The sequence below is a fragment of the Somniosus microcephalus genome, unplaced genomic scaffold (genome assembly GCF_052327205.1).
Source record: "Somniosus microcephalus isolate GS21.2 unplaced genomic scaffold, FLI_Smic_1.0 unresolved_chr9, whole genome shotgun sequence".
NCBI lineage: Eukaryota > Metazoa > Chordata > Chondrichthyes > Squaliformes > Somniosidae > Somniosus > Somniosus microcephalus.
Window position 1 is genome coordinate 39,973,521 of NW_028225187.1, and position 144,179 is coordinate 40,117,699.

At 45.5% G+C, this 144,179-nt stretch overlaps 1 pseudogene; it reads left to right on the forward strand.

The window, feature by feature from the left end:
- The first annotated feature begins 60,117 nt into the window (after nucleotides 1-60,117).
- LOC147085103 (NACHT, LRR and PYD domains-containing protein 3-like) lies at nucleotides 60,118-107,611 on the forward strand (annotated as a pseudogene).
- Nucleotides 107,612-144,179: the final 36,568 nt, after the last annotated feature.

The window sequence follows — 144,179 nt, forward strand, 5'->3', positions numbered from 1 at the left end:
GTAACTCGGTAAAAGCATATTTTTGCGGTGAAATTTGTGTTGTGCGGAAGCACAAAATGGTGGGAATTAGTCAGTCGCCCCTTTTACACGCTGCCCAGTTTCCGTTTCCACAGAGGGTTGAGCACACACAATAAGATTTTTACCAGTTATCAGAGCCAAGTTTTATAGATAGATGTTCAGTTCCATTGCAGTCAATCGATGTCAACATCAGGCGGGACCAAAAACGTGCAGCAGATTGGATAGCGCCCATTTGTGCACCAGCCCAAGAGCAATATCTACGTTTCTTCAACTGAAGGTGTTGCTGATCTCTGGAAGCCTTTATACAAAATTGGAATGGCATAAAATATCAGAAAGCATAACTCACTTTGGACAGTCACAGTATCACTGGGAATAGAGGTAATCCGGCGTCCGGGCACTTGTTTCTCATAAAGGCATTTGTAGCATCCGTCACTATTGTTATTTACATTTATGAATGAGTTAGTAAACGATTGTTGTTCCTTGTATATTTCATTGGTTGTATTGCCAACCGGCCACCTGAGTAACCACTGAAGCTGACCGAAAGTGTAACCATTGGCAGCATCGCAGATAATGATGAGTTCTTCTCTGACCAGGTATACCGGATAACTGGGCCTTGTTGGAGGAGGTGGGGTGTCTGAAACGACGGAATTCATTGCTGATGTTACACTCAGGCTCTGAATGATCAATAAGCAAATTAGCATTGCATTAACACATATGATCTGGTGCACGTTCAGTGTCACAATGTTGCTGCTGTGTTAGAACAAATGCACACTTCATTACCTACAGGACCGAATATAACAGGTTCCTGGCAAAGTTTGTTCTATAATAAATGGACCAACACAATTATAGTAATACACCAGTGAATATCACGCACTTATTGTACAAACTATCGTTGTATCCCGTGGTAGTTAGAAGATGAAGATGTGATATTATCGAAGTTATCAGGATATTATGGGTAACATAGGGTCCTAAATTTAAATAAAGGAAACCATGATGGTCTGAGGTGCGAGTTGGGTTGGATTGATTGGGGAATGTCACTCAAAGGATAGGCAATGGCAAACATTCAAAGACCACATTGATGAACTACAGAATTTGTTCATCACAGTTTGGAATAAAAATAAAACAAAAAAAGTGACTCAACCGTGGCTAACAAGGGAAATTAGGGATAGCATAAGACCCAAGGAGCGATATTTAAATTGGCCAGAAAAAGCAGTAAACCTGAGAATTGGGAGCAGTTTAGAATTCAACAAAGGAGCACAAAGGGATTAATTAAGAAAGGGAAAATAGAATATGAGAGTAAGCTTGCAGGGAACATAAAAACTGACTGTAAAAGGTTTTATAGATATGTGAAGAGAAAAAGTTTGGTGAAGTCAAGCTAAGGTCCCTTGCAGTCAGAATCAGGGGAATTTATAATGGGGAACAAAGAAATGGTAGACCAATTAAATACATATTTTGGTTCGGTCTTCACAAAGGAGGACACAAATAACCTCCCAGAGATTTCGGGGAACATAGGGTCTGCTGAAAGGGAGGAACTGAAAGAAATCAGTATTTGTAGGGAAATGATGCTAGGGAAATTGATCGGATTGAAGGCCGATAAATCCCCAGTGCCTGATAATCTACATCCTAGGGTACTTAAGGAAGTGGCCCTAGAAATAGTTGATGCTTTGCTGATCATCTTCCAGCATTTGGTGGAATCTGGAACAGTAGCCATGGATTGGAGGGTTGCTAATGTTACCCCACTAGTCAAAAAAGGTGGTAGGGAGAAAACGGGGAATGACAGACCAGTAAGCCTGACAGCGGTAGTGGGAAAAATGCTAGAGTCCATTACAAAAGATGTAATAGCAGAGTACTTGGAAAACAATGACAGGATCGGACAAAGTCAACATGGATTTACAAAAGGTAAATCGTGCTTGACCAATCTACTGGAATTTTGTGAGGATGTAACTGGTAAAATAGATCAGGGAGAATCAGTGGATGTGGTGTATTTGAACTTTCAGAAGGCTTTTGATAAGGTCCCGCATAAGAGATTAGCGTGTAAAGTTAAGGCACATGGGATTGGGGGCAAGGTATTGACTTGGATAGTGAACTGGTTGGCAGACAGAAAGCAAAGAGTTGGAATAAACGGGTCTTTTTCCGAGTGGCAGGCAGTGACGAGTGCGGTACCGCAGGGATCAGCCCTTGGACCCCAGCTATTCACAATATATATTAATGATCTAGACAAGTGAACATAAGAACATAAGAACATAAGAAATAGGAGCAGGAGTAGGCCAATCGGCCCCTCGAGCCTGCTCCACCATTCAATAAGATCATGGCTGATCTGATCCTAACCTCAAATCTTCTATCACTCTGCATCCACCCGAACCCATGTGATCTCCTGGGAGAGGCGAAAAACCAGATAAAGACCCAATGGCCAATTTGGGAGAAGAAAATCTGGGAAATTCCTCTCCGACCCATCTAGGCGATCGAAATTCTTCCAGGAGATCACTCTGTCCCTATATTTTCTACAGTACTTACCTTCTGTAAAGGCGATCTCCACCCCAGCCAGGAACAGGAATAAAACCATCTCCTGAAATCTAACAGAATTAGAACACAGCAGGAGCAGAACAAGGCTACACGGCCCCTGGGCCCACTCCACTACCCACAGGGCCATGACCATTCTGAACCTAGACTCATGTCCAATTTCCTGCCTGCTCCCCGTAACCCTTAATTCCCTTTACTTCTAGGAAACTATCTATTTCTGTTTTAAATTTATTTAATGATGTAGCTTCCACAGCTTTCTGGGGCACTAAATTCCACAAACCTACCACCCTCTGAGTGAAGAAGTTTCTCCTCATCTCAGTTTTGAATGAGCAGCCCCTTATTTTAAGATTATGCCCCCTAGTTCTAGTTTCACCCATCATTGGGAACATCCTCACTGCATCCACCCGATCAAGCCCCTTCACAATCTTATATGTTTCAATAAGATCGCCTCTCATTCTTCTGAACTCCAATGAGTAGAGTCCCAATCTACTCAAACTCTCCTCATATGACCACCCCCTCATCCCCGGGATTAACCGAGTGAACCTTCTTTGTACTGACTCGAGAGCAAGTATGTCTTTTCTTAAGTATGGACACCAAAACTGTATGCAGTATTCCAGGTGCGGCCTCACCAATACCTTGTACAACTGCAGCAATACCTCCCTGTTTTTATATTCCAACCCCCTAGCAATAAAAGCCAACATTCCATTGGCCTTCTTAATCACTTGCTGCACCTGCATACTAACTTTTTGAGTTTCGTGCACCAGGACCCCCAGATCCCTTTGTACTACAGTACTTTCCAGTTTCTTGCCATTAAGATAATAACTTGCTCGATGATTTTTCCTGCCAAAGTGCATAACCTCACACTTTCCAGTATTGTATTCCATCTGCCAAATCTCTGCCCACTTTCTTAGCCTGTCTCTGTCCCTTTGCAGGTTTTTTATGTCCTCCTCACTCACTACTTTCCGTCCCATCTTTGTATCATCTGCAAACTTTGATGTGTTACACTCGGTCCCCTCCTCCAAATCATTAATATAGATTGTAAAGAGTTGGGGACCCAGCACTGACCCCTGCGGAACACCACTAGTTACTGGTTGCCAATCTGAGAACGAACCATTTATCCCAACTCTCTGCTTTCTGTTAGAGAGCCAATCCTCCACCCACGCCAGAATATTACCCCCAATCCCGTGATTTTTTATCTTGAGCAATAATCTTTTGTGTGGCACCTTGTCAAATGCCTTTTGGAAGTCTAAATACACTACGTCCACTGGTTCCCCTTTATCCACCCTGTATGTTACTTCCTCAAAAAACTCAAGCAAATTTGTTCAACATGACTTCCCCTTCATGAAACCATGCTGAGTTTGCCCTATTAAATTATGTTTATCCAAATGTCCCGTTACTGTCTCCTTAATAATGGACTCTAACATTTTACCAACCACAGATGTTAGGCTAACAGGTCTATAGTTTCCAGCCTTCTGCCTACTACCCTTTTTAAATAAGGGTGTTACATTAGCAGTTTTCCAATCTGCCGGGACCTTTGCTGAGTCCAGTGAGTTCTGGAAAATTATTACCAATGCATCCACAATCCCTACCGCTACTTCCCTCAAGACCCTAGGATGCAAGCCATCAGGTCCAGGGGATTTATCCGCCTTGAGTCCCATTATTTTACCAAGTACCACTTCCTTAGTGATTTTAATTGTATTTAGTTCCTCCCCCCCTAGAGCCCCCTGTTTGTCCAGTGTTGGGATATTCTTAGTGTCCTCTACTGTAAAGACTGATACAAAATAATTGTTCAGTGTTTTTGCCATCTCCATGTTTCCCACCATTAATTTCCCGGTCTCATCCTCTAAGGGACCAACATTTACTTTAGCCACCCTTTTTCTTTTTATATAGCTATAGAAACTTTTACTGTCTGTTTTTATATTTTTTGCTAATTTACATTCATAATCTATCTTCCCTTTCTTAATCAATCTTTTTGTTATTTTTTGCTGTCTTTTAAAGACTTCCCAATCTTCCATCCTCCCACTAGATTTGGCTACCTTATATGCCCTTGTTTTTAGTCGGATACTATCCTTAATTACTTTACTTAGCCCCGGATGGCTATCTTTTCTTTTACACCCTTTTTTCCTCAGTGGAATATATTTTTTTTGGAAGTTATAAAATAACTCCTTAAATGTACACCACTGGTCATGTACCGTCTTACCCTTTAATCTATTTTCCCAGTCCACTCTAATTAATTCCGCTCTCATACCTTCATAGTCTCCTTTATTCAAACTCAGCACGCTTGTTTGAGATCCAACCTTCTCACCCTCTAATTGAATATGGAATTCAACCATGTTATGGTCACTCATTCCAAGGGGATCCTTTACTAGGACATTTTTAATTAATCCCGTCTCATTACACAGGACCAGATCTAAGGTTGCTTGCCCCCTGGTCGGTTCAGTTACATACTGCTCAAGAAACCCATCCCTAATACACTCAATGAACTCTTCCTCAAGGCTGCTCTGCCCAATTTGATTTGTCCAGTTAATATGATAATTAAAATCCCCCATAATTATAGCTGTTCCCTTATTACAAGCCTCAACTATTTCCTGATTAATACTCCGTCCAGCTGAGTTGCAACTGTTCGGAGGCCTATAGACTACACCCACTAGTGTTTTTTTCCCCTTATTACTCCTTGCCTCCACCCAAACTGTTTCACTATCCTGCTCCTTTGACCCAATATCATTTCTCTGTATTATAGTGATTGCTTCCTTTATTAACATAGCCACCCCACCTCCTCTCCCTTCCTGCCTGTCCTTCCTGATTGTTAAATAACCTGGTATGTTTAATTCCCAGTCATGGTCACCCTGCAGCCATGTTTCTGTAATGGCCACAAGATCATACCCATATGTCATTATTTGTGCCGTTAACTCATTCATTTTGTTACGAATGCTACGTGCATTCAGATAAAGAACTTTCAAATATGTTTTGTAACACTTAGTTCCTGTTTTTTCCCTTTTTATTACTTTAATTTTTAATCCATACCTTCTGTCCCTTCCTGACACATTCTGTTTTTTAATTCCCCCACTGCTACCTAAGTCTATGACCTTCTCTGTTGTCATTTCTATTATTTGCTCTCTAGAAACCTCCCCCCCACTAATTAGTTTAAAGCCCTCTCTACAGCCCTAGTTATATGATTCGCCAGGACTCTAGTCCCAGCACTGGCCAAGTGGAGTCCGTCCCAACAGAACAGCTCCCTCCTGTCCCAGTACTGGTGCCAGTGTCCCAAGAAGCAAAACCCATTTCTCCCACACCAGTCTTTGAGCCACGCATTTAACTCTTTAATTTTATTTATCCTAGCCAAATTCGCTCGTGGCTCAGGTAATAACCCAGAGATTATTACCCTTGAGGTTCTGTTTTTTAATTTGACCCCTAGCTGCTCATACTCCTTTAACAGAACCGTCTTCCTTGTCCTATCTACGTCGTTTGTACCAACATGGACCACGACAACTGGATCCTCCCCCTCCCACTGCAAGTTTCTTTCCAGCCCAGAAGAGATGTCCTTAACCCTGGCACCAGGCAGGCAACACAGTCTTCGGGACTCCCGCTCTTGACTGCAGAGAACCCTATCTATCCCCCTAATGATACTATCCCCTACCACTACAGCATTTATTTTTACTCCCTCCACTTGAATGGCCCCCTGTACCACGGTGCTGTGGCCAGGTTGCTCATCCTCCCTGCAGTCCCCGCTCCCGCCCTCACAGGGAGTAAGAACCGCGATCCTGCTGGACAAGAACAAGGGCTGCGTCTCCTTCAACACTACATCCTGGATCCCTGTACCTTCCTCACTCGTAGTCACACCGTCCTGTCCCTGACCACGGACTACATCTGCAGTAATTAACTTCATAGGTGTGACCATCTCCTGAAACATAGAGTCCAGGAACTTCTCCCCTTCCCTGATGTGTCGCAGTGTCCGAAGCTCGGTCTCAAGCTCCATAACATGGAACTTGAGTTCCTCTAGCAGCAAACACTTGTCGCAGATGTAATCACCGTTAGCCTCAATGGGGTTCACCGGCTCCAACATCTCGCAACAGTAATACATCACCTGCTCCATTCTATATAATTAATTAAATTTCTTATTATTAGTTATGAAGACCCTGCCCGGATATCTATGATAATATCACACCACTATTCAATAGGACTTACCAACTTAAAGGTATGAAAGAGAAGAGAAGGAAGAAAACCAACCAGCCAGCTGATCACCAACCTCCTCCTTGAATACTGTCTGTGGGGCCTGTTTGGTTGACTCGTCTCGCTGCTCCGCCTCTGCAGTGCTGTCTAAGCCTGGGAGTGGGGAACAAAACAGAGCAAAAAACACACCCTCACCTCCCACTTATCCGAACTCTCCCACTTAGCAAAACTCCAACAGCACTCAATGTACAAAGCATTCCGTGCACTGCACTAGCCCCTCCCCTTTTATACCCGGATTCTACTTCCTGTTTAAACTGCCCAAGAGTTTAAAAAACCCTTAAAAAATTAAACTTACTTCAAATAATTGACTTCTTAACACACTAAAATTCACAAAATACACTTAAATGATTTTTCTCCCACTTAGCAAAACTCCAACAGCACTCAATGTACAAAGCACTCCGTGCACTGCACTAGCCCCTCCCCTTTTATACCCGCATTCTACTTCCTGTTTAAACTGCCCAAGAGTTTAAAAAACCCTTAAAAAATTAAACTTACTTCAAATAATTGACTTCTTAACACACTAAAATTCACAAAATACACTTAAATGATTTTTCTCCCACTTAGCAAAACTCCAACAGCACTCAATGTACAAAGCACTCCCAACTAGATGCAATATCTCCAAATTTGCAGACAACACAAAGCTGGGTGGGCGTGTGTGCTGTGAGGAGGAGGCTGAGAAACTCCAGTATGATTTGGACTGGTTGGGTGATTGGGCACAAGAATGGCAGGTGCAATATAACGTGGATAAATGCGAGGTTATCCAATTTGGTGGCAAAAACAGGAAGGCAGATTATTATCTGAATGGCAATAGATTGGGAGAAGGGGAAGTGCAACGAGACCTGGGTGTCCTTGTGCACCAGTCGCTGAAGGTAAGCATGCAGGTGCAGCAGGCGGTTAAGAAGGCAAATGGCATGTTGGCCTTCGTAGCGAGAGGGTTTGAGTACAGGAACAAGGATGTCTTGCTGCAGTTGTACAGGGCCTTGGTCAGACCACATCTTGAATGACATATGAGTAGAGATTGGGTCGATTGGGCTTGTACTCGCTGAAGTTTAGAAGAATGAGAGGGGATCTCATTGAAACTTATAACATTTGGACAGGACTGGACAGACTAGATGCAGGAAGGATGTTCCCGATGGTCGGGGAGTCCAGAACCACGGGTCACAGTCTAAGGATAAGGGGTAGGCCATTTAGGACAGAAATGAAGAAGAATTTCTACACCCAGAGAGTGGTGAACCTGTGGAATTCTCTGCCGCAGAAGGCAGTAGAGGCCAATATGTTAATTATATTCAAGAAGGAATTGGATATATTTCTTAAGGCTAAAGGGATCAAGGGGTATGGGGAGAAAGCAGGGACCGGGTACTGAATTTGGATGATCAGCCATGATCTCATTGAGTGGCAGAGCATGCTCGAGGGGCCGAATGGCCTACTCCTGCTCCTATCTTCTATGTTTCTATATAAATAAACTATATCACTAGTTGGGGAGTCTAGGACTAGGGGGCATAGCCTAGAAATTAGAGACAGACATTTCAGGAATGGAATTAGGAAACACGTGTACACACAAAGAGTGGTAGAAATTTGGAACTCTCTTCAGCAAACGGCAATTGATGTTGGATCAATTGTTAATTTTATATTCGAGATGTTATCTTTTTGTTACCCAATTGTATTAAGGGAAATGGGGGCATAAGTTAGGTCGCAGACCAGCTATGATCTCACTGAATGTGGGAACAGGCTCCAGGGGCTCAATGGCCTTTTCCTGCTCCTATGTTCCCATTGTAAATCTTATCGCAAAATTTCTGGAAGCTGAATCGATCCAGCTTCTGAACAGCTCAAGTTCATACAGCGCTCTATTAAAACCCTAATTGTGCAAATAAGGAATTAATGCTTTAGGTAGGGCCCTAACCCCCGCCCCTATCTTAAACCGAAGAACTAAGTGACAAGAAAATTGAAACTGGCAGGAAGAACTGATTCTCTTAAGATATATGCTGGATCAACAAGCGTCAACAACATCAACAGACTGTATTTGTACAGATCCTCTAAAGTAGTATGATGTCCCAAGGCGCTCCACAGGAGCGATTATCAATCAATATTTGACACCGAACCACTAAAGAGGATATTAGGACAGATAATCAAAAGCTTGATCAAAGAGACAGGTTCTACGGAGCGTGTGAAAGAGTAGAGAGGTATACGGAGGTAATTCCAGAGAACAGGGCTTAGGCAGCTAAAGGCACGGCCGCCAATGTTGGAGCGTTTAAAATCAGGGTTGCAAAAGAGGCCAGAATTGGAGGAGCAGCGAGATCTCGGACGGTTGTAGATTTCTGAAGAGGTTACAGAGATCAGGAGGGGCGTGGGCAGAGATGGTTATGAAAACAAGGAACAGAATTTTAAGATTAACCTGGAGCCAATGTAGGTCAACAATCACAAGGTTTGATAGGTGAAAGGGCCTTGCTGCGATTAACGATACGGGCAGCCGAGTATTGGCTGAGCGCAATTTATGTAGGTTGGAAGAGAGGAGGCATAGGAATGGTCAACCATAGAGCAATAGATTCATAGTCATAGAGACATAAGGAGGCCATTCGGCCCATCGAGTCCGTGCCAGCTCTCTGCAGAGCAATACAGTCAGTCCCATTCCCCCGCTCTATCCCCGTAGCCCTGCAAGTTTATTTCTCTCAAGTGCCTATCCAGGCTCCCCTTGAAAACATTGAGTGTGTCAGCTTCCATCACTTCCGTCGGCAAAAAATTCCAGTTCATTACCACTCGCTGCGTAAAAAAGTTTTCCCTCACATCCACCCTGCATCTCTTGCCCAGGCCTTCAATCTGTATCACTTAGTCGTTGTACCATTAACTAGTGGGATCAGCCTTTCATCAGCGAGCCTATCCAACCCGTCATAATCTTGTACACCTCTATCAATCACTCCTCAACCTCCTTTGCTCTATTGAAAACAAATCCAGCTTCTCCAACCTGTCCTTGTTGCTAATGTCCCCCATCCCCGGAACCATTCTGGTAAATCACCTCGGCACCATCTCAAGAGCTTTCACATCCTTCCTAAACTGTGGTGACCAGAACTGGATACAATACTCCAGTTGTGGGCTAACCAGCCCTTTAAATCTGTTCAGCATAACCAACGTAACAAAGGTATGGGTGAGTGTTTCAGCAAAAATATGCTTTGAGGTATGGGCAGCTGAGAGAGATGGGAATGGAGGAGGGTCGGCTGAAATGAACAAGCACATCATTAGTGAGGCAGAAAAGTATCTTCAAACACGGCTAAAAACAGTAATTTCAATCATTGGTTTGGATGCCATGACAATCTCGTCACCAATTATAAGTTTATGGCAGTGCGATAAATATGGTATATTGTATTTGAGCTAAAATCTGTATATGTTACCATTCAACTCCCGTAGTATCTTTAGCTTTAAGAACAGCAGTGCTAAGCCAAGTATTTCAAGGAACACTGATTATTCATTATTGGAGATTGCCCTGAGATCTCGGAGGTGAGATGGAGGATAGAAGACTAGAACTATATCCAGATGTATGGGTGTCGAAGTACTTTGAAGGTGTTCCCGTGTAGTAGAGCATGCAAGGGAATTCTTGGAGCATTGGTTGCAGAAGTCCTTGCGAGCACTGGGCGAATTCTGGGGTCTGGGATCACTGAAAGTGCAGCCACAATGTATGATATTTGAGAGAGCGAGAGGGAGAGGGAGATTTCCCGGTCTGTCAGCATTGAGGATGTTCCTGGGATCAGGAAGAGTTAGTAATCAGGTTTTGTGGTTTCTGCAAACTGAGAACGAGGCTCACTATCGGAGATGGGTGAGGACTGATGAGTTTAGTAAAAATATAAAAGGACAATCTGCTTGGTGATTATTAGCAGGTTATTGAGAATTAGGATATTATAAATTTAATTGGTTGTTCAACACATCACATGTCCTTATGGAACATTTCACTGTACATACTAAAGCCTTGGATTAGTAATAACTTGAATTAAAAATAATAATACGAAGTTCCCTTCGGAGCTCAGCGTTGTAAATGTTTACATGGAGAGTCTCAACCTTAAGTGTGGAGAAGCACCACTCAGAATAAATATAAAAACATAGAAGAAAGGAGCAGGAGTAGCCCATTCGGCCTTTCGAGACTGCTCTGCCATTTAAAGAGATGATGGCTGATCATCCAAATTCAGTACCCTGTCCCTGCTTTCTCCACATATCCCTTGATCCCTTTAGCCTTAAGAAATATAACCAACTCCTTCTTGAATATATCTAATGCACTGTCCTCTCGTGCCTTCTGTGGTAGAGAATTCCACAGGATCACCACGTTCTGGGTGAAGATATTCCTCCTCATCTCTGTCCTAAATGGCTTACCCCTTATCTTTAGACTGTGACCCCTGGGTCTGGACTCCCCCGCCATCGGGAACATCCTTCCTGCATGCATTCTGTCTGGTCCTGATAGAATTATATAACTTTCAATGAGATCCCCTCTCATTCTTCTAAACTCCAGCGAGTATAAGCCCAGTCGACCCAATCTCTCTTTTTACTTCATTCCTGCCATCCCAGGTATCATTCTGTTGAATCTTCGCTGCACTCCCTCCATGGCAAGATCATCCTTCCTCAGATAAGGCGACGAAAACTGCACACAATACTCAAGCTGACCTGACCAAGGCCCTGTACAACTGTAGCAAGACATCCTTTCTCCTGTACTCAAATCCTCTCGCTATGAAGCCCAACATACCCTTTGCCTTCTTAACTGCCTGCTGCACCTGCATGCTTACCTTCAGTGACTGGTGCACAAGGACACCCAGGTCTCTTTGCACTACCCCTTTTCTCAATCTATTACCGTTCAAATAATAACCTGTCTTCCTGTTTTTGCCACCAAAGTTGATAACCTCGCACATATCCACATTATACTGCATCTGCCATGCATCTGCCCAATCACCCAAACTGTCCAAATCATACTGGATTGCCTCTGCATCCTCCTCACAGCACACACTCCCGCCAGCTTTGTGTTGTCTGCAAACTTGGAGATATTACATCTAGTTCCCTCGTCTAGATCATTAATATATATTGTGAATAGCTTGGGTCCTAGCACTGATCCCTGCAGTAGCCCACTAGTCTCTGCCTGCAACTCGGAAAAAGACCCATTTATTTCAACTCTTTGCTTCCTGTCTGCCGACCAGTTCTCTGTCCAAGTCAGTACCTTATCCCCAATCCCATGTGCTTTAACTTTGCACATTAATATCTTATGCGGGACCTTATCGTAAGCCTTCTGAAAATCCAAATACACCACATCCACTGGTTCTCCCATATCTAGTCTACCAGCTACATCCTCAAAAAATTCCAGAAGATTATTCAAGCATGATTTACCTTTTGAAATCCATGTTGAATTTGTCTGATCCTGTCACTGTGTTCCAAGTGCTCTGCTATCACATCTTTTATAATGGACTCTAGCATTTTCCCCACTACCGATGTCAGGCTTACCAGTCTATAATTCCCTGTATTCTCTCTGCCACCTTTTTTAAATAGTGTGATGACATTAGTTACCCTCCAATCCATGGGAACTGTTCCAGAATCTATAGAATGTTTTTATTTGACCAGCAATGCATCTACTATTTCTCGGGCCACTTCCTTAAGTACACTAGAATGTAGATTATCAGGCCGTGGGGATTTATCAGCCTTTAATCCCATCAATTTCCATAACACCATTTCCCTACAAATACTGATTTTATTCAATTCCTCCCTCTCCTTAAACCCAATGTTCCACAACATCCCTGGGAGGTTATTTGTGTCCTCCTTTGTGTAGACATAACCAAAGTATGTATTTAATTGGTCTGCCATTTCTTTGTTCCACATTATAAAATCCCCTGATACGGATTGCAAGGGACCTACGCTTGACTTCACCAATCTTTTTCTCTTCAGATATATATATAGAAGTTTTTACAGTCAGTTTTATGTTCCCTGCAAGCTTACAATCATACTCTATTTTCCCCCTCTTAATTAATCCCTTTGTCCTTCTTTGCTGAATCCTAAACTGCTCCAAATCCTCAGGGTTGCTGCTTTTGCTGGCCAATTTATATGTCCAATCCTTGGATCTTTTGCTATCGCCAATTTCCCTTGTTAACCACGGTTAAATCACTATTTTGTTTTATTTTTATGCCAAACAGGGAGGAACAAATTCTGTAATTCATCCATGCGATCCTTAAATGTTTGCCATTGCCTATCCACCATCAACCCTTTAAGTAACGCTCCCCAATCCATCCTAGCCAACTCGCTCCTCATACCAGTATAGTCTCCTTTATTTAAATTCAGGAACATAGTCTCTGTGTCAACTACTTCACTCTCCATCTTAATGACGAATTCCATCATAATATGATCGCTCCTCCCTAAGGGATCTCACCCAAAATTTTGCTAATTAATCCTTTCGCATTACATAATACTGAGTCTAAGATGGCCTGATCTCTAGTTGGTTCCTCGACATATTGGTCCAGGAAACCATCCCGTATACACACTAGGAATTCCTCCTCCAAAGTATTGTTACTAATTTGGTTTGCCAATCTACATGTAGATTAAAGTCACCCATGATAACTGCTGTGCCCTTATTGCACGTGTCTCTAATTTCCAGTTACTGTGATTCCCAACCTCAGCATTAACGTTTGGTGTCTGTATACAACACTCACTAACGTTTCCTGCCCCTTGGTATTTCTCAACCCTACCCATACATATTCCACTTTATTCAGAGCTAATATCCTTCCTTACTATTGTGTTAATCTCCTCTTTAACCAACAATTCTACCCCACCTCATTTTCCTTTTTGCCTGTCCTTCCTGAATATTGAATACCACTGGATGTTGAATCACAGAATCACAGAAACCCCACAGTGCAGATAGAGGCCATTTCGGCCCATCGAGCCTGCACCGACACATATCCCACCCGATCCCCATAACCCGTACATCAACACATATCCCACCCTATCCCCGTAACACCACGTATTTAATCCCCCTAACACTAAGGGTCAATTTATCATAGCCAATCAACCTAACCCGCACATCTTTGGACTCCCAGTCTTGGGCACCCTGGAGCCATATCTCCCTATTCCCAATTACATCATATCCATTTATACCTATTTGTGCAGCTAATTCATCATCCTTATTAAGAATGCTCCTTGTATTAAGACACAAAGCCTTCCGGCTTGATTTTTTAACACTCTTAATGCTTTTAGCATTATTATTTAACGTAGCCCTGCTTGATTTACACCCTTGATTTTTCTGCCTTCCACTTCTGCTTTTCTCCTTCCTGTCTTTTGTTTCTATCCTGGCTTCCCTTTCCTCTGTCTCCCTGCACAGTTTCCCAACCCGATGCTATTTTAGTTTAACCCCCCCCAATAGCACTAGCAACCACTCCCCCTAGGACATCGGTCCCAGTCCTGCCCAGGTGCAAATGGTCCAGTCTGTACTGGTCCCACCTCCTCCAGAATCCGTTCCAATGTCCCAGGAATTTGAATCCCTCCCCCTTGCACCATTCCTCTAGCCACATATTCATTTGAAATATCTATCCATTTCTACTCTGACTAGCATGTGGCACTGGTAGAAATCCTGCGATTACTACATTTGAGGTCCTATTTTTAAATTTACCTCCTAACTCCCTATATTCAGCTTTTAGGACCTCATCGCGATTTTTACCTATATTATTGGTACCTATATGCACCACGACAATTGGTTGTTCACCCTCCCCCTCCAGAATGCTTTGCAGCCGCCCTTGACCCCTGCATCAGGGAGGCAACATACCATTCTGAAGTCTCATTTGCGGCCGCAGAAACGTCTATCTATTCCCCTTACAATGGAATCACCACCCCTATAGCTCTCCCAATCATGTTCCTCCCGCCCTGTGCTGCAGAACTAGCCATTGTGCCAGGAAGTTGGCTGCTGCTGCCTTCCCCCGATAAGCCATCTTCCTCCACAATATCAATAGTGGTATATCTGTTTGAGAGGGGGATGGCCACAGGGGACCCCTGTACTACCTGCATGTGCCTCCTACTCTGCCTGGTGGACACCCCTTCGTTTCCTGCCTGTGCAGCCTTTACCTGCTGTGTGACCAAATCCCTAAATGTGCTATCCACGATGTCCTCTGCATCGCAAATGCTCCAGTATGTATCCATTCGCAGCTCCAGTGCTGCAACTCGGTCTGCCAGTAGCTGCAGCTGGATACACTTCCCGCACACATGGTTGTCAGGGACACAGGAAAAGTCCCTGATTTCCCACATAATGCAGGAGGAGCATGCCACTGGGCCGAGCTGTGCTGCCATAACTTACCCATTAATTAATTAAATTAAATTAAATCAAATCAATACCACTAATTACACTTCAATTAAATGACATACTCAATTGCCCTTGTTTATTAGCACTCCCCACTACACAACAGAGACCTTAGAAACAATAACCACAAAAATTAAGATCTTCTAACCTTTATAAACTATTAATCTTCACTGTCAAAATGTAGAGTAGTATAAATACTCACCTGGCCGTACCCACCCAATCAGCTGCTTCCTCTTGGCCGCATCACTTTTTGAATCATGACGTGGCTCTGGAATGCTGCCGCCGGCATTATACATTAATGATTTGGATGAAGGGACCGAGTATGATGTAGCTAGGTTTGCGGATGATACAACGATGGGTGGGAAAGAAAGTTGTGCAGAGGACTCAACGGATCTGCAAAGGGAAATAGACAGGCTATGTGAGTGGGCAAATGTTTGGCGCATGAAGTATAATGTGGGAAAGTGTGAGGTTGTCAACTTTGGCAGGAAAAATAAAAAAGCAAATTATTATTCAGATTACAAAATGCTACAGTTCAGAGTGAGCTTGGGGTCATTGTGCATGAAACACAAAAAGTTAGTCTGCAGGAAAAGCAGGTAATCAAAAAGGCAAATGGTATGTTGGCATTTATTTCAATGGGGGTTGGAGTATAATAGCGGGGAAGTCCTGCTACTACTGGAGAGATTATTGGTGAGAACACACCTGGAGTACTGCGTACTGTTTCGCTCTCCTTATTTAAGGAAGGATATACTTGCATTGGAGGCAGTTCAGAGTCGATTCACTAGGTTAATTCCAGAGATGAGGAGTTTGACTTATGAGGAAAGGTTTAGCATTTTTGACCGATAATCATTGGAATTTAGATGAATGGGAGGTGAACATATTGAAACATATAAGAAGCTGAGGGGCTCGACAAGGTCGATGGGGAGTGGATGTTTCCCCTCGTGGGGAAATCTAGAAATCGGGGGCATAGTTTCAGAGTAAAGAGTCGCCCGTTTAGAACTGAGATGAGGAGGAATTTCTTGTCTCAGAGGGTCGTAAATCTGTAGAATTCTCTGCAGCAGAGAGCTGTGGAGGCTGGGTCATTAAATACATTTAAGACGGAGATAGACAGATTTTTGCAAGATAAGGGAGTAAAGAGTTATGGGGAGCAGGCTGGGAAGTGGCTTTGAGCCCTAGATCAGCCATGATCTTATTGAATGGCGGGGAAGACTCGAGGGGCCCAGCGCCCTATTCCTGCTCCTATTTCTTATGTTCTTATGTATTTATGACTCAGGCAGCTGCTACACAGACCCAGAGAGCTTCTAAACAGACAAAGGCACCTCTACACAGACTCAGGCAGCCTCTGCAAATAAATAGACAGCATCTAAACAGACCCAGAGAGCTTCTGAACAGACACAGACAGCTCCAACACAGGCCCAGACAGCATCTAGACAGTCATAGACAGCTTCTACACAGGCCCAGACACCTTCTAACCAGACCCAGACAGCTCATACACAGACCCAAACAGCTTCTAAGCAGACCCTGACATCTTCTTCACAGACAAAGGCAGCTCCTACACAGACCTAGACAGCAACTACACAGAACCAGACAGTTTCTACACAGACGCAGACAGCTACCAAACAGACACTGGCCGCTTCTAAACAGACACAGACAGCTCCTTCATAGAACCAGAAAGCTTCTGAACAGACACTGACAGGTGCTAAATAGAACAGACAGCACCTGACAGACGCAGACAACTTCTACGCAGACACAGACAGCTAGTGCACAGGCACAGACAGCTTCTAAACAAAGACAGCTTCTACACCGACCCATACAGTTTCTACACAGACCCAAACATCTTCATCACAGACACAGACAGCTTCTACACAGACCCAGACAGCACGTACACAGACCCAGACAGATTACACACAGACGCATACAGCTTCTAAACATACAAAGACAGCTTCTAAACAGAGACAGACAGCTGCTACATAGAACGAGACAGCGTCAACACAGACCCAAACAGCTTCTAACAAGACCAAGACAACTCCTACACAGGCCCAGACAGCTTCTAAACAGACACAAAGAAAGCTCCTAAATTGAACCGGAGAGCTCCTACGCAGACCCGGACAGCTTCTACACAGGCCCAAACAGCTTCTACACTGACCCAGACAGCTCAAACACGGAGCCAGCCCACTTCTAGACCGACCCAGACAACTTCTTAACCTACATCGACCAAGACAGCTTCTACACAGAGCGAGACAGGCTCAAAACAGAGCCAGACAACTACTACACAGACGAAGACAGCTTCTAAATTGACCGAGAGAGCTTCTACACAGAACCAGATTGCTCCTACAGAGACACAGACAGCTCCGAAACAGACCGATACAGTTTCTACACAGACAGCTCCTACACAGACACAGACAGCTCCTACACAGACACACAGATCTTCTAAACAGACACAAAGAAAACTCCTAAAATGAACCAGACAGCTCCTACGCAGACATAGATGTATTCTGCACAGACACAGAGAGCTTCTACACAGACCCAGACAGCAGTTACAAATACATAGACAGCTTTTAAAGAGACCCAGAGAGCTTCTAAGCAGACCCAGACAGCTCCGACACAGGCCCAGACAACGTATACACAGTCATATACAGCTTCTACACAGACACAGACACCTTCTAACCAGACCCAGACAGCTCCTACAGAGACCCAAACAACTTCTATGCAGAACCAGACATCGTCGTCACAGACACAGACTGCTGCTACACAGACACAGACACCACCTACACAGACCCCGACAGATTCTACACACACTCAGACAGCTTCAAAACAGACACAGACAGCTTCTAAACAGACACAGACAGGTCCTACATAGAACCAGGCAGCTTCTGAACAGATATGAACAGGTCCTAAATAGAACAGTCAGCACCTAGAAAGATGCACACAAAACATAGAAACATATAAGATAGGAGCAGGAGAAGGCCATTCGGCCCCTCGAAGCTGCTCCGCCATTCAATGTGATCATGGCTGATCATCCAAATTCAGAACCCTGTCCCTGCTTTCTCCCCATGTCCCTTGATCGCTTTTGCCTTAAGAAATATATCCAACACCTTCTTGAATATACTTAATGAATTGGCATCCATTGCCTTCTGTGGTAGAGTATTCCACAGGTTCACCACTCTCTGGGTGAAGAAATTCCTCATCTCTGTGCTAAATGGCTTACCCCTTATCCTTAGACTGTGGCCCCTGGTTCTGGACTCCCCGGCCATCGGTAACATTCTTCCTGCATCCAGCCTGTCCAGTCCTGTTAGGATTGTATAAGTTTCAATGAGATCCCCTCTCATTCTACTAAACTCCAGCGAGTGTATGCCCAATCGACCCTATCTCTCCTCATACGTCATTGCTGCCATCCCAGGTATCAGCCTGGTGAATCCTCGCTGCACTCCTTCCATGGCAAGAACATCCTTCCTCAGGTAAGGTGACCAAACCTGCACACAACACTCAAGGTGTGGTCTCACCAAGGCCCTGTACAACTGCAGCAAGACATCCTTGATCTTGTACTCGAACCCTCTCGCTACGAAGGCCAACATACCATTTGCCTTCATAACCGCCTGCTGCACCTGCATGCTTACCTTCAGCGACTGGTGCACAAGGACACCCAGGTCTCATTGCATTACCCCTTTTCTCAATCTATTGCCGTTCAGATAATAATCTGTCCCCCTGTTTTTGCCACCAAGATGGATAACCTCGCAATTATCCACATTATACTGCATCTGCCATGCATCTGCCCAATCACCCAACCTGTCCAAATCATACTAGAGTTTCTCGGCATCCTCCTCACAGCACACTTGCCCACCCAGCTTTGTGTCATCTGCAATCTTGAAAATATTACATCTAGTTCCCTCGTCCACATCATTTATATATATTGTGAATAGCTGGGGTCCTAGGACCGATCGCTGTGGTACCCCAGTAGTCACTGCCTGCCACTGGGAAAAAGAGCCGCTTATTCCAACTCTTTGCTTCCTGCCTGCCAAACAGTTCTCTATCCAATTCAATACCTTGCCCCCCAGTACCATGTGCCTTAAATTTACACGGTAATCTCTTATGCAGGACCTTATCGAAAGCCTTCTTAAAATCCAAATATGCCACATCCACTGGTTCGCCCTTATCTATTCTATCAGTTACATCCTCAAAACATTCCAGTAGATTAGTCAATCAAGATTAACCTTTTGTAACGCCATGTTGACTTTGTCCGATCCTGTCACCGCTTTCCAAGTGCTCTACCCTTACATATTTTATAATGGACTCTAGCATTTTCCCCACTGCCGATGTCAGGCTTACCGGTTTATAATGTCCCGTTTTCACTCTACCACCTTTTTTGAATAGTGGGGTAACATTAGCTGCCCTCCAATCCATGGTAACTGTTCCAGAGTCTATCGAATTTTGGAAGATGACCAGTAATGCTTCGACTATTTCTAGGGCCACTTCCTTAAGTACCCTAGGATGTAGATTATCAGGCCCTGGGGCTTTATCGGCCTTCAATCCCGTCAAATTCCCTGACACCATTTCCCTACAGATACTGATTTCTTTCAGCTCTTCCCTCTCATTAGACCCTATGTTCCCTGACATCTCTGGGAGGCTATTTGTGTCCTCCTTTTTGAAGACAGAACCAAAGTATGTAGTTAATTTGTTAGCCATTTCTTTGTTCTCCGTTATAAATTCCCCTGATTCTAACTGCAAGGGACCTACACTTGACTTCACCAATCTTTTCCTCTTCACATATCCATAAAAGCTATTACAGTCAGTTTTTATGTGCCCGGCAAGCTTACTCTCATATTCTATTGTCCCCCTCTTAATTAATACATTTGTCCTCCTTTACTTAATCCTAAACTATTCCCATACCTCGGGTTTAATGCCAATTTATATGTCTTCTCCTTGGATCTTATGCTATCCATAATTTCCCTTGTTACCCACGGTTGAGTCACAATTTTTGTTTTACTTTTATGCCAAACAGGGATGAACAAATTCTCTAGTTCATCCATGTGATCCTTGAAAGTTTGCCATTGGCTATCCACCGTCAACACTTTGAGTAACATTCCCCAATCAATCCTACCCAACTCGCGCCTCATACCATCGTAGTTTCCTTTATTTAAATTCAGGACCCTAGTCTCTGAGTCAACTACTTCACTCTCCATCTTAATGAAGAATTCTAACATACTATGATCGCTCCAAACCAAGGGGCCTCTCCCAACAAGATTGCTAATTAATCCTTTCTCATTACATAATACCCAGTCTAAGATGGCCTGATCTCTAGTTGGTTCCTCGACATATTGGTTCAGGAAACCATCTCGTATACATTCCATGAATTCCTCCTCCACAGTATTGTTACTAATTTGGTTAGCCCCATTTATATGTAGATTAAAGTCACCCATGATAACTGTTGAGACGGTATTGCACGTGTCTCTAATTTCCCGTTTGCCTGGAGTGATTAAGTTTCGTAACAGCCCGTATGTCCTTGCGCCCATTAGATTTAGAAGTACCGATGCCTTTTTATCATCCTCTATTTAATTCGCTGTGCAATATACCTCCACTCTTTCCACATATGTGGTCCAATCCTCTACATCACTATCAAAAGTAATAATATTGCCAGTCTTAGGCAGCCTGAAAGAAAAACGGCGCCTCCCGCGTTTTCCTTTCTTCCCTGCCGAGATAAAATGGCGCCTCCCGCGCTTTCCCGCCGCTGCCGCTGCTGACAATGCTGTTCTCCGCGGTTTTTATTTATACAGATATTTTTAATAGTTGGAGACTCGTTCCCGCCGGACTCTCTGGGACTTTTCCCTCCCTCTGCTTGGTCCGAACGCCGACCTGCTTTGCAGCGCTGGCCGTCTCCCGAGTGATCCACCTTCCGTCTCTGTTTGCCTCCGCCTTCGCTGCTCGGCCCCGCTGCAGAGCCAGCCGATCGAGCCCCAGCCCACCACCCAGGAAGGATTATTGCAGTACCTGCCAGCAACCCGGCTAGCTGGTGAAACCAGAGTTTTTTCATTTCTTTTTCTTCGACCTTCGTCTGAGGAATCGATCTCCTTGAGGTGCTGCCGAATTGCAGTTGCAGGTAAGTCCATTTCCAATTCGTCGCCACTGTTGTACCCGTGTGTTAATGGAGACACGGAATGCAGGAGTTGGTTTAACAGGTGTTTACTGAACAAAGTCTGGAGGTGAACTAACAGATACAAGACACTATACAGGCTTATATAGCCCGAGTGGCCACTACCGGCATTACAGTACACAGGGGCTCTTAAATGCATATACACCACAGTGATCACCCATTCTCTTCTTGCCTGTGCAGCCTTTACCTGCTGTGTGACCAACTCCCTAAACGTGTTATCCACGATGTCCTCAGCATCGCGAATGCTGCAGTATGTAGCCACTCACAGCTCCAGCACTGCAATGCAGTCTGTCAGTGGATGCAGCTGGATACACTTCCTGCACACATGGTCGTCAGGGACACAGGCAGTGTCCCTGATTTCCCGCATAGCGCCGGAGGTGCATACCACGGGGCCGAGCTCTCCTGCCATGACTTACCCTTTAATTAATTCAAATTCAATTAAATCAAATCAATCCCACCAATTACACTACAATTAAATGATATAACCAAGGGCCCTGGTTTACCAGCAGTCCCCGCTAAACCACAGAAACCCTGTAAACTATAAACCACAACATTTACGTTTGGAAAAAAGGAGAAAGAGAGAAATACTCACCAACAAACCACTTACCTGCTTTCTGGTGATGTCACACATCGATTACTTGTTACTTCTCTCTCTCCCTCCGTCTGAGCTCGGAGATTGGTACTCCTACCTGCTCCTCGCTTCACCACTCCAAACAATTCCGCTGCCACTGTGGGACCTACCTGCTCCTCGCCTCTTTATATCACCGCTGCCACCTCACTCCACACAGGTCTGCCGCCCCGAGTCTGGCGGCAGCATTTTCTGAGAACAGGGAATCCCGCCGCTGATCAGTGTCTGTGTCTGAATGCTTCGGCTTTCTCAGTGGCCAGATGTCAGTTTCCCCAGTCCCGGAAAACCCAACACCAACTCCGTCAGCCCCAGGATATCAGTTCACTCAACAACTCTGCAACAAAGAACATAACAGAATTGGAACAAAATCACTGGGCAAGGCAAATCGGACGGTAATTCTGTTCCTAGCAACAACCATGTACAGTAACGCCGGAAGTGCCATATAACACACTTGATTTAATTTAAAATAATGCACTTAATTTAATTTAATTTCATTTACTTCTATTTAATTAGTTTAATTTAATTTTGTTCAACTTAATTTAATGTTACTTTTTTTCAAACTGATTTCTGTCGCTATGGAACTTTGATGCTGCAATTTACATTGATAACAACACTGGATATTCCTGTGACATGTTGGAACTCCAGGGCGCTTCACCTGTCCATGATAATCAGGTGTCTGTGAATTGCCTCCATCTGCTCGAGCTTTAGCTCACAGTTTCTGAGCTTGAGGAGAGGCTGGAGTCACTGCAGGGCTGAGAATTTGCGGAATCACATGTTCCAGGAGGTGGCCACTCCGCAGCCACAATGAGTTCAGGAGCACAGTAAGTTGATGGCCATCGGCAGGGTGCGAAGAGGCAGGTGTTGCTGGGATCCTCCGGGAGTGTGGCACTCTGAATCATGGGGCCGATTACAGACCAAAAATGAGATTTTCTTCTGCAGGCAGGCGGCATGGCTTAGATATTGAATGAATATTTTGCATGTTTCTTCACTAAAGAAAACGATGCTGTCAATGTTACAGTAATGGAGGCGATAGTAGAGAATTTGGGCAGGAAAAATATAAATAAAGGAGGTACTTGAAATTTTGGAAGCACTCAAAGCAGAATTGTCACCCGGCCCAAATGGGTTGTATCCTAGGTAGCTGAGGGAAGTAAGGGTTGAAATTGCAGAGGCTCTGGGATCAAAAATGTTTTCCCATCCTCCTTAGGTATGGGAGAGCAGCCACAGTAGTGGTGGACTGAAAATATTACACTGTTGAGGCTGCCGCGGAACACGAATGGAGGCCGAACCGATCTGAGGAACACATGGCTTTTATTACATTCTCTTGAGAGATGGCTGCCCCAGCTTCTCTCTCTGCTAAACCCGAAAACAGACTGACGGCAACGCCCGCGCTTTTATATACACACTGAGGGCGACGGCCGCTCCTTTGTCATGCCTTAAAGGCAGCATGCTTCTTAAAGGCAAGGTGCCTGATTTATTGTCCACGGACGGAAAAGTGGATTGCGCCCGTTTAGGTGGTGATCCGCCACACAGCTCCCCCCAGAATCCGCTTCGGAGGTGTGGACGAGATGGTGCGGTGGTCTGATGTGCCGGCCGGAGCTGCTCTTGTAGGATGCCGGTGGACGTGGAACGGCCAGGCGTGGAGCAGCCGGGTGTACTGGCTTGAGGGCAGGTCGGCCGCGTGGCGGTGGACGAGCTACTGGGACCTGCTCACCGGGCTCCGAGTGTGCTGGCTTGAGTCGGTCAACCGACACTTTTTCAGTCCTGTCGCCCACTTGTAGGTCGAAAGATTTGTCCCCAGCCTGTAGCACTTTGTAGGGCCCATCATACGGGGGTTGAAGGGGTCCACGGTGGGCGTCGTGCCGGATGAAAACGAATCGTGACTGGTGCAGGCTTAGCGGGACGTGTGAGGAGGATTCGCCATGCTGGGCAATGGGCACTAGGGCGAACTGTAGCACCGGTGAGGCGAAGTCGTGGCGTTGCTGGTCGGCTGACCAGGGTGTCGTGGCGGTGGGCAGGAACTCGCCGGGTACGTGCAGTGGCTGGCCATACATGAGCTCTGCTGCCAATGCGTGGAGGTCTTATTTAACTGCGGAGCGCAGGCCGAGGAGGACCCATGGGAGTCGGTCGGTTCAGGCACCGTCCTGGAGGCTGGCTCGAAGAGATGCCTTCAAGGATCTGTGGAACCGCCCACACAGTCCATTGGCTTGGGGGTGCTATGCTGTGGTGCGGTGAATGGTCACCCTGAGATTGCGTGCGATGGTGGTCCAGAGTTCAGAGTTAAATTGCGGACTTCTGTCCGACGTCATGTCGGAGCGGACGCCGAACCGTGCGACCCAGGTGCTGACGAAGGCTCTGGCGATGTCGGCGCTGGTGGTAGAGGTCATTGGAATTGCCTCGGGCCAGCGCGAAGTGCGGTCGACGATCATCAGCAAGTGCGTGTGGCCTTGCGACGGTGGCAGGGGCCCGACGATGTCCACATGGATGTGGTCGAATCTACATGAAGGGACGGTGAACTCCTCGAGGGGTGCTTTCGTGTTTTGCTGCACCTTGGCCCGTTGGCAGGCTAGGCAGGAGTTGGCCCAAGTACGCACATCCTTGCGAAGGCCACGCCAGACAAAACGGTTGGCTACCAATTTGATGGATGCATGGGCGCCGGGGTGGGAGAGGTTGTGGAGAATCTCAAATACCTGGCGGCGCCAGGACGCTGGGACGACGGGCAGAGGTTGAGATAGGGATATGTCACACTTGACTGTGACTGCGGTCGGGCTGCAGGCGACGTCGGCCAGGCGTAGCCCTCGTAGGTTGGTAAGTGTGGAGAGCAGATCAGGGTCCATGAGCTGGTCTGCTGCGAGTTGAGCGTAGTCGACTGCCAGGTGTGCGGCATGGATGGCGGGTCGGGAGAGGCAGTCGGCTACCACGTTGTCTCGGCCGGAGACATGTTGGATGTCCGTGGTGTACTCGGACACTGCCGCGAGCTGGCGCTGCTGCTTGGCGGACCAGGGGTCGGTTGTCTTTGCCATTGCGAATGTCAGGGGTTTGTGGTCGACAAACGCAGTGAAGGGGTGGCCCTTCAACAAAAACCGAAAATGGCGGACCGCCAGGTACAGCGCGAGGAGCTCGCGGTCGAAGGTGCTGTACTTGATCTCCGGGGGGCATAGTTGGCGGTTGAAGAAGGCAAGTGGTTGCCAGGCGCCATCGACCCACTGCTCGTACATGGCGCCGACCGCGTGGTCGGAGGCATCTGTGGTGAGCGCTACTCTGGCATTGGGCCGTGGGTGCGTGAGCAGGGTGGCGTTGGTGAGCGTGGTTTTGGTGGATTTGAAGGCGGCTGATACGTCTGCCGTCCATTCGACCGCCATCTTGCTGCACCTGCCCCGGAGGGCTTCATACAGGGGCCTCATGAGGGACGCCGCTTTGGGGATGAAGCGGTTGTAGAAATTCACCATCCCGAGGAACTCCTGGAGTCCTTTGATGGTGGTGGGGCGGGGAAATTGCTGGACGGCCTGCACCTTGGTGGGCAGGAGAATGGCCCCAGCATGGGTGATGTGGTGGCCGAGGAAGTCGATCTTGTCCAGGCCGAACTGGCACTTGGCTGGGCTGAGGATGAGCCCGTGGTCGCTGAGGCGCCCGAACAGGATGCGAAGGTGTTCGAGGTGTTCCTGCTTGGAGGAACTGGCTACCAGGATGTCGTCCAGGTAGACGAACAGAAACTTCAGGTCCCGAAGGACCGAGTCCATGAGCCGTTGGAATGCCTGGGCCGCGTTTATGAGGCCGAAGGGCATCAGCAGGAATTCGAAAAGCCCGAAGGGGGTGATTATGGCCGTCTTGGGGATGTCCGCAGGGTAGACGGGGACTTGGTGGTAGCCGCGCACCAGATAGACTTTGGAAAAGACTGAGCGGCCGGCCAGTCTAGCCGAGAAGTCCTGAATGTGCGGCACAGGGTACCGATCAGGGGTGGTGGCGTCGTTGAGGCAGCGGTAATCCCCGCAGGGGTGCCAACCCCATCCTGGTTTGGGGGCGATATGGAGTGGGGAGGTGCAGGGACTGTTGGAGTGGTGGATGATGCCGAGCTGTTCCATAGTGGCAAACTCGGTCCGCGCGATCTCCAGTTTGGCCGGGTCCAGACTGCGGGCGTGGGCATACACTGGGCGGCTTGTGGTGGGGATGAAGTGTTCCACCCCGTGTTTGGCGACCTCCGCGGAGAAGGTCGGGTTGGTGAGGGCTGGGAATACGGCCAGGAGTGCCGAGTAGTCATCCGTGGCCCGGGCCTGGCACTGTGACGCCATGTCGGCGGGTTGACGGGGGGCCATGGCACCCAGGATGGGGGACATGTTGTTCATGTCCACGAGGCGGTGTCGAGTGATGCCTACCAGTAGGCCGTGGGCACACAGGAAGTCTGCGACGATGAGAGGGGAGAGTACCTTGGCAGTGATGAACTCCCATCGGTAGCGGCGACCAGCGAGGTCGAGGGTGACTGTGCGGGTGCCGTACGTCCGATGTCCGAGCCGTTAGCAGCAGCCAGCGCCTGTCCTCATTCGCCTTTTTGGAAGTCGAGGGCGGAGGCTGGGATGATGCTGTGCTGAGCTCCAGTGTCGCACAGGAACCGGCGGCCGGTTTTGTCATCCGTGACGTACGGCCATCGCGGGGGCTGGTACGGGGGCAGACTTGAAGGAGCAGGGAGGTGTGCACCTTTGTGCCCTGGCGCCGAACCGTGCATGGTAGTAACAGTAGCCAGGGTTTGTGGGGCACGAAGGCCCCATAGGGCCCGTGGCTGGGCCTTGTGGCCGCGTGGTGGCCGGTGAGGGGCGCGCCCAAGCTGTGGCTGCCAGGTCCGGAGCGACGTCGCGGCTGGAGTGAGCGGACAGCAGCTTGTCGGCTTCGTCGGCCAGGGCTTCTAGGTCCGTGAGGCCGGACGCCACGATCGCTGGGCGGATGCTGGGAGGTAGCTGGCAGATGAACAGCGTGTGGAAGAGGGACCCGGGTGGGCTCTCGTCGGTGAGTGAGAGCATGTGGGAGAGGAGGTCTGATGGTGAGGCGTCGCCGAGGCCTGGAAGATCGATGAGGCGGCAGTTTCGCTGGTATGTCGAGGTCGTAAATTTTTTAAGGAGCGCGGCCTTAAGATGTGCATACTTGCCCTCCTCTGGTGAGTTCTGCAATGCTCTCCAGACCTTCATGACTGTGGAGCTACCGAGTGATGCGACGAGGTAGTCATACTTCGTCCCATCTGTGGTGATGTGTCGCAGCCGGAATCGGGACTCAGCTTGGAGGAACTAGGCTTCGGGCTGGTTTTCCCAAAACACCGGCAGTTTCACGGAAACTGCGTTCGTGTCCACCATTGCAGTGCTCGGAATACGTTCTGAGCGTCGGGGTCACCAATGTTGAGGCTGCCGCGGAACACGAATGGAGGCCGAACCGATCTGAGGAACACATGGCCTTTATTACATTCTCTTGAGAGATGGCTGCCCCAGCTCCTCTCTCTGCTAAACCCGAAAACAGACTGAGGGCGACGCCCGCGCTTTTGTGTACACACTGAGGGCGACGCCCGCTTCTTTGTCATGCCTTAAAGGCAGCATGCTTCTTAAAGGCAAGGTGCCCGATTTATTGTCCACGGACGGAAAAGTGGATTGCGCCCGTTTAGGTGGCGATCCGCCACAACACCCCATTCAAAAAAGGGGAGAAGGATAATCCTGGCAACTTCAGGGCAGTCAACCTAACGTCGTGCAGAAACATTTAGAGACAATAATGCACCAAAACTTTAATTGGCACTTGGAAAATGTGGGTTAATCAATGAAAGCCAGCTCGGATTTTTTAACAGGGAATCATGTGTTACAAACTTGATTGACTCCTTTCATGAAGTAACTGAGAGGGTTCATGAGGGTAGTACTGTTGATGTTGTGTATATGACCTTTCAAAAGGCAAAGTAGTACATGATAGTCCTGTTAGAAAAATTGAAGCCAAATTTGAATTCTATCTGCATTGTGGGGTTTCTGTGATTCTGTGATTCTGTGAAAATTGATAACAGAAAATAAGAAAGCTTAAGAGAAAAGTTAGTTAAATAATTCAGGGGAGCACCGAGCTGAATATATTGTGAATAGTTTTGATAAAGGAAATTCGACGAAATTATTTCCAGGGGCAGACTGCTCGGTAACCAGAGGACACAGATTTAAGGTAATCGGCACAACAAACAGCTGGGACATGAGGTAAAGTAAATGGAATAAAGAAGTAGCAGAGGAGTTGGACTAATTGATTATCTCTTTCAAACAGCCGGCACAGACACAATGGGCCAAATGGCGTCCTTCTGTGCTGTATCATTCTAGCATTCTATGATTGTATGGTCTCCGTGCCATTGTTCGTAGTAAGTCGCAGTTTAGGGTGCAAATTTAACAAATGTTGCACTAAGAAAGCGGAGAGACTGATTGTGGGAAGTGGATGTGGGATCTTGGAGTAAATTTGCGAGATGTGTGTTCACAGTGAAGAGCTCAGACTGCAGAGAAAGACTCAAATCCACGTGAACCCTCCGTGATACCTTTCTCACCAATTAGCACTGACATTTAAGTAAGGGTGAAAGGGTTTTTATTTCCTTTAAGAGAAATTGGAATCAATCAGTAAACTATAGAAATTATTTTATTAATGCTAGTGGTTCAACTGAAGTGCATCACGCACTATATCCAATCATTACCTTACATTAGTAAAGGTAATAAATTCATTACATTGGATTTTAAACGAAATATTAGTGGTTTATCAGAAATTATCTGTGAGCAATCAGGTCCCCCCTCAGCCTTCTCTGCTCTAAGGAAATCAGCCCCAGCCTATCCAGTCTCTCTTCATAGCTGAAGCGCTCCAGCCCAGGTAACATCCTCGTGAATCTCCTCTGCACCCTTTCCAATGCAATCACATCATTCCTATAGTGTGGCAACCAGAACCGCACAGAGTATTCCAGCTGTGGCCTAACTAGTGTTTTGTACAGCTCCATCATAACCTCCCCGGCCTTATATTCTGTGCCTCGGCTAACAAAGGCAAGTATCCCATATGCCTTCTTAACTTTCGATAACATCATTGTCAATTTCAGGAGCAGATTAATAGGTTTGTGCCGAATGAGCCTCCTGGTAATTCAGTAAATAACAAACAGAATACAGTTACCCAGTGAGCTGAAATGTTACGCCCGGCCTCCCGTTTAACTCTTAATTTCAAATTTTGTACTGGTAGATATTTATGATTGAACTCCTTGCCACAGTGAAGAATTTGAGTAACTTGTGCATTCGCCTCGTAACATTAAAACTGAGATTAGATCACCTGGAGTTTTCCTCTTTCCTAAAGATGAAAAGCAGGATTTTCTATAATTTCCTCCCAATTGGAATTGTGAATGCCTGCAATCGCTGGTACTGAGCTGTGTGACCTATAAAGTGCAGAAATATTCTGTCCATGATTAGCTTAACATAACTGCCCTCAAAGCCCAAATGATGTAAATTCAACACTTTTTCTGACAACAATAATATATTTTATTTGAACACTATTCCTCTGATATTCGAGGGGCCATTCCAGAACAATGGGAGACCGGGAACTGGCAGAGTGCGGGAACCTGTGGGACTGGGATCCGGCTGAGGGTGGGATCCAACAGAAAGAAAGGGAAGCAGGCGAGTGGGGGCATGATGAGAAGGAGAGCGGGAAGAGTCGAACAGATCAATAGATGGAGGAAGACCAACTTTGAGTTCATGGAATAACAATCTTATTTTGTTTTCAGCTTTTATATACCGATCAGCGAAATTAAATGAAAAGGGATTCAAATAATCGTTAAAGAGATTGGATCCTTTCAAAAGGAAAATTTGTTAACGAATTTAAAATGTGCTTTGCTGATTCTTACGTTGTTGAGTATACGAAAAAATGAAAGAATATTCTTCTAAACTGAGCAAGGAAGAGATCAAGGTCAGACTGGAGGTACCCGGATGTGAGTTCAGCACCTCCGACAGTGCAGTATTCCCTCAGCACTGCATTCGAACGTCAACCTAGATTTTGTGTTCAAGTCTCTGGAACGTGACTTTAGCCCACTACCATCTGATGCTGAGGTGAGAGTGCTACCACAGAGCCACTGCTGACATCTTTGTAAAAATAGTAACTTTAAAATGGAATTGGGCATTAACTTGAAAAGGCAAGGTGTGCTGGGCTGTGGGGAAAGATCAGAGGGGAGTTGGACTAATTGAATACCCATTTCAAAGTGCCTGGAGAGGCATGATAGGCCGCATGGTCTCCTTATGTGCTGTCTGATTCTGTGATTCAATGCCACTTGCATTGTCCGCCCATTAATGACAATGGAATTAAACTAAACTAAATGCTCTCCATGTAATTGAAGTTCCTCATCCTTTTTACCATTTCAGTAAATGTGCTCTGCATCCTCTCCAAGGCCTTGTCAGCCATCTTAATGTGCGGTGATAGAATTTGATACAATACTCCAGCTGACGCCAGTGATTGATGAATGTTGAGCCTAACTTCCTTGATTTTGTACTATTTGGGCAAAACTGTTGTGGATGGAGATCAAGGTGGGAAAGTGCGAGCTCCATCACTTTGGACCTGAAGAAGAGAGATTAGAGTATTTTCTAAATTGCGAGAAGCTAGGAACTGTTGTAAGAAATAGCTGTTAGATTCAAAGATTGTTTTTAATTCTTAGAACAGAGACTGACAACAAGCAACCGGGACAGATAGCATAAATGTCAGCAAGTTCGAATATCAAGCATCAAAAGACAAATAGAAGTGATAAGGGAATCGTAAAATGCAAAACATCACAGGGTGGTGAGATAATAGACAAAAATGGAGCCGAGAAGTCATAAAATGTCCTTAAAGAAACATAACAAAACATTCCTCAGAAAGATAAGAGGGAGGCTTCACCAGCCATGCAGAAAGGGGCGGTGAGGGATGCCTTCCCACTTCACAATTGGACAATAGGATGGGGGATCAAATGATTGACACCAGCCCACCGAAATAACTATAAATATAGACGAGCGAGAGAGGAAATCAGGCAGTCAGGGGCGAAGGCTTCCCCAAGGTGGCCTAACACCTTGGTCAAGTTTAGCCTCTGAGGTGGCTGATGGCCTAACAACTCCAGCAGCTTGAGAGATGACCCAACGGAAGTGACCACTGCAGCAGACTGCAGGAATCCACCCAATCTGAGACCACCCTACTGCCTCCCCATCCATCCGGCCGTGTCGTTCCTATTCGGGTATCGTAGATCGCTCCTACTGTCAAGGGTTGTATGTCTATTATACTCGGCTTAAACCATATGTAATATCTGATTATGCCTTAAAACTGTAGCTCTTTAATAAAAGCCTTACAACTTCTAAAGCCCTGTTGGGTAATCTGTGTGAGCCTGTGATCCTGAATCTTACATTGGTGTCAGAAGTGGGATCACATAGTTAGGAGTTGTAAGGTTCCAGTTTGGATGACTGGAGGGACAGGTCAAACATGTGTGATCATTGCTTAGACTGTTTATAGTGCTTTTTCTCTCTGAAAGAAGGGAGCAGTCCGGTCGAATGCACGTGATCTTTTGTTAGACTGTGTATAGTGTTTCTTTTCTCTCTGAAAGAAGGGAGCGGTAAAGAGCTTGTTGAAAGGTAAAACCAGACATACAATGGTGTTGGCATATCACTGGGAACAGTTGATAGATAGCCTGAAGGAGGTACATCATAAAGTGCAGGAGAGAGAGTGAGAGATAAAGAAGGAAAAATATCTAATTTGCAGGCTAACCAATCTGAAAACTCAGCAAAGGAAGGGAAAAAACAGGGATTTGGAAAGCCAGGAAAAGCTGCTGAGACACAGATTTAAAAGGGGAAAAAAAGATAAATTTAATGTTTTACCGACATGGAAGTTATTAACATCTGTGCCGAGACAAACAAAGCACAAGATTTGCTGAGTGAAAGGAACCTTAAAAAAATGCTGGAATTTCAGTTTGTGTGAAAGTGTGTGTTAAAATGTGAAGTTTTCCTGACTATGAATGTTTAAGAAGTTACAGTATTTCTTTTGTGTGAAAGTCTGTCTTTAAAAGAAAGATTCTGTTATGTTTGTTTTAGCTCCACCCACTTCCCTGTGTTAAAAGCGTTTAAAAACTTTTGTCTTGTCTTGGATTTTGGACGTTTTAAGAATGTGCGAATAAGATTGAGCCCCAAGAATTGGAAAAAAACCTTTGAACTAATTTAAGTTAAGCTGATGTGTAAAAACTGAGAAGAGCAACAAAAAGTTTGTTCAACAAAAGATTAAGTTTCAGTCTAAGATTTAACCTTGGAGTCACGGTTGATATGGTGAAATCTTCTAAAGCAGTTTGATTTGATTTGTTTAAATGTGAAAAACTAATTTTTCTCCAGTTATATTCAATGTTTTTACAGTATTATGGAAAGACATCTGAAGAAAGGACAATAAGAAATATGACAAAATTTACTGTTTTCTGCAAGAATGTGCTATTTTGTTTTGTTTTATCTGTTCTGTTCATGTTTAGTTAAAGTGTGAAAACAAAGCTGTATTTTTCGATTGGGAAAGTTTTTTTTGAATTTACGTGGAGTAACATAATTGCGTGCGCCTGATAATGTTTTGCTCCACCTTCTTAAAATCCTGCAAAGGAGTTAACCCTTCCCACTGGCAGCTGTTTAAGTTCACCAAGCAACAACTTTAGTATGAAATTTAAAGATATTGGACAGTATTTAATTTAAGTTTCTTAACTTTAAGTTAATGTTTCACCACAGTGACAGAAGGAAAATTATGATTTGATAAATTAACCCCTTGGGCTCTAAGCAGAGTCACAATGGATTATCTTCTTTCTTTTGTTATATGGAAGTTACCTTGTAAATTAATTGCAGCACTTCTGTCTCTAATGTTAAAACACTGCGTAAGCCACCTAGCCTGAGCATTACTTGTTTCTGAAATTGGAAATGGAGGATAAGTTGATAGAAATGAAATTGAACATTGTCAGTTCAATAATACTGCTGTTTGGATTTTGGGATAATTTTGAAATGACAAAATGGACTCAGGCACTCTATATTGGGTTACTTTTGGGAAAATTGGCAGCACGGTGGCATAGTGGTTAGCACTGTTGCCTCACAGCGCCAGGGACCCGGGTTCGAATCCAGCCTCGGGTGACTGTCTGTGTGGAGTTTGCACATTCTCCCCGTGTTTGCGTGGGTTTCCTCTGGGTGCTCCGGTTTCCTCCCACAGTCCAAAGATGTGCGGGTTAGGTTGATTAGCTATGACAAATTGACCCTTTGTGTTAGGGGGATTAAATACGTGGGGTTGCGGGGATCGGGTGGGATATGTGTTGGTGTAGGGGTTATGAGGATCGGGTGGGATATGTGTCGGTGCAGGCTCGATGGGCCGAAATGGCCTCTATCTGCACTGTGGGGTTTCTGTGATTCTGTGATCCTCTAAAATAATGATAAATAAAAAAAGTGTAAATAACTTGGACCAAGTGAGAATCTTTGATCTATGTTTTCAATCTTAAATATTGTGTTGGACAGTAAAGTTCCTCCAGGGCTCATGAATGAGATATGAATGATAATTAATGGGATGTGTAAAATGGAGAGAGGAAGTGATTGATGGTGCGAGATAGAAACAGGAGAATTACACCACCAATTGAGAATTTTCAAAACTTTCTAGTGAAAGTCAGGAAAGTGTAGTTAAGAATACTAAATTGATAGCTTTCTCTTGGAGACATTTGTGTCCCTGCCTTTAATTAACTTTTAAGAAAACTGAATTTGATAGTCTGGCCACTATCCAAGATATTGGGACCATACAGAGGAAGATCTCTAGACGACTACAATCTTTCGATAAGATACCTGAAAGCCCGAGAAAGGCTTGTATCGGATGGCACGTGTGGCACAATATTGAGATACTGATATGAGAGTGCAAATGTGATTTGTTACGTATGAAGCAATTACCATCCAGGGATGTATGTTGAGTTTGCACTGAAGAACGGGTCTCAGACATGCTCAGTTACTTGACAACAGCAAGACATGAAATGGTTAATGTGGCTCAGGAGAGCGAGACAACTTTTAAAGCATTGACACATACTCCATCGAGAAATTATCTAATTAATGAAACAATCAGAATAGAGTTAAACACACTGGTACCTGTTAGAGGGATTAAAATTGAAGTTGAAGTGGAGAGTTACATGGAATCTGGATTGGTAGAATGGAGGGCTAAGGAGAAATCATGATTAGTAAGAATTATCCACAAGATGGATAAGAGTAAAAGAGAGATCTGGAGAATCTTTTAAGTCCATGATTTGTTGATTAGATGTGAAACTGTAATGTCACTTGGAATGATTGTAAGACTGAATTTAACTGTGACTGTAATAATTGTGTTTTGTAGGTGGCAGTGCATGGAAAAAACCAGTACGAATCCAGTATGTGGTGGTTTTGGTGGTGCCTCCTGTGCCACTACTACCGCAACTAGCATGCTTTATGGGTCTAACAGGACCTGTCCCATTCGGATACTCAGATATGACATTCCCCTGTTGTTTGAGGGTTTCAGTGAGCTCATGATGTGACTGAATTCCTCCCTAAAGTATTTTTATGTTTTGCAGCAAGACAACTCAAGAATGGATATTGAAATTGACAGCATAGGGAACAACTCACATTGGTGGGATATTGGGCTTAATACGTCAGCCCACCCTTAGGTTCGTATTATTTCACATGCTCTGGTAGTTATCCAACTTGTAACGATAGTGCATTTGATATAGTGCATTTGATATATGTAACGTGTGTAATAAGACTTTGATACATAAGCCAATTGGGTACTCATGCCCATGACTAACCAACACTAACAAGCTAATTGAGCACACCAAAAAAGAAGATCCGAAGCAATGTAGAGGAGAACCCAGGCACGGTAACATCAGGAAAGATAGAAGAAACAGAGGAAATCCCAGGCGGGGCAGAATTGGAACATCGGAACAGTGAATTGAATTTGAGTAAGGGGTCAGAGGTTGCTCCTTCTCCTCAAAGGAATGGATTGTAAGGATGGGGGTAATCTTCATTTTCAAGACTCCGTACTAACTAACGCCCAAGTTGAGAGAGCAATAAGAGCTAGCTAGATTAGTCAAGAGCCCATTGTGGGAAGTCAATAAGGATATTTCCTTCTCAAAGAAGGGAATTGTAAGAAATAGCTGTTAGAGACAAAGATGGGTTTTAATTCTTAGAACAGAGACTGACAACAAGCAACAGGGAACAGATAGCATAAATGTCAGCAAGTTCCAATATCAAGCATCAAAAGACAAATAGAAGTGACAAGGGAATCGTAAAATGCAAACCATCACAGGGTGGTGGGATAATAGACAAAAATGGAGCCGAAAAGTCATAAAATATCCTTAAAGAAACATAAAAAAACATTCCTCAGAAAGATAAGAGGGCGGCTTCATCGGCCATGCAGAAAGGGGCGGTGAGGGATGCCTTCCCACTTCACAATTGGACAATAGGATGGGGGATCAAATGATTGACACCAGCCCACCGAAATAACGATAAATATAGACGAGCGAGAGAGGAAATCAGGCAGTCAGGGGCGAAGGCTTCCCCAAGGTGGCCTAACACCTTGGTCAAGTTTAGCCTCTGAGGTGGCTGATGGCCTAACACCTCCAGCAGCTTGAGAGATGACCCAACGGAAGTGACCACTGCAGCAGACTGCAGGAATCTACCCAATCCGAGATCACCCTACTGCCTCCCCGTCCGTCTGGCCGTGTCATTCCGAATCGGGAGTCGTAGATTGCTCCTACTGTCACGGGTTGTATGTCTATTATACTCGGCTTAATCCATATGTAATATCTGATTATGACTTAAAACTTTAGCTCTTTAATAAAAGCCTTACAGCTTCTAAAGCCCTGTTGGGTAATCTGTGTGAGCCTGTGATTCTGAGTCTTAAACTGTGGATGAACAGAAAGATTTAGGCACCGGGTATGGAAATCACTTAAAGATAGATACACAAATAAGGCAACAGTCAAATGGAGTGTTGGACTTTATCTCGGGGCTGGAATACAAATGGCTAGAAGTTCTGCTAAAGCTGTGCAGAGCTCTGGTTAGACCTCGTTTTGATTTCTGTATTAATGTCTGGGCACTGGACCTCAGGAAGGACATAATGGCCTTGTAGGGGGTGCAGCTGGGATTCACCAGAATGACACAAGAGCTAAAATGGTTAAGTTAGGAGGACTGAATGAATGGGCGACGTCTGTAGTCCCTTGTATATACACGATTAAGGGGTGATCTAATTGAGGTGTTTAAGATGATCAAAGGAATTGATAGGTTAGAAAAAGACAAATTATTTCCCTCTGGTGGAGGAGTCCAGAAGAATGGGACTAACCTCAAAGCAGAGCTGGGCAATTCAGGGATGATGTTAGAAAACATTTCTTCACACAACCGGAAGTGGAAATCTGGAACACTCGTGCTCAAAAATCTGTTCAGTTTAGGTCAATTGAAAATTCCAAAACTGAGATTGATAGATTTTGTTAGGCAAGAGTATTTAGGATTGTGGAACCAAGGAGGGTAGATGGAGTTAAGATACAGATCAATCATGATCTAATTGAAAGTCAGGACAGGCTCCAGGAGATGAATCGTCTACTCCTGTTCCTAGGTTCAGATATTCCTCTGCCTCTATTTAAAAAGCTAAACTTCCTGTACACATTCTTAATAACTTGTCCTGTCACGTTTAAAGATTGATGTACGGAAACACTTCTGTTTTTCTGTTCCTTCACCCACTGTAACATTGTACCATATCGTTTATAATGCTTCTGCTCATTCTTTCTTCCAAAATTCATCAATTCACACTTCTCTGCATTACTTTTCATCTCCCATATGTCTGCGTGTTGCACTAGTCTGTCTATGTGCTCCTCAATTCTAATACTAACCTCAAGGTTTACGACTTTTCTGATTTGCCTGCCATTTTCAAGCTTTGAAATTTTTCTCTCTATACCCAAGTCCAAGTCATTCATAGATAGTCAACGAGCAGTGGTCGTAATAACGACCACTGGGGACACAAGTGTACATTTTTCTCCAGTCCAAAAAACATTGTTTCACCAATACTCCCTGCTTTCTGTCCCTTAGTAATTTCATATCCACACTGCGATTGCTCCTTTAATATGACTGGCTTCAATAGTGTGAACAGGTCTATTGTGTGGTACTTTAGCAAACTCCTTCCGAAGGTACATATACACAACATAAAATGCAGTACCTTCATCAGCCGCTCCCTTAATTCATCAAAAACTCAATCAAGACAGTCAGGCTCGATTTGCCTTGAGCGAACTTGTTATGGTTGCCGTACCCATGCTGACTGCTGTTTATTAACCCATCTTCTTCAAAGTGACAAGTAATTTGGTGTTGGATTATTGTCTCTACGCGTTTCCCATACCCAGATGTTAGGATGACTTGCCTGTAGTTACTTGGTTTATACCCATCTGCTTTTGTAACAGGAAAGTAATGTTTTCCATGCCTCTAACCTCTGGCACCACTCCCATAACAGTGGAGGATCACAAGGTTGTGGCCAGAGCCTCCGCCATTTTCATCCTTACCTCTCTTAGCAACCTAGGATGCATCCCAGCCAGAGCGGGTGACATTTCCACTTTGAGCGCTGTCTCACGTTTAACACGTCTTTATCTAGTGATAGCTCATCCAATTTCTCAACCACCTTCTCCTTTACTATAATATTGGCAGCATTCTCTTTGTTCGAGAAGGCAGCTGCAAAGTACTCATTTTGTATCTTAAGCAGGTCCTCTGCTTCACAACAAGATTACCTTTTATGTCCTTGATCGGCCCCACCTTTCCTTTGACAATCACTCGTAGAATTATAGAATGGTTACAACACAGAAGGAGGCCATTCAGCCCGATGGGCCCGTGCCAGCTCTCTGCAAGAGCACTTCAGCTAGTCCCACTCCCCCACACTTTGCCCGTAACCCTGCATTTTTTCCTTCAGCTAATTATCCAATTCCCTTTTGAAAGCCAAGATTGAGACTGCCTCCACCATCCATTCAGGCAGTGCATTCCAGATCATAAACACTAGCTGCATAAAAAAGTTTTTCAAAATGCCGCCTTTGGTTGTTCTGCCAATCACCTTAAACCTGCGTCCTCTGGTACAGACCCTTCCACCAATATGAACAAGTTTCTCTCTATCTACCATGTCTAGACCACTCATGATTTTGAGCACGTCTATCAAATCTCCTCTCACTCTTCTCTGCTCTAAGGAGAACAAGCCCAGCTTCTCCAGTCTATCCACGTAACTGAAGTCGCTAATCACTGGAACCATTCGTGTAAATCTTTTCTGCACCCTCTCTACGGCCTTCACATCCTTCTTAAAGTATAGTGCCCACAACTGGACACAATACTCCTGTTGAGGCTGAACCAGTGATTTATAAAGGATCATCATAACTTCCTTGCTTTTGTACTCTATGCCTCTATTTAGAAAGCCCAGGATCCCGTAGGCTTTTTAACCACTTTCTCAACCTGCCCTGCCACCGTCAACGATTTGTGTACATATAACCCCAGCTGTCTCTATTAATGCACACCTTTAAGAATTGTACACTTCAGTTTATATTTCCTCTCCTAGTTATTCCTACCAAAATGTATCATGTCGCACTTTGCTGTATTAAATTTCACCTGCCATGTGTCCACTCATTCTACCAGCCGGTCTATGCCCTCTTGAATTCTATCACGATCCTCCTCACTGTTCACTATACTTCCAAGTTTAGTTTCATCTGCAAATTTTGAAATTTTGCCCTGTACACCAAAGTCTAAGTCATTAATATATATCAAGAAAAGCAATGTTCCTAGTACCGACCCCTGGGAACACCACTGAGTACCTTCCTCCAGTTCGATAAATAACCATTCACCATTGCTCTCGGCTTCCTGGTTCCTAGTACCGACCCCTGGGAACGCCACTGAATACCTTCCTCCAGTTCGATAAATAACCATTCACCATTGCTCTCGGCCTCCTGTCCATTTCATATCCATGCTGCCACTGTCCTTTTATTCCTTCAGCTTCAACTTTGTTGGCAATCCTATTATCTGGCACTTTATCAAACCCCTTTTGGAAGTCCATGTACACCACATCAGCCGCATTGTCCTCATCAAAACTCTCTGTTACCTCATCAAAAACTCTTTCAAGTTAGTTAAACACGATTTGCCTTTAACAAATCCTTGCTGGCTTGCCTTAATTAATCCATACTTGTTCAAGTGAGTGTTAATTTTGTCCCGGACTATCATTTCTAAAAGCATCGCCACTGACTGACTGTAGTTGCCACGTTTATCCTTACACACTTTTTTGAGCAATGGATTAACCTTTTGAATTCTCCAGTCCTTTGGCACCAACCCCCTATCTAAGGAGGATTGGAAGATCATGGTTATTACCTCCGGAATTTCCACCTGTACTTCCCTCAGCATCCTAGGATGCATCCCATCTGGTCCTGGTGACTTATCTACTTTAAGTACAACCAGCGTTTCACATACCTCCTTTTTATCAATTTTTATCCCAACCAGTATCTCAACTACCTTCTCTTTAACTATGACTTTAGCAGCATTTTCTTCCTTGCTAAAAAGAGATACAAAGTATTCATTTAGTACCTCAGCCTTGACCTCTGCCTCAATGCATAGGTCTCCATTTAGCTCCCGAATCGGCCCCACCCCTCCTCTTACTAACCATTTACTATTTATATGCCAAAAGAAGGTTTTTCGATTCCCTTTTGTATTAGCTGCCAATCTATTCTCATACTCTCTCTTTGCCCCTTTTATTTCCTTTTCACTTCCACTCTGAACTTTCTACATTCAGCCTGGTTCTCACTTCTATTCTCAACCTGACACCTGTCATAAGCACCCCTTTTCTGCTTCATCTTACTCTCTAAGAACATAAGAACATAAGAAATAGGAGCAGGAGTAGGCCAATCGGCCCCTCGAGCCTGCTCCACCATTCAATAAGATCATGGCTGATCTGATCCTAACCTCAAATCTTCTATCACTCTGCATCCACCCGAACCCATGTGATCTCCCGGGAGAGGTGAAAAACCAGATAAAGACCCAATGGCCAATTTGGGAGAAAAAAATCTGGGAAATTCCTCTCCGACCCATCTAGGCGATCGAAATTCTTCCAGGAGATCACTCTGTCCCTATATTTTCTACAGTACTTACCTTCTGTAAAGGCGATCTCCACCCCAGCCAGGAACAGGAATAAAAGCATCTCCTGAAATCTAACAGAATTAGAACACAGTAGGAGCAGAACAAGGCTACACGGCCCCTGGGCCCACTCCACTACCCACAGGGCCATGACCATTCCGAACCTAGACTCATGTCCAATTTCCTGCCCGCTCCCCGTAACCCTTAATTCCCTTTACTTCTAGGAAACTATCTATTTCTGTTTTAAATTTATTTAATGATGTAGCTTCCACAGCTTTCTGGGGCAGCAAATTCCACAAACCTACCACCCTCTGAGTGAAGAAGTTTCTCCTCATCTCAGTTTTGAATGAGCAGCCCCTTTTTTTAAGATTATGCCCCCTAGTTCTAGTTTCACCCATCATTGGGAACATCCTCACCGCATCCACCCGATCAAGCCCCTTCACAATCTTATATGTTTCAATAAGATCGCCTCTCATTCTTCTGAACTCCAATGAGTAGAGTCCCAATCTACTCAACCTCTCCTCATATGACCACCCCCTCATCCCCGGGATCTCTGGCTTAGATTACCCTACCTTTCCCCCTAGTGGGAATGTACCTCGAGTGTACCCGAACTATCTCCTCTTCAAAGGCAGCCCACTGTTCGATTACAGCCTGCCAATCTTTGATTCCAATTTACCCTGTCCAGATCTATTCTCAAACCTTCCTCCAATTAAGTATTTTTACTCTAGATTGCTCCTGGTACTTTTCCATATCTAATCTAAAGCTTATGATACCGTCATCACTGGTCCCTAAGTGTTCCCCAACTGACATTTGCTCTATTTGACCCATCACATTCCCCAGAACCAGATTCAGCAATGCCTCCTTCCTCGTTGGGCTGAAAACTTAGTGATCAAGAAAGTTCTCCTCAACACACTTCAGAAATTCTTCTCCCGCTCTGTCCTTTACTCTATTACTATCCCAGTCTTTATTAGGATAGTTGAAATCCCCCATTATCACTACTCTGTACTTCTTGCAACTCTCTGTATGTTCTCTTCAAATTTTCTCCTCTATATACTTCCCACTAGTTGGCGGCCTATAGAATGCATCTAGTCATTTAATGGCACCTCTACTCTTTCTGAACACTAACCAAATAGATTCTGTCCTTGAACCCTCCAGGACATCCTCTCTCTCCAGCAATATTCTCCTAAATCAATACTGCCACCCCACCTCCTTTCTTTCCTCCCGTATCTTTCCTGATCACCTTATATCCAGGAATATTTAGTACCCAATCCAGCCCTTTTTTGGAGCCAGGTCTCCATTATCGCCACAACATCATATTTCCATGTGGCTATTTACTCCTGCAGATCACCAAACTTATTTACCAAGCTTTGTGCATTCACACACATGAATTGTAATGCTTTTTTAGACTTTCTTGTGTTCTCTCGTAGTCTGACCCCACCTACCACCGTACTATTTCTTGGTCTAGTGCTATCTGTCTCTCCCAATCCATTGTTTCTCCATTCTAATGCGACATCCTCCTGCACACCCCCTGCCAAATTAATTTATACCCTCCCCAGCATCAGTAGCAACACACAACCCCTGGTGGATATTGGACCCAGTCTTGTTGAGGTGCAACCCATCCGGCCTGTACAAGTCCCACTTAAGAACATAAGAACATAAGAAATAGGAGCAGGAGTAGGCCAATCGGCCCCTCGAGGCTGCTCCACCATTCAATAAGATCATGGCTGATCTGATCCTAACCTCAAATCTTCTATCACTCTGCATCCACCCGAACCCATGTGATCTCCCGGGAGAGGCGAAAAACCAGATAAAGACCCAATGGCCAATTTGGGAGAAAAAAATCTGGGAAATTCCTCTCCGACCCATCTAGGCGATCGAAATTCTTCCAGGAGATCACTCTGTCCCTATATTTTCTACAGTACTTACCTTCTGTAAAGGCGATCTCCACCCCAGCCAGGAACAGGAATAAAACCATCTCCTGAAATCTAACAGAATTAGAACACAGTAGGAGCAGAACAAGGCTACACGGCCCCTGGACCCGCTCCACTACCCAAAGGGCCATGACCATTCCGAACCCAGACTCATGTCCAATTTCCTGCCCGCTCCCCGTAACCCTTTATTCCCTTTACTTCTAGGAAATTATCTATTTCTGTTTTAAATTTATTTAATGATGTAGCTTCCACAGCTTTCTGGGGCAGCAAATTCCACAAACCTACCACCCTCTGAGTGAAGAAGTTTCTCCTCATCTCAGTTTTGAATGAGCAGCCCCTTATTTTAAGATTATGCCCCCTAGTTCTAGTTTCACCCATCATTGGGAACATCCTCACCGCATCCACCCGATCAAGCCCCTTCACAATCTTATATGTTTCAATAAGATCGCCTCTCATTCTTCTGAACTCCAATGAGTAGAGTCCCAATCTACTCAACCTCTCCTCATATGACCACCCCCTCATCCCCGGGATTAACCGAGTGAACCTTCTTTGTACTGACTCGAGAGCAAGTATGTCTTTTCTTAAGTATGGACACCAAAACTGTATGCAGTATTCCAGGTGCGGCCTCACCAATACCTTGTACAACTGCAGCAATACCTCCCTGTTTTTATATTCCAACCCCCTAGCAATAAAAGCCAACATTCCATTGGCCTTCTTAATCACTTGCTGCACCTGCATACTAACTTTTTGAGTTTCGTGCACCAGGACCCCCAGATCCCTTTGTACTACAGTACTTTCCAGTTTCTTGCCATTAAGATAATAACTTGCTCTATGATTTTTCCTGCCAAAGTGCATAACCTCACACTTTCCAGTATTGTATTCCATCTGCCAAATCTCTGCCCACTTACTTAGCCTGTCTATGTCCCTTTGCAGGTTTTTTATGTCCTCCTCACTCACTACTTTCCCTCCCATCTTTGTATCATCTGCAAACTTTGATATGTTACACTCGGTCCCCTCCTCCAAATCGTTAATATAGATTGTAAAGAGTTGGGGACCCAGCACTGACCCCTGCGGAACACCACTAGTTACTGGTTGCCAATCTGAGAACGAACCATTTATCCCAACTCTCTGCTTTCTGTTAGAGAGCCAATCCTCCACCCACGCCAGAATATTACCCCCAATCCCGTGATTTTTTATCTTGAGCAATAATCTTTTGTGTGGCACCTTGTCAAATGCCTTTTGGAAGTCTAAATACACTACGTCCACTGGTTCCCCTTTATCCACCCTGTATGTTACTTCCTCAAAAAACTCAAGCAAATTTGTTAAACATGACTTCCCCTTCATGAAACCATGCTGAGTTTGCCCTATTAAATTATGTTTATCCAAATGTCCCGTTACTGTCTCCTTAATAATGGACTCTAACATTTTACCAACCACAGATGTTAGGCTAACAGGTCTATAGTTTCCAGCCTTCTGCCTACTACCCTTTTTAAATAAGGGTGTTACATTAGCAGTTTTCCAATCTGCCGGGACCTTTGCTGAATCCAGTGAGTTTTGGAAAATTATTACCAATGCATCCACAATCCCTACCGCTACTTCCCTCAAGACCCTGGGATGCAAGCCATCAGGTCCAGGGGATTTATCCGCCTTGAGTCCCATTATTTTACCAAGTACCACTTCCTTAGTGATTTTAATCGTATTTAGTTCCTCCCCCCCTAGAGCCCCCTGTTTGTCCAGAATCGGTGCCAATTTCCCAGAAACCTGAAGCCCTCCTCTGCACCATCTCTCCAGCAACGCATTTATCTGTTCCAACCTCCTATTTCTACATTCATTAGCTCGAGGCACCGGGAGTAATCCGGAGATTACTACCTATGAGGTCCTGCTTTTTAATCTCTTTCCTAGCTCCCTAAAATCTGCCTGCAGGACCTCATCCTTCTTTCTAACTGTGTCATTGATACCGATATGGGCCACGACCTTTGGCTGTTCACCCTCCCCTCTCAGATTGTCCTGCAGCCACTCACTGACATTCTTGACCTTAGCACCACGGAGGCAACATACTATCCACGAATCACGTCTGCAGCTGCAGAAACGACTGCCTGTTCCCCAGCTATCGAATGTCCTAGCAATATTGATTTCCAGATCTTCATCTTGCCCCACTGCCTCCGCCCCGTTCACAGCTGAGCCCCCCCATGTTGCCATGGACTTGGCTCTGGCTGTACTCCCCAGAGGAACCATCGCCCTAACCATACTCGTTAGAGAGCGAGATGCACTCAGGTGACTCCTGCATTCCCAGCCTGGTCCTCCCTGTATCTCTGACGGTCACCCACACCTTCTCTGCCTGCGCACTCTTACGCTGAGGGGTGAGCACCTCCTGCAACGTGTTGTCCTCGTCGCTTTTAGCCTCATGGCTGCAGCGAGATGATGCCAGCTCCTACCCAACCACGGAAAACTGGTGTTTGAGCTCCTCCAAGTGCTGAAACTTCCTGCGCATGTGGTTGACCAGGACACGGGAAGCACCTTGGAGTTTCCACATGGCAGAAGATGCGCATTCAAGATATAATAACTCCAAGTTTGCAGACGACACAAAGCTGGGTGCGCATGTTTTCTGTGAGGAGAATGCCGAGAAACTCCAGTATGATTTGGACAGGTTGGGTGATTGGGCAGATGCATGGCAGATGCAATATAACGTGGATAAATGTGAGGTTATCCACTTTGGTGGCAAAAACAGGAAGGCAGATGATTATCTGAATGGCAATAGATTGGGAGCAGCGGAAGTGCAATGAGACCCGAGTGTCCTTGTGCACCAGCCACTGATTGTAAGCATGCAGGTGCAGCAGGCAGTTAAGAAGGCAAATGGTATGTTGGCCTTTATAGCGAGAGGATTCGAGAACAGGAGCAAGGATGTCTTGCTACAATTGTACAGGGTCTTGGTGAGAGCACATCTTGAGTATTGTGTGCAGTTTTGGTCGCCTTATCTGAGGAAGGATTTTCTTGCCATGGATGGAGTGCAGCGAAGATTCACCAGACTGATACCTGGGATGGCAGAATGACGTATGAGAAGAGATTCGGTCTATTGGGCTTTTATTGGCTAGAGTTTAGAAGAATGAGAGGGGACCTCATTGAAACTTATAAAATGCTGACAGGATTGGACAGATTAGATGCAGGAAGGATGTTCCTGATGGCGGCAGAGTCCAGAACCACGGGTCACAGTCTAAGCTTAAGGGGTAAGCCATTTAGGACTGAGATGAGGAGGAATTTCTGCACCCAGAGAGTGATGAACCTGTGGAATTGTCTACCACAAAATGCTGTTGAAGCCAATTCATTAAATATCTTCAAGAAGGAGTTAGATATATTTCTTAAGGCTAAATGGGTCAAGGGATATGGAGAGGAGGCAGGGACAGGGTACAGAGTTTGGATGCTCAGCCATGACCTCATTAAATGGCACAGCAGGCTCGAGGGGCCGAATGGCCTACTCCTGCTCTATCTTCTATGTTTCTATTCCAAGGGATCGAGGTGCCCTGCAATTGCTTTATTTAATTTTATTAAGTAAATTAACCAAAATAAACATAAAACCTAAAATAAAATGACCAACTACTCACCAATCAGCTCCTTCATTTGCGCTGATGTCACTTACCTCGCTCAGTGACACTCGCGCTCCCTCCGTGCTCTTGGGCCTACCTTTATCTGTGGCCGTTCCTCTCAATTTCCCGCAGATCCACTCTCGTGTCTATTAACTTGTCGCCACTCCTCCTTTTCAGTCCGATGTCTCCGCCAATTCCACCTCTACACCGATTCCTGCACTCACAAAATTCCTCACTCTTCTGGCGAGTCACTTTGTTTGAAAACTCCTAGCTCTGTGATTTTGCAAACTAGTGCCTAAGATATACCTTTTGAGAGTCAAACAATCTACAACTGCATGATCAGCTTCTAACTCACAGCTTTTACCACCTACTGAAGCAGCTACTGACAGCTGATAGCTCTAAACTGCGAACTGCCACTGACCATGCAGTTTCTTTTATGATACAAATCAATACCAAATTCCAATCTGATGATTACTTACCTAACTTACCTCATACCAAGCAGTGAATTCCTCCTCTTCACTAATTCCTGCACTCAAAAAATTCCTCACTCTGCTTGCGATCTCCCAGCTCTGTCTCCAAGCTAGGTGCTCAAGCTCTCTTCTATCCCTGTTAGGTCTAAGGTGGATGACCTCACATTTGCCTACATTAAAATCCATTTGTCACAGTTTTGCCCATCTATTTAATCTCTCAATATTTCTTTGCACTATATGCTTCTATCTATACTGCTTACATTTCTGCCTACCCTTGTGTCATCGGTAGACTTGCCCTAACAGCGCTTTGTAATTGTTCAAACTGATTTAAACAATACCACAGGATCTTCAAACGGATTTTTTGTTACCTCTAGTCCAATGTTTAGAAAAGTTAAAATTTATTTTCTACCATGGCAACTTAACTTCAAGGCTGATGCTTGGACTAAATCTTAGCTTTTGTTAAACAAACTGTTTTTTTTTGGCTCTTCTCAGACTTTCCACACCAGCTTTTCTAACTAAAATTGTAATAGAGATTTTTTCCCCCAATTCTGAGTGCACAATCTGAACTTAAAATGAACACACCCAATCAACTATATTCACACGTTTATGCAACTTTCAAATACAATTTCTAACGATTCTAACCATTTCTTATCTCAGGGTCTCGCAACATTGTTTGAGGCCGTCACCCTTAATTCTGTTGCCTTTTGTTGCAAGTCCACATCTGGACTGCTCGAAAACGACACTGATTTTTTATACCTGCTTCTTTCCCATACTGATTTGGATCCTATTGGATGGGACCAGTCTCCTCTACTTTTTGATGTGCCTCAATGAATCCGAGACTCGACGTTAATGGAGCAAAGCAAGGCTTTTATTAACTCAGAAAGTAATAAACATTGGAGAAGTGTCTCTCATCCAGAGATCTGCTGCACTGCTGTGAGACACGCTGGGGCTTGCTTAAGTAAGGGCCAGGTATGGGCGGAGCCCTACACACAATACAATACAGGTAAGGAAATGAAACTGAATCTATACTAAACACAGGGAATACAGTGCCTGATGAATGGCATATTTCATCACATTCACCCCTTCTACAGATTTAGTCTGTTAGGGGGTTTGATAGTCCTCTGTGACCGATGTAGCTGTTGTGGTGCCGCGGCTGTCGGCTGGGTGTCCCCGGTGGCCTCCTGGGTCTCTGTCGGGGGCGCCGCCAGGGTTGTTGAAGGGTTAGTTGGTGGGGGCACCGTTGGTCGATGTTCTTCCGTGGGTGGTGAAAGGATAGTTGGTGGGTAAGAATTGCTGTGATCATTGTTGCTGTTGTTGTCATTACCGGCAGGGGCGACGTCTTTTATGGACACGGTGTCCTCCCTTCCGTCGGCGTGCTGGACATACGCGTATTGGGGGTTGGCGTGGAGTAGGTGCACTGACTCCACGAGGGGGTCCTTCTTGTGGCCCCTCACATGCCTTCGTACAAATACCGGACCTGGGGTGGAGAGCCATGACGGCATGGATACGCCTGAGGTGGATTTCTGGGGAAAGACAAACATTCGTTCATGAGGCATGGCATTAGTGGCAGTACACAATAGCGACTGTATCGAATGGAGCACAATTGGGAGGACTTCCTGCCAGCGGGAGATAGGGAGGCCCTTGATCCTCAGAGCTAGAGTGACTGCTTTCCATACTTTCCCGTTCTGTCGCTCCACCTGGTTGTTACCCTGGGGGTTGTAGCTGGTGGTACGTCTCATGGCGATCCCCCTGGACAGCATGTACTGGCGTAGCTCTTCACTCATGAAGTACGCCCCCTATCCGTATGGATGTAGCTCGGCATACCGAACAGGCAGAACAGGCTGTTGAGGCATTTAATGACCGTGGCACTGGTCATGTCTGGGCAGGGGAAGGCGAATGGGAAATGGGAGTAATCGTCCACAATGTTCAGGAAGTAAACATTGCGGTCGACTGACGGGAGGGGGCCCTTGAAATCTAAGCTGAGCCGCTCAAAGGGCCGTGTAGCTTTGATTAAGTGGGCTCTATCTGGGCGGTAGAACCGGGGCTTGCACTCAGCGCAAGTGCGGCAGTTCCTGGTCAGAGACCGAACTTCCTCACTCGAGTAGGGTAAGTTCGGGACTTTATGAAGTGGAACAGCCGTGTGACCCTTGGGTGGCAGAGGTCGTTGTGGAGGGTCTGTAGCCGATCCCCGGTGGCGCTGGCACACATCCCTCGTGAGAGGGCGTCGGGGGATTCATTAAGGGCCCCTGGCCGGTATATGATGTCATACTCGAAGGTGGAGAGCTCGATCCGCCACCTAAGAACCTTATCATTTTTAATCTTCCCCCTCTGTTTTTTATTGAACATAAACGCTACCGACTGCTGGTCGGTAAGTAGGGTGAAGCGTTTGCCGGCTAGATAGTGCCGCCAGTGGCGCACTGCCTCCACGATGGCTTGGGCCTCCTTTTGCACGGAGGAGTGTCTGATCTCGGGCCCTTGGAGGGCCCTCGAGGAGAAAGCTACGGTCCGCCCCGCCTGGTTGAGGGTGGCCGCCAAGGCAAAGTCAGACGCATCACTTTCCACTTGAAAGGGAGTGTTCTCGTCCACTGCCTGTAGCGTGGCCCGCTCAATATCCCGCTTAATGCTTTTGAAGGTGGCATAGGCCTCAGCAGAGAGCGGAAAAGAGGATGCTTTCAAGAGGGGGTGGGCTTTGTCGGAGTAGTTGGGGACCCATTGGGCATAATAAGAAAATAACCCCAGGCACCTTTTCAGGGCTTTGGGAGTGTTGGGCAGGGGGAGCTCCCGTAGGGGCGCAATCGGTCGGGGTCTGGTCCGATATCTCCATTCTCCACCACGCTGCCGAGTATGCAGAGGCGCGTGGTGTTGAAAATGCACTTGTCCTCGTTGTAAGTGAGGTTGAGTTTTTGTGCGGTTTTCAGGAACCTCTCGAGGTTCGAGTCGTGATCCTGCTGGTTGTGACCGCAGATGGTGATGTTGTCGAGGTAGGGGAAGGTTGCCTGCAAGTGGTGGTCATCGACCATGCGGTCCATCTCCCTCTGGAAGACCGAGACCCCATTCGTCACCCCAAAGGGGACTCTGAGGAATTGGTAGAGGCTTCCGTTTGCCTCGAAGGCGGTGTACGGGTGGTCCTCTGGTCTGATAGGGAGCTGGTGGTACGCTGACTTGAGGTCGATGGTGGAGAACACCCGGTATTGGGCGATTTGGTTCACCATCTCGGATATGCAGGGTAGCGGGTAGGCGTCTATCTGGGTGTATAGATTAACCGTCTGGCTATATATCTATCACCATCCGCTTCTTCTCGCTACCCCTCACCACCACCACTTGGGCACGCCACGGGCTGTTGCTGCATTCGATAATACGCTCCTTCAGGAGCCTGTCTACCTCGGTCGCGATAAACCGCCTGTCCTCCCAGCTGTACCTCCTGCTTTTGGTTGCTATTGGCCGGCAGTTGGGAGTAAGGTTAGCGAATAGCAAAGGCGGCTTTACCTTCAGGGTAGCCAGACCGCACACTGTGAGGGGCAGCTGGGACCCACTGTAATTGAACGTGATGCTTTGGTGGTGGCACTGGAAATCCAGGCCCAAGATCACGCTCGCACATCGATTCTTCATGATTCGTAATTTAAAATTATCGTATACAGTTCCGTTAACGGACAATTTACCGCGCAGTAACCCATAACGGTCGATGTCTGGGTTTTATCAGCCATAGAGATGGTGCCCCGAGCAGGGACCACCGTTAGAGAGAGTTGTTGTGCTAGTTCAGGGTGGATAAAACTCTCCGAGCTTCCACTGTCAATTAAACATTTAAACCCGCACCCGTTTACCTCGATGTCCACCATTGATTTGGATAGCGGGTGCGGTCTGGTCTGGTCCACTGTGACCGATGCCACTGTAGGGCCCTGATCGAGACAAGATGGCATCCACGCTGTCTGCTCACAAGATGGCGGACCCTACGAGGTCGGGCAAGACGGCGTCCAAGATGGCCGCTCCCACGGCGCACACGCGGCGGTGGCGGGTTTTCCAAGCGGGGTTCCCTCTGCACACCTTCCCGAAGTGCCCCTTCTTACCGCACTTAAAGCAGGTGGTGCCTTTCACCGGGCACAGGTTTCTGATGTGCTTCGGCTGCCCGCAGAAGTAGCAGTTGTGGCCCCGATGCATCGCGGTTGTCGTAGGGCTTCTGGGGGGAGAGTGGGGCCCCGACGGTGTTGGGCTGCCGGGCGGGGAAGATGCCTTCCAAGATGGCCGCGCCCTTGGTGCACACGTGGTTGCATGGGCGGCACGGGCCGAAGAATAGGCGTCCGAGTTTCTCTGGGCCACATCCAGGGGTCGTGCTGTGTCCACAGCCTGTTTCAGGTCCAATCCCGTTTTTTCCAGTAGTCTCTGCCGGATGTAAGTGGAGCTGAGGCCTGTGATAAAGGCATCACGAACAAGCTCGTCAGTGAACACTGCGGCTTTTACATCTTGGCACTTGCAGTCTTTGCCAAGCGTTTTCAGGGTGACTAGGAACTCATCCAGCGATTCCCCAGGTCGCTGTGTGCAAGTAGCGAGCAGATGCCTAGCGTACACCTCCTTCGTAGGCTGCTGGTAATGCACCCTTAGGATGTCGCAGGCGGCCGGGTATGTGTCGGCGTCTTGGATGAGGGGGTAAACCCGGTGGCTTACCCAATTCCACAGGATTCCGAGTTTCATACTCTCAGCCTCCGTAGCGCCTGTGATGGCTGCGGAATTGTCCAGGAAGAATTCCATACACTTAAACCAGTGTCCAAATCATGCCGATGCGTCCGAAGCATGCGGGTCCAAATCCAAACGTTCGGGTTTCAAGAGTTGGTCCATTGCATTGAAAATTGAGTTAATAAAATTGATGTGCCTCAATGAATCCGAGACTCGACGTTAACGGAGCAAAGCAAGGCTTTTATTAACTCAGAAAGTAATACACATTGGAGAAGTGTCTCTCATCCAGAGATCTGCTGTACTGCTGTGAGACACGCTGGGGCTTGCTTATGTAGGGGCCAGGTATGGGCAGAGCCCTACACACAATACAATACAGGTAAGGAAATGAAACTGAAACTAAACTAAACACAGGGAATACAGTGCCTGATAAATGGCATATTTCATCACACTTTTCCTTCCATTGATCCCTGCAAAGGGTTATGAACTCAAAGTGCCAAAATTTAAGTGATAGTCACATGTCGCGAGCCAAGAAACATTCACACAAACTCTCGGAAACGTTTTTCTCTTTCTTAAATGAAAACAAAACATGATGACGTCACAAATCGTATTCCTTCCTCAGAGCAATCCTAATTATTTAACTTTGGCTGTGGGCTGTTCAATTAATTTCTCCCTTTCCTAAACCCTTTTGGTGCACATTAAGTCTTCAACCCAGGGTTTTTATTAGCTGCTATTGATGCCACAGGATCCTCGGGCACTCTCAAACCTGGAGGTAAGGCAGCCTGCAGCAGTGGAAAAGCATCCTCGTCTGTGGATGCGTCTGCCTGCTGCAGCAATCGAACTTTACTTGCTAACTGAGTTGGGTCTCTTATTTCCTTATATTTGGGCATTTGGCCACTGAGTTTGCACAATTCTGGAAGGGTCAGATCCCGATTTGCTTCTGTATCTTTGTATTCATACACGACTTGACTTTCCCTGTTTGTCGTCTCTCCTGTACGCAGGTATTTGGTAACTATGGGGGCCATCTTAGCAGGCGTGTGTACCCCCATATAATCTCCTGTTTTAGACTGGGTATAATCCTCGCCACTCCTTACATTACTACTGATACTAGAAGTATGACTTGCTCCCTGCTCGGCATTACAGACCTCCACCTTCACTGGTCTACTAGACTGTGGGAGCGCTGTTGGGAGAACTGGATCATCCTCGTCATTGTCAGTACTGCATTCCTCCTCGTATGTGCCCACAGACAAGGCTGCCACTCCAGCTTTTAATTCTTTAATATTGTTCTTGTCCTCTGCTCTTTCCTGTCTCTTCTCTCTCAATTGATTTACCACCTTTCTATCCTTGTTTTCCTGCAAAAAATTCCATAGTTCTCGATGAGCTATTTTGGTACCCTTCTATTTTCCCTGCATCTTTGCTATTGTTTCTGAATAATTTTGCAGCTGGACGCATAACTGGTGCATCTCCAACTGTTGGTTGGCGGCTAATCTCAGTTCTGCCTGTACAGCACCCAATGCATTTTTTCAATCTCTCTACCTCTGCCAGAAGAGTCCGAGCCTGGAGTTTGGTGAGCATACAGCTTAGATGACCATTCCTGAATTCTTGCATCTGACGTCCTTTTCCCCTCTCTCCTTCATCTCTCTGAGAGTTGTTAAACCATATGTCGCCACGTTGTGTGCACACCTGAGCTGCCCAGTGTAACAACTGCCTGTCCTTCTAACATTCTGGCCGCACCCTCCGTGAGGATACTTCATTGCTACCATTTCACATTTTATTTTTACAGTTGTCCCCTGTTTGGCCATCTCCTGATTGGACTCGGCCTTTATCACCCTTCATCGTGCAGTCCCTGTAAGGGTCACTGTTGCCCTCCTCAGAAGGTTCTTCCCGAGTGAGCTTTTGGATCTAACATTCTGACTACAACATTACACGATAATATTCATTTATTATTGTTTATTTTTACAGCTGTTCCCTGTTCGGCCCTCTACTTCTTGGACTCGGCCTTTATTGCTGGCGATCAATCTCCAACTTCCTTACAACACCCTTCCCCTTTCAATGGTGTCTATAAGAGATTGAGGACTATATGATTAGTACAGTGGTCCTTCAAACACTGCCATGATAAAGCGCCAAATAACCTTTTATCTTCTATACCCCACTATCAAATTGAATAATACTCACACGTGTAGCTTATATTATCCTGAGTCCTGCTGTGTTACCTTGGTTTGTCATTGGTAAAAGAAGTCTAACTCCTTCCCCAGAGCTAGTTCACCAATGAGTTCTTGATGGCGGAGGTTCATCTTCGGGTCCGTCTCGACGCCCCCGGTTTTCAAACAACAACAGGATTAGGCCCTTGGTTTGGCTTGCCAATGTTGTCTTAAACAGGGTTCTGTTTGTTCACTTGAGTAGTACCGAATTCAGTCTTCTGGTTATAATCATTTTATTCTTTAACTTCACCATGAAAATCAATTTACAAGCGGAGAATAGTCACAGTTAGTCAAGCAAACTAAGCATGGGTCTTTTGGTACCGCCTGAACGAAGGAAAAACTTATATTTATACATTGTTTTCTTATCAAACTAGAGCAGGCATTGCCTAATATGGTAGTCCAGAGACACACGTCTCCATTTTCTTCAACATACATCCACAACGTTAGAAGCACATAAAAATCGTGGCCTTGCTGTGGTAACATATCCAAGGCCACAAACACCAGCTGTGGCTGAGTGAAATCCGTCTCTCCCTCTCCCTCTCCAATGATACCAACCACATGTTCTCCCTATATCGAATGAACTAAACATGAACCCCTTTCAGAAGCTGAATTAACCGAGTTCCATATGCCAACAGCCAAGCATCACAATTGTCACTGCTGGACTTTCTCAGGACTGCACCCTTGGTTAGGTACATTCATAAATGACTTTCTCTCTGTCATAAGTTCAGCAATCGATCATTTATCTGTCAATTCAACAGTGCTCTGCTCCATTTACAACTTCATCAATAATGAAGCATCCCATGGCAGCCTAATTCACTACTAGAACATTTTCCAGGCTTACAAAAGGCAGGTATCATTTGTGCCATGTCAGTGCCGGGCAATTACCAGATCCAACAGGAAAAGGCACAACAAATCGCTCCATCATTTTGGGCAACAACATCACTTCCTGCCGCCTCATCAACATCCTGGAAGTGCCCATTGACCAGAAGATAAACGGCACCAGCTGTATCAACAATGCAGGTGAATGGCAGAGACTGGGTTCTCCATGCTAAGTGTCTCTCTTCCTGATCGACTGAAAGCCTCTTCGCTAGGCCTCACGTTAGGAATGTGATGGAATAATCACCACTTGTCTTAAATGGATACACCCACAACACCACTCAGAAAGCTCAGCGTCACCAAGGACAAAATATTTTATGTGATTCTAAGTCCATAATATAAATGGACGGGTCACATTGTCTGCATGCCCGATACAAGACTCCCAAAACAAGCGCTCTACTCGGGGCTCCGGCATAGCAAGAGAGCCCCAGGTGGGCAGAGGAAACGCTTCAAGGACACCCTCAAAGCCTCCTTAAAAAAGTGCAACATCCCCACTGATACCTGGGAATCCCTGGCCCAAGACCGCACAAAGTAGAGGAGAAGCATCCGGGAAGGCACCGAACACCTCGAGTCTCTTCGCCGGGTGCAAGCAGAAGCCAAGCGCAAGCAGCGCAAGGAGCACACATCAACCTTAGCACCCCACCCACCCGCCGTCTGCCCCACCTGTGACAGAGACTGTAGGTCCCGCATTGGATTAATCAGCCACCTGCGAGCTCATTTTAATGTGGAAGCAAGTCATCTTCAGTTCCGAGGGACTGCCTAAGAAGAAGAAGAATGATAATATAAACCCCATCCACCAACAATGCAGTCTGTCTTATCCACTGCAAATCACCAAGCTTAACCTGACATCACCGCTCAGACCTGCTCTCTCTATCACTGATAAGGATACGAGCAGAAATGTCGTGCGATACCCGCTGCTCCATAACACCCCTTCAAATCACAGGCTATCCTGACCTGGATACAGATCAAGGTTACTTCATTGTTGCTGACTCAAAATCCTGCGATTGCATTGTTAATACAATCCGAGCAGCATCGTCACACAGCTTTGCTGCGGTTCAAAAAGGACAACCAGAAACTACTTGAGGCAGCGAGAGACAAAAGATAAAACCATCGGGTAGAATGAGAAACAATGGATTTTTTAATATGGGGATGTGTGAGCAAAAATAAAGGAATATTGAAGAGAAACATGAGGCAGCTGATCGCGTGATAGTGTAGGTACCATTTTCCCAATCGGTAACTGCATTCGGTGAAGTTAATATAAGAGGGACTCTGTAGGTTATGGGGGATTATGTGGACATTTAGTGTGAGGCTGGAGTACTTTGAATAGCTTTGATGTATCCTTTGTGGTGAATGGGGAATCAGGCTTGTAGCAGAATGGAGAGCGAAGCAGGCAAGATAATCAGGAATAGAACAGGTAGAAGGGAAAGGACAGGAAGCATCAGATATAGAGCCGGCGGGCGAATGAATGCAGGGGTTGAATCAGCAACTGCGCAGGAGAAGCGGAAGGTAAAGGGGAGAATTAAGATTGTAACAGGTGGGGAAGGGAAGGAAAAATCAGGAACAGTATAGGTGGGGAACCGGACATGAAGCACTGGAAGGAGCGGCACGGAGAAGGAGGAAGGGGAATCAGACATAGAGGAGTCGGGAGATATTTTATGAAGTTTATATTTATGTTAAATGCAAATTATAATTAGGAAATTGGTTTACTTTTAAGAGTTACTCAGTCTCATAATGAATTGAATTTGCTGCCCGCTATTTTAAGTGAAATTAAATGTAAATTTACAGCACTACCAATAACAGTTAACTGGCCAATGATACAGACGGTTCACTTGTTTACCGCACACATTTGCTGATTCAGTTCCAGTAAGTGAAACATGGAGCCTGATAAACCTGGGTGTGAACAACCTGATCAAGGCCCACACTGTTACTCATTAACTGGAGATTGTCTCCCGGATTTTATAATCGTTGCTTTGTTGCTAATAAATGAGCATCATTGGAAACTGACCGGTAACTAGTCATGTGACAGGAATTGGGAACTCCGTGTCAATCCAGATCAGGTGAACATTGTAAAAAGCCGGATACCCAGATTAATAGATCCGAGATCCTAATGATTTACATTTACACAGAGTTGGAATCGGGTCAAAGAAACAGCTAATGATCGAAAGGGAAGGTAATTGCAAAACATTAACGTGTTAACTCCGAGAGCTCACTGTGACCTTCCCTCTGATATTTGATCCCAATAAACTAACAGCGATCTTTGTCCCTGGCAATCTCTGCCCTTTTATACTCCGATAATAGTGAATATTTATGGTGAGTCATCAAATCGAGTTGCGACACGAAAGTGATTCCGGCTACAGAACGCGGTCTCTCCGCGGGGTCTTCTGAACCACAGGTGGAAGAGCTGGGGGGGAGACATAGTTATTGTTGTCGCAATTAATATTAATGACTTTGGTTAAAAGATCAGTATTTCATCAGAACAATTCAATTCGAATAAAACCGTGTGTGATTCAGATCGAGCCCTGCACCAGAGAACAGGGCAGGCAGTGATTGTACTGATCAGGCTGAAGGTCGGCTTTATGATTGTGATGTGGAACTGATCTTTACTCAGGGTATGTTGAGTGACCTGCAGAACACACAACATTAACTTACCCGGAATCTCTGGAACCAGAATCAGGAGCCGCAGCACAAGGTAAGGACCTGGAATATACTAAGCACAATTATAGTGCTTTAATAAACCGGACATCTTGTTTTTTTGTGTAATTTTTCAATGATATTGAAATGCTGTAGAATCCATTTTGAGTAAGGTAAGAAAGGATTGTTTATTTCAGAAATTAACTTAATGGAAGCAGCGCCACTTAACAGATTAAAGCCTCAAAATGGAAACTCCCATGCTAAAATTATACTACTGTAAACAGTATTAAAACATATATTTCCCATTTGTGACACGGATATGAGCCAAAACGTAGATCGAGACTCTTCAACATAAAACAGTTAGCATAACCAGCACCGAAATCCAAAGTTTCCAGCCACGGGAGATTCACCTTTGACCCGCATTGACCTCAGGATGCTGGGGCTCCTTGGTGCTAAACCGAGTCAAATATCGTCTTGTTGTCGAGGGGATTAACGGTCACCTCTGCTTTGGTCTTTAACTCTTGTATCTGCGACCAAGTCGGGATCCGAGGATTTCAGGCACCACCCGAACTGAGCATCCCTGAGCAGGTTATTGGTGAGTGAATGTTGTTTGATGGCGCTATTGATGAGTTCATCCCTCACTTTGCTGATCATTGTGAGGTGGCTGGTAGGGCGCTAATTGGTTGGATTCTATCTGTTCTTCATTTTGGAGGTAGGACCTTGCTGGTCATCCAATATACATCCCTAAAGAGCAAGAATTCCAGTTGTACGGACAAACAACCATGGTCAGCATATGAGATAAGAAGCAGATTCAATCTAAAGGAAGTGACTCTCACTATTATCAATAAAAGCAGTAATCCAGAGGACTGGGAGAAATATAGAAACCAACAAAGGACACAAAGTAAATATTGAGATCTGAAAAACGGAAATAGAACAAAAACTTGCAATTAATATAAAAACAAATAGTAAAAACGTATATAAGTATATTAAGATTAAGAGGGTGTCTGAGGGAGATGTGTCCCACAAAAGAGAAACACAGATGATATGGTAATAGCTAACTAGCTCACAGCAGATTTATATAACTGATACTTTACGCTGGTTTCTACAATAGATGAAGAGGACAAATAATAGTGATAGAATGGAAAACAACATTAAATCAATGAGGAACTTACTGTATATATAACTGTAAAATTGTTGATGGAGAAAATAATGGGACTTAGGATATATAAATAACTGGGAGCTGATGATTTCCACCAAAGGTTATTAAAGAGTGGGGGTGGAAAATGCAGAAGCGTTAGTTAGAATCTTTCACCGCTTTCTTGATTCGGGAATTGTACTGTTAGACTGGAAATTGCTATCATCACTCCAATATTTAAGATGGATGAGATAGAAAAATAGGTAACTACATGCATGCTAGTTTAATGTCGGTTGAGGATAACCTACTAGAACCGGTCATTAAGGATAGAGTAAAATGAGCTGATCAGAGAGAGCATTCATGGCTTTATTAAAGCTCAGTCATGTCTGACTAATCTAGTTGAATATATTGAAGATATCACTAATAACGTGCCTAGGGATGTTATCTACGTGGGCCTGAAGTAAGCATTTGATAAGGGACCTCAAATAAGGGTCCATAATTGGCAAAGATCAGAGCGCTTGGAAATGGAGGCATTCTTTTGGCTTGGATTAGAAATTGTTAGGGAATTAGGAGAACGAGTGGGGCTCAATGGTATGTAGACAGATTGACAGGTTACAAAAGCCTGGCATATATTCACTTCAGTATCGAGTGTTCAGGGCAATCTGACATAGGTGTTTAAAACGTTGAAAATCTTCGATAAGGTAGATAGAGAGAAAGGATTTCCTCTGATCTGGGAATCAAGAACGAGGGGGTATAACTGGACTTTAGAATGAGACCCTGACCTAGTGAAACTACAAAATAGACAAAGTACCACAAGTGGAATTTTTAACGGGAAGATGTGTGGTGAAACAAAAAGAATATTAAAGAAAACACTATCCAGCTGGGTAATGCTGGTGAATTATTGTCGGTACCATTTCTGGACAAGAGCTGGAAAGTGGGGTTAAGCTCGATATCAGTTTTTCCGTCGGCACACACACGATGGGTTCATCTGTGCCACAAATGTCTACGATCCTATTATATGATTTCTCGAGTTTGTAACAACAAACGGTGAAGATAGCATGGGATGGGTTTGGGGATTATGTGTATATTAGTGTGATGCTGGAGCACATTGAACAGCTTTGATGTATCCGGTGAGGTGGATGGGGAAATCAGACATGCAGCAGGAGGGGGAGCTAATCAGACTTGGGGCAGCTGGAAAGTAAAGTAGGGGGTGGAGAACACATAGCTTGAGGGCGAACTGATGTGGGATTGATCGGGCATGGAGCAGGAGAGGAGGAAGGGCAAGGGTAACAATAGCTTGGCAGGAGGTGGGGAAAGTAATAAAGGATTAGGGAACAGTTGGGGTGGAGGAAGGTTGCAGAGTTGGAGGGGATTAAAGATGCAGGGGGCATTCAGGCATGGAGCAGGTGGGGTGGAAAATCTATCTGGAGAAGTGAAGTTACGGCAGAATCAGAAATAGAGCTGGGGAGAAACAGATGTGGAGCCGGGGAGGGAGGGAGTGGGGGGGGGCTGAGGGAGTGGGGGCATGGGTGAGGTGGATGCAGACAAGTAAAAGACAAGGAATTTAGACATGGAGCAGGGGAAATTGTAAACAGACTGGGAGCGGCAGCACAGAGAAGGAGGAAGGGGAATGAGATCCGGAGCAGGGGGAGCTGTAAACAGACTGTGAGCAGCAGCACAGAGAAGCAGGAAGGGGAATGAGACACAGAGCGGGGGGAGCTGTAAACAGACTGTCAGCAGCAGCACAGAGAAGCAGGAAGGGGAATGAGACACGGAGCAGGGGGAGCTGTAAACAGACTGGGAGCGGCAGCACAGAGGAGCAGGGAGGGGAATGAGACACGGAGCAGGGGGAGCTGTAAACAGACTGTGAGCGGCAGCACAGAGAAGCAGGAAGGGGAATGAGACACGGAGCAGGGGGAGCTGTAAACAGACTGTCAGCAGCAGCACAGAGAAGCAGGAAGGGGAATGAGACCCAGAGCGGGGGAGCTGTAAACAGACTGGGAGCGGCAGCACAGAGAAGCAGGAAGGGGAACGAGACACAAAGCTTTTGCAAGAGGTAGCCTGAACTTTTACTCTTTATATTAAATACAAATACTAATTACCAAATGAGTTTAATGTGCAGAGTTTCCCATTCTCATAATAAATATAATCCGAAACTGCTAAAAGAAAGATTAAAATAAAATGTGAAATTACATCACGAGCACTAAAAGTTAACAGGGCAGTGTAGAAGACACCTCACTTGTTTAGCGCCCACATTGGCTGATTCAGTTCCAGTTACTGAAACCTGGAGCCTGATACTGACGGGTCTGACCATCCTGATCAATGACCAGAATGTTACTCATTAACTAGAGACTGTTTCTTGCAGATTCTCATCAGCGATCTTTGTCCCTTGGTATCTTTGGCCTTTTCTGGTCCGATAATAAACTGGTTTTATGGTGAGCAATGAAATCTAATTGAAGTTCTGAAACTGATTGCCGCTACAGGACAAGGTTTCACTGTCGGTTCTTCTGAACCGCAGATGGAAGAGCTGTGGGGAAATGTAGTCATTGTTACCACACAGAGGGTTAATGACTTTAATTAAAAGGTCAGCAATTTATCAGATCAATTCAAACTGAATGGAACCGTGTGTGGTTCTGATCGAGCCCTGTACCAGAGCACAGGGCGGGGAGGGATTGTACTGATCAGGCTGAAGGCGGTGTTTATAACTGTGAGGTGTAACTGATCTTTACCCAGGGTGTGTTCATTAACCTGCAGAACTCACAGCACTAACTTACCCGGACTCTCTGGAACCAGAATCAGGAGCCGCAGCACAAGGTAAGGACCCAAAACATACTGAGTAAAATTATTGTATTCTAAAATAGCGAAATCGCCGTTTATTTTACCAGCATTTCAAAGATAGAGACAAGTTAACATCACAATAGTGGACAGGTAACAGCGGATGTATTTCCAGAAATTAATTTACTGGGGGTTGTGCGATTTAACAGAATAAATCTTCCAAATGCAATTTCACACGCTAAATTGCTGCTGCTGTAAATAGTATTCAAGCACATTGATCAGGTAAAACACACTTAGGAACAAAGAGTCAGAGGTCGATGTCATGAAGCATAGAATCCTTCAGCTCAGAGGGCCCATCAATCCTGTGCCAGAACATTAAATGAGCAATCCAATTAATCCGACTCCACTGCTCTCTCCCCTGAGCCCTACAACTTTCTCTACTTTTATTATTTATCCAATTCCATTTTAAAAGTTACGATTGCATTTTCTTCTACCATTCTTTCAGGCGTTGCATTCCAGTAACATCGTAACTCGATGCCTAAAAATCTTTCATCTCTTTTGCCAGTTGCATTAAATCTGTGACTTCTTTATACCGACCCTTTTGTCAATCGATACAGTTTCTCCTTATTTATTCTATGAAAATAGCAAAACGTTTCATGATTTTAAAGCCTCCATTAAATCTCGTCTTAACCTTCGCTGATTTAATGGAGAACAATTCCACCTCCTCCAGTCTCTTCATGTAACTGAAATCCCTCATTTTTGTTTCCATTCTAATAAATCTCTTCTGCACCCTCTGCAAGGCTCTGACAGCCTTCCTAAAGTGTGGTGTCCAGAATTGGACAAAATGCTCTAGGTGAGGCCTAGCCACTGTTTGGTAAAGGTTTAGCATAACTTTCTTGCTTTGCACTCTCTGGGCACGACAGTGGCAGATGGAGATCAGTGTGGGAATGTGTGATGTCACTCACGTTGGACCTAAAAAGGAATGATCAGAGAATGTTCTAAATGGTTAGAAGTTAGGAACTGTGGATGAGCAGAGAGAACTCTGGATTCAAGTACATAAATCAATAGAAGCTAGTTGATGGGTACCACAAATAAGTAAAAATCTAATGGAATGTTGGGCTTTATCTCGAGGGCTGGAATACAAAGGGGTAGAAGTTCTGTTCCAGCTGTACAGAGATCTGGTTAGACCCATTAAGAGAACCACACCTCGGCAACAATATCTTGGCTTTGGAGGTGGTGCAGCTCAGATTCACCAGAATGATACTGGGGCTAAAAGCTTTAAATTATGAGGTTGGGTTGCATAGACGAAGCTTTTATTCCCTTGATTATACCATTTTAAGGGGTGATCTAATTGAGGGGTTTAAGATGATCAAAGTAATTGCTAGCATAGAAAGAGTTAATCTATGTCCTATGGTGGACCAGTCCAGCAAAAGCGGCATAACCTTAAACACAGAGCGAGGCCGTTCAGGGTTGATGTTAAAAAGCATTTCCTCAGACACAGTGTAGTGGAAATCTGGAACACTCGCCCTCAAGAAGCTGTTGAGTTTCGGTCAATTGAAAATTACAAAACTGTGATTGATAGATTTGTGTTAGGCAATTGTATTAGGCTTACAGAACCAAGGCGGGTAGATGGAGTTAAGATACAGCTCAGCCATGTTCAAATTGAATGGAGGAACGAGCTCGAGTGAATGAGGGGCATTCTTCTGTTCCTATATTCCTATATTCCTCTATTGTAAAGCTAATGGTCTCGTTTACTTCTCTAAAAGCTTTATTGTCCTGTCCTGCCAGCTTCAAAGATTTCTCTATGCGTACTCCCAAGTTTTTCTTTTCCTGAAACCCAGTTAAAATTGTAACATTTAGTTTATATTGCCTCATTCTTCCTTCCAAAGTGCATCACTTCACACTTCGCTGCATTAAATTTCACCTGCCATGCGTCTGCCCATTTCACCAGAGTGTCTATCTCCTCCTGAAGTCTGCCGCTAGCCTCCTCATGGTTTACGACTTTTCTGAGATTCGTGTCTTCAACATACTTTTAAATTGTGCCCTGTATACCTAGGTCCATGTCACTAAAATATATCAAAAAGAACAGCGGTCCTAATACTGACCCCTGGGAACACTGTAAACTTCCCTCCAGTGTGAACAATATCAGTTCACAACTACTGTCTGTTTTCTGTCCCTTCGCCAATTTAGTATCCACGCTGCCACTGCTCCTTTAATATCATTGGCTCCAATTTTGTTAACCAGTCTATTATGAGATACTTTATTAAACGCCTTCTGAAAGTCCATATACAGAACATCAACTTCACTACCTTCATCAACCCTCTCCTATTTCATCCATTAGCTCATTCAAGTCAGCCAGGTTTGAATTGCCTTTACAAAAAATCCATTTTATCTGTCGCTAATGAACCCATGTTTTTCCAAGTGACAGTTAATTTTGTTTCAGAAATGTTGACCCGAGGAGTTTCCTCAACCCCGATGTTAAGCTGAGTCGCCTGTAGTTATTTGGTTCATCACACTCTCCTTTTTTGAACAGGGAAGTAACGTTTGCAGTCCTCCCTTCCTCTGGCACCTTTCCCATAACCAAGGATTGGAAGATTGTGGCAGAGCGGGTGACATTTCTACTTTGAGCCCTGACAACCGATTTAGTCCATCATCCTAATCGATGTATATCCTGTCCAATTTCTCTACACTTCCTCCTTTACTGTACAATTGGCAGCATCCTCTCCTTTAGTGAATACGGAGGCAAAGTGATAATTTAATACCTCAGTCATGTCCTCTGCTTCCACAAGATGATTGTCTTTTCAGTCCTTAATCGGCCCCACCTTTCCTTGGACTATTCTTTCACTATTTATATGTTGATAAAAGGCATTAGTGTTCCCTATTATGTTACCACTAATCATTTCTCATACATTCTCTTTGCACCTCTGTTGCTGTTGTGTGTTTATTACACTAGTGGCAGCGTTAGTGCAACAGCAACGTACTTAAATTTACAAAGACTCAAACTGGTACTGAATTAACTGAATCACTTTTACGTTTCCACAGTGGGGAAAGGAAAGGCTGCTGATTGATAGTTTCAATGGACGCACGTGTGCGGGCACACACACAAATGGAGAATTATGATTGTAAAACAGCAGTCACATCCACCACTTGTATATTCATGGTGTTTTCTGAGATCCCAGAACTACCAGCTGCTGTACTGATGGGGGAGGAGGGACTTGATATCACGTTAAAAAGGCAATGTTCTCCTCATTTTAATATTTCCGTCTAACCCTCCTTTAATAAAATATTTGTTACAGAGCATCAGAGCCTGGGAACGCCTGTCACCACCATGGCTGAAGGTTCAGACAAGGGAGAAGTTCGAACATCTTCAACACGAATGAGAATGGACACAGGTTGGTTCAGATAATACTTTAAAATACAACTTCTATCCTGGCAAAAGGTCCAGATCTAGTGCCTGAACCTGCAGCTCACACAAGTAGATGGAGTAGGACAGGGTCTGAATAAAAAGAGGGAAGTGAGTGACCACCTAGAGGGATACCGCAGTCCCAGGTGGAAGGAACCCCTGAGTAATGGAACTATCCAATGGATACCTGACATTGGGGACTCTAAGGTGGATAGAGGCAGTGACTCAGAGGATCGTCTTCCTGAGCAACAGTGGCACCAGAGAGCAGGAGACCACCCCAAGTGGGGCAGGGGTGAGAGGCAGGTGGGGCACAGGAATAGGAGAGCTATACCGGTGGGAGATTCTATCATCAGTGGAATAGGCAGACTCTTCTGCAGCCCTGAGCAGGTCAGGTATGATTAGTTACCTCCCTGGTGCCAGAGGGAAGAATATCATGATACGTATGGGACCATCTCAGGGAAGCAAAGGGGAGCAGAAAATAGCCATGTTCGGAACCAATAACATGGATAGAAATACATTTATAGAGTGACTATTAAGACTGAGGCATTAAACTAAGACACAAGGCCTCAAGCTGTTGAGCTCTGGATTATTTTGCACTGGGCTGCTTAAGGCGGGTAATATGACGCTGGTCATTGTGTGGCTGCAGGGCTGGATCAGGGGGAAAGTTTCACAATCTTGGGGCACTCGAGTGAGTTCAGTCGGGAGGCAAAGGACGGCCATGATCTGAACCGACCAACAACAATGGATTTGCAGAAAAGTTGAATGGAGAAGTGGGAGGGTATCGGCTGATATGACTGGAGGATGGGGAATGTCTTGATCTGAGACTAGACTGCCGAATTACAAAAACTGTTGAAACAGGAACATGTGGGTAGGGATTTCCATGATGTTTACCCAGCGATGATGATGTTCGGCGATATATGTCCAAGGCAGGTCGGTGTGTGACTTGGAGGGGAAATGGGAGCCAATGGTGTTCCCATGCACCTTCTGCCTTTATCCTCCTGGGTGCTGTGATCGATTAACAATGAGACAGGACTGAGGATTGAATGGAACTCGGAGCGAAACGATCCTGATTATAACATTTTGAGGAGAGTGAAAATATAATTGTGGATGACAGTTTTACAAAAATTTCTATGTCCGCGCTGGATGTTTCCTGGAGTTATTTTAAGATAGAATCTATATGTATACAGCAAAGGAATAGGAAGGGGAATAGCACATGTTGCGGTGGGTTTTTGCAGGCTATCGAGCAGTAGAGATGAGACAGAGAGGGAGGACTGTTTTCTGTTGAGCAACCTCCTGGAATATGTGTGTGCACCTGTGCAGGGAGACAGAGGAAAGTTAAGCAAGGATAGAAGCAAAAGACAGGAAGGTGAAAAGCAAAAGTGGCACTCAGAGAAATCAAGGGTTTAAATCAAACATGGCCACAGTAAATAATGATTCTAAAAGTTTTAAGAGTGTTAAAAAACAAGCCTGAAGGATTTGTGTCTTAATACGAGGAGCATCAGTAATAAGGTGGATGAATTAGCTATGCAAATAGATGTAAACGGATATGATATAACTGGAATTACAGAGACATGGCTCCAGGGTGACCAAGGCTGGGAAATCAACATCCAGGGGTATTCAATATTCAAGAAAGACAGGCAAAAATGAAAAAGAGGTGGGGTAGCATTGCTGGTTAAAGAGGAGATTAACACAATAGTAAGGATGGATATTAGCTCTGATGACGTGGCATCTGTAAGAGTAGAACTGGGAAATACGAAGGGGCAGAAAACGTTAGTGGGAGTTGTATACAAACCACCAAACAGTAATGCTGAGGTTGGGGATGGCATTAAATGGTAAATTAGGGACGCGTGCAATAAGGGCACAGCAGTTATTATGGGTGACTTCAATCTACATATAGATTGGGCTAACCAAATTAGTAACAATACTGTGGAGGAGGAATTCCTGGACTGTATACGGGATGGTTTCCTGGACCAATATGTCGAGGAACCAACTGGAGATCAGGCCATCTTAGACTGCGTATTATGTAATGAGAAAGGATTAATTAGCAATGTTGTTGGGCACGGCACCTTGGGGCGGAACAATCATAATAAGAGAGAATTCTTCAGTAAGATGGAGAGTGAAGTATTTGAATCAGAGACAAGGATCCTGAATTTAAATAAAGGAAACTACAATGGTATGAGGCACGATTTGGCTAGGATGGATTGGGGAACGTTACTTAAAGGGTTGATAGTGGGTAAGCAATGGCAAACATTTAAAGATCGCATGGATGAACGACAGAATTTGTTGATCCCTGTTTGGCATAAAAATAAAACACAAAAGGTGACTCAGACGTGGCTAACAAGGGAAATTAGGGATAGCATAAGATCCAAGGAGAGGACATATAAATTGGCCAGAAAAAGCAGCAAACCTGAGGATTGGGTGCAGATTAGGATGCAGCAAAGTAGGACAAAGGGATTAATTAAGAGGGGGAAAATAGAGTATGAGAGTAAGCTTGCAGAGAACATAAAAACTGACTGTAAAAGCTTCCATAGATATGTGAAGAGAAAAAGATTGAAGTCAAGCATAGGTCCCTTGCAGTCAGAAACAGGGGAATTTATAATGTGGAAAAAAGAAAGGGCAGACCAATTAAATACATACTTTGGTTCTGTGTTCACAAAGGAGGACACAAGTAACCTCCCAGATATGCCAGAGAACACAGGGCCTGATGAGAGGAAGGAACTGAATGAAATCAATATTTGTAGGGAAATGGTGTAAGGGAAATTGACGGGATTGAAGGCCGATAAATCCCTTGGGCCTGATAATTTACATCCTATGGTACTTAAGGAAGTGGCCCTAGAAAGAGTAGATGCATTGCTGGTCATCTTCCAAAATTCTATAGACTCTGGAACAGTTCCCATGGATTGGAGTGTTGTTCATGTAAACCCACTATTCAAAAAAGGTGGTACAGAGAAAACAGGGGATTATAGACTGGTAAGCCTGACATCGGCAGTTGGGAAAATGCTAGAGTCCATTCCAAAAGATTTAATAGCAGAGCATTTGGAAAACAGTGACAGGATTGGACAATGTCAACATGGATTAAGAAAGGTAAATCATGCTTGATAAATCTACTGGAATTTTTTGAGGATGTAACTGGTAGAATAGATAAGGGAGAACCAGTGGATGTGGTGCATTTGGACTTTCAGAAGGCTTTTGATAAGTTCCCGCCTAAGAGATTAACGTGTAAAGTTAAAGCACATGGGATTGGGTGTAAGGTACTGAATCGGATAAAGAATTGGTTGGCAGACAGGAAGCAAAGAGTTGGAATAAACAAGTATTTTTCCGAGTGGCAGCCAGTGACTAGTGGGGTACCGCAGTGATCGGTGCTAGGACCCCAGCTATTCACAATATATATTAATGATCTAGATGAGGGAACTAGTTGTAATATCTCCAAGTTTGCTGATGACACAAAGCTTGGTGGACGTGTGTGCTGTGAGGAGGATGCCGAGAAACTCCAGTATGATATGGACAGTTTGCGTGATTGTCAGATGCATGGCAGATGCGTTATTATGTGGATAAATTCGAGGTTATCCACTTTGCTGGAAAAAACAGGAAGGCAGATTATTATCTGATGGCAATAGACTGGGAGAAGGGGAAGTGCAACGAGACCTGGGTGTCCTTGTGCACCAGTCACTGAAGGCAATCATGCAGGTGCAGCAGGCGGTTAAGAAGGCAAATGGTATGTTGGCCTTCATAGCGAGAGGGTTTGAGTATAGGAACAAGGATGTCTTGCTGCAGTTGTACAGGGCCTTGGTGAGACAACACCTTGAGTATTGTGTGCAGTTTTGGTTCCCTTATCTGAAGAAGGATGTTCTTGCCATGGAGGGTGTGCAGCAATAATTCCCCAGACTGATTCCTGGGATGGCAGGAATGATGTATGAGGAAAGATTGGGTCGATTCGGTTTATATTCGCTGGAGCTTAGTAGAATAAGAGGGGATCTCATTGAAACTTATAAAATTCTAACAGGACTAGACAGACTAGATGGCGGGGGAGTCAAGAACCAGGGGTCACAGTCTAATGATGAGGGGTAAGCCATTTAGGACAGAGATGAGGATGAATTTCTTCACCCAGAGAGTGGTGAACCTTTGGAATTCTCTACCACAGAAGGCAGTTGAGGCCAATTCATTAAATATATTCCAGAAGGAGTTGGACATACTTCTTAAGGCTAAAGGGATATGGAGAGAAAGCAGGGACAGTGTACTGAATTTGGAAGATCAGCGGCGGCGGAGCTAACAAAACCGAGGCGGCAGGAGCAGGTAGGCCCCGCGGCAGACCTGGTGGAGTGAGGCGGCGGCTGAGTGAGCTAACCAGACCAATGCAGCTGCAGCATTAGCAGCAGGTAGGCCCACAGCAGCGGCGGACCTGGGTGGAGAGAGGCGGTCGCAGAGCGAGCTAACAAATCCAAGGCGGCAGCAGCAGGTAGGCCCAACAGCAGCGGCCGACCTAGGTGAGGCGGCAGCGGCGGAGTGAGCTAACAAAACTGAGGCGGCAGCAGCAGGTAAGCCCCACAGCAGCGGCGGACCTGGGTGGAGAGAGGCGGTCGCAGAGCGAGCTAACAAAACCGAGACAGCAGCAGCAGGTACACCCCCCAGCGGCGGCGGACCTGGGTGGAGAGAGGCGGTCGCGGAGCGAGCTAACACAACCAAGGCAGCAGCAGCAGGTAGGCCCCCCAGCAGCGGCGGACCTGGGTGGAGCGAGGCGGTCGCGGAGCGAGCTAACAAAACCAAGGCGGCAGCAGCAGGTAGGCCCCCCAGCAGCGGTGGACCTGGTAGAAGCGGCGGCGGCAGAGCTAACTTATAATCGAGGCGGCAGCAGCAGTTAGGCCCCACAGCGGTGGTGGACCTGGGTGAAGTGAGAGCCTGAGGATACAAAGAGGCGGTGAGGAGCAGGTAGGCTTACCAATCTCAGAGCGGGAGAGAGAGAAGTAAAAAGTAATGGAAGTGTGACGTCACCAGAAAGCAGGTAAATGATTGGTTGGTGAATATTTCACTCTTCCTCCTTTTTTCCAAACTTAAACTCAGTGGTTTATAGTTTCTAAGTTCTCTCTGGTATAACGGGGACTGTTGGTAAACAAGGGCCCTTGAATATATCATTTAATTATACTGTAATTGGTGGTATTGATTGGAATTAATTCAATTTGAATTAATTAAAGGGTAAATCATGGCAGGAGAGCTTGGCCCCGTGGTATACTCCTGTGCTATGAGGGATATCAGCGACACTTCCTGTGTCCCTGACAACAATGTGTGCAGAAAGTGTATCCAGCTGCAGCTACTGGCAGACCGCATTGCAGCACTGGAGCTGTGAATGGATACATACTGGAGCATTCGCGAGGCTGAGGATGTCATTGATATCATTTTTAATCTGTTCGCCACACCGCAGGCAAAGGTTGCACAGGCAGAAAGGGAAGGGTTGACCACTAGGCAGAATAGTAGGTGCAGGCAGGTAGTGCAGAAGTCCTCTGTGGTCATCCCCCTCTCAAACAGATATACCACTTTGGATATTGTTGAAGGGGATGGCTTATCAAGGGAAGGCAGCAGCAGCCAACATCCTGGCACCAGGGGTGGTTCTGCTGCACAGGATGGGAGGAAAAAGAGGGGTAGAGCTACAGTAATAGGGGATTCTATTGTAAGGAGAATAGATAGGCGTTTCTGCGGCCGCAAATGAGACTCCAGGATGGTGTGTTGCCTCCCTGGTGCAAGGGTCAAGGATGTCTCAGAGCGGCTGCAGAACATTTTGGAAGGGGAGGGTGAACAGCCAGTTGGCATGGTGCATAAAGGTACCAACGATATAGGTAAAAAATGGGATGAGGTCCTAAAAGCTGAATATAGGGAGTTAGGAGGTAAATTTAAAAAATAGGACATCAAAGGTAGTAACCTCAGGATGGCTAACATTGCCACGTGCTAGTCAGAGTAGAAATAGAAGGATATTTCAGATGAATACATGGCTAGAGGATAGGTTCAAGTGGGAGGGATTCAAATTCCTGGGACATTGGAACCAGTTCTGGGGGATGAGGGACCAGTACAAACCGGACGGTTTACACCTGGGCAGGACCAGGACCGATGTCATAGGGGGAGATTTTGCTAGTGCTCTGCGGGAGGATTTAAACTAAAATGGCAGTGTGTTGGGAACCTGAGCAGGGAGACAGAGGAAAGGGAAACAAGGATAGAAGCAAAAGATAGGAAGGAGAAAAACAAAGGTGGCAGTCAGAGAAATTAAGGGTTTTTAATCAAACATGGCCACAGTAAATAATAATTATAAAATGTCTAAGAGCATTACAACAACAAGCCTGAAGGCTTTGTGTCTTAATGCAAGGTGCATTCTTAATAAAGAGGATGAATTAGTTGCACAAATAGAGGTAAATGAACATGATATGATAGGGATTACGGAATCATGGCTCCTGGGTGGCCAAGGCTGGGAAGTCAATGGCCTAGAAATTGAATGTTCAGAAATTCCCTGGGGCCCTACCATCGGCGGTAGACCGGTTGCGCTGCGCCGGCACCGATGATGCCATCGGTGTGCGCAGCCTCCCGGTTGCCGTGGTGACGGGCCCCAGCGCCGAAATTGAGTTGCGGCCGCCTCGCCCGTGGCAGCCGCAACTAAGACTCAGGCAACCGAGTCTTACAGGAGTTTGCGCCGGCGCATTAAGGTCACGCGGCAGCCGGCCGCTTTCCCACCGGCCGCCTGCCCGCACCTCCCTCCCCGAACTCCTCCACACCCCCACCCCCACGGAACAGATGCTTCTGGGCTGCGAGCCTGGCACTTCCCCGAGGTGCCGGGCTCACTTTTGTGAAGATTTTACCGGCCAGCGGGCGGGTGCAGGCAGCTCCTCCTTAACTGAAGGAGGAGGCCTGCACTTCCCGAGACTGCCGCACCGCATCGGGCGCCGCAGCGCCGGAATAGCGCCGCAATGCAGCAGGTAGCGCCCATTTTCAGGCGCAAACACCCTTCAGTAGCGCCGGCAGCCGTTTGGGCGCGGCGCTACTGAATTTTTGGCGTGCGCAGGGGGACTTAGCGCCGGCGCTAACTTTCCGGAGCTAAAGCCCTGGCGCGGCGCCAACTGAATTTCTCGGCCAATATACAGGAAAGATAGGCAAAAAGGAAAAGGAGGTGGAGTAGCATTGCTGGATAAAGAGGGGATTAACACAATTGTAAGGAAGGATATTATCTCTGATGATGTGGAATCTGTATGGGTAGAACTGAGAAATACCAAGGGGCACAACTCGTTAGTGGGAGTGGTATATTGACCTCCAAACAGTAATGCGCAGGTTGGGGTGGCATTAAACGGAAAATTAGAGATGCGTGCAATAAGGGCACAGCAGTTATCTTGGGTGACTTTAATCTGGGCTAACCAAATCAGTAACAATAATGTGGAGGAGGAATTCCTGGAGTGTATACGGGCTGGATTCCTGGACCAATATGTCGAGGAACCAACTAGAGATCAGGCCATCTTAGACTGGGTATTATGTAATGAGAAAGGATTAATTAGCAATCTTGTTGTGCGATGCCCCTTGGGTCAGAGCGATCATAATATTATAGAATTCTTCATTAAGATGGAGAGTGAAGTAGTTGACTCAGAGACTGGGGTCCTGAATTTAACTAAAGGAAACTACGATGGTATGAGGAGCGAGTTGGGTAGGATTGATTGGGGAATGTCATGCAAAGGGTTGACGGTGGATAGGCAATGGCAAACATTCAAAGTTCGCATTGATGAACTACAGAATTTGTTCATCCCAGTTTGGCATAAAAATAAAACAAAAAGGTGATTCAACCGTTGCTAACAAAGGAACTTAGGGATAGCATAAGATCCAAGGAGAGGACATATAAATTGTCCAGAGAAAGCAGTAAACCTGAGGATTGGGCGAAGTTTAGGATTCAACAAAGGAGGACAAAGGGATTAATTAAGAAGGGGAAAATAGAGTATGAGAGTAAGCTTGCAGGAAACATACAAACTGACTGTAAAAGCTTTTATAGGAATGTGAAGAGAAAAAGATTGGTAAAGTCAAGCGTAGGTCCCTTGCAGTCAGAATCAGGGGAATTTATAACGGGGAACTAAGAAGTGGCGGACCAATTAATTACATACTTTTGTTCTGTCTTCACAAAGGAGGACACACATAACTCCCAGAGATGTCGGGAACATAGGATCAAATGAGAGGGAGGAACTGAAAGAAATCAGTATATATAGGGAAATGGTGTTGGGGAAATTGATGGGATTGAAGGCCGATAAATCCCCAGTGCCTGATAATCTACATCGTAGGGCAGTTAAGGAAGGGGCCCTAGAAATAGTAGATGCATTGCTGGTCATCCTCCAAAATTCGATAGACTCTGGAACAGTACCCATGGATTGGAGGGTAGTTAAGGTACCACACTATTCAAAAAAGGTAGTAGAGAGTAAACGGGGAAGTATTGACCAGTAAGCCTGACATCGGTAGTGGGGAAAATGCTAGAGCCCATTATAAAATATGTAATAGCAGAGCACTTGGTAAACAGTGACAGGATCGGACAAAGTCAACATGGATTTACAAAAGGTAAATCATGCTGGACTAAGCAACAGGAAATTTTTGAGGATGTAACTGGTAAAATAGATAAGGGAGAACCAGTGGATGTGGTGTATTTGGAATTTCAGAAGGCTTTCGATAAGGTCCCGCATAAGAGATTAGCGTGTAAATTTAAGGCACATGGGATTGGGGGCAAGGTATTGACTTGGATAGAGAACTAGTTGGCAGACAGAAAGCAAAGAGTTGGAATAAATGGGTCTTTTTCCGAGTGGGAGGCAGTGACTACTGGGGTACCGTAGGGATCGGTGTTAGGACCCCAGCTATTCACAATATATATTAATGATCTAGATGAGGGAACTAGATGTAATATCTCCAAGTTTTTGGAAGACACAAAGCTGGGTGTGCGTATGTGCTGTGAGGAGGATGCCGAGAAACTTCCGTATGATTTGGACAGGTTGGGTGATTGGGCAGAAGCATGGCAGATGCAATATAACGTGGATAAATGCGAGGTCACCCACTTTGTTGTCAAAAACAGGAAGGCAGATTAGTATCTGAATGGCAATAGATTGGGAGAAGGGGAAGTGCAATGATACCTGGGTGTCCTTGTGCACCAGTCGCTGAAGGTAAGCATGCAGGTGCAGCAGGCGGTTAAGAAGGCATATGGTATGTTGGCCTTCATAGCGAGAGGGTTCAAGTACAGGAACAAGGATGTCTTGCTGCAGTTGTACAGGGCCTTGGTGAGACCACATCTTGACTATTGTGTGCAGTTTTGTTCGCCTTATCTGAGGAAGGATGTTCTTGCCATGGAGGGAGTGCAGCGAAGATTCACCAGCCTGATACCTGTGATGGCAGGAATGACGTATGAGGAGAGATTGGGTCGATTGGGCTTATACTCGCTGGAGTTTAGATGAATGAGAGGGGACCTCATTGAAACTTATATAATTCTAACAGGACTAGACAGACTAAATGCAGGATGGATGTTCCCGATGGCCGTGGAGTCCAGAACCAGGCATCACAGTCTAAGGATAAGGGGTAAGCCATTTAGGACAGAGATGAGGGGGAATTTCTTCACTCAGAGATTGGTGAACCTGTGGAATTCTCTACCACAGAAGGTAGTAGAGGCCAATTCATTAAATATATTCAAGAAGGAGTTAGATATATTTCTTAAGGCTAAAGGGATCAAGGGATATGGAGAAGAGGCAGGGACAGGGTACTTAATTTCGATGATCAGCCACGATCTCATTGAATGGCGGAGCAGGTTCGAGGGGCCGATTGACCTACTCCTGCTTCTATCTTCTATGTTTCTATGTCTATGTTTCTATTAAAGAATACTTTGAGAATATGTACTGATACAGTGGATGATGGGGTGGCTGGAACCGATAAGCTGTCGATAAGTCATGTTTGACAAATCTGACTTTATAGATTGAGGAATGTAGCACATGCGATGTATGTGCGTTTTCAGGAGGTGTTTGTTAACGTGGTCCTTTGCGTTCACAGATCGGAACTCGACAATCAATATGTGCTTGACAAAGTGCAACGATTACCAGCTGTTCCAGTTGACGAAATTCTACCGGGACAGACTGGAACAGGCGGTTGAAGAGGGTGTGGAGGGACTCAGTCTCGGGTTAACAGGCGAGGACCATTTCAGTGGACCAGAGTATCAAGTGAGTGGGAGGGACACAGAATGAGTTTAGTTTATTCTACGTCACAGCGCTGACCGAATATCCTAACATAGGAACAAAGGAATTACTCGATGAGGTGTATGTAATTCCCCTACAAACATCCTGATAATCGAATGCTACAATTATAATAGAGTTGTTGACTAATCGATCTCTATCAATTAATCTACAACAGACCCAGACATGAGGTGAGGAAAACCCGAGAGGTGGCGAGCTTTGGGAACCGTAGAACCAAAGACACCTCTTCCTCCCAAGCATGCTACACTTACCACATCATATCTCAGATTACTCATATAAGGCAATCCCAAATGCGATTTTCTGAAATAAATCTATCTAATTTGCCGTTTAATGAATCAATACAAACTGTTTCTTCCATCTCTCTTGGGGGCCTGTCCCCCAGATTGACCACTCGCTCACTGAAATATTGTTTCCACAGATTAGTTTTGAATTTACCCTCCAAGCGCAGGCCGTGTCCTCTGATTGTAGTATACTGGACAAAGTGAAACAGCAATAATATTACCTCAAACTTCTCTTTTCCAGTGAGAACATGCCCAATTTACACATTAGCTCCTCTTAATCCAACCCCTCCACCCTCTCAATCACTCTAGTTGCTGTCTTCAATAGCTGTGATAGCGTTTCTGTACTGAGGCAAGCAGAACTGTACACCGTTGTCTCAGTGCGCTCACACCAATGATTAATAAAGTAGCGGGATTATCTCACTACATCTGCTTAATATTGATCTGTTAGCACATCCAAAATCTGATTTTCTTTCCTCACTGCCACTGAGAATTGTTGCAATATCAAATATTGGAAGCTGAGAATGTTACTGAATGGAATTGGCAATATATCAAAGAAATGGATAAAACTGCAAATATTGTGAAACTGAAACAATGATACGAAGAGGTGTAAATACCAAGCGGAACCGTCAGTATCTGTACAAAGAACAGGGGAAAGGTTCTGGTATAACACTTGCGTGGACTGAATACAAAGGGAAACGGTTTTAGTGGGACTGGGAAAAGGAGAGACCAGAGGCAACAGACAGGAGTTAGAGGGAAGGCAATGAACTGAGTGACCAGGAAACTACTTAATATTAAATCGGGGAAATGTCAGATGGCACCAAAAAATCACCTCTGGGTTAATGAAAAGACATTAACAAACAGAGGAGCTCATATGGTGAAATATTGAGACACAAAGAAAGGAAACAAGACAAAAAAAGTAGTGTGGGGCTGGAAAAACCGGACTGCCCCATTCAATAAAGTGCAATTGTTTCTTTTCTCCTCCGATTCACTGAGTCTAATCCCACCAATCTAATCCCAACCGCCTGCTCACTACCCATTACTGCAAATATCCCACCTAGTGTAATCACAACCTCCTGCTCACAACCCATTACCGTTAATATCCCACCTAGTGTAATCCCAACCTTCTGCTCACTGCCCATTACCGTTAATATCCCACCTAGTCTAATCCCATACTCCTGCTCACTACCCATTACCGTTAATATCCCACCTAGTCTAAACTCAACCTCCTGCTCACTGCCCATTACTGTTAATATCCCACCTAGTGTAATCCCAACCTCCTGCTCACTACCCATTACTGTTAATATCCCACCTAGTGTAATCCCAAACTCCTGCTCACTGCCCATTACCGTTAATATCCCACCTAGTGTAATCCCAACCTCCTGTTCTCTACCCATTACTGTAAATATCCCACCTAGTCTAAACTCAACCTCCTGCTCACTGCCCATTACCGTTAATATCCCACCTAGTCTAAACTCAACCACCTGCTCACTACCCATTACTGTTAATATCCCACCTAGTGTAATCCCAACCTTCTGCTCACTGCCCATTACCGTTAATATCCCACCTAGTCTAATCCCAACCGCCTGCTCACTACCCATTACCGTTAATATCCCACCTAGTCTAAACTCAACCTCCTGCTCACTGCCCATTACTGTTAATATCCCACCTAGTCTAAACACAACCTCCTGCTCACTACCCATTACTGTTAATATCCCACCAATCTAATCCCAACCTCCTGCTCACTGCCCATTACCGTTAATATCCCACCAATCTAATCCCAACCTCCTGCTCACTACCCATTACCGTTAATATCCCACCGAGTCTAATCCCAACCTTCTGCTCACTACCCATTACCGTTAATATCCCACCTAATTTAATCACAACATTCTGCTCACTACCCATTAGCGAGAATATCCCACCTAGTCTAATTCCTAACCTTCTGCTCACTACCCATTATCGTTCATTTCCCTCCTCGTCTAATCCCAACCTGCTGTTCACCACGCATTATCGTTCATATACCACCTGGTCTAATCCCAAACTTCTGATCAATGCCCATTACTGTTAATATCCCACCTAGTCTAATCAAAACCTCCTGTTCACTACCCATTACTGTTAATATCCCATCTAGTCAAATCCCAATCTCCTGCTCACTGCCTATTACTGTTAACATCACACCTAGTCTAATCCCAACCTGCTGCTCACTACCCAGTACCGTGAATATCCCACCTAGTCTAATCACAACCTCCTCCTCATTAGCCATTAGCGTGAATATCCTACCTAGTCTAATTCCCAACCTCCTGCTCACTCCCTATGACCGTGAGTATCCCACCCTGTCTTATCCCAAACTCCTGCTGACTGCCCATTACTGTTAATATCCCACCTAGCCTAATCCGAACCATCTGCTGACTACACATTACCGTTAAGATCCCAGTAGTCTAATCCCATCCTCCTGCCTGCTGTGCCTTACCAATAACATCCCACCCTGTCGAATCCCAACCTACTGCTCACTACCAATTACAGTTAATGTCAAACCTAGTCTAATCCCAACCTCCTGCTCACTACACATTACCATTAATATACCACCTAGTCTAATCCCAACCTCCTGCTCATTGCCCATTACCGTTAATATCTCACCTATTCTAATCCCAACCTCCTGTTCACTACCCATTATCGTTCATGCCCCACCTCGTATAATCCCAACCTTCGGCTCACTGCCCATTACCGTTAATATCTCACCTAGACTAATCCCAACCACCTGTTCACTAACCATTATCGTTCATATCCCACTTCGTCTAATCCAAACCTCCTGTTCACTGCCCATTACCGTTAATATCCCACATAGCCTAATCCCATCCTCGTTCTCACTACCCATTACCATTAAATTCCCACCTAGTCAAATCCCAACCTCCTGCTCACTACACATTAACTTCAATATCCCACCTAGTCTAATCCCAAAATCCTGCTCACTAACATCCAACCTAGTCTAATCCCAAACTCCTCCTCACTACCCATTACCGTTAATATCCAACCTAGACTAATCCCAACCTCTGGTTCACTACCCATTACCGTTAATATCCCACCTAGTCTAATCCCAACCGCCTGCTCACTACCCATTACCGTAAATATCCCACCTAGTCTAATCCCAACCTGCTGCTCACTACCCATTACCATTAATATCCAACCTAGTCTAATCCCAACCTCCTGTTCACTACCCATTACTGTTAATATCTCGCCTATTCTAATCCCAACATCCTGCTCAAAACCCATTACTGTTAATATCGCAACTAGTCTAATCGCAACCTACTGCACACTACCAATTACTCTTAATACACCACCTAGTCTAATCCCAAACGCCTGCTCACTACCCATTACTGTTAAGATCGCAGCCAGTCTAATCCCAACCTACTGCTCATTACCCATTACTGTTAAGATCGCACCTAGGCTAATCCCAAGCTCCAGCTCACTACCCATTACCGTGAATATCCCAACTAGTCTAATCCGAACCATCTGCTCAATACCCATTACCGCTAATGTCCAACTAGTCTAATCCCATTCTCCTGCCCTCTGCCCATTACCGATAACATCCCACCCAGTCGATGCCCAACATCCTGCTCACTACCAATTACAGTTAATATCCTACCTAGTCTAATCCCAACCTCCTGCTCACTACCCATTACCGTTAATATCCCACCTACTCTAATCCCAACCTCCTGCTCACTACCCATTACCGTTAATATCCCACCTACTCTAATCCCAACCTCCTGCTCACTACCCATTACTTTAAATGTCCCTAAAATCAAATCTCAGCCTGCTGCTCACTGCCCATTACTGTTAACATCCCACCTAGTCTAATCCCAACCTCCTGCTCACTATCCATTACAGTTAATATCCCACCTAGTCTAATCGCAACCTCGTGCTCACTACCCATTACTGTTAATATCCCACCTAATCTAATCCCAACCTCCTGCACAATATCCATTACCGTTAATATACCACCTTTCTAATCCCAACCTCCTGCTCACTGCCCATTACCGTTAATATCCCACCTGGTCTAATTCCAACCACTTGTTCACTATCCATAACAGTTAATATCCCACCTAGTCGATACCAAACATCCTGCTCACTATCCAATACCGTTAATATCCCACCAAGTCTAATCACAACCTCCTGCTCTCCGCCCATTACCGTTAATATCCCACCTACTCTACTCCCAACCTCCTGTTCACTGCCCATTACTGTTAATATCCCAACTAGTCTAATCGCAACCTTCTGCTCACAACCGATTACCGTGAATATCCCACCCAGTCTTATCCCAAACTGCTGCTCACTGCCCATGACCGTTAATATCCCACTAGTCTAATCCCATCCTCCTGCCCGCAGCCCATTACCGTTAATATCCCACCTAGTCTAAACCCAACATCCTGCTCACTAACCAATACCGTTAATATCCCACCCAGTCGAATCCCAACCTCCTGCTCACTACCCATTATCGTTCATATCCCAACTCTACTAATCCCAACCTCCGGCTCACTGCCCATTACCGTTAATATCCCACCTAATCTAAACCCAACCTCCTGTTCACTACCCATTATCATACATATCCCTCCTCGTCTAATAACAACCTTCTGTTCACTACCCATTACTGTAAATATCCACCTACTCTAATCCCAACCTCCTGCTCACTACCCATTACCGTAAATATCCCTAAAATCAAATCTCAGCCTCCTGCTCACTGCCCATTACTGTTAACATCCCACCTAGTCTAATCCCAACCTGCTGATCACTATCCATTAGTTAATATCCCACCTAGTCTAATCGCAACCTCCTGCTCACTACCCATTACAGTTAATTTCCCAGCTAGTCTAATCCCAACCTCCTGATCATTAGCCATGACTGTTAATATCCTACCTAGTCTAATCCCAACCTCCTGCTCACTACCCATTACTGTTAATATCCCACCTAGACTAATCCCAACCTCCTGCGCAATATCCATTACCGTTAATATCCCACCTATTCAAATCGCAACCTCCTGCTCACTGCCCATTCCTGTTAATATCCCACCTGGTCTAACCCCAACCTCTAGTTCACTATCCATAACAGTTAATATCCCACCTAGTCTAATCCCAACAACCTGCTCACTGCCCATTACCGTTAATATCCCACCTACTCTACTCCCAACCTCCTGTTCACTGCCCATTACTGTTAATACCCCAACTAGTCTAATCGCAACCTCCTACTCACTACCCATTAAGGTGAATATCCCACCTAGTCTAAACACAACCTCCTGCTCACTACCCATTACCATGAATATCCCACCCAGTCTTCTCCCAAACTGCTGCTCACTGCCCATTACCGTTAATATCCCACTAGTCTAATCCCATCCTCCTGCCTGCAGCCGATTACCATTAATATCCCACCTAGTCTAAACCCAACATCTTGCTCACTAACCAATACCGTTAATATCCCACCCAGTCAAATCCCAACCTCCTGCTCACTACCCATTATCATTAATATCCCACCTCTACTAATCCCAACCTCCGGCGCACTGCCCATTACCGTTAATATCCCACCTACTCTAATCCCAACCTCCTGCTCACTACCCATCACTGTTAATATCCCACCTAGTCTAATCCCAATCTCATGCTCTCTACCCATTACAGTTAATATCCCACCTAGTCTAATCCCAACCTCCTGCTCACTGCCCATTACTGTTAATATCCCACCTATTCTATCAACATCCTGCTCACTGCCCATTACCATTAATATCCCACCTGGTCTAATCCCAACCCCTTGTTCACTACCCATTACCGTTAATATCACACCAAGTCTAATCCCAACCTCCTGCTCACTGCCCATTACCGTTAATATCCCACCTACTCTACTCCCAACCTCCTGCTCACTGCCCATTACTGTTAATATCCCGCCTATTCTAATCCCAACATCCTGCTCAAAACCCATTACTGTTAATATCCCAACTAGTCTAATCGCAACCTCCTGCACACTACCAATTACTCTTAATACACCACCTAGTCTAATCCCAAACGCCTGCTCACTACCCATTACTGTTAAGATCGCACCCAGTCTAATCCCAACCTACTGCTCATTACCCATTACCGTGAATATCCCACCTAGTCTAATCCGAACCATCTGCTCAATACCCATTACCTTTAATATCCAACTAGTCTAATCCCATTCTCCTGCCCACTGCCCATTACCGATAACATCCCACCCAGTCGATGCCCAACCTCCTGCTCACTACCAATTACAGTTAATATCCCAACTAGTCTAATCCCAACCTTCTGCTCACTACCCATTACCGTTAATATCCCATCTAGTCTAATCCAAACCTGCTGCTCATTACCATTACCATTAATATCCCACCTAGTCTAATCCCAGCCTCCTGCTCACTACCCATGTCCGGTAATATCCCACCTACTCTAATCCCAACCTCCTGCTCACTACACATTACCGTAAATATCCCTCCAATCAAATCTCAGCCTCCTGCTCACTGCCCATTACTGTTAATATCCCACCTAGTCTAATCCCAACCTCCTGCTCACTATCCATTACAGTTAATATCCCACCTAGACTAATCGCAACCTCCTGCTCACTACCCATTACAGTTAATTTCCCAGCTAGTCTAATCCCAAACTCCTGCTCAATATCCATTACCGTTAATATCCCACCTATTCTATCACAACATCCTGCTCACTGCCCATTACCGTTAATATCCCACCTGGTCTAATCCCAACCACTTGTTCACTATCCATAAAAGTTAATATCCCACCTAGTCTAATCAAAACATCCTGCTCACTATCCAATACCGTTAATATCCCAACTAGTCTAATCGCAACCTCCTTCTCACTACACATTAGGGTGAATATCCCACTTAGTCTAATCACAACCTCCTGCTAACCACCCATTACCGTGAATATCCCACCCAGTCTTATCCCAAATTGCTGCTCACTGCCCAATACCGTTAATATCCCACTAGTCTAATCCCATCCTCCTGCCCGCAGCCCATTACCGTTAATATCCCACCTAGTCTAGCCCAACATCCTGCTCACTAACCAATACCGTTAATATCCCACCCAGTCGAATCCCAACCTCCTGCTCACTACCCATTATCGTTCATATCCCAACTCTACTAATCCCAACCTCCTGCTCACTGCCCATTACTGTTATTATCTCACCTAGTCTAATCCTATCCTCCTGCTCATTACCAATTACCATTAATATCCCACCTACTCTAATCCCAACCTCCTTCTCACTACCCATCACTGTTAATATCCCACCTAGTCTAATCCCTACCTCCTGCTCACTGCCCATTACTGTTAATATCCCACCTGGTCTAATCCCAACCCCTTGTTCACTACCCATTACCGTTAATATCCCACCAAGTATAATCCCAACCTCCTGCTCACTGCCCATTACCATTAATATCCCAACTAGTCTAATCGCAACCTCCTGCTTACTAACCATTAGGGTGAATATCCCACCTAGTCTAATCACAACCTCCTGCTCACTACACATTACCGTGAATATCCCACCCAGTCTTATCCCAAACTCCTGCTCACTGCCCATTACCATTAATATCCCAATAGTATAATCCAATCCTCCTGCCCGCAGCCCATTACCGTTAATATCCAACCTAGTCTAATCCCAACATCCTGCTCACTATCCAATACCGTTAATATCCCACCCAGTCGCATCCCAACCTCCTGCTCACTACCAATTACTGTTAATATCCCACCTAGTCTAATCCCAACCTACTGCTCACTATCCATTACTGTTAATATCCCACCTAATCTAATCGCAACCTCCTGCTCACTACCCATTAGCGAGAATATCCCACCTAGTCTAAACCCAACCTCCTGTTCACTACCCATTATCATACATATCCCTCCTCCTCTAATCCGATCCTTCTGTTCACTACCCATTATCGTTCATATACCACCTCGTCTAATCACAACCTGCTGTTCACTACACATTATCGTTCATATCCCACCTGGTCTAATCCCAAACTCCTGCTCAATGCCCATTTCTGTTAATATCCCACCTACTCTAATCCCAACCTCCTGCTCACTACCCATTACCGTAAATATCCCTAAAATGAAATCTCAGCCGCCTGCTCACTGCCCATTACTGTTAATATCCCACCTAGTCTAATCCCAACCTCCTGCTCACTATCCATTAGTTAATATCCCACCTAGTCTAATCGCAACCTTCTGCTCACTACCCATTACAGTTAATTTCCCGGCTAGTCTAATCCAAACCTCCTGATCACTAGCCATGACTGTTAATATCCTACCTAGTCTAATCCCAACCTCCTGCTCACTACCCATTACTGTTAATATCCCACCTAGACTAATCCCAACCTCCTGCTCAATATCCATTACCGTTAATATCCCACCTAGTCTAATTGCAACCTCCTGCTCACTGCCCATTACTGTTAATATCCCACCTATTCTATCACAACATCCTGCTCACTGCCCATTACCGTTAATATCCCACCTGGTCTAATCCCAACCTCCTATTCACTGCCCATTACTGTTAATATCCCAACTAGTCTAATCGCAACCTCCTGCTCACTCCCCACTAGGGTGAATATCACACCTAGTCTAATCACAACCTTCTGCTCACTACCCATTACCGTGAATATCCCAGCCAGTCTTATCCCAAACTGCTGCTCACTGCCCATTACCTTTAATATCCCACTAGACTAATCCCATCCTCCTGCCCGCAGCCGATTACCATTAATATCCCACCTAGTCTAAACCCAACATCCTGCTCACTAGCCATTACTGTTAATATCCCACCTAGTCTAATCCCAACCTCCTGCTCTCTACCAATTACCGTTAATATCCCACCTGCTCTAATCCCAACCTCCTGCTCACTACCCATCACTGTTAATATCCCACCTAGTCTAATCCCAACCTCCTGCTCTCTACCAATTACTGTTAATATCCCTCCTGGTCTAATTCCAATCTCATGCTCTCTACCCATTACAGTTAATATTCCACCTAGTCTAATCCCAACCTCCTGCTCACTGCCCATTACTGTTCATATCCCACCTATTCTATCAACATCCTGCTCACTGCCCATTACCATTAATATCCCACCTGGTCTACTCCCAGCCTCCTGCTCACTGCCCACTACTGTTAATATCCCAACTAGTCTAATCGCAACCTCCTGCTTACTAACCATTACCGTGAGTATCCCACCCAGTCTTATCCCAAACTCCTGCTCCCTGCCCATTACGATTAATATCCCAATAGTGTAATCCAATCCTCCTGCCCGCAGCCCATTACCGTTAATATCCCACCTAGTCTAATCCCAACATCCTGCTCACTATCCAATACCGTTAATATCCCACCTAGTCTAATCCCAACCTCCTGCTCACTACCCATTACTGTCAATATCCCACCTAGTCTAATCCCAACCTCATGGTCACTACCCAAAACCGTTAATATCCCACCTAGTCTAATCCCAACTCCTGCTCACTGCCCATTACCGTGAATAACCCACCTAGTCTAATACCAAACGCGTGCTCACCACCCATTACCGTTAATATCCCACCTAGTCTAAACTCAACCTCCTGCTCACTGCCCATTACTGTTAATATCCCACCTAGTCTAAACACAACCTCCTGCTCACTACCCATTACTGTTAATATCCCACCAATCTAATCCCAACCTCCTGCTCACTGCCCATTACCGTTAATATCCCACCAATCTAATCCCAACCTCCTGCTCACTACCCATTACCGTTAATATCCCACCGAGTCTAATCCCAACCTTCTGCTCACTACCCATTACCGTTAATATCCCACCTAATTTAATCACAACATTCTGCTCACTACCCATTAGCGAGAATATCCCACCTAGTCTAATTCCTAACCTTCTGCTCACTACCCATTATCGTTCATTTCCCTCCTCGTCTAATCCCAACCTGCTGTTCACCACGCATTATCGTTCATATACCACCTGGTCTAATCCCAAACTTCTGATCAATGCCCATTACTGTTAATATCCCACCTAGTCTAATCAAAACCTCCTGTTCACTACCCATTACTGTTAATATCCCATCTAGTCAAATCCCAATCTCCTGCTCACTGCCTATTACTGTTAACATCACACCTAGTCTAATCCCAACCTGCTGCTCACTACCCAGTACCGTGAATATCCCACCTAGTCTAATCACAACCTCCTCCTCATTAGCCATTAGCGTGAATATCCTACCTAGTCTAATTCCCAACCTCCTGCTCACTCCCTATGACCGTGAGTATCCCACCCTGTCTTATCCCAAACTCCTGCTGACTGCCCATTACTGTTAATATCCCACCTAGCCTAATCCGAACCATCTGCTGACTACACATTACCGTTAAGATCCCAGTAGTCTAATCCCATCCTCCTGCCTGCTGTGCCTTACCAATAACATCCCACCCTGTCGAATCCCAACCTACTGCTCACTACCAATTACAGTTAATGTCAAACCTAGTCTAATCCCAACCTCCTGCTCACTACACATTACCATTAATATACCACCTAGTCTAATCCCAACCTCCTGCTCATTGCCCATTACCGTTAATATCTCACCTATTCTAATCCCAACCTCCTGTTCACTACCCATTATCGTTCATGCCCCACCTCGTATAATCCCAACCTTCGGCTCACTGCCCATTACCGTTAATATCTCACCTAGACTAATCCCAACCACCTGTTCACTAACCATTATCGTTCATATCCCACTTCGTCTAATCCAAACCTCCTGTTCACTGCCCATTACCGTTAATATCCCACATAGCCTAATCCCATCCTCGTTCTCACTACCCATTACCATTAAATTCCCACCTAGTCAAATCCCAACCTCCTGCTCACTACACATTAACTTCAATATCCCACCTAGTCTAATCCCAAAATCCTGCTCACTAACATCCAACCTAGTCTAATCCCAAACTCCTCCTCACTACCCATTACCGTTAATATCCAACCTAGACTAATCCCAACCTCTGGTTCACTACCCATTACCGTTAATATCCCACCTAGTCTAATCCCAACCGCCTGCTCACTACCCATTACCGTAAATATCCCACCTAGTCTAATCCCAACCTGCTGCTCACTACCCATTACCATTAATATCCAACCTAGTCTAATCCCAACCTCCTGTTCACTACCCATTACTGTTAATATCTCGCCTATTCTAATCCCAACATCCTGCTCAAAACCCTTTACTGTTAATATCGCAACTAGTCTAATCGCAACCTACTGCACACTACCAATTACTCTTAATACACCACCTAGTCTAATCCCAAACGCCTGCTCACTACCCATTACTGTTAAGATCGCAGCCAGTCTAATCCCAACCTACTGCTCATTACCCATTACTGTTAAGATCGCACCTAGGCTAATCCCAAGCTCCAGCTCACTACCCATTACCGTGAATATCCCAACTAGTCTAATCCGAACCATCTGCTCAATACCCATTACCGCTAATGTCCAACTAGTCTAATCCCATTCTCCTGCCCTCTGCCCATTACCGATAACATCCCACCCAGTCGATGCCCAACATCCTGCTCACTACCAATTACAGTTAATATCCTACCTAGTCTAATCCCAACCTCCTGCTCACTACCCATTACCGTTAATATCCCACCTACTCTAATCCCAACCTCCTGCTCACTACCCATTACCGTTAATATCCCACCTACTCTAATCCCAACCTCCTGCTCACTACCCATTACTTTAAATGTCCCTAAAATCAAATCTCAGCCTGCTGCTCACTGCCCATTACTGTTAACATCCCACCTAGTCTAATCCCAACCTCCTGCTCACTATCCATTACAGTTAATATCCCACCTAGTCTAATCGCAACCTCGTGCTCACTACCCATTACTGTTAATATCCCACCTAATCTAATCCCAACCTCCTGCACAATATCCATTACCGTTAATATACCACCTTTCTAATCCCAACCTCCTGCTCACTGCCCATTACCGTTAATATCCCACCTGGTCTAATTCCAACCACTTGTTCACTATCCATAACAGTTAATATCCCACCTAGTCGATACCAAACATCCTGCTCACTATCCAATACCGTTAATATCCCACCAAGTCTAATCACAACCTCCTGCTCTCCGCCCATTACCGTTAATATCCCACCTACTCTACTCCCAACCTCCTGTTCACTGCCCATTACTGTTAATATCCCAACTAGTCTAATCGCAACCTTCTGCTCACAACCGATTACCGTGAATATCCCACCCAGTCTTATCCCAAACTGCTGCTCACTGCCCATGACCGTTAATATCCCACTAGTCTAATCCCATCCTCCTGCCCGCAGCCCATTACCGTTAATATCCCACCTAGTCTAAACCCAACATCCTGCTCACTAACCAATACCGTTAATATCCCACCCAGTCGAATCCCAACCTCCTGCTCACTACCCATTATCGTTCATATCCCAACTCTACTAATCCCAACCTCCGGCTCACTGCCCATTACCGTTAATATCCCACCTAATCTAAACCCAACCTCCTGTTCACTACCCATTATCATACATATCCCTCCTCGTCTAATAACAACCTTCTGTTCACTACCCATTACTGTAAATGTCCACCTACTCTAATCCCAACCTCCTGCTCACTACCCATTACCGTAAATATCCCTAAAATCAAATCTCAGCCTCCTGCTCACTGCCCATTACTGTTAACATCCCACCTAGTCTAATCCCAACCTGCTGATCACTATCCATTAGTTAATATCCCACCTAGTCTAATCGCAACCTCCTGCTCACTACCCATTACAGTTAATTTCCCAGCTAGTCTAATCCCAACCTCCTGATCATTAGCCATGACTGTTAATATCCTACCTAGTCTAATCCCAACCTCCTGCTCACTACCCATTACTGTTAATATCCCACCTAGACTAATCCCAACCTCCTGCGCAATATCCATTACCGTTAATATCCCACCTAGTCAAATCGCAACCTCCTGCTCACTGCCCATTCCTGTTAATATCCCACCTGGTCTAACCCCAACCTCTAGTTCACTATCCATAACAGTTAATATCCCACCTAGTCTAATCCCAACAACCTGCTCACTGCCCATTACCGTTAATATCCCACCTACTCTACTCCCAACCTCCTGTTCACTGCCCATTACTGTTAATACCCCAACTAGTCTAATCGCAACCTCCTACTCACTACCCATTAAGGTGAATATCCCACCTAGTCTAAACACAACCTCCTGCTCACTACCCATTACCATGAATATCCCACCCAGTCTTCTCCCAAACTGCTGCTCACTGCCCATTACCGTTAATATCCCACTAGTCTAATCCCATCCTCCTGCCTGCAGCCGATTACCATTAATATCCCACCTTGACTAAACCCAACATCTTGCTCACTAACCAATACCGTTAATATCCCACCCAGTCAAATCCCAACCTCCTGCTCACTACCCATTATCATTAATATCCCACCTCTACTAATCCCAACCTCCGGCGCACTGCCCATTACCGTTAATATCCCACCTACTCTAATCCCAACCTCCTGCTCACTACCCATCACTGTTAATATCCCACCTAGTCTAATCCCAATCTCATGCTCTCTACCCATTACAGTTAATATCCCACCTAGTCTAATCCCAACCTCCTGCTCACTGCCCATTACTGTTAATATCCCACCTATTCTATCAACATCCTGCTCACTGCCCATTACCATTAATATCCCACCTGGTCTAATCCCAACCCCTTGTTCACTACCCATTACCGTTAATATCACACCAAGTCTAATCCCAACCTCCTGCTCACTGCCCATTACCGTTAATATCCCACCTACTCTACTCCCAACCTCCTGCTCACTGCCCATTACTGTTAATATCCCGCCTATTCTAATCCCAACATCCTGCTCAAAACCCATTACTGTTAATATCCCAACTAGTCTAATCGCAACCTCCTGCACACTACCAATTACTCTTAATACACCACCTAGTCTAATCCCAAACGCCTGCTCACTACCCATTACTGTTAAGATCGCACCCAGTCTAATCCCAACCTACTGCTCATTACCCATTACCGTGAATATCCCACCTAGTCTAATCCGAACCATCTGCTCAATACCCATTACCTTTAATATCCAACTAGTCTAATCCCATTCTCCTGCCCACTGCCCATTACCGATAACATCCCACCCAGTCGATGCCCAACCTCCTGCTCACTACCAATTACAGTTAATATCCCAACTAGTCTAATCCCAACCTTCTGCTCACTACCCATTACCGTTAATATCCCATCTAGTCTAATCCAAACCTGCTGCTCATTACCATTACCATTAATATCCCACCTAGTCTAATCCCAGCCTCCTGCTCACTACCCATGTCCGGTAATATCCCACCTACTCTAATCCCAACCTCCTGCTCACTACACATTACCGTAAATATCCCTCCAATCAAATCTCAGCCTCCTGCTCACTGCCCATTACTGTTAATATCCCACCTAGTCTAATCCCAACCTCCTGCTCACTATCCATTACAGTTAATATCCCACCTAGACTAATCGCAACCTCCTGCTCACTACCCATTACAGTTAATTTCCCAGCTAGTCTAATCCCAAACTCCTGCTCAATATCCATTACCGTTAATATCCCACCTATTCTATCACAACATCCTGCTCACTGCCCATTACCGTTAATATCCCACCTGGTCTAATCCCAACCACTTGTTCACTATCCATAAAAGTTAATATCCCACCTAGTCTAATCAAAACATCCTGCTCACTATCCAATACCGTTAATATCCCAACTAGTCTAATCGCAACCTCCTTCTCACTACACATTAGGGTGAATATCCCACTTAGTCTAATCACAACCTCCTGCTAACCACCCATTACCGTGAATATCCCACCCAGTCTTATCCCAAATTGCTGCTCACTGCCCAATACCGTTAATATCCCACTAGTCTAATCCCATCCTCCTGCCCGCAGCCCATTACCGTTAATATCCCACCTAGTCTAGCCCAACATCCTGCTCACTAACCAATACCGTTAATATCCCACCCAGTCGAATCCCAACCTCCTGCTCACTACCCATTATCGTTCATATCCCAACTCTACTAATCCCAACCTCCTGCTCACTGCCCATTACTGTTATTATCCCACCTAGTCTAATCCTATCCTCCTGCTCATTACCAATTACCATTAATATCCCACCTACTCTAATCCCAACCTCCTTCTCACTACCCATCACTGTTAATATCCCACCTAGTCTAATCCCTACCTCCTGCTCACTGCCCATTACTGTTAATATCCCACCTGGTCTAATCCCAACCCCTTGTTCACTACCCATTACCGTTAATATCCCACCAAGTATAATCCCAACCTCCTGCTCACTGCCCATTACCATTAATATCCCAACTAGTCTAATCGCAACCTCCTGCTTACTAACCATTAGGGTGAATATCCCACCTAGTCTAATCACAACCTCCTGCTCACTACACATTACCGTGAATATCCCACCCAGTCTTATCCCAAACTCCTGCTCACTGCCCATTACCATTAATATCCCAATAGTATAATCCAATCCTCCTGCCCGCAGCCCATTACCGTTAATATCCAACCTAGTCTAATCCCAACATCCTGCTCACTATCCAATACCGTTAATATCCCACCCAGTCGCATCCCAACCTCCTGCTCACTACCAATTACTGTTAATATCCCACCTAGTCTAATCCCAACCTACTGCTCACTATCCATTACTGTTAATATCCCACCTAATCTAATCGCAACCTCCTGCTCACTACCCATTAGCGAGAATATCCCACCTAGTCTAAACCCAACCTCCTGTTCACTACCCATTATCATACATATCCCTCCTCCTCTAATCCGATCCTTCTGTTCACTACCCATTATCGTTCATATACCACCTCGTCTAATCACAACCTGCTGTTCACTACACATTATCGTTCATATCCCACCTGGTCTAATCCCAAACTCCTGCTCAATGCCCATTTCTGTTAATATCCCACCTACTCTAATCCCAACCTCCTGCTCACTACCCATTACCGTAAATATCCCTAAAATGAAATCTCAGCCGCCTGCTCACTGCCCATTACTGTTAATATCCCACCTAGTCTAATCCCAACCTCCTGCTCACTATCCATTAGTTAATATCCCACCTAGTCTAATCGCAACCTTCTGCTCACTACCCATTACAGTTAATTTCCCGGCTAGTCTAATCCAAACCTCCTGATCACTAGCCATGACTGTTAATATCCTACCTAGTCTAATCCCAACCTCCTGCTCACTACCCATTACTGTTAATATCCCACCTAGACTAATCCCAACCTCCTGCTCAATATCCATTACCGTTAATATCCCACCTAGTCTAATTGCAACCTCCTGCTCACTGCCCATTACTGTTAATATCCCACCTATTCTATCACAACATCCTGCTCACTGCCCATTACCGTTAATATCCCACCTATTCTATCACAACATCCTGCTCACTGCCCATTACCGTTAATATCCCACCTGGTCTAATCCCAACCTCCTATTCACTGCCCATTACTGTTAATATCCCAACTAGTCTAATCGCAACCTCCTGCTCACTCCCCACTAGGGTGAATATCACACCTAGTCTAATCACAACCTTCTGCTCACTACCCATTACCGTGAATATCCCAGCCAGTCTTATCCCAAACTGCTGCTCACTGCCCATTACCTTTAATATCCCACTAGACTAATCCCATCCTCCTGCCCGCAGCCGATTACCATTAATATCCCACCTAGTCTAAACCCAACATCCTGCTCACTAGCCATTACTGTTAATATCCCACCTAGTCTAATCCCAACCTCCTGCTCTCTACCAATTACCGTTAATATCCCACCTGCTCTAATCCCAACCTCCTGCTCACTACCCATCACTGTTAATATCCCACCTAGTCTAATCCCAACCTCCTGCTCTCTACCAATTACTGTTAATATCCCTCCTGGTCTAATTCCAATCTCATGCTCTCTACCCATTACAGTTAATATTCCACCTAGTCTAATCCCAACCTCCTGCTCACTGCCCATTACTGTTCATATCCCACCTATTCTATCAACATCCTGCTCACTGCCCATTACCATTAATATCCCACCTGGTCTACTCCCAGCCTCCTGCTCACTGCCCACTACTGTTAATATCCCAACTAGTCTAATCGCAACCTCCTGCTTACTAACCATTACCGTGAGTATCCCACCCAGTCTTATCCCAAACTCCTGCTCCCTGCCCATTACGATTAATATCCCAATAGTGTAATCCAATCCTCCTGCCCGCAGCCCATTACCGTTAATATCCCACCTAGTCTAATCCCAACATCCTGCTCACTATCCAATACCGTTAATATCCCACCTAGTCTAATCCCAACCTCCTGCTCACTACCCATTACTGTCAATATCCCACCTAGTCTAATCCCAACCTCATGGTCACTACCCAAAACCGTTAATATCCCACCTAGTCTAATCCCAACTCCTGCTCACTGCCCATTACCGTGAATAACCCACCTAGTCTAATACCAAACGCGTGCTCACCACCCATTACCGTTAATATCCCACTTAGTCTAATCCCAACCACCTGCTCACTGCCCATTACCCTTAATATCCCACCAAATCTAATCCCAACCTCCTGCTCACTGCCCATTACTGTTTATATCCAAACTAATCTAATCGCAACCTCCTGCTCACTTCCCATTAGGGTGAATATCCCACCTAGACTAATCACAACCTCCTGCTCACTACACATTACCGTGAATATTCCACTCAGTCTTATCCCAAACTCCTGCTCACTGCCCATTAATGTTAAGATCCCACTAGTCTAATCCATCCTTCTGCCCGCCCCCCATTACCGTTAATATCCCACCTAGTCTAATACCAACAAGCTGCTCACTATCCAATACCGTTAATATCCCACCCAGTCGAAACCCAACCTGCTGATCACTACCCATTACTGTTAATTTACCACCTAGTCTAATCGCAACCTCATGCTCTCTACCCATTACTGTTAATGTCCCACATGCTCTAACCCCAACCTCCTGCTCACTACCCATTACTGTTAATATCCCGCCATTCTAATCCCAACCTCCTGCTCACTGCCCATTACTGTTAAAATCCCACCTAGTCTAATCCAAACCTCCTGCTCACTACTTATTGACGTTAATATCCCACCTAGTCTCATCCCAACCTCCTGCTCATTACCCGTTACTGTTAATATCCCACCTAGTCTAATCCCAACCTCCTGCTCATTACCCATTACTGTTAATATCCCAGCTAGTCTAATCCCAACCTCCTGCTCATTACCCATTACTGTTAATATCCCACCTAGTCTAAACGCAACCTCATGCTCTCTACCCATTTCTGTAAATATCCAACCTGGTCTAATCCCAACCTCCTGCTCACTATCCATTACTGTTAATATCCAACCTAGTCTAATCCCAACATCCTGCCCTCTACCCATTACTGTTAATATCCAACCATTCTAATCCCAACCTCCTGCTCACCGCCCATTACCATTAATATCCCACCTAGTCTAATGCCAACCTTTTGCTCACTAGCCATTATCGTTCATATCCCAACTCTACTAATCCCAACCTCCTGCTCACTGCCCATTACTGTTATTATCCCACCTAGTCTAATCCTATCCTCCTGCTCATTACCAATTACCATTAATATCCCACCTACTCTAATCCCAACCTCCTTCTCACTACCCATCACTGTTAATATCCCACCTAGTCTAATCCCTACCTCCTGCTCACTGCCCATTACTGTTAATATCCCACCTGGTCTAATCCCAACCCCTTGTTCACTACCCATTACCGTTAATATCCCACCAAGTATAATCCCAACCTCCTGCTCACTGCCCATTACCATTAATATCCCAACTAGTCTAATCGCAACCTCCTGCTTACTAACCATTAGGGTGAATATCCCACCTAGTCTAATCACAACCTCCTGCTCACTACACATTACCGTGAATATCCCACCCAGTCTTATCCCAAACTCCTGCTCACTGCCCATTACCATTAATATCCCAATAGTATAATCCAATCCTCCTGCCCGCAGCCCATTACCGTTAATATCCAACCTAGTCTAATCCCAACATCCTGCTCACTATCCAATACCGTTAATATCCCACCCAGTCGCATCCCAACCTCCTGCTCACTACCAATTACTGTTAATATCCCACCTAGTCTAATCCCAACCTACTGCTCACTATCCATTACTGTTAATATCCCACCTAATCTAATCGCAACCTCCTGCTCACTACCCATTAGCGAGAATATCCCACCTAGTCTAAGCCCAACCTCCTGTTCACTACCCATTATCATACATATCCCTCCTCCTCTAATCCGATCCTTCTGTTCACTACCCATTATCGTTCATATACCACCTCGTCTAATCACAACCTGCTGTTCACTACACATTATCGTTCATATCCCACCTGGTCTAATCCCAAACTCCTGCTCAATGCCCATTTCTGTTAATATCCCACCTACTCTAATCCCAACCTCCTGCTCACTACCCATTACCGTAAATATCCCTAAAATGAAATCTCAGCCGCCTGCTCACTGCCCATTACTGTTAATATCCCACCTAGTCTAATCCCAACCTCCTGCTCACTATCCATTAGTTAATATCCCACCTAGTCTAATCGCAACCTTCTGCTCACTACCCATTACAGTTAATTTCCCGGCTAGTCTAATCCAAACCTCCTGATCACTAGCCATGACTGTTAATATCCTACCTAGTCTAATCCCAACCTCCTGCTCACTACCCATTACTGTTAATATCCCACCTAGACTAATCCCAACCTCCTGCTCAATATCCATTACCGTTAATATCCCACCTAGTCTAATTGCAACCTCCTGCTCACTGCCCATTACTGTTAATATCCCACCTATTCTATCACAACATCCTGCTCACTGCCCATTACCGTTAATATCCCACCTGGTCTAATCCCAACCTCCTATTCACTGCCCATTACTGTTAATATCCCAACTAGTCTAATCGCAACCTCCTGCTCACTCCCCACTAGGGTGAATATCACACCTAGTCTAATCACAACCTTCTGCTCACTACCCATTACCGTGAATATCCCAGCCAGTCTTATCCCAAACTGCTGCTCACTGCCCATTACCTTTAATATCCCACTAGACTAATCCCATCCTCCTGCCCGCAGCCGATTACCATTAATATCCCACCTAGTCTAAACCCAACATCCTGCTCACTAGCCATTACTGTTAATATCCCACCTAGTCTAATCCCAACCTCCTGCTCTCTACCAATTACCGTTAATATCCCACCTGCTCTAATCCCAACCTCCTGCTCACTACCCATCACTGTTAATATCCCACCTAGTCTAATCCCAACCTCCTGCTCTCTACCAATTACTGTTAATATCCCTCCTGGTCTAATTCCAATCTCATGCTCTCTACCCATTACAGTTAATATTCCACCTAGTCTAATCCCAACCTCCTGCTCACTGCCCATTACTGTTCATATCCCACCTATTCTATCAACATCCTGCTCACTGCCCATTACCATTAATATCCCACCTGGTCTACTCCCAGCCTCCTGCTCACTGCCCACTACTGTTAATATCCCAACTAGTCTAATCGCAACCTCCTGCTTACTAACCATTACCGTGAGTATCCCACCCAGTCTTATCCCAAACTCCTGCTCCCTGCCCATTACGATTAATATCCCAATAGTGTAATCCAATCCTCCTGCCCGCAGCCCATTACCGTTAATATCCCACCTAGTCTAATCCCAACATCCTGCTCACTATCCAATACCGTTAATATCCCACCTAGTCTAATCCCAACCTCCTGCTCACTACCCATTACTGTCAATATCCCACCTAGTCTAATCCCAACCTCATGGTCACTACCCAAAACCGTTAATATCCCACCTAGTCTAATCCCAACTCCTGCTCACTGCCCATTACCGTGAATAACCCACCTAGTCTAATACCAAACGCGTGCTCACCACCCATTACCGTTAATATCCCACTTAGTCTAATCCCAACCACCTGCTCACTGCCCATTACCCTTAATATCCCACCAAATCTAATCCCAACCTCCTGCTCACTGCCCATTACTGTTTATATCCAAACTAATCTAATCGCAACCTCCTGCTCACTTCCCATTAGGGTGAATATCCCACCTAGACTAATCACAACCTCCTGCTCACTACACATTACCGTGAATATTCCACTCAGTCTTATCCCAAACTCCTGCTCACTGCCCATTAATGTTAAGATCCCACTAGTCTAATCCATCCTTCTGCCCGCCCCCCATTACCGTTAATATCCCACCTAGTCTAATACCAACAAGCTGCTCACTATCCAATACCGTTAATATCCCACCCAGTCGAAACCCAACCTGCTGATCACTACCCATTACTGTTAATTTACCACCTAGTCTAATCGCAACCTCATGCTCTCTACCCATTACTGTTAATGTCCCACATGCTCTAACCCCAACCTCCTGCTCACTACCCATTACTGTTAATATCCCGCCATTCTAATCCCAACCTCCTGCTCACTGCCCATTACTGTTAAAATCCCACCTAGTCTAATCCAAACCTCCTGCTCACTACTTATTGACGTTAATATCCCACCTAGTCTCATCCCAACCTCCTGCTCATTACCCGTTACTGTTAATATCCCACCTAGTCTAATCCCAACCTCCTGCTCATTACCCATTACTGTTAATATCCCAGCTAGTCTAATCCCAACCTCCTGCTCATTACCCATTACTGTTAATATCCCACCTAGTCTAAACGCAACCTCATGCTCTCTACCCATTTCTGTAAATATCCAACCTGGTCTAATCCCAACCTCCTGCTCACTATCCATTACTGTTAATATCCAACCTAGTCTAATCCCAACATCCTGCCCTCTACCCATTACTGTTAATATCCAACCATTCTAATCCCAACCTCCTGCTCACCGCCCATTACCATTAATATCCCACCTAGTCTAATGCCAACCTTTTGCTCACTAGCCATTACTGTGAATATCCCACCTAGTCTAATCCCAACGTCCTGCTCACTATCAATTAGCATGAATATCCCACCTAGTCTAATCCCAACCTCCTGCTCACTAACCGTTTACTGTGAATATCCCACCCAGGCATATCCCAAACTCCTGCTCACTGAATATTACTGTTACCATCCCACCTAGTCTAATCCTAACATCCTGCGCACTTCCCATTACTGTTAATATCCCAACTAGCATAATCCCAGCCTTCTGCTCTCTACCCATTACCTCGATTATCCCACCCAGTCTTATCTCAAAATCCTGACCACTTCCCATTACCATAAATATCCCACGAGCCTAATCCCATTCTCCTGCACGCTGCTAATTACCATTAATATCGCACCCAGTGGAATCCCAACCTCCTGCTCACTACCAATTACAGTTTATATCCCACCTAATCTCTTCCCAACCTCCTGCTCACCACCCGTTACCATGAGTATCCCACCTAGTCTAATCCCAATCTCCTGCTCATTACCGTTAATATCCCACCTAGCCTAAACCCAACCTACTGCTCACTGCCCATTACCATTAATATCCCACCTTGTCTAATCCCAACCTACTGCTCACTGCTCATTACTGTTAATATCCCACCTTGTCTAATCCCAACCTGCTGCTCACTACCCATTACTGCTAATATCCCACCTAGTCCAATCCCACACTCCTGTTCTCTACCCATTACTGTTAATATCCCATCTAGCCTAATCCCAACCTCCTGCTCACTGCCCATTACTGTTAATATCCCACCTAGTCTAATCCCCACCTCCTGCTCACTGCCCATTACTGTTAATATCCCACCAATCTAATCCCAACCTCCTGCTCACTACCCATTACTGCTAATATCCCACCTAGTCCAATCCCAAACTCCTGTTCACTGCCCATTGCCTTTAATATCCCAATTTATCTAATCCCAACCTCCTGCTCACTGCCCCTCATTGTTCATATCCCACCTAGTCTGAGCCCAAGCTGCTGCTCACTACCCATTACCGTGAATAACCTACCTAGACTAATCCCAACCTCCTGCTCACCACCCATTACCATTAATACGCCACCAAGTGTAATTACAACCGCCTGCTCACGAACCATTACTGTTAATATCCCACCAAGTCTAATCCCAACCTCCTGCCCACTACCCATTACTGCTAATATCCCACCAATCTAATCACAACCGCTTGCTCACTACCCATTACTGTGTATATCCCACCGAGTCTAATCCCAACCTCCTGCTCTCCACCCATTACCATTAATATTCCACCTAGTCTAATCCCAAACTCCTGCTCACTACCCATTACTGTTAATATCCCACCTAGTCTAATCCCAACCTCCTGCTCACTGCCCATTACAGCTAATATCCCACCTAGTCCAATCCCAAACTCCTGTTCTCTACCCATTACTGTTAATATTCCACCTAGTCTCACCCCAACCTCCTGCTCACTACCCATTACTGTTAATATCCCACCAATCTAATCCCAACCTGCTGCTCACTACCCATTACTGCTAATATCCCACCTAGTCCAATCCCAACCTCCTGTTCACTACCCATTACTGTTAATATCCCACCTAGTCTAACCCCAACCTCCTGCTCACTACCCATTACTGTTAATATCCCACCTAGTCTAATCCCCACCTCCTGTTCACTGCCCATTACTATTAATATCTGACCTAGTCCAATCCCAACCTGCTGTTCACTACCCATTACTGTTAATATCCCACCTAGTCTAATCCCAACCTCCTGCTAACGACCCGTGATTTTTCATACCCCACCTTGTCTAATCCCAACATCGTACTCACTGCCCATTACCGTTAATATCCCAACTAGTCTAATCCCAACGTCCTGCTCACTACCCATTTCCATTCATATCCCATCGTGTGTAAATCCAACCTTCTGCTCACTGCCCATTACCATTAGTATTCAACCTTGTCTAATCTAAATAGCCTGTTCACTACCCATTACCGTTCATACCCCACCAACTCTAATATCAACATCCTGCTCACTACCCATTATCATTAGATCCCATCTAGTCTAATCCCAGCCTCTTGATCCCTATGCATTACTGATAATATCGCACCGAGTCAAATCCCAACCTGCTGCTCACTGCCCATTCCTGTTAATGTCCCTCCTAGTCTAATTCCCAACCTGCTGCTCACTACCATTACTGCTAATATCCCACCTAGTCCAATCCCAACCTCCTGCTCACTACCCATTACTGTTAATATCCAACCTAGTCTAATCACAATGCCCTGCTCACTACACATTACCGTTAATATCCCACCTAGTCCAATCCTAACCTCCTGCTCACTAAACTTTACCGTTAATATCCCACCTAGTCTAATCTCAACCTCCTGCTCAGTATTCATTACAGTTAATATCCTACCTAGTCTAATCCCAACATGCTGCGAACTACCCAATACCGTTAATAACAGACCTAATCTAATCCCAACATGCTGCTCACTATCCGATACCTTTAATAACCAACCTAATCTAATCCCAACCTGCTGTTCACCCCATGAACTCTAACAATCTTTTTTCTTCAAAACAATCGAATTATTCGTTTAAAGTAATTCATCGACTTGCTTCCTCACTCTTAATACTCTGAATAAGCCCTTTGACCAAACAGTGGAAACAATCTGCAAACATTTCTTTCATCATAAGCTCAGAGAAACTGAAGACTTCCATCAACTCCTCGCCAAATCTGCTGAACTAGTGTAGCATGAGCCCTAACTTCTCAAATCCCCTCTATAACAGGAATTCCACATCCCAGTGAACCTGCTGAGCAGTTTTTCGAGGTATTTTATTTCCTTCCTATAATTGAGTTTCCAAATCTCTATGCATCTGGGTAAATTACCTGCAACAGCGCTCTTGGTGTGGAATGTCACTCCCCATTTACCTCCAGTTAAACATTGGGAAGACTGATGCCACCGTCTGCTTCCCCACCACAAATTCCATTGCCTCATCGCTTGAGTCCATCTCCCTCCCTGGCCACTGCCAGAGACTAAGCCAGGCTGTTTGCAATCTCCGCATCCAACCTTGAGCTGAACTCCCTGCATCATATACCCGCCATCACAAAGATCCCCTACTTCTATCCCCGTAACATTGCCCGCCCCTGCCTCAACCCATCTCTAAACCCGACTGTCCCAATGCTCCCCTGGCCGGCCTCGCTCCTTGCACCCTCTCTAATGTTCAGCAACTCCTAAATGCTGCTGCCAGCAACCTGCCCAGGTGTCATTCAGATATCACTCGTGTGCTCACACAACTTTCATGGCGCCCGCTCCTGGAATGCCTTCAGTTTAGAATTCCCATTCTTCTCTTTAAATAACATTAGGACCTCGACCCTTCCTATCTCTGTAACCCACTACAGCCCTACAACCTCCTGTGCAAATGGAATTCTCCGTTGCTCTGACTCTGGCCTCTTGTGCACCCAGTCCTTCACACCGCCACTGGTGGCTGAGCGTTCAATTGTCTCAGGTCCCACCCTCAGGAATTCACTCCATCAAACCCTCTGCCTCTCCACCTCTCTCTACTCCTTAAACCTTACCTTTCCTCCAGCTTCTGGCCACCTCTGCTATTTTATCCTGCCATGTCTCGGGTTCATTGTCTGATTCCGCCTCTCTGAAACACCCTGGGACTAGTTTCTACTTTAAAAGCCCTATAAAAATGTAAGTTGGTGATTGAAGCCCTGACTATCCATTGGTGGACACGTGCTCCCAGTTACTGGGGTTTCATACCGGCAGCGATTGTGCAAGAAATTAAGTGTCTTTCATTTCAATTGCTGAAAAAGCATGCTATTGGAGTGACTGGATTTGTCATCATTATTATTGTTATTATTGGTCGATTCTGCTGACCAATATACCAAGAGTGGTTGTTTTGATTAGTCGGTGTAATTTCTCAGGCAGTTTTCTAGCTGCTTCCCTCACTTCCGTGTCGTCCCTTCCCTGCCACTGGAGCTCTGATTCGCTGTGTTTTATTTCTAAGTAAATAACAAAGTGTGACAGCAGGAAGTAAGTGTGAGAAGCAAGTGTATCATATTGTCAATCAGGAATCTGATGTCATGTTGGACACTGAGGGAGAGAGAGAACTAATCCCATTAAACCTATTGCTGATACTCAGTGATTCCTCACTCTCCTAGAACAAGATTTCTGATTTCTTTTTTCCTTCTATCTTATTTATTTCCCGTGAATGAGTGAATCAAGATGTTTACAGAAAATTCAGCCCATGTTCAGAATGGACCAGTACCCGTCCCAGTGATTACTTTCTGTGCTCAAAACAATGGGGAGATCCCATCATTGTGTAGATCCTTTCCTTCTCGTTAACAGTATTCATCTTCCACTCCGCTCCTCAATACATTCATTATTATTCTTTACAGAAAATCACTGAGCTCACAGAGAAGGGAAACCGGGCAGACAGTTCCAAACTTCTCCTAAATCTGGTGATGGAGAAAGGCTCTGGGGCCCGAAGGGTGATGTGGGAATCCTTTGTGAAAATGCGCCACAGATTACCAAAGCTGAACAATATACTGAAAGAAATAGAGGAACATGGTACGGTAAAATCACACATGGAATGCAAATTCAGATTCAAACACTGCAGAGTTTACTATAATATCACACAGATCTGATTTCATGAAAGTTCATTGATTTCAACAGGTTGTGACACATTTGTTTACATGAACATTGCACAAGGTTTATCCGAAGTACCCAGTCACCTGAAAGGTAAGTGAGAAAAGGGAAATTTCAATGTTTATTTCACATGAGAATCAGAATGTTTGACTGTATCCGTTTGTGAGAGGTTGTCAGAATCTGGCAGTCAGAGGAACAAAGGCTGGAAATACAGCATTAAACATCATTTGGATTCGTGATTAATCCACAAAAGATCTGCATAGGTTCAATTTACATTTAACACCGATTTTGGAATTATTGGCAAATTTACAGGTCTTCTATTCTCCAGTTAATCCAACTGCACATTGCAAACACGTGACAGGATCCTGATACACTGTGAAACCCCATACACACCTGGCAGGATCCTGATACACTGAAACCCCATACACACCTGGCAGGATCCTGATACACTGTGAAACCCCATACACACCTGGCAGAATTCTGATACACTGTGAATCACCATACACACCTGGCAGGATCCTGATACACTGTGAAACACCATACACACCTGGCAGGATCCTGATACACTGTGAAACCACATACACACCTGGCAGGATCCTGATACACTGTGAAACCCCATACACACCTGGCAGGATCCTGTTATAATGTGAAACCCCATACACACCTGGCAGGATCCTGATACACTGTGAAACCCCATACACACCCGGCAGGATCCTGATACACTGTGAAGACCCATACGCTCCTGGCAGGACCCTGATTCACTGTGAAACCCCATACACAGCTGGCAGGATCCTGGTACACTGTGAAATCCCGTACAAACCTGGCAGGATCCTGATACACTTTGAAACCCCATACACACCTGGCAGGATCCTGGTACACTGTGAAACCCCATACACACCTGGCAGGATCCTGATACACTGTGAAAATCCATAAACATCTGGCAGGATCCTGAAACACTGTGAAATGCCATACACATCTGTCAGGATCCTGATAAACTGTGAAAACCCATAAACACCTGGCAGGATCATTATACACTGCGAATCAACATACACAGCTGGCAGGATCCTGCTAACTTTGAAATCCCATACAAACCAGGCAGGTTCACGAAACAGCATCAAAGGTGCGTTGACAGTTGCCCACAAAGATTTGACCGTCTTTAGACTTGCTGCCACGAGTTGTATTTTCCAGTGTAGTGCCCTCTACAGGGTATCTGTGGACTGTGAGCAGGGGAAGAAACAGCGCGGCTCTTCAGCCAGTCACAGGGAAGGATCCTCACTGAGACACAGATTCCAAACCAGGAATCATAAAACAGGAAATATAAATTACATTTATATCAAGTAGAGCAAATGAAATAAAGTTTGAGCAATGTACATGGGATTAAGGAAGAGAGATAAAGGAGACAAGCAGAAAATGTAAATATGCACATATTAAATCTGCAACATTAATTTTCTTCTGTTGGTGTGAGACTCCACACATATATATTATTTTTTTTCAGGGCCAGAGAGATTGTTCAGCAGTAATTATCACTTATTAGGCCGTTAAAAATCTCACTTAATCCTGAATGCCCTAGCCCTAACTCTTTCAGCCGTCTTCAGTGTGGAATTAATGGGTAAGTACCCCAGGTTTACGCCGTTGCAGTGATTTCAATGCCGACTATCGGCGAGGACTGCAACAGCGCCTCTTCTGGGAGAGGAGGGTATCTCTGACAGCAACTACTGGATTTCCGTGTTTAACCACACATGTGAGACACAAGAAGTTACTGTCAATTTTATCCAGTAATAACGGCGAGCGCTGACATTCTCCCCATTATTATTACAGCAAAATCCAGGCCAATGTTCAAGCTGATTAGGTTATTAAGTAGCTTCGCAATTGCAGTGAAAGAGCGAAGATTATTCTACTCAAAGAATAGTCCTTCAATTCCCGAGTCTTTTTAGACCCAATGTAATGACTAACGGAAATATGTTAGTTTCCTATACTGCAGGTTTGGGAACTAAGACCAACATTAAACAACAGAGTATGATTATTGGTAGAACATTTCAAATGAACTGTCAATGTTTTCTGCACTAACATTACACTGAGTGAAGTGGGCTATTTCTGCTTCTAATCAGTGATATGACAGGATTGTTATAAAACACATTCAATAAACCTATGTAGAAAACTGCTGAAAAAATGATCGCAATTTCTGATAAACAATGGCCCTGAATTTCCGATCGGAGGCTTCCTGCCTGCGGATGCCTCAGATCGGAAAAAATCTACGAACCTAACTGTTGGTTCCATAGACCCCGAGGCTGGGCCTCTCCGGGTCCGCGCCGGGCCTCTCTGGGTCCACACTGGTAGAGGCCCCCGTATCCCAGGGGCGCATGTGGTTCGCACACCACTGGGATCACGTGGGCTAGGTGAACAATTAAAGAACGGGATTCCCCTTCATACTTTTGACAGGTCTGTACACACAGAATTGAGTCAGAGTTATACAGCACAGAAAGAGGCCCATCGTGTCTGTGCTGGCCGTCAAACCCTGTCTAATCTAATCCCATTGTCCAGCACTTGGACTGTAGCCTTGTATGCTATGGCGTTATCAAATTTAATTTTTCTATTTTTCAACATTCTTAAGCTGATAAAAGCAGGCCTTACACCTGCTTTTACCAGGCACAGGTATTCCATGGCCTTTCAGCGGGCGGAAGTTGTGCAAAAAGCGCATCTCTCCACCCGCAGAGGCAATTTTCCTGGGCAGGCGGACCTTGACAGATCGCCAGTGCCGGTTTTCAGCACATGCGCTTCTATTGCCTGAAACCAACACTTGCGAGATGCCTATGGGTGCGTACACACCTCGTAAGCAACCGTAGGGGTAGGAAAATCCGGCCCATTATAACAGGAGGATGATTAGGTGCAGAAAATGTGTATTTGAACCAAAATAAGCCTGTCCCTGTTATAGAGATGACCCACTTACCCCTCCTCCCTGTGTATCTACACAAACTCATTCAATTGTCCCTACCCCGTCTAACGTGGCCCACCCGATGAATTACACTATGGGTGACAAAAATACCCTGAGTTACCCTCTTACTTTCAATTCACTCCGTTGTTAATTATTTTGCTAATTGTGAGCCTGCTTCCTGCATTCATTTTGTGAAATCCATTAAAGCATTTCAATACCGAAGTCTCCTGACCAAACAAAACTCATCAAACCCAGTAACCCTTCTTACAGCCTAAACTCTGAATACTTTCAATCACCTTTCTCAGTGCACACAATACATCGGATAACCTGCACAATTTATGAAACAATAGCAATCTACCTACGGCCTATTCACAGTCGGTCCCTCTCTCAGTCACACAATACCCCAGATAACCTGCCCAAACCCTGAGACATTTGCAGTGAACCTTTTGTTAAGGGAGGGAAATGATAAGGGTGCTAATTCCTGAGCTCAGCGTCCTGGCAGCTGAAGCACAGCCGGCAATGATGGAACAATGTAAACCTGGTATGTGAAAGGGGCTTGAATTGCAGGCGCACAGTTACCTCGGTGGATTGTGTGGCTGGAGGAGGTTACAGAGATAACGAGGGGTCTAGGACATGGAGGAATTCGAAAATAAGAATGAGAATGTTTTAGTCCAGACGTTGCCTGACCAGGAGCCAATGTAGCCCATGGGTAAACAGGATTGATGCGAATTCGGATATGGGCACCAGAGTTTCAAATGAGCTTATTTATGGAGGGTGTAAGGTGGGAGGCCAGCCAGGAGAGCATTGGAATAATCGAGTCCGGAAGTAATGAGGAGCACGGATGAGTGCTGCAGCAGCAGCTGAGCGAAGGCAAGGGTGGAGATTGAGGATATGGCAGAGGTGGAAGTAGGCAAACTTTGTGATGGTGAGGATATGGGGTCGGAAGCTCAGTTAATGGTTCAATAGAATGCCGAGTGGAACATCCATCCATTCACAGTCTGTCCCACTCCCAATTCACACAATCCCCCAGATAACTTGCCCAAGGTCTGATACAATAACAGTGGGACACTTGACCACTCACAGTCTGTCCCACTCCCAATTCACACAATGACCCAGATAACCTGCCCAAGGTCTGATACAGTAACAGTGGAAGACTGGGCCATTCACAATCTGTCCCACTCCGAATTCACACAATGTCCCAGATAACCTGCCCAAGGTCTGATGCAATAACAGTGGGCACTTGACCATTCACAGTCTTTCCCACTCCCAATTCACACAATACCACAGATAATCTGCCCAAGGTCTGATACAATAACTGTGGGACATCCATCCATTCAGTCTGTCCCATTCCCAATTCAAACAATGCCCTAGATAACCTGCGCAATGACTGATACAGTAACAGTGGGACACTTGACCATTCATAGTCTGTCCCACTCCCAATTCACACAATGCCCCAGATAACCTGCCCAAGGTCTGATACAGTAACAGTGGGACACTTGACCATTCATAGTCTGTCCCTATCCCAATTCACACAATGCCCCAGATAACCTGCCCAAGTTCTGATACAATAACAGTTGGACACTTGACCATTCACAGTCTGTCTCTCTCCCAATTCACACAATGCCCCAGATAACCTGCCCAAGGTCTCATACAGAAGCAGTGGGACAATTGACCATTCACAGTCTGTCCCACTCCCAATTCACACAATGCCCCAGATAGCCTGCCCAAGGTCTGGTACAATAAAAGTGGTACATTTGACCATTCGTACTCTGTCCATATCCCAGTAATATCCTGTGCCCTATTTCCCAGTAAATATTAGATTCACGTGAGGATTTGAAACAGTTCTCAGCGACTAACTGAGTTTTAATTTCTACACGCACCTCTATCGAAATTGCCAATTAAATCTTGCATTATTTTACTTAATAGTGAAATGGTATTGAAAAGTTATTTTTATGTCAATACAAATAATACTGAGAACCATTTTATGTCTGTTCTAATCGGAGATGTTCAGCAGAAGCACAAGGAAACACTCCGGGTACAAACTGAATAACTGAGAGTGAACACTATCCTAATAAGGGAGAAGGTTAAGATTTTCCAGCTGGTTGATCGATACGCTGAGCTAACGGTAATTTCTACTGTTCGAGATCGGACACTTGTAGAACATGAACTGCTGGCAAGAGGCCGAGACCATGAAGAGTGGAGAGAGAAACACCTCCGGGGAGTGCTGGAAAAAATCCGAACTGATCAATTGTTCCAGAGCTGTTTTTCTCAGAGTGGAGGTTTGTTTCCGAAAATCAAGGGTAACGTCCGGCAATCCAAGTCTGCGAGTTCAGCAGCAGTGAGCGGAGTCCCGGGAATTGGAAAAACAACAATGGTACAAAAGATTGTCCATGACTGGGCCACTGGGAAAATATACCCACACTTTCAATTTGTTTTCAGTTTTAAATTCCGGGATTTGAACGCTATTAACTGTAGAATAAATCTGAGGAATTTGATACTGGATCTGTATCCTTACTTTGGGAATATTCTGGGAGAGCTCTGGAAGAACCCAGAGGGATTGCTATTTATATTCGATGGTTTGGATGAATTCAATGACAGCATCGATTTTGCTGACAATCGGAGAAATACAGAACCTCAGCACAGGTGCACAGATCCTGAAGACTGGTGTGAAGTGTCTGACATTGTGTACAGTTTAATACAGCACAAGCTGCTCCCAGGATGTTCAGTGCTAGTGACCAGCCGCCCCACTGCATTACATTTATTGGAAATGGCTGAGATCGGTGTCTGGGCTGAAATCCTGGGATTTGTTGGTGAAGAACGGAAGGAATATTTCAACAAGTTTTTTGAAGATCAGATGGTGGCAGCAGCTGTTTTCAAACACGTGGAGGAGAACAAGATCCTGTACACCATGTGCTACAACCCTTCCTACTGCTGGATCCTCGGTCTGTCATTGGGCCCCTTCTTTACACAAAGAGACAGGAATCAGAAGCAAGTTCCCAAGACAATCACCCAACTATATTCCTACTATATTTACAACATTCTTAAAAACCATGGCCGAGAGATTGAAAGCTCCCGTGATGTGTTACTGAAGATTGGTGAGATGGCCTTCACAGGAGTCTCCGAGAAGAAGATTGTGTTTGGAAATGGAGATTTGATCAAGTACAATCTACAACCTTCCCAGTTCCTGTCTGGGTTCATGATGGAACTTTTGGAGAGAGATGAATCTGCCCAGAGCGCGGTGTACACATTCCCGCACCTCACCATCCAAGAGTTTATAGCCGCACTCGCACAATTCCTGACTCCAGATCCCGGGGACATCCTGAAACTCCTCAGAGAAGCCCACAGCAAGGAAGATGGGCGATTTGAGATATTTCTCCATTTTGTTGCTGGTCTCTCCTCCCCACAGGCAGCTCGGCCCCTGGAGGAGTTTCTGGGTCCATTTCTTCATCAAACCACCTGCCGAGTGATTGATTGGGTGAAGGAGAAGATTGAAGGGCAGATTGGAAACACAACGAGTGAAACTGGTAAAGGGAAACTCCTGAATATATTCCACTACCTGTTTGAGTCTCAGAATAAAGCACTGGCTCAGACCACAGTGGGATCTGTGAAAACACTTACATTTAGTGGATTGCCATTGACTCCGATTGACTGTGCAGTCCTGTCTCATGTCATTGGACTCTGTGATACGATAAAAGAACTCGGTCTAGAGAACTGCAACATTCTGTGTGAAGGACTCCAGCGGCTGGGCCCCGTGCTGCACAAATGCCGGGTGTTGAGGTAACAGTTTATTTGTCTCTAACTGTTGGGTGAATTGTAGAACAGTCAGGCATTGTGTTGCTGCTCCGTAATGTAGGGAAACAAACAGTTCAGTTAAACCAGAGAGAAGCGGATTCAACACAAATATGACCAATAATAAGAGGATCGGTCAGTAATTCCCTAAGGACTGGAGAATCTAAAATGGATCCTTGTGAACAAGTAGGGATCAGCAGATACAGGTCACTGAGAGTCTGATAATTTAATTACAATAAATAATATTTAATAAGGCTGGACAGCGGAATGTAAACATAAAATATAAACAGTCAGTAAAGATAAAATTAATTTTAAATGTTTTCCACATCCACCATATCAACTGGAAACAGGAGAGAAACCCGAGTTTAAATCACTAACAGTTCGACATTTACTCCAATACTGTGCCCTGTCGAGGGGGTAGTTTCCTGGATTGGGAATATTGGGGGATCGGGAATTCTTTCAGCTGTAAATGTTTACAACTATACACATTCTTAAAGATTTAGTAGATTGATATTCAGGATCTTAAACCTGCTGGTGAAAAGGTTCCAATCTAAGCGGAGTACAGACACACACCGGCCAGCGGTGGGGCCTCGCACACAGCGGGCGGCTCCTGGGTAAACTGGGGGCAGTGAACCCGGGAATTCCCCATAATCTGCCCCCATGTGAGTGAGGCCCCGCTCGGGGAGGGACCTTCCGAAAATTCCCCAAAAACTGTCGGGCCAGTTACACCTGAAATAAATGTAGAGCCAGTTTAATGGCAATAAAGTGAGAGACTACCCTCCCCTATAAACTAGGAGCACAGGGACATTTAAAACTTGTAACGGGACAGAATAAACTCTATTGCTGCTATTGACAAGCATTCACTATAAGCCCTCTGACTCCCACAGCTACCTGGAATACACTTCCTCCCACCTCGCTTCCTGTAAGGACGCTGGTCCATTCTCCCAGTTTTTCTGTCCCTGCCGCATTTGCTCTGACGATGCCACCTTCCATATTAGTGCTTCCGACATGTCTTCCCTTTTCCTCAACCGAGGATTCCCCTCTACCGTGGTTGACACGGCTCTTGACCATGTCCATTCTATCTCCAGCACTTCTGCTCTCACCCCTTCCCATCCCATCCAGAACTACGATAGTGTTCACCTTGTTCTCACCTTTCACCCCACCAGCCTCCGCATTCAATGCATCATCCTCCACCATTTCCGTCACATCCAGCGTGATCCCACCACCAAACACTTCTTCCCCTCACCTCCCCTTTCAGCATTCTGAAGGGACCACTCCCTCCGCGACACCCTGGTTCACTCCTCAATCACCCCAACATCCCTTCCTCTTCCCTTTCCCCTTCCCAAGGCACCTTCCCATGCAAGCGCAGGAGATGCAACACCTGCCCTTTTGACTCTTCCCTTCCCACTGTCCAGTGCCCAAAACACTCCTTCCAGGTAAAACAGTGATTTACTTGTGCTTCTTGCCATTTAGTATATTGTATTCACTGCTCACGATGCGGTCTCCTCTACATTAGGGAGACCAAACGCAGATTTGGTGACCGCTTTGCGGAACACCTCCGCTCAGTCCGTAAGTGTGACCCCGAGCTTCTGGTCACCTGTCACTTTATTCTCTGCTCCACTCCCACTCTGATCTCTCCGCTCACGGCCTCTTACACTCTTCCAACAAAGTACAACATAAGATCGAGGAACAGCACCTCATCTTTCAATGAGGCACTTTACAGCCTTCTGGACTCAATATCGTGTTCAACAATTTCAGACGATAAACTCAGCCCCTATTTTATTCGTTTCATTATTGATTTTCCTTTTCCCTTGTTTTTCTCTCGCATGTCAGCTGTTGATGACATTGCCATTGACATTTACACCTTAGCTAGATTCATCATTTGATTTTTAACTTGTCCCATTACCATCACCTTTTGCTTGCACCATTATCCCTTTTGTCTTTTAATCTCTCCTGTCTTCCATTCTATCACAGACCTTCCCTTTTGTTCTTTCCTCCGCTCCCCCCACCTTTCCCGGCCCCTACACTTGCTTAAACATCTGTTACATCTGTAACTTGTTCCAGTTCTGACGAAGGGTCCTTGTCCTGAAACATTAACTATGTTTCTCTCTCTACAGATGCTGCCTGACCTGCTGGGTGTTTCCAGCATTTCCTGTTTTAATTTCAGCATAAATTCTCCTTGTTATATAAAATCCTGGGGGACGGATTTTACAGCAGCAGTTATCATTTCACAATATAACTCGCCCCGAGATATTATACAGCTTAATATAATGCACAGAGTATAAAGTACAGGGATTCACCGCTTTATCATTTAATTCTGGGAAAATAACCCCATTCCCATAAAATCCGGGATTTACAGAGTAGCAGAAATGGGACAAGTTTCTCCAAATATGACGAGGCCGGTCACTGAGCTACGGGAGAGTAATTCTGATCAGGGAATGAGACCAGACTGAGGGACATTTTAAAGGCTTCACACAGACAGCACTTTATTTAATAAATACATTTACGGACAGTCCCTGAATATATGGGCAGTTGGACAGAGTGAGGTACATTCCCAGTGAGGGGGGAATTTCACAGGTCAGCGGGCGCCATCAGTGGCGGGTTGGTTGGGACCCCGACCTTACCCCCACACAACCCGGCCCCAACCGGCCCGACCCGACCCCGGCCCCGACCCGACCCCTGCCCCCACCGACCCCGACCCGGCCCCACACCACCCGCCCGGGTGGAAAATCGCGGGCGGAAACCAGGTTATTGATTTCCTGAAGTACTTTGTGATTGCTGTAATATCCCAGAGGGAAAATTATATCAGATCCGGGCTTTGATTCCGTTTTTCTCTTTCTCTCTCTGTTTGTGTTTAGACTTGGTTATAATAAACTAGGAGATTCAGGAGTGAAACTATTGTATGCTGCTCTGAGGAACCCGGACTGTAAAATACAGAAACTGGAGTAAGTACCAGGCTGTGAGAGATTGTGTTTATAATAACTGGATGTCTGACACTGTACATTATTATTTGTATCAGTAATGTTGTTATAATAAACTCTGGGGATTTACCCTGATTCCTGTTATTTCTCTCTCTGATCCCCAGTCTATGGGTTGTCGGTCTCACAGATTCTTGTGCCGAGGATCTCGCCTCCGCTCTCGGCACAAACCGCTCACTGACGGATCTGTCCCTGGAATTAAACTCCTTCACAGACCGATCGGTCCCGGCTCTCCGCCACCTCATACTGAACTGCAGGAGTCTGGAGCGGATCTGGTGAGTGTTTGTGTTAATGTTTAAAGTAATACATAGAAACATAGAAACATAAAAGATAGGAGCAGGAGTAGGCCATTCGGCCCTTCGAGCCTGCTCTGCCATTCAGTGAGATCATGGCTGATCATCCAAATTCAGTACCCTGTCCCTGCCTTCTCCCCATATCCCTTGATCCCTTTAGCCTCAAGAAATGTATCTGATAATTTCTTGAATATATTTAATGAACTGGCCTCCACCGCCCTCTGTGGCAGAGAATTCCACAGGTTCACCACTCTCTGGGTGAAGAAATTCCTCCTCATCTCTGTCTTAAATGGCCTACCCCTTATCCTTAGACTGTAACCCCTGGTTCTGGACTCCCCGGCCATCAGAATCATCCTTCCTGCATCTAGTCTGTCCAGACCTGACAGAATTTTATAGGTTTCGATGAGATCCCCTCTCAATCTTCTAAACTCCATTGAGTATAAGCCCAATCGACACAATCTCTCCTCATACATCATTCCTGCCATCCCAGGTATCAGCCTGGTGAATCTTCGCTGCACTCCCTCCATGGCAAGAACGTCCTTCCTCATGTAAGGTGACGAAAACTGCACACAATACTCAAGGTGCGGTCTCACCAAGGCCCTGCACAACTGTAGCAAGACATCCTTGTTCCTGTACTCGAACCCTCTTGCTACGAAGGCCAACATACCATCTGCCTTCTTAACCATCTGCTGCACCTGCATGCTTATCTTCAGCGACGGGTGCACAAGGACACCAGGTCTCTTTGCACTTCCCCTTCTCCCAATCTATTGCCATTCAAATAATTATCTGCCTTCCTGTTTTTGCCACCAAAGTGGATAACCTCACATTTATCCACGTTATAGTGCATTTGCCATGTTTCTGCCCAATCACCAAACCTGTCCAAATCGTACTGGAGTTTCACGAAATCCTTCTCACAGCTTACCCTCCCACCCAGCTTTGTGTCGTCTGCAAATTTGGAGATATTACATCCAATTCCCTCGTCCAGATCATTAAAATATATTCTGAGCAGCTGGGGTCCTAGGACCGATCCTTGCGGTACCCCACTAGTCACTGCCTGCCACTCAGAAAACGACCCGTTTATTCCAACTCTTTGCTTTCTGTCCGCCAACCAATTCTCTATCCAAGTCAATACCTTGCCCCCAATCCCATGTGCCTTAACTTTACACGCTAATCTCTTATGTGGGACCTTTTCGAAAGCCTTCTGAAAGTCCAAATACACCACATCCACTGGTTCTCCCTTATCTATTTTACCAGTTACATCCTCAAAAAATTCCAGATTAGTCAAGCATGGTTTATCTTTTGTAAATCCATGTTGACTTTGCCCGATCCTGTCACTGCTTTCCAAGTGCTCTGCTATTACATCTTTTATAATAGACCGTAGCATTTTCCCCACTACCGATGTCAGGCTTACCGGTCTATAATTCCCCGCTTTTTCTCTACCACCTTTTTTGAATAGTGTGGTAACATTAGCTACCCTCCAATCCATGGGTACCGTTCCAGAGTCTATCGAGTTCTGGAAGATGACCAGCAATGCATCTACTATCTCTAGTGCCACCTCCTTAAGTACCCTGGGATGTAGGCCATCAGGCCCTGGGGATTTATCAGCCTTCAGTCCCATCAATTTTCCTAACACTTTTCCCAACAAATACTGATTTATTTCAGTTCCTTCCTTTCATCAGACCCTATGTTCCCCAGCATCTCTGGGAGGTTATTTGTGTCCTCCTTTGTGAAGACAGAAGCAAAGTATGTATTTAGTTGTTCTGCCATTTCCTTGTTTCCCATTATAAATTCCCCTGATTCTGACTGTAAGGGACCTATGCTTGACTTCACCAATCTTTTTCTCTTCACATTTCTATAAAAGCTTTTACAGTCAATTTTTATGTTCCGATAGCTTACACTCATATTCTATTTTCCCTTTCTTAATTAATCCCTTTGTCCTCCTTTGTTGACTCCTAAACTGCTCCCAATCCTCAGGATTACTGCTTTTTCTAGCCAATTTATATGTCCTCTCCTTGGATCTTATGCTATCCCTAATTTCCCTTGTTAGCCACGGTTGAGTCACCTTTTTTGTTTTATTTATATGCGAAACTGGTATGAACATATTCTGTAGCTCATCCATTCGGTCTTTGAATGTTTGCCATTGCCTATTCACCATATACCCTTTGAGCGCCATTCCCCAATCAATCCTACCCAACTCGCTCCTCAGACCATCGGAGTTTCCTTTATTTAAATTGAGGACCCTTGTCTCTGAGTCAACTATTTCATTCTCCATCTTAATGAAGAATTGGATCATATTATGATTGCTCCGACCCAAGGGGCCTCGTACAAGTACATTGCTAATTAATCCTTTCTCGTTACATAATACCCAGTCTAAGATGGCCTGATCTCTGGTTGGTTCCTCGACCTATTGGTCCAGGAAACCATCCCGTAAACACTCCAGGAATTCCTCCTTCACAGTATTGTTACTAATTTGGTTGGCCCAATCTATATGTAGATTAAAGTCAACTATGATGACTGCTGTGCCCTTATTGCACGCTTGTTTAATTTCCCTTTTAATGCCATCCCCAACCTCCGCCTTACTGTTTGGAGGTCTATATACTGCTCCCATTAATGCTTTTTTCCCCTTTGTATTTCTCAATTCTACCCATACAGGTTCCACATCATCAGAGCTAATATCCTTCATTACAATTGTATTAATCCCTTCTTTAACCAGTAATGCTACCCCACCTCCCTTTCCTTTTTGCCTATCTTTCCTGAATATCGAATACCCCTGGATGTTGAGTTCCCAGTCTTGGCCATCCTTGAGCCAAGTTTCCATCATCCCAACCAAATCATATTCGTTTACCTCTATTTGCGCAGCCAATTCATCAACCTTATTACAAATGCTCCGTGCATTAAGACACAAATCCTTGCGGCTTGTTTTTTTAATGCTCTTAGACCTATTAGAAATATTATTTATTGTGGCCATGTTTGATTTAAACTGTTGATTTCTCTGACTGCCACTTTTGTTTTTCTCCTTCCTATCTTTTGCTTTAATCCTTGTTTTCCTTTCCTCTGTCTCCCTGCTCAGGTTCCCAAACCCCTGCCATTTTAGTTTAAACCTCCCTGAACAGTGTTAGCAAACCTCCCCGCAAGGATATTTGTCCTGCTCTGGTTCAGGTGCAACCCGTCTGACTTGTACAAGTCCCACCTTCCCCAGAAGCAGGCCCAGTGATCCAGAAAACTAAAGCCCTCCCTCCTGCACCAATTCTTTAGCCACGCATTCATCTGCTCTATCCTCCTATTCCTATACTCATTAGCATGTGGCACCGGGAGTAATCCAGCGATTACAACCTTTGAGGTCCTACTCTTTAACCTGCTACCTAGCTCCCTAAATTCTTGCTGCAGGACCTCATCCCTCTTCCTACCTATGTCGTTGGTCCCAATGTGAACCACGACCTCTGCCTGTTCACCCTCCCCCTTCAGAATGCCCTGCAGCCGTTCAGTGACATCCTTGACCCTGGCCCCAGAGAGGCAAGTAACCATCCTGGAGTCACATTTACGGCCACAGAAACGCCTATCTGTTCCCCTTATGATAGAATCCCCTACCACTATTGCTCTCCCACTCTTTTTCCTCCCTTCCTGAGCAGCAGAAGCACCCCTGGTGCCAGGAAGTTGGCTGCTGCTGCCTTCCACTGGTGAGTCATTCCCCTCAACATTATCCAAATTGGTATACCTGTTTGAAAGGGGGATGGCCACAGTTGTCCCCTGCACTACCTGCCTGCTTCTATTGCTCTGCCTGGTGGGCACCCATTTCCCTTCTGCCTGTGCGGCCCTACCCTGCGGCATGACCAACTCATCAAACGTGTAATCCACGACCCTCTCTGCTTCATGAATGCTCCACAACCCATCCATCCACAACTCCAGTGCCTCAATACGGCCTGTTAGTAGCTGCAGCTGGATGCATTTCTGGCACACGTTGTCGTCAGAGACACTGGCAGCGTCCCTGAATTCCCACATAGAGCAAGAGGAGCATAACATGGGGCTGGGCTCTCCTGGCTTGACTTACCCCTTTAATTAAATAAAATATCAATGGGATTCAGTCACTTTTCTGGGTAACATTTGTCTGTAATTATTATTGAAATATTAAGCCCAGTCTCGCGGTTATTTACATTGCTGTTCAATCTGTTTATTTCCTGATTAGTCTTCAATCTGTTTCAGGCTGTTGGATAATCAGTTCAGTTTAACCGGACAGAGACACCTGAGGGCACTGCAGGAAACAAGACCCGGACTGAGAGTGGGGGTGTGAACAGTCCAAGTGATTGACGTCACTGCTCCCATTGTGTGACCATTCCAAGTGATGATGTCACTGCTCCCATTGTGTGAACATTCCAAGTGATGACGTCACTGCACTCATTGTGTGACCATTCAAAGTGATGACATCACTGCTCCCATTGTGTGACCATACAAAGTGATGACGTCACTGCTCCCATTGTGTGACCATTTCCGGCTGTAGATTTGATTTTAATTTAATTTAAGGATTTCCAGCTCGAGCTGATCGCGTCATCTCCCATTTTGAGTTCAGAGGCCCAGCCACAGGGTCACGTGACTCAGCTGTTCCCAGGCTGCTCCCCTTTCAAAATGGATGTGTGAGTTTCTGCAAATTGCCGAGTCTCTGATTGTGTCTGTATGTGCGTGGGTGTCTGTGTGTCTGCAAATTGCAGAGTCTGCGTGAGTGTGTCTGTATGTGTGTGGGTGTCTGCGTCTGCAAATTGCAGAGTCTGAGAGTGGGTGTCATGTTTCTGTAAATTTTAGTTCAATGTGGGTGGGAGGGAGACTGTGAGTAGCAGACAGACAGACAGTCAGTCTTCCTTTCGTGTCCATGGACAGTCTATACATAGCCCAGCCACAACTGGACACATTTTTGCGCCTTGTTGTTGAATTCGGCAAGATCTTCAACAGTGCAGGGTTCCTCTAACGATGGACATTGCAGGAGATGTTGCATTGTCTGTGCCTCAGTTCCACATTCACAATTTGTCGGGCTGGTTGAATATCCACATTTGCTTAGTGACACCTTTGAGCAACCTACACCAGTCCTAAGTCTGTTAAGGCACCTCCAGGTTGCCCAGTTGCAATTAGCTCCTGGGGGAAGGCTTTCATCAAGTAAAATTTCCATCGCTGGGGTTTGTTCAAGACTGGCGAGCCGGTCTTTCCACAAGGCGATGTGGGCTTCAGATGAGGTTGATTGTAATGGAGCAACACTGTTCATGAAGCTCTTTGTTGACTTTAGGCGGCTGGGTGTAGGTGTATGACAATGCAGAGGGTGTCTCTCATCTGATGTTTGATGGAGTCGGTCTTTCTTGCTGGCTACCTTTCTTTTTTTCAGGGGGAGCGATACACGCCAGGATATATAGGCTGTTGGTGTTTGTTGGTTTTAAGCAACCTGTGATAAATCGGCAGCTTGCATTCAGAACAGCATCCATCTTCTTGGCATGAGTAGACCTTTCCCATGGAGGGCAGATGTATTCGGCAGTGGAATAGCAAAGAGCACGTGCACTGGTTTGCAATGTTTTCGGGCTTGTTCCCCATCTTGTGTTAGTGAGCTTATTCAGGATGTTGTTTCGTACGCTCACTTTTGCCTTTGTCTTCTCGATGTGGCTCTTGAAGGTGAGGCATCAGTCAAGGGTGACTCCTAAGTAGGTAGGGTGCTCTCAATGCGTCAGTGTTGCTCCACACCAGGTTACTTTCAGCTGGCGTTTGGCATCACGGATTCTGAGGTGGAATGCACAAACTTGCGTCTTTGATGGGTTTGCGCGAAGGTGGTTTTCTTCATATTAGGATTTTAGTACCTCCAAGGCCACAGAAAGCGTTTTCTCCACGGTGTTAAAATCAGTGCTTTGGGCACTGACACAAGTCATCATCAGCATATAGAAAATGGCGTCTAACACCATCTATAGGTTGGTCATTCGTGTAGATGTTGTACAGCAGCAGTGCAAGCACGCTTCCCTGAGGAAGACCATTCTTCTGAATACGCCACCTGCTGCGCTTCCCACCTAGTTCAACATAGAACCGGCGATTCTGAAGCATGCTTTCTAACAGCTCTGTTAAGTGAATCTCTTTTGTCATCTCTAGAATCTTGCAGAGGAGATGTCTATGGTTCACTGTATCGTAGGCTGCTGACAGGTCTACAAAAACAGCACCTGTCACCATCCCTTGCTCAAAACCATCTTTGATGTGTTGTGTGAGGTTGAGCAGTTGGCTTGTTGATTTGCCAGGGTGGAAACCTGCTTGCTCTGGAATGATCTTCTCATCTACAGTTGGTGCTATCCTATTGAGTATCAGGTGTTCAAACAGCTTATAGGTGTGGCAAAGCAGTGAAATTGGCTGAAAACTCTTAGGATCTGAGGGATCCTTTCCAGGCTTTAATAGCGCTATTACATGTGCCTTCTGCCAGATATTAGGTAGCTTGTGTTTTGCCAGACAGTGGTTGAACAATTGTAGGAGCTATCTCTTTGCTTTCTGTCCAAAATGCTTTATCTGCTCCGTTGCTATGTTGTCAAGACCAATTGCTTTCCCGTGTTTTAGACTAGATATACCAGTTTCTAGCTCTTCCATGGTGAATGGTCTAGTGAAGCCAGGATCATCGCTGTACTTCTTCCTATGTAGTTGTGCTCTTGGTTGTTTCTTGTTGATTTTTCCATTTAGGAGCAACTGGTGTGCAACTTGGTTAGCAGATACATTTGGATGTTGGGCAGCTTTCTTGGGATCACCTCCAAGTTTGCGTATGAGAGACCATGCCTTCTTGCTGTTTTTTGTAAGATCTGTTGTCTCTATCAAAGTGTTCCAGGTGTTTTGACGTTCTTGAGAGATACTTAACATCACCCACTCACCGGTAGATATTGTTCCCTATGAGAAGGGGTCAGATTCAAACATTGAGACCTACTCCCAGTAGAGTTCAGCATTCTCCTTGGTGAGACTAGGGATGTAGTGTACTCTGCAACCTCGGGGGATCTTCCTTCTAGCTGTTTTTTGGACAGCTTTTGCAAAGAGGTTGTAGTGCTCAGGTAATAGTTTAATGCGTTTAACCTTGCGGTCAAGTGCTCGTGTAAAACTGTTCCAATCGGCCTTCTTGAAGTTGAAGCGCCTTTTGAATGGTACGACGGTTGGTAACACTGCTGCATTTACCTGGATGCCAATAGGATGGTGTTCTGTCTGTGGTATTGGGTCTGTGACAAGCTTCTTGCAGAGGCCAGCGATGTCGTTGCTGGCAATGGCAAGATCTGGATTATATCTATATTTCCAGCGGGCACTGTGGAAGGAGGCTGGCAATTTAGGATCGTGGATGAGACTAAGCTGGTTAGCGTCCATCCATTCTTCGGATGCTTCTCCATCGTTGTTAGTCTCCTTGTACTCCCATTGGGTACTGTGGCTATTAAAGTCTCCAATGATGATCTGTGGTTTATTGTGCAGGTTGGGTACAGGGTTAGAGAGGCTGAAATCTGTGCCAGGTGGCTTGTACACTGAGGTCACTAGTATTTGTTCCGCTCTACGGTTAGAATTTCGATATTGTCCTCCTCTGTTTTAGAAGTGGCTTCTACAACTGAACCAGCTCCAACAAATACAGCACTGCCATATTGCTGATGAGGTCTTTCAATAGCCAGGACCATTCCTGGTATTTTTGGGTGGTTGTTCTCACTTCCTCTATGTGTCTCCTGCAGGCAGAGGACATCACATTCAAACTCATTGCATAATGTAGTGAGGATGTTTTGTTTAGCTATAGAGAACCCTTCAACGTTAGCAGATATAACAGTCAATGCCGGTCATGAAAAAGACCCGTGTTTCTGACATCGACGACTACTTCCGTCTTCAGGCATGCTGTGTGTGGTGGTACTAGAATTGGTTGAAACAGGGCTGCGATGTGAGCGCTTCTACCTTAACCCCAGACAGTCAGTGCGAGTGAGAGAAACATGAAATCAAAAAGCAAGTTGCAGAATAGAAAGCCTGTTTCTGTAGGCCACAAAGTGAAAAGATAAGATACTGAAAAGTGCCTTTTTGGTTTAAATCTTCCAACACGGCAGTCATCGCTCTGCAGCCTGGCCAAGCTGTGAGTGTGTGTGTGTGAGAGAAACAGAGGGCAATAGCTGGTGTTTGTGTGAGATGTGGTTTGCTGTCTTATTACCTGCTGTTGTTGTATTAAACCCTATTGATTCCATTCTGGCCTGGTCCACATGTAATGCTGTTGTGTATCACTTCATTGCACTTTTTTCACTTCACTTCACTTCAAGACAGACAGTCAGTCAGTGAGCTACTGAAAAATATCTTTTTGGACTGTCTCAGAATAAAAGCTGCTCTGGGATCTTTACATTCATGTTATTCCACTCCACTCAAATCAAGACAAGGCTGGCAGGCAGTGAGAGAGACACATGAAATCAAGACAACAAGCAGAATAGAAATACAAGCAGACAATGCTGGAAATACTCAGTATGTTAGGCAGCATCAGTGGAGATACAGAGAAACAGAGTAAATGTTTCAGCTCGAAGACCTTTCGACAGAACCTTGCCAGAATCTGACAAAAGGTAAATGAGCTGAAACATTGACACGATTTCAATCTCCACAGATGCTGCCTTGCCTGCTGAATATTTCCAAAATTTTCTGTTTTTATTTCAGATTTCTCACATCCACAGCATTTGCTTTTGATGCAGAATAGAAAGCCTGTTTCTGTAGGCTGCAAAATGAAAAGATAAAATACTGAAAACTGACTGACTGCTTTTAAACTGCCAAACAGAGCAGAGCAATGATAAAATTCAACTTTCTTTCATTGCTGACAGTGACTTGTGGCAATTTTAAGGCTGGCCTGTGTGTATGTGTGAGAGAGAGACAGACAGACAGACAGCAAAAGCTGGTGTGTATGCAGGGCTTGTCTGTGTTCAAGTTATCTGCCATGTGCATTGGTACTGCATCTCATGTCGGAAGAAAACAGAAAGTATACAACATTAGATCATACTGATTTCAATCCAGACTGCACTGCTGTGGGATCTTACTTTCCGTTTCTTTCAAGAATTTTGTAAAAAGCAAATCTACATATATACGTCAAGCCATTTGATATTTCTCTGGACTAGACTTTATAGGGGAATGTTTGTGGAGTGTTTCATGGCATGTCCTGCTGTGCGATCTTACTCTCCCCTTCAGCCCAACCCAAACAAGACAAGATATTTGTAAAAAAAAAAGCGCATATTTTATTTTTTTAATTATTTTCAGAACAATCCATTTTATTTTTTTCTGGACTGTGCTTTATTGGGGAACGTGCTTGGGATGTTCTCAGAGCAAAAGCTGCTGTGCGATCATTCCATTCAGTTTATTACACTCCAGGCAAACCACAGACAGGCAGACATTTAATTAACAAAAGTAAAGTATATATATTATTATTTATTCCTGATTGTATTTACATCTTTTCACCCTCCTGGGCTTTCATTTTCTCTCGGGGACCCGGATATCTGGGGCCTCGGCTTCACTACTTCCTGTTGGATTGACCTCATCAAACATGGCCGCACGGCCAGGAAGGGACATCATCAAAAGTAGACACTCCCAGGCTGCGTCCCTTTCAAAATGGGTGTGTGAGTTTCTGCAAATTGCAGAGTCTGTGTGAGTGTGTCTGTATGTGAGTGGGTGTCTGTGTGTCTGCAAATTGCAGTGTCTGTGTGAGTGTGTGTGTCATGTTACTGTAAATTTTAGTTCAACGTGTGTGGGCGGGAGACTGAGTGGCATACAGACAGACAGTCAGCGAGCGTGAGAGAGACATGAAATCAAAAGGCAAGTTGCAGAATAGAAAGCCTGTTTCTGTAGGCCACAAAGTGAAATGATAAGATACTGAAAAGTGTCTTTTTGGTTTTAATCTTCCTACACGGCAGTCATCGCTCTGCAGGCTGGCCAGGCTGTGAGTGTGTGTGTGAGAGAGAGGGCAATAGCTGGTGTTTGTGTGAGATGTGGTCTGCTGTCTTACTACCTGCTGTTGTTGTATTAAACCCTATTGATTTCATGCTCGCCTGGTCCATATTTAATGCTGTTGTGTATCACTTTATTGCACTTTATTTCTCTTCACTTCAAGGCAGACAGTCAGTGAGAGACTGAAAAATGTATTTTTATAATTTCTGACAAAAGCTGCTCTGGGATCTTTGCATTCTTTTTATTCCACCCTTCTCAAATCAGGACAAGGCAGGCAGGTTGGCAGGCAGTGAGAGAGACACATGGAATCAAGACAACAGGCAGAACAGAAATAAAAACAGAAAATGCTGGAAATACCCAGTATGTTAGTCAGCATCAGTGGAGACACAGAGAAACAGAGTAAATGTTTCAGCTCGATGACCTTTCGTCAGAACCTTGCCAGCATCTGACAAAAGGTAATCGAGCTGAAACGATGGCCCAGAAATTCGGGTCGGGGTCTTCCCGCGGGTGCAAGCCCCCGACCTACACTTACCTATCGCGCTGACATTTGAAGACTGGGCCTGCGTGGATTTCCGGTCTGTGGCCCGGTTCAGCTCCCGGCGCGCTGTGCGTGCGTGATCCAGCGGCGTACTTAGTGCGATGAGCCGGCTGGGATCACGTGAGCACTGGGCAACAAATGGGAGTTTACAAAAGTCCATTCATGAGTTAGACATAAGACCTGTCAAACTCATGAAAAGTACGGGCACCCAAAACACTACTTAAACTTTAAATAAAAGTTAAAAAAACATTCCAATAATTAAATTAACTATTAATAACTTTAAAAAACTAATTTAAACAATTAATCAAATTTTTTTTCAAGAAATCTGGTTCAAAAATTAACTTACATTACTGTAGATTCTTAAAAATAATAAACCTGTGGAAAAAAAATTCTAACTTTAATTATTACACCACTTATCTTATAAAACTAAGTCCTTACGTCTGCTTTTTACATTCATAAAAAGTGGAGGCATTCACGCACAGACAAACCTGTCAAAAAAACCGAAGTTCAACGCGTACACGCTGCCCCAAACGTCGCTAGGGAACCGCCTCTTAACCCCTTGGGTCAGAGGAGAGGAAATGCCGGTTTCCCGCGCATGCGCTGTGCATGCTGAAATCCGGCACTTCCCATGGTCCCACGCGTGAGTACCCCGTCCGTACTCACGTGTTGGGACCGGGATTACTGGGCCATTAACTCTGTTTCTCTCTCTCTCTCCCCACAGATGCTGCCTTACCTGCTGAATGTTTCCAGCATGTTCTGATTTTATTTCAGATGTCTCACATCCACAGCATTTGCTTTTGATGCAGAATGGAAAGCCTGTTTCTGTAGGCCGCAAAATGAAAAGATAAAATACTGAAAACTGTCTGCTTTTAAACTGCCGAACATAGCAGAGCAATGATAGAAATCAACTTTGCTTCATTGCTGACAGTGATTTGTGGCCATATTGAGGCTGGTCTGTGTGTGTGTGTGTGTGTGTGAGAGAGAGAGAGAGACAGACAGCAAAAGCTGGTGTGTATGCAGGGCTTGTCTGTGTTCCAGTTATCTGCCGTGTGCATTGGTACTGCATCTCATGTCGGAAGAAAACAGAAAGTATACACCTTTAGATCATACTGATTTCATTCCAGACTGCACTGCTTTGGGATCTTACTTTGCCTTTCATTCAAGAATTTTGTAAAAAGCAAATCTACATTTATAGATCAAGCCATTTGATATTTTTCTGGACTAGACTTCATAGGGGAATGTTTGTGGAGTGTTTCATGGCAGATCCTGCTGTGGGATCTTACTCTCCCCTTCAGCCCAACTCAAACACGACAAGAAATTTTCTTAAAAAGACAAGTATATTTTACATTTTTTAAATTATATTCAGGATAATCCATTTGGTTTTTTTCTGGACTGGGCTTTATTGGGGAATGTGCTTGGGATGTTTTCAGAGCAAAAGCTGCTGTGCGATCATTCCATTCAGTTTATTACACTCCAGGCAAACCACAGACAGGCAGACATTTAATTAACAGAGGAAAGTATATATATTATTATTTATTCCTGATTGTATTTACTTCATTTCACCCTCCCGGGCTTTCATTTCCTCTCGGGGACCCGGATTTCTGGGGCTTCGGCTTCACTACTTCCTTTTGGATTGACCTCATCAAACGTGGCTGCACAGCCAGGAAGGGACATCATCAAAAAGAGACACTCCCAGGCTGCACCCCTTTCAAAATGGATGTGTGAGTGTGAGTTTCTGCAAATTGCAGAGTCTGTGAGTGTGTCTGTATGTGAGTGGGTGTCTGTGTGTCTGCAAATTGCAGAGTCTGTGTGAGTGTGTCTGTATGTGAGTGTGTGTCTGTGTGAGTGTGTCTGTACGTGAGTGGGTGTCTGTGTGTCTGCAAATTGTAGAGTCTGTGTGAGTGTGTCTGTATGTGAGTGGGTGTCTGTGTGTCTGCAAATTGCAGAGTCTGTGAGTGTGTCTGTATGTGAGTGGGTGTCTGTGTGTCTGCAAATTGTAGAGTCTGTGTGAGTGTGTCTGTATGTGAGTGGGTGTCTGTGTGTCTGTAAATTGTAGGGTCTGTGTGAGTGTGTCTGTATGTGAGTGGGTGTCTGCAAATTGCAGAGTCTGTGTGAGTGTGTATATCATGTTACTGTAAATTTTATTTCAATGTGGATGGGAGGGAGACTGTGTGAGTGAGAGACAGACAGACAGACAGTCAGTGAGAGCGAGAGAGACATGGAATCAAAAGGCAAGTAGCAGAATAGAAAGCCTGTTTCTGTAGGCCACAAAGTGAAAAGATAAGATACTGAAAAGTGTCTTTTTGGTTTTAATCTTCCAACACGGCAGTCATCCCTCTGCAGGCTGGCCAGGCTGTGAGTGTGTGTGTGAGAGAGAGAGAGAGGGCAATAGCTGGTGTTTGTGTGAGATGTGGTCTGCTGTCTTATTACCTGCTGTTGTTGTATTAAACCCTATTGATTTCATTCTGGCCTGGTCCACATGTAATGCTGTTGTGTATCACTTTATTGCACTTTTTTCACTTCACTTCACTTCACTTCACTTCAAGACAGTCAGTCAGTCAGTGAGATACTGAAAAATATCTTTTTGGACTGTCTGAGAATAAAAGCTGCTCTGGCATCTTTGCATTCATGTAATTCCACTCCACTCAAATCAAGACAAGGCTGGCAGGCAGTGAGAGAGACACATGAACTCAAGACAACCTGCAGAATAGAAATAAAAACAGGAAATGCTGGAAATACTCAGTATGTTAGGCAGCATCAGTGGAGATACAGAGAAACAGAGTAAATGTTCCAGCTCGATGACCTTTCGTCAGAACCTTGCCAGAATCTGACCAAAGGTCATCGAGCTGAAACATTAACTCTGTTTCCCTCTCTCTCCGCAGATGCTGCCTTACCTGCTGAGTATTTCCAGCATTTTCTACTTTTATTTCAGATTTCCCACATCCACAGCATTTGTTTCTGTAGGCCGCAAAATGATAAGTTAAAATACTGAAAACTGTCGGTTTGCTTTTAAACTGCCGAACAGAGCAGAGGAATGATAGAAATCAACTTTCTTTCATTTGTGGCAATTTTAAGGCTGGTCTTTGTGTGTGTGAGAGAGAGACAGACAGACAGACAGATAGACAGCAAAAGCTGGTGTGTATGCAGGGCTTGTCTGTGTTCAAGTTATCTGCCGTGTGCATTGGTATTGCATCTCATGTCTGAAAAAACAGAAAGTCTACAGCATTAGATCATACTGATTCAATTCCAGACTGCGCTGCTGTGGGATCTTACTTTGCTTTTCCCAAGAATTTTGTAAAATGCCAATCTACATATATATATCAAGGCATTTGATATTTTTCAGGACTGGACTTTAGAGGGGAATGTTTGTGGAGTGTTTATGGCATATCCTGCTTTGTGGGATCTTACTGTCCCCTTCAGCCCAACTCAAACAAGACAAGACATTTGTAAAATAAAAGTATATATTACATTTTTAAAATTATTTTCAGAACAATCCATTTGATTTTTTTCTGGACTGGGCTTTATTGGGGAATGTGCTTGGGATGTTTTCAGAGAAAAGCTGCTGAGCGATCTTTCCAGTCATTTTATTACACTCCAGGCAAACCACAGACAGGCAGACATTTAATTAACAGAAGTAAAGTATATATATTATTATTTATTCCTGATTGTATTTACTTCTTTTCACCCTCCCTGGCTTTCATTTCCTCTCGGGGACCCAGATTGCTGGGGCCTCGGCTTCACTTCTTCCTGTTGGATTGACCTCATCAAACATGGCCGCACAGCCAGGAAGGGACATCATCAAAAGTAGACACTCCCAGGCTGCACCCCTTTCAAAATGGATGTGTGAGTGTGAGTTTCTGCAAATTGCAGAGTCTGTGTGAGTGTGTCTGTATGTGAGTGGGTGTCTGCAAATTGCAGAATCAGTGCGAGTGTGTCTGTATGTGAGTGGGTGTCTGTGTGTCTGCAAATGGCAGAGTCAGTGTGTGCCTGTGTGTCATGTTACTGTAAGTCTTAGTTCACTGTGGATGGGAGGGAGAGTGTGTGAGTGGGAGATAGACAGATAGATAGCCAGTGAGAGAGTGAGACCTGAAATCAAAAGGCAAGATTCAGAATAGAAACCATTTTTCTGTAGGCCACGAAGTGAAAATATAAGATACATAAATGTGTAATTTTGGTTTAAATTTTCCAACATGGCAGTCATCATTCTGCAGGCTGGCCGGGGAGCAGGGGGGCTGTGTGTGTGTGCGAGAGAGGGAGAGATCAAAAGCTGGTGTTTGTGTGAGATGTGGTCTGCTGTCTTATTACCTGCTGTTGTTGTGTTAAACCCTATTGATTTCATTCTTGCCTGGCCCACATGTAATGCTGCTGTGTATCACTTTATTGCATTTTGTTTCACTTCACTTCACTTCAAGACAGACAGCCAGTCAGTGAGATACTGAAAAATGTCATGTGGACTCTCTGAAAGTAAAAGCTGCTCTGCGATCTTTGCATTCTTTTTATCCCACTCCACTCAAATCATGATAAGACAGGCAGGCAATGAGAGAGACACATGAAATTAAGACAACAAGCAAATATAAATCAAAACAAAATGCTGGAAATGATCAGCAGGTCAGGCAGCATCTGTGGAGAGAGGGAGAAGCATAGTTAACGTTTGAGTTTGATGACCTGACGTAATTCTGTTTCTCTCGCTCTCTCCACAGATGCTGCCTGACCTGCTGAGTATTTGCAGCATTTTCTGTTTGAATTTCAGATTTCCAGCATCCGCAGTATTTTGCTTTTGATGCAGAATAGAAAGCCTAATTCTGTAGGCCACAACATGAAAAGATAAGGTACTGAAAAGTGTTTTTTTTACTTTTAAACTGCCAATCAAAGCAGAGCAATGAAAGCAATCAACTTTCTTTCATTGCTGACAGTGTTGTGTGGTAATTTTGCAGGCAGGCCTGTGTTTGTGTGTGTGTGTGTGTGTGTGTGTGTGAGCAAGAGAGACTGACAGCAAAAGCTGGAGTGTATGCGGGGCTTGTCTGTGTTCCAGTTATCTGCCGTGTGCATTGGTACTGCATCTCATGTCTGTAAAAACAGAAAGTATACACCATTGGATCATACTGATTTCATTCCAGACTGCACTGCTGTGGGATCTTACTTTGCTTCTCTTTCAGGACTTGTAAAAATCAAAGCTACATATATACAACAAGCCCTTTAATGTTCTTCTGGATTGGACTTTATGGGGGAATGTTTGTGGGAAGTGTCAGAGCATATCCTCTGTGGTACCTTACTCTCCCTTTAATTCCCAACTCAACTAAGACAAGACAAAGCTTTTGTAAAACCAAAGTTTATATATATATTATATTTATATTATTATTATTTTCAGAATAGTCCATTTGATGTTTTTCTAGACTGGGCCCTATTGGGGAAGGTTTCTGGACTGTTTTCTGAGCAAAATCTGCTGTGGGTTATTTCTATTCATTTTATTCCACGCCACTCAAATCACAGAATGCAGACATTTCATAGAAACATAGAAGATAGGAGCAGGAGTTGGCCATTCGGCCCCTCGAGCCTGCTCCACCATTCAATGCGATCATGGCTGATCAACCAAACTCAGTACCCTGTCCCCGCTTTCTCCCCACAACCCTTGATCCCTTTAGCCTTAAGAAATATATCCAACTCCTTCTTGAATATATTTAATGTATTGGCCTCTACTGTCTTCTGTGGTAGAGAATTCCACAGGTTCACCATTCTCCAGGTGAAGAAATTCCTACTCATTTCTGTCGCAAATGGCCTACCCCTTATCCTTAGACTGTGACCCCTGGTTCTGGACTCCCGACCATCGGGAACATCCTTCCTGCATCTAGTCTGTCCAGTCCTGTCAGAATTTTATAAAATTCAATGAGATCCCCTCTCATTCTTCTAAACTCCAGCGAGTACAAGCCCAATCGACCCAATCTCTCCTCATACGTCATGCCTGCCATCCCAGGTATCAGCCTGGTGAATCTTCGCTGAACTCCTTCCATGGAAAGAACATCCTTTCTCAGATAAGGCGACCAAAACTGCACACAATACTCAAGATGTGGTCTCACCAAGGCCCCGTATAACTGTAGCAAGACATCCTTGTTCCTGTACTCAAATCCTCTTGCTACGAAGGCCAACTTACCATTTGCCTTCTTAACCGCCTGCTGCACCTGCATGCTTACCTTCAGTGACTGGTGCACAAGGACGCCCAGGTCTCTTTGCACTTCCCCTTCTCCCAATCTATTGCCTTCCTGTTTTTGCCACCAAAGTGGATAATTCACATTTATCCACGTTATATTGCATCTGCCATGCTTCTGCCCATCTGCCATGCTTCTGCCCAATCACCCAACCTGTCCAAATCATCCTGGAGTTTCTCGGCATCCTCCTCACCGCACACACGCCCACCAAGGTTTGTGTCATCTGCAAATTTGGAGATATTACATCTAGTTCCCTTGTCTAGATCATTAATATATATTGTGACTAGCTGGGGCCCAAGGACCGATCCCTGCGGTACCCCACTAGTCACTGCCTGCCACTCAGAAAAAGACCCATTTATTCCAACTCTTTGCTTTCTGACTGCCAAACAGTTCTCTATCCAAGTCAAAACCTTGCCCCCAATCCCATGTGCCTTAACTTTACATGCTAATCTCTTATGCGGGACCTTATCGAAAGCCTTCTGAAAGTCCAAATGCACCACATCCACTGGTTCTCCCTTATCTATTTTACCAGTTACATCCTCAAAAAGTTCCACTAGATTAGTCAAGCACGATTTACCTTTTGTAAATCCATGTTGACTTTGTCCGATCCTGTCACTGTTTTCCAAGTGCTCTGCTATTACATCTTTTATAATGGACTCTAGCAATTTCCCCACTGCCAATGTCAGGCTTACCAGTCTGTAATTCCCCACTTTCTCTCTACCACCTTTTTTGAATAGTGGGGTAACATTAGCTACCCTCCAATCCATGGGTACTGTTCCAGATTCTATCGAATGCTGGAAGATGATCAGCAAAGCATCAACTATATCTAGGGCCACTTCCTTAATACCCTATGATGTAGATTATCAGGCCCTGGGGATTTATTGGCCTTCAGTCCCATCAATTTCCCTAACACCATTTCCCTACAAATACTGATTTCTTTCAGTTCCTCCCTTTCATCAGGCCCTATGTTCCCCGACATCTCTGGGAGATTATTTGTGTCCTCCTTTGTGAAGACAGAACCAAAATATGTATTTAATTGGTGTGCCATTTGTTTGTTCCCAATTATAAATTCCCCATATTCTGACTGCAAGGGACCTACGCTTGACTTCAGCAATCTTTGTCTCTTCACATATCTATATAAGCCTTTACAGTCAGTTTTTATGTTCCATGCAAGCTTACTCTCATATTCTATTTCCACCTTCTTAATTAATGTGAAGGTGAGGGAAGGGTGGAAATTGGAGGCAAAGTGAATGAAATTGTCTAGTTCAGGGCGGGAGCAGGAAATGGCACTGATGCAGTCATCAATGTATCGGAAAAATAGGTGAGGGAGGGGGCCCGAGTAGGACTGGAACAAAGAGTGTTCCACATATCCCATGAAAAGGCAGGCATAGCTGGGACTCATGTGGGTACCCATAGCAACACCTTTGATTTGGAGGAAATGAGTGGAGTTAAAGGAGAAGTTGTTCAATGTGAGAACAAGTTCAGCCAGGCGGAGGAGGGTAGTGGTCGATGGGGACTGGTTGGGCCTCTGTTCAAGGAAGAAGCGGAGCACCCTCAGGCCATCCTGGTGGGGGATGGAGTTGTAGAGGGGTTGTACGTCCATGGTGAAAAGGAAGCGGATGGGGCCAGGAAACTGGAAACTGTTAAAGTGTTGGTGGCATCCGAAGAGTTGCGGAAGTAGGTGGGGAGAGACTGGTTCAAGGGGAGAAAAGATATAGTCGAGATAGGAAGAGATAAGTTCCATGGGGCATTAACAGGCTCAAATGATGGGTCTACCAGTGCAGTCCTGTTTGTGGATCTTGGGAAGGAGGTAGAAGCGGGCTGTGCGAGGTTGGAGAAGTATGAGTTTGGTGGCCGCGGGGGGAAGCTCTCCAGAGGAGATGAGATCAGTGACAGTCTTGGAATCGGTGGTTTGACGTTCGGTAGTGGGGTCATGGTCCAGGTGGAGGTAGGAGGAGATGTCGAAGAGTTGGCGTTCAGCCAGTACCCCTTCCCCTTCACCCAGCACTTCCTGTGCAAGTGCAGGAGATGCAACACCTGCCCTTTTACCTCCCCCCTTCCCACAGTCCAGGGCCCCAAACACCCCTTCCAGGTGAAACAGCGGATTACTTGTACTTCTTGCAATCTAGTATACTGTATTCGCTGCTCATGATGTGGTCTCCTCTAAACTGGGGAGACCAAATGCAAATTGGGTGACCTCTTTGTGGAACACATCCGTTCAGTCTATAAGGGTGACCCCGAGCTTCCGGTCACCTGTCACTTTAATTCACCGCTCCATTCTCACTCAGACCTCACTGTCCTCGGCCTCATGCATTGTTCCATGGAAGCTCAGCGTAAACTCGAGGAACAGCACCTCATCTAACGACTAGGCACTTTACAGCCTTCTGGATTCAATATCAAGTTCAACAAAATCAGATCATAACCCTACATTTTTACTTATTTTTTATCCACACCTTTGTTTTGGCCCTTTTCCCTCCCCCCTTTTTCTCTCTCCCACATGGCAGCTGTCTCCATTCTGCCAGCGCATTTCACACCTAATCTAGGGCCGTCATTTGTCTCCACTAGTCCTATCACCATCTCGTCTCGTTTTGAATACCTCTTAATGTCTCTTCACTTCTCTTTTGTTCTCTCCCAGCCTGGCCTTTTAATCTATTTCATTGCCTGTGCCTTTCCAGTCTTGACAAAGAGTTTGACTCGAAAAGTTGACTCCATTTTCTCTCCACGGATGTTGCCTGGCTTGCTGAGTTTTTCCAGCATTCTCTGTTGTTATTTCTGATTTCCAGCATCCGCAGTATTTTGATATCGTACTAATCTATCAGAAACTGACTGGTACTGAATAAAACCAGATAGCATACAAGAGATCGATGGGTACAGAATAGAACCAAATTCACAAACCAGAGAATGACTGGTAGAGTAAAACCTAAAATTCACATATCAGAACTGACAGTTACAGTGTAAAACCCATACCTTCTCATCAGAGACTGACAAGTACAGAGCAAACCCCAAATTCACCATCCAGAGACTGGCAGGTGCAGGTTGAATCACAAACTGACACAGAGTATCAGAATGTGACAGACACAGAATGAGTTGCCCACACACATGCAATACCAGAAAATGATAGAGACACAATGAATCCCACACTGACACCGATTATTAAAGACTGACTGGTACAGAATGAATCTCACTCTCACACAAAGTCCAGAGACTGACAGAGAATTTATCTCACTGTCATATAAAGTACTAGACATTGAGAAATACAGAATCAATCACACAATGACAAGAGTTTCAGAGACTGATATACAGAATGATTCTCACTCCTGCACAAAGTAGCAAAGACTGACAGACACATAATTAATCTAATTCCAAGATAGAGCACAAGAGACTGGCATGTATAGCATAAATCTCATTCATACATACAGTATCAGAGAATGACACATACAGAATGTATCCCACACTTTCATACAACACCAGAGAGTGACAGATACTGAAATAATCTAACTCTCACATACAGAATCAAAAACTGACAAAGAGAGAATGAATTTCACACTAACTGAGGGAATCAGAGACAGACAGGGACAGAATGTATCCCACATGTTCATACAACCCCAGAGACTGACAGATACTGAATTAATCTAACTCTCACATACAGAATCAAAAACGGTAAAACTAACTTAGTAAATGATCGAGACAAAAGGAATCTCACCCTGACACAGAGCAGAACAGACTGACTGATACTCAATGAATCTCACTCTCTCACATAGTATCAGGGACTGATAGATATGAAAATCTAGCTCATTTTCACTTACAGTACCAGACACTGAGAATACATAATCAATCAAACACCGACACTGATTTTCAGAGACTGACATACAGATTGATTCTCAATCACACACACTACCCAGACTGACAGATACAGATTTAATCTAAATCTCAAATTTTAGCAAGAGATTGACAGTTCCAGAATTAATCTATATCTCACATACAATATCAGACTCACAGGTGCATAATAAATACCAATCTAACATAACGTACAAGAAACTGACAGACATGGAATTAATCTCAATCTCACATACAGTACCAGAGACTGACAGAGAGAATGAATCTCACACTGACACATAGTATTAGAGAGTGACAGAGACCGAATTAATTACACACTAACGTAGTGACATGACATAGACACAGAATGAATTTCACACTCACAGAGTGCCAGAAAATAATAGAGATTAAATGAATTCCACACTGACACATACTATTAAAGACTGACTGATACTACGTGTTAGAGTGAGATTCATTCTGTATCAGGCACTGACAGATACAAAATCTAACTCACTGTCACATACAGTACCAGACATTGCCCATACAGAATCAATCACACACCGACACACAGTTTCAGAGATTGAAGTAACAAATGATTCTCATTCTCACTCATTGCCTGAGATTGACAGATACTGAATGCACCTCATTGTCACATACTGAACCAGAAACTGACAAATCCAGAATTAATCAAACACTGACAAAGTGTATCAAGGTCTGAGAGATAAAGATTGCATATAACAATCACATACAATAACAAAGATTAAGAGACAGGAAATTAATCTCTCTCTCACATAGGGTATCAGAGACAGGCAGTTAAAAAATAATTCTCAAATTCTTATGCCGTGCCAGAAGTGACTGATATTGACTACATCTCAGTCTCATATACAGTATTAGGGACTGAGAGATACAGAATGAATCTCACACTAACAGATTATTAGAGTCAGACAGGTACAGAATGCATCCCACAAGCATATACAGTAACAGAAAATGATCCCCACTCTGATACAGAGTATCAACGACTGACTGATACAGAATGAATCTCACTCTCAAACATATTACCATAGACTGAGAGATACCTGAGAGATACAGAATATATCTTGCTGTCACAAAGTATCAGACACTGACTAACACAGAATCAATCCCACACTGACACTGATTATCAGAGACTGATAGCTATAGAATCTCATGCTCACATATGGTACATAAGAACATAAGAAATAGGAGCAGGAGTTGGCCAATCGACACCTCGAGCCTGCTCCGCCATTCAATAAGATCATGGCTGATCTGATCCTATCTGCCAATCTACTATCACAGAACCATCTCCTGAATCTAACAGAATTAGACACATGAAATAGGAGCAGGATCAGGCTACACGGCCCCTGGGCCGGCTCCGCTATCCACAGGGCCATGACCGATCCGAACCTAGACTCATGTCCAAATTCCTGCCCGCTCCCCATAATCTTTATGCCCTTTACTTCTAGGAAACTGTCTATTTCTGTTTTAGATTTATGTAATGATGTAGCTTCTGCAGCATTTTGGGGCAGCAAATTCCATGGACCTACCACCCTCTGAGTGAAGAAGTTCCTCCTCATCTCAGTTTTGAAAGAGCAGCACCTTATTCTAAGACTATGCCCCCAAGTTCTAGTTTCACCCATCATCGGGAACATCCTCCCTGCATCCACCCGATCCAACTCCTTCACAACCTTATATGTTTCAATAAGATCGCCTCTCATTCTTCTGAACTCCAATGAGTAGAGTCCCAATCTACTCAACCTCTCCTCATATGTCCATCCCCTCATCCCAAGAATTAACCGAAATAACCTTCTTTGTACTGACTCGAGAGCAAGTATGTCTTTTCTTAAGTATGGACACCAAAACTGCATGCAGTATTCCAGGTGCGGTCTCACCAATACCTTGTACAACTGAAGCAATACCTCCCTATTTTTATATTCTATCCCCTTAGCAATGAAAGCCAACATTCCATTGGCCTTCTTAATCACTTGCTGCACCTGCACACTAACCTTTTGAGTTTTGTGCACCAGGACCCCCAGATCCCTTTGTACTTCAGCACTTTCAAGTTTCTTGCCATTAAGATAATAACTTGCTCTACGATTTTTCCTGCCAAAGTGCATAACCTCACACTTTCCAGTATTGTATTCCATCAGCCAAATCTCTGCCCACTTACTTAGCATGTCTATGTCCCCTTGCAGGTTTTATATGTCCTCCTCACTCACTACTTTCCCTCCCATCTTAGTATCAACTGCAAACTTTGATATGTTACACTCGGTCCCCTGCTCCACATCGTTAATATAGATTGGAAAGAGTTGGGGACCCAGCGCTGACCCCTGTGGAACACCACTAGTTACTGATTGCAAGTCCGAGAATGAACCATTTATCCCAACTCTCTGCCTTCTGTTAAATAGCTAATCCTCTATCCATGCCAGAATATTACCCCCAATCCTGTGATTTTTTTATCTTAAGCAATAATCTTTTGTGTGGCACCTTGTCAAATGCCTTTTGGAAGTCTAAATACACTACGTTCACTGGTTCCCCTTTATCCACCCTATATGTTACTTCCTCAAAGAACTCCAGCAAATTTGTCAAACATGACTTCCCCTCATAAAACCATGCTGACTTTGTCCTATTAAATTATGATTCTCCAAATGTCCTGTTACTGTCTCCTTAATAATGGACTCCAATATTTTACCTACCACAGATGTTAGGCTAACCGGTCTATAGTTTCCAGCCTTCTGTCTACTGCCCTTTTTAAATAAGAGCGTTACATTAGCAGTTTTCCAGTCTGCCGGGACCTTTGCTGAGTCCAGGGAGTTTTGGAAAATTATAACCAATGCAACCACAATCCCTACCGCCACCTCTCTCAAGACCCTAGGATGTAAGCCATCAGGTCCAGGTGATTTATCCGCCTTCAGTCCCAGTATTTTACCGAGCACCTCTTCCTTAGTGATTTTGATCGTGTTTAGCTCCTCCACCCCATAGCCCCCTGTTTGTCCAGTGTTGGGATATTCTTAGTGTCTTCTACTGTAAAGACTGATAAATAATATTCATTTAGTGTTTTTTCCATCTCCATATTTCCCACCATTAATTTCCCGGTCTCATCATCTAAGGGACCAACATTTACTTTAGCCACCCTTTTTCTTTTTATATAACTATAAAAACTCTTACTATCTGTTTATATATTTTTTGCTAATTTACTTTCATAATCTAGCTTCCCTTTCTTAATCAATCTTTTTGTTATTTTTTGCTGTCTTTTAAAGTTTTCCCAATCCTCTATCCTCCCACTAGATTTGGCTACCTTATATGCCCTTGTTTTTAGTTGAATGCTATCCTTAATTTCTTTACTTAGCCACGGATGGCTGTCTTTTCTTTTACACCCTTTTCTTCTCAGTGGAATATATATTTTTTGGAAGTTGTAAAATAACTCCTTAAATGTACACCACTGATCATGTATAGTCTTACCCTTTAATCTATTTTCCCAATCCAATCTACTCAATTCCGCTCTCATGCTTCATAGTCTCCTTTATTCAAGCTTAGCACGCTTGTTTGAGATCCAACCTTCTCACCCTTTAATTGAATATGGAATTCAACCATGCTATGGTCACTCATTCCAAGGGGATCCTTTACTAGGACATTTTTAATTAACCCTGTCTCGTTACACAGGACCAGATCTACGGTTGCTTGCCCCCTGGTCGGTTCAGTTACATACTGCTCAAGAAACCCATCCCTAATACACTCAATGAACTCATCCTCAAGGCAGCCCTGCCCAATTTGATTTGTCCAATTAATATGATAGTTAAAACCCCCATAATTATAGATGCTCCCTTATTACAAGCCTCAACTATTTCCTGATTGACACTCCATCCAACAGATTTGCCACTGTTATAAGGCCTATAGACTACGCCCACTAGTGTTTTTTCCCCTTATTATTCCTTACCTCCACCCAAACTGTTTCATTGTCCTGATCTTTTGACCCAATATCATTTCTCTGTATTACAGTGTCTCCTTTCTTTATTCACATAGCCACCCCACCTCCCCTTCCTTCCTGCCTGTCCTACCTGATCGTTAAATAACCTGGTATTTTGAATTCCCAGACATTGTCACCCTGCAGCCATGTTTCTATAATGGCCACAAGATCATACCCATATGTAGTTATTTGTGCCATTAACTCGTCTATTTTGTTACGAATGCTACGTGCATTCAGGTAGAGAACGATCAAATATGTTTTGTGACACTTAGTTCCTGCTTTTGCCCTTTTTATTACTTTACATTTTACTCCATACCTTCTGCCCCTTCCTGACACGCTCTGGATTTTAATTTCCTCATTGTTACCTAAGTCTATGACCTTCTCTGTTGTCATTTTTATTCCTTGCTCTCTAGGAATCTCCCCCCACCCCACTAGTTAGTTTAAAGCCCTCTCTACAGCCCTAGTTATATGATCTGCCAGGACTCTAGTCCCAGCACTGGCCAAGTGAAGCCCATCCCAACGGAACAGCTCCCTCCTGGCCAGTACTGGTGCCAGTGTCCCAGGAAGCAAAACCCATTTCTCCCACACCAGACTTTGAGCTATGCATTTAACACTCTAATTTTATTTGTCCTAGCCAAATTCGCTCGTGGCTCAGGTAATAATCCAGAGATTATTACCCTTGAGGTTCTGTTTTTTAATTTGACCCCTAGCTGCTCATACTCCTTTAAAAGAACCGGCTTCTTAGTCCTATCTACGTCGTTTGTACCAACATGGACCACGACAACTGGATCCACCCCCTCCCACTGCAAGTTTCTTTCCAGCCCAGAGGAGATGTCCTTAACCCTGGCACCGGGTACGCAACACAGCCTTCGGGACTCTCGCTCTCGGCTGCAGAGAACTCTATCTATCCCCCTAATATTACTATCCACTACCACTACAACATTTCTATTTACTCCCCCCTCTTGAATGGCCTCCCGTTCCACGGTGCTGTGGCCAGGTTGCTCATCCTCCCTGCAGTCCCTGCTCCTGTCCCCACAGGGAGTAAGAACCTCGAACCTGTTGGTCAAGAGCAAGGGCTCCGGCTCCTCCAGCTCTACCTCCTGGATCCCCATACCTGCCTCACTCCTAGTCACACTGTCCGGTCCCTGACCATGGGCTACATCTGAATTACTTAACTTCATAGGTGTCACGAACTCCTGATACACAGAGTCCAGGTACTTCTCCCCCTCCCTGATGTGTCGCAGTGTCTGAAGCTCAGACTCCAGCTCATCAACACGGAGCTGGAGTTCCTGTATCAACAGACACTTGTCACAGACGTAATCACCGTGAGCCTCAATGGGATTCACCGGCTCCCACATCTTGCAACAGTAACACATCAGCTGCTCCATTCTACGTAATTAATTAATTTTTTTATTGTTAGTTATGGACACCCTCTGCCCGATTTTAGATGCTAGTATCCCCTTTAATTAATTGGATTTAAATTAAATCAATCCCTCTAGTTACACCAGTTAAGTGGTTTACCAACAGTCACTCTGCACCAGAAAGGCCTTGGTACACCACAGCAACCTTAACAACTATAAACCACAGACTTAAAGTTTTAAAACGAGAGAAATACTCCAACCAATCACCTACCTGTTTTGTGGTGATGTCACACCTTGAATCATTTTTACCTCTCTCCTTGCCTGAGATTGGAAATTGGTGAGGCCTACCTGAGCCTCTGGGGCCTCTGGTAGTCGCTCTGGTCTGCCTCCACCCGCTGCCGATGCTGCACTGAGGCTAACCTGAGCCTCTGGGGCCTCTGGTAGTCGCTCTGGTCTGCCTCGACCCGCTGCCGATGCTGCACTGAGGCTAACCTGAGCCTCTGGGGCCTCTGGTAGTCGCTCTGCTCTGCCTCGACCCGCTGCCGATGCTGCACTGAGGCTAACCTGAGCATCTGGGGCCTCTGGTAGTCGCTCTGCTCCGCCTCCACCCGCTGCCGATGCCGCACTGAGGCCTACCTGAGCCTCTGGGGCCTTTTTTAGTCGCTCTGCCGCGCTGCTCCGCCTCCACCCGCTGCCGATGCCGCACTGAGGCCTACCTGAGCCTCTGGGGCCTCTTGTAGTCGCTCTGCCGCGCTGCTCCGCCTCCACCCGCTGCCGATGCCGCACTGAGGCCTACCTGAGCCTCTGGGGCCTCTTGTAGTCTCTCTGCCGCGCTGCTCCGCCTCCACCCGCTGCCGATGCCGCACTGAGGCCTACCTGAGCCTCTGGGGCCTCTTGTAGTCGCTCTGCCGCGCTGCTCTGCCTCCCTCCACTGCCGATGCCGCACTGAGGCTTACCTGAGCCTCTGGGGCCTCTTGTAGTCGCTCTGCCACGCTGCTCCGCCTCCACCCGCTGCCAAAGCCGCACTATCAGAGACTGGCAGATACGTAGCATGAATCTCACACTCACATACTGTACCAGATAGTGACAGAGACAGAATTCACCTAACTCTCACGGAGAGTATCAGACACTGACAGGTACAGAATAAATCCCTAACTGACAGATATAGAATAAATCTCAATCTCACATACAGTATATCAGATTGGCATAGAGAGAGAATGAATCTCACACTGACACAGTGTATCAGATGGTGACAGTCCCAGAATTAATACACACTCGCTCACAGCATAAGAAAATGATACCGACCAAATTAACCCCACATTAAAGACTGTTTGGTACAGAATGAATCTCCCTCTCATATACAGCACCAGAGATTGTCAGATATATAATTACACTAACTCGCAATTACAGAACAGAGGCTGACAGACAGAGAATGAATCTTACAGTAACACAGAGCATCAGGGGGCGTGGCAGATACAGAATGACTACACAATCACATGCAGTATAATTGATTTACAGATAGATTCAGTCCCACACACATACAGTACCAGATACTAGCAGAAATGGAATTAATCTCAGTGCCAGAGTCTGATAGATGCAGTAAGAATCGCACTTTCAAAAACCGAGTAAGTAGCAGATTCATGCGGAATTCTTCGGTGATAGACAGTACCAGAGACAGACAGATTCAGCACTAATCCGACACTAACATGCAGTCCCAGAGACTGAAAGATACAGAATGAATCTCAGACTCGCACATCCCAGTGACAGACTGACACAGAATTAATGTCACACACACGTACACTACCAGAGAATGACAGACTCTGAATGAATCCCAACACTGACACACGGTACCAGAGTCTGACGGATACAGATGGAATCCCACCCTAACAAGTGATATCAGTGACGGACAGGAAACAAATGGATCCCACACTCACATACTGTAACAGAGACTGAGATTGAGAATGATTCCCACACATACACAAATCACCAGAGACTGAGAGATACAGAACTATTCACACACACACACACACAGTACTAGGGACTGGCATTACTGAACTAAAGTGGCGCAGTCCACACCGCAAGGCTTGAATATAGAGCAAATGTTGGACATTTAAATTGCAGTCCCGTGCAGCAGAAGTGCTTGGAGCCTCTTTAATGGTCTGCGAAATGAAGAATGGGAAGATGATGATTCCTCTGTGCTTGCAATTACCTTTCTGACTGCAGGGGGCGTGCTGGTGACAAGCATTCAATAGGATTGGATACATAAAAAATCCAATCAGAGAGATGCAGAACAATGGGAATTGACATCACTCTTCAGCAGACAATCACAATCATTGCCTTCACTCATCCCTCATTAGCATAGGGCTGTGGGGGCAGCCTATTTAAGCCGAGCGCAGAGCTGCTTTGTGTCATTTTGTATCTGAAATCGAGTTTGAGAATGGTTGAGGAAAAGAAAACAGTGGCCAAGAAAACCGTCACTGAGCCGGCAGCGAAGGGCGGCAAGACGCACAGAAAGTCGAAGAAGGACAGTTACTCCATCTACATCTAAAAAGTGATGAAGCAGGTTCACCCCGACACCGGCATCTCCTCCAAGGCCATGAGCATCATGAACTCGTTTGTGAACGATGTTTTCGAGCGCATCATGGGTGAGGCTTCCAGCCTGGCCCATTACAACAAGCGGCACACCATCAGCTCCCGGGAGATCCAGACCGCCGTGCGCCTGCTGCTGTTTGGGGGAGCTGGCCAAGCATGCCATATCGGAAGGGACAAAGGCGGTGACCAAATACACCAGCTCCAAGTAAAACTCCATGCTGTCCTGAAAGAACAAACCCAAAACACAACGGCTCTTTTAAGAGCCACCCACAGCCTCTCCGAGAGAGCTACACAAACGCATCTCCCATTTGACTCAATTTTCTGTAATTGTTTCCTGAACAGGTTTGAGAACGTTAAGTTCTTTGCAGTAGATTTAGATTTGAATACTCAAATAAACAGTTTTGTAGTCATTTTCGACATTAGCTTCGCTGTTGAATTTCTCGCCCAGTAAACTGCAAACACGGCCCCTGGTCGCTCTTTCCCTTTGTTCTCAGACCCGTTCATTTACAGCGCGTGCCGACGAATTAAGACCTTTTTCTCGGGGTAAGACTCAGATTCCAGTCACATCGTTCTCTCTCAAGGCGTTTTCAAGTTTTAAAAAGAAATGTTGGGTGTTTATTAACCCGAGACTTCTTGCATTGTAACAACCCAGAATGGGAGTTCCAACAGATACCGGAACGGGGGCAGTTTGGACACTGTCCCTCTTCTCTTTTCACAGGACTCCCGGTTCTGTTTTCACTCCCGACTGTGCAAAGGATCGATCGATAATCATTGAAACCTCACTGTTACAAAGATTGAGCTGGAATGTGTCCGCTTACCGAATCAATGGGGATTGATTCCCGCCCGTTACATTCTGAAATTGAACACGCAAATAATCCTGATTGTCACAGCCTGGAATGTGCAAGGGAAATATGGAATACGACAAATGGGAATAAAACGTGCTTGGAAATCTTTGGCTGATGGTGAATTTATTAACATATTGCTCAATTTATAAATTACTAGCTGAAGTGCCCGGCGGTGCCGAGGGTCTTTTGAGGGCATGTTGTTGTTGGAAGAGAGAGAGAGAGCGACTGGGGGTATGAGAGAGCGACGGGGGGAAGAGAGAGAGCGACTGGGCGGAAGAGAGAGAGCGACTGGGGGGAAGAGAGAGAGCGGCTGGGGGGGAAGAGAGAGAGCTGCTGCGGGGGAAGAGAGAGAGCAGCTGGGGGGAAGAGAGAGAGCAGCTGGGGGGAAGAGAGAGAGCAGCTGGGGGAAGAGAGAGAGCGACTGGGGGGGAAGAGAGAGAGCAGCTGGGGGGGAAGAGAGAGAGCGACTGGGGGGTAAGAGAGAGCGCGACTGGGGTGAAGAGAGAGCGCGACTGGGGGAAGAGAGCGAGCGACTGGGGGGGAAGAGAGAGAGCGATGGGGGAAGGAGGGGGAAGGGGGGAAGGGAAGGGGGGAAGAAGGGGAAGGAAGGGGGGGAAGGGAAGGGGGGAAGAAGGGGGTGAAGGGGGGGAGAGAGTGCGCGACTGGGGGGAAGGGAGGGGGAGGGGAGGAGGGGGGAGTGGGGAGGGGAGGAGGGGGGAGTGGGGAGGGGAGGAGGAGGGGGAGGGGTGGGGAGGAGGGGGAGGGGTGGGGAGGAGGGGGTGGGAGGGGAGTGGGGAGAGGAAGGGAGGGGGGAGGAGGCAGGAAGGGGGGGAAGGGGAGGGGGAGGAAGGGAAGGTAACGGGAGGGGAGGGGGGGAGGGAGGGGAAGGGAGGGGAGAGGGGAGTGGGAGAGGAGAGGAGGGGTGGGCGAGGTTGGGGAAGGAGAGGGGCAGAAAGAGAGTGGGGGAGCCAGCAGTCCCTCTCCCCTCTGCCGGCGATGGCTCCGCTGAGCTCCGTGCCACCCCATGCAGTGACATGCTGAGCGCAGCGCCCCGGTGAGCCCGAGCCCCGCCCTCCCGAGGCCGGGCCTGAGGCGGCCGATTGCGACTGGCCGGGCCCGGTTGCCTTGGTAACCCTCCTCCCCTCTCCGCTTCCCGATCTCCGGGACTGGGCCTGGGCCTGAGTGGCTTGAGAAGGCCGATTGCGGCTGGCGAGCCCGGTTGCTGGGGTAACCCTCTCCACTCCCCCTCCCCTCCCGAGCCCCCCCCCCCGAATGAAGTGCGTGGAGCTTGCAGTGAGCCCAGCTAGCCTTTACCAAGATGGCTGGCCGCTCGTTCGGAATCGGCCCCAGCGGAGGGGTGGGAGGAGCTTGCCACAAAACAATTGCCTAGGGTCCAGCATGGCTGGCAACAGACGCCCAGGCTTCGAGGCCTACCTGCAAAAACGGGGTAAGGTAGGAAAATTAATGAGATTAGATAAAAGATTTAGAAAGTAATTATCTTTTTTTTAAAAACAAGATGTGTTTTAAAAGCAACTTTTTTTTTAAAGACGCAGAAAGCGGGAAAAAGAAATGAAAAGTTTGGAATCAAGATGGCGGCGACTCACCTCGGTTCAGAACGATAAGGCCCGCCCACACACGCACCGATTGGTCGACCGTTCGGTCACTGAAGCTTAGGATTGGTCAATTGTCCTGTCACTCGACTGTAGGAGGGCCCGCCCGCATGTGCCAGGAACCCGCCCCCGCCACGCAGCAATTGGTCGAACGTCGGGTCGCTCGACCATACGATTGGTCGACCTCGACGTCACTCAATGCTAATGAGCAGATAATGAGCGGAATTTTCAAAGTTGTTTGGATACCGCAGGCAGAATTTTTGTCTCACCGAAACGTAAATACGCTTACGATCGTTCTGGAATCGTAAGCTTTCTTTTGATGTAACACACGTGTAGGTACGCTCTATAACTTGAGAGTGTATAGCCGGACAGGCACACCGAAGGACAAAGAGACAGACAGACCAATCCTTTTATATATATAGATAATTGCTGAAGTGCCCGGCGGTGCCGAGGATTTTTCGAGGGCATGTTGTTGTTGGAAGAGAGAGTGAGAGCGACTGGGGGGAAGAGAGAGAGCGACTGGAGGGAATAGAGAGAGCGACTGGGGGGAAGAGAGAGCGCGACTCGGAGGAAGATAGAGTGACTGGGGGGAAGAGAGAGCATGACTGGAGGGAAGAGAGAGCGCAAATGGGGGGGAAGAGAGAGCACGACTGGGGGGAAGAGAGAGCGTGACTGGTGGGAAGTGGGGAGGGGAAGGTGGGGGGGAAGGGGGGGAGGGGGAGGAAGGGGTGAAGGGGAGGAAGGGGAGAAGGGGGGGAAAGGAGGGAGGAAGGTGGGGGGAGGAGGAAGGGGGGGAAGAAAGGAGGGGAGGAAGGGGTGGGGGAAGGAAGAGGAGGAAGGGGGTGAAGGAAGGGGGGAAGGAAGAGGGGAAAGGGTGGGGGGAAGGCGGGAAGAGAGAGAGCGACTGGGGGAAGGGAGGGGGAGGGGGAAGGGGGGAGCGGGAAGGGGGAATGGAGGGGGAAAGGAGGGAGGGGGAGGGGGAGGGTGGAGGGGAAGGAAGGGGAGGGTTGGAGGAAGGGGAGGGGGAGGAAGGGGAGGGGGAGGAAGTGGAGGGGAGTGGGGGAGGAAGTGATGGGCAGGAGGGGAGGAAGGGGAGGGGAGGGTAGGGGAGGAAGGGGGGAGTGGGGGGAAGTGGGGGGAGGGGGAGGGGAGGGGGGAGGTGAGGGGGAGTGGGAGAGGAGGGGAGTGGGAGAGGAGGAGAGGGGGAGAGGGGAGGGGTGGGGGAGGTGGGGGAAGGAGGGGGGAGTAAGGGAGGGTGGTAGCCATCAGACCCTCTCCCCTCTGCCGGCGATGGCTCCGCTGAGCTCCGTGGCACCCCACGCACTGACATGCCGAGCGCAGCGCCCCGGTGAGCCCGAGCCCCGCCCTCCCGAGGCCGGGCCTGAGATGGCCGATTGCGGCTGGCTGGGCCGGGATGCCTGGGTAACCCTCTGCGCTCCGGTGCTGCTCGTGATATCGCGCTGTGGGCGCAACCGCCCAGGAGACCCCGTGCTCCCGGCCTGAGTCAGTGGACGCGCGAGCAACGGGTATGGGGGCGCGGGGTGGGGGGGTTGGAGGGAAGTAAAGGAAAAAAAGCTGTCGGCCTGCCTTCAGGGCGGGTGAAGAAGCCGGAGGCCATTTTGTCATGTCGTTTGGAAGCAGGCAAAATGTATTTTTTTAAAATAAAAAAACTGCAAATTTTCTTTATTTTTAAAAAAAGGAGCTACAAAGTACAATATCGGAAATTTGTATTTTTTTTTAAAGAATCCCTCCGAACTACAAAAGGCGAATTTTTTTTAAGGAAAGAAGATATAAAGTTAGAAGATATGCTGGCAAACAGATGGCCAGGCTTCAAGGCTTGAGGCCTGAGGCCTGCAGGCATCAGACCTCGAGAAAATTTGACATACTGGACTCATTTATTACACGCAAATAATATAATGAGCTAGTTGGTCTCCTAAGAACTGAATTTTTGCTGCATAAAATCCCCTGTACACGTACAGAAAGTGGGAAAAAAAAATAAACTTGCGGATCAAGAAGGCTGACACAGACCTCAGTTCAAAACGATTAGGCCCGCCCACACATGCGCCGATTGGTCGACCGTCATGTCAGCGAAGCTGAGGATTGGTCAATCGTCCTGTCGCTCGACGCTAGGAGGGTCCGCCCGCATGCGCGACGAACCCGCTCCCGCCACGCAGTGATTGGTCGACCGTCGGGTCGCTCGACCGTACGATTGGTCGACCTCAATGTCACTCTATGCTGTCACTCTATGCTAATGAGCGGATAATGAGCGGAATTTTGAACGTTTTTTGTATACCGCGGGCGCAATTTTTGTCTCACTGAAACGGAGATATGCTTATGACCATTCCGGAATCGTAAGCTTTCTTTTGATGCAACGCACGTGTAGTTACGCTCTATAACTTTAGAGTGTATAGCCGACAGACAGAAGGACAGACAGACAGATGTATCCTTTTATATATATACTAGCTGGGGGAGCCCGGCGGTGCCAAGGCCTTTTCAGGGCA